Source organism: Triturus cristatus, chromosome 3_2 (genome assembly GCF_964204655.1).
Source record: "Triturus cristatus chromosome 3_2, aTriCri1.1, whole genome shotgun sequence".
Classification (NCBI taxonomy): domain Eukaryota; kingdom Metazoa; phylum Chordata; class Amphibia; order Caudata; family Salamandridae; genus Triturus; species Triturus cristatus.
Window position 1 is genome coordinate 418,270,563 of NC_140584.1, and position 144,179 is coordinate 418,414,741.

Below are 144,179 nucleotides of genomic sequence, written 5' to 3' on the forward strand. Positions count from 1 at the left end.
TGAGAATCCGTGCACCCAACGCGATAGGATGCGCGCACCGTGCGCGCATTTCGCCGTTTTAAAAAAAAAGAAAAGGGGGCCCCAGGGGGTCCTTCTGGGACCCCCTAAGCACCTCTAGAGGGTCAGAGTATTTCCACTCTGCCCCCTTTATATGTTTTACACACTTATTCCCTTTGCTTCTTCAGCCTCGCTTCTACCGAGGAAGAAAATGGCCGCCAACAGTTCCTGGTTTCGAATGTAGAGAGACACTCGAAAGCCAATTAGCATTCAGCGCGCGATCGGGAGGGTGCTCGCTCGGTTCGGGGAGGGTGCGCGTACGGTGCGTGTAAGGTCCGCGGATCCTCCGCGGCCATAGATATTTATGTACTTTTAACTCTAATTTTCTCAGGAACTACTGAACGGATTCACACCATATATGCAAAAGGCACGAGTCTGAACTGAGGACTACCTCTTTGCCAAATTTGGTGTCATTCCGTTCAGCGGTTCGGGCTGTAGCTGTGACAACATATCCTATGGGAAATTGCATGGGGAAAATGCGTTTTGGGACCCCCCTTTTTTCTCGGCCCCCGCTTGATGAATCATCACGAAACTTTCAGGGTAGGAGTGGAGCGGAGCTAGCCAAAAGTTTGGAAAATTTCACGAGGATTCATCAACCGGCGCCAGACTTATTGGGAATAGAATGTTGCGGATTTCCTATGGAAAATAGGTCCTAACTATAACTATCTACTGGCGACCGCCAGTAGATAATATATATATATATATATATATATATATATATATATATATATATATATATATATATTCAAAACGCAGCTTCTCGAAATTGACGAAAAGAAATCCAGGACACCCAGGAATGCTGTTCACCAAGTATTTAATCCAGGCAAGTGATAACCTTCACCAACGCGTTTCGCAATAAGCTTGTTCACGGTGTAATTGCAATACAAACACGTTCTCTTTACATATGCGCATTCAGTGAAATAGAAATGGGACTGATAAAAGATATACTATACACAGTATGGGCGCCATTTTGTAATGGTTTAAAATACCCATTTTGAAACGATCCAAGTATATTAAATCTGTATAACACTTAACACTTTGCTGTGTCATTTCATCAAAACGATCTTTTAAATAAAGAAAGTATAAATGCCAACTAGAAAAGTTATATAAAAGGGAACTCGCAAAGTGGTGGGAAGCAGAATCTCTGCAGAAATACATTGATGTGGGACGTGTACCTAGGGGCTTACGTATATACACAGTTCCTACGTACCAACATCCAGACCCCGAGATGTTGGAAGAATGGGCTGGTAATTCCAAAGAGTGCTCTATAACAATGATGCCTATATTGATTAAATACGCTTTGAAAGACCGTACCAAGATCTTTGAAGAGATCAACAAGATCAGTGAGGAGTTACTGAAATTGGTCTCTCAAGAGGCGTTGGATGAATTCAATACAACAGCACAATTGAAATTGGATAAAATCGAAGAGGAAATTACTGGCAAAAAACAGAGGAAATTCATAAGAGACTTTAAAGATTATCAGTCTGGCAGAACTCTTACCTTTCATAAAAAATATGATCATTTATTCAAAGAAAGTGGCACCCTAAAACGGAGTACAATTTCAGAAGCATCATCTAGATGTGTGACAACAGAGGAAAGTGATGTCTCGGATAGCAATGTCTCTGATCTGTCAGCAGAAACTTTAGGCCAACCTGTACCAACTAGCAATGTGGGCCAAAGTAACTTCCTAAAACAGTTTCAAATGATAACACGAGCAAAACAAAACCAGCCACAAGGAAATCAGGATTTTCGTCGAGGACGAGGATCACGAGGGAAAATGAGAGGACGCGGAGGAATCGCAGGAACAAAGAAGCCAGAACAAGGCGAAGAAAAAGGAGAAGCAAGCAAATCAGTGGCTTGGTCAACCCGTGCCAAGAGGGGAGCAAAATGACTGTTGTAAATCTATCGGAACGTAAGTTATCTCCCCTTGATATCAAACTGCTATCCCTGGGCCTCTCTTTTTGTCCCTCAAGATATTTTGATTACGTGCAAACCCGCATTGATGTTTTTTGTTTTCTGAGAAAACTTAAGCTAAAGAAGTGGTTTTCAACTAAAATACCACCAATTACTGAGATTAGTTGTATACAAGGTTCTCAATCACTATGTATATCTGATGTTGATGTATTACACACTTTGACTGAACTTAAAGATAACTTAATGTATCAAGATGATGAAGTCATGGATTTGGACAGATTACAAGTACCATTGCATTTGTGGGAGTCAAGCAAATTTAAACCTAAATCTACTTTCACACCATATATTCATTGTGATGCAATTGAAGTTTTTGAAAGAAATGTGACTCATGATCTCAAGAAATTGAGGTATGAGATGGAGGGCAGAGCTCGTAAAAATCTGAGTGTTAACCATTTTAAAGCTATACAAGAACTTAAAAATGATCAATCCATTGTTATCAGATGCTCTGATAAGGGTGGAAACGTTGTAGTTTGGAGCAAAAAGGAATATTTGAGTGAAGGAATACGCCAACTTAATGACCCATTGTGTTATAGGTTAAGTAGCTATTCAGAGGTTTTTCAATCATACTCCACCTACAATGAAATGCTTGTTAATTGGAAAGACCAAGGGTTACTTGAATGGGATGAATTTCAGGCACTATATTGCAAACACCCTAAATTACCTATCATGTATTTACTTCCCAAACTGCACAAAAATAGCAAAAAACCACCAGGAAGACCAATTGTTTCTTCGATGGGCTCACAACTAGAAACAACTTCTAAATTCATTGATCACTATCTGAGACCCTTTGTTATGGCACTACCTGCCTACATTAAGGACACTACTCATTTCTTGACACTAATTGATGGGATGGTATGGGAGGAGGATATGTTACTGGTTACACTAGATGTAACCAGCCTTTATACCAGTATTCCCCATAGCCTGGGGCTCCAGGCTATGAGACATTTCTTAAGAGCAAGACATATCTCGCTATTAATGCACACACAAATGGTGATTGAAATGACACAATATTGTCTAACTAACAATTAACAATTATTTCCTCTTCAACGACAACATCTATAAACAGATCCAAGGGACTGCGATGGGCACCTGCTTCGCCCCCAGCTATGCGAATTTATTCATGGGCTGGTGGGAGGAGCAGGTGTCCCAGGAGTGGGACTTGAAAGGAGACAATATTATAACTTGGGCCAGATTTATTGATGACATTTTCCTAATCTGGAAAGGCGATATACCATCTGCTAATCAATTTATCGAGACGCTCAATGACAATGAATTGAATTTAAAATTTACATCACACATCAGTAAAACACATATTGTATTTTTAGATGTGGAAATTCAAGTCAAAGATTTAACCCTTGTCACAAAATGACATCGAAAGGACACTGCGGGTAATAGTCTCCTGTATGCACAAAGTGCCCATCCATCTAGTCTGATTCAAACCATCCCTTTTGGAGAACTTATACGTGCCAAACGTAATTGTAGCACACAGGTTGAATATGAAAAAGAGAAGTTGGTCATGTATAATCGCTTCCGCGAACGCGGGTACAGTCACAAATTGATTAAACAAGCTGAAAATAAGGCTGATTTGCTTATAAGAGCTGAACTTTTGAGACCTAAACCGTCAATAGATGAACAGAAAGAGACTGTTAGATTTATTACCACCTTCTCTAACAGTGCTTTTAAAATCAGGAAGTTATTTAATCATAACTGGCACATTTTACTGAGTGATGTGACCTTGAAAAAGTGTCTTAATGTTACCCCACAGATAACATTTCGTAGAAATAAATCTTTGAGAGACGAACTATGTAAAAATGCCATTTCTACTATCAATGTGGTCAGCAGCATGAATTTTGCTGGTTTTACAACGTGTAAACACTGTAAAGCATGTGCCAACAGTAGAGATTGTAAGTCCTTAGTTTTCCCTAATGACATCAGAGATTATCAAATTAGAGGCAATTTCTCCTGTGAAACGGATTATTGTATCTACTGCTTACGCTGTCCTTGTGGCAAAATGTACATTGGGAGCTCCATCCATCGTGCAAAGAAAAGAATCCTGGAACATTTGCGCGCTATAAAGAAAAATGACGTGCAATATCCAGTAGCACGACATTTCTTTAAAGAACATAACCAGAATGCAAAATTGTTGTCCTTTGTAGTATTTTATACTATTCCGAGACCAGAAAGAGGGGGTGACAGGCAGCGTGAACTAAGAAGGATGGAATCGAGATTTATAATTAATTTTGACACACTTATACCTATTGGGTTAAATTCAAGTGAAGAGTTGTCTGTACACTTGTGAAGTAATGATATCTGTATATTATTATTGATTTTGCTTACGATTTTTAAGACTGTTTTAGATGTTGGTTTATGAGAGATTTTAATATAGATAGGGATATGTTTATACCTAAGCTGAGTAGTTGAACGACCCAGTAATGCGTTGTTTTTCTTTCTCTCCTTTTCTTATATTTCTTCTCTTCCCTACTCCCTTTTCAGTTGTTTCCCTTCATTTCCCTTCCTTTTCTTTTTTTGTTCTCCTCTATGTAGCATTCTCTGAATTTATATCAGATGGGAAGTGACTGTACGTGATGGAACGACATGGAACTTTGCATACCATTTCTTTTCAAAGTTTACCACATGATTTGCAATGGGATTTGCCCACTTGGGCTTAATTTGTGGATTGATACAATGCAACTTTCAGTGTGTATTTTGGATTTCTTACCTTTTACTGCGGTTTGGAGTCCTGATTTAATGATTTTATGTACACACCCCCTTGTCATGTTAAAGATTTACGTAACGTAATAGCCCACTGGGGCTATTAAACCTATGTATTTGACCAATTTTGGCAGATCTTTGACGTTTATTTGCATTTAACTTTGGCCCACTGGGGCATTTATACTTTGTTTATTTAAAAGATCGTTTTGATGAAATGACACAGCAAAGTGTTAATTGTTATACAGATTTAATATACTTGGATCGTTTCAAAATGGGTATTTTAAACCATTACAAAATGGCGCCCATACTGTGTATAGTATATCTTTTATCAGTCCCATTTCTATTTCACTGAATGCGCATATGTAAAGAGAACGTGTTTGTATTGCAATTACACCGTGAACAAGCTTATTGCGAAACGCGTTGGTGAAGGTTATCACTTGCCTGGATTAAATACTTGGTGAACAGCATTCCTGGGTGTCCTGGATTTCTTTTCGTCAATTTCGAGAAGCTGCGTTTTGAATGTTTGGGGCCACCGGAGCCCATCCAGGACCGCCGTATCTGAAGCTCCGCACTTCCGGGATTCGTGTTTGTGATATATATATATATATATATATATATATATATATATATATATATATATATAGCAACAGGGAAAAACTTCTCAGACAACTAACAACTAGAAACACATTATATACTGATACTAGACACCAAGATGCCCAATGGACTTAACACAGGGGAGGACCTGCATAATTTCTTATGACCACAGTATACTAGTTGATTCCAGTAAACACTAGCCATTTGGGTATTCTTTTATCATCTTCAATTGTCTGTACCTCGATTTAACCCAATTTTATCCCTGTGGGTTGTCTTTGGGTTTATACGTCAGGGTCTTTTTCACTAGATTTCTATTCATCAGAGTATATATTTTATTATACATCTCCCTCGAAATCTGATAGTTTTCAACACTGTTGTAACACCTTAGCCTTAGGCAGGTCATTTTCCCTTGTCTCTCCTACCTCCTTTTCCTATGCTGCTATATGGTTGCCATTTTTGCACAGATGCACTAGCACCTTGTAATACATGATGATTTAGATGTACTGTATGAGGCACTAGCACTTTATACTACATGATTATTCAGATGTACTGTATGATTTTAATATTTATATTTGGAATTTTATCCATTTTTAAATATTCCCCTAACCTGATAGACTCCCAATATATATTGCACTTGCACTTTATTGGAGAATAGTATATTGTTTAGAATTTTAAACTTTATCTATGTACTAAATTTATCCATCATTATCTGGGGATTTACCAACTATCATAGTGCATACTCATACATGTGATACACGTGCAGATGTTCAATCAAGATTATAGTTGATTCAACTATACAAGAATATGGTATATATCATTAACCAATTTTGTCATCTGCAGCAAAAAGAAAACCCTTTATGGTTTGTGCTAAACTATTAATGCCAATATTGATTCTTTCCATAGAACGCATAAACAAAATGTTGTTCTACACTTTGTTGTTCTCAGGGTTTCTAAGGCTATGACTTCTCAAATGATCTTTGTTTTAATCAATTAGTTTTATGGGCTTCCTTCCTCCGCATGCTTATCTATGTAATTAGGGCTACTTTTAAATCGAATTTCGATGGTCCCCTTTTACTGTTTGGAATTATATTCAGTGTACATTACAGGGTTTTTCTAGAATTTTTCTCCCACTTTGGAACCATATGTTTTAAAGTTTAATTTAGAAATTAACTGTCTAAACGATAGTATTTCTTTTATGTTTACCCTGTCGGTACGTGTAGCTTGCTGTTTTGTCTGTTATTATTCTATTGGTCGAGAGAGGAGGAAGTCAACCATATTACATTATATAACTTGTGATAGGTTCCCCAAGTGTCATGTGATCAAGGCCGTGGTGACGCGGCCGAAACGCGTCATGCCGAGTGACTTGGAATAAAATCTGCACTACTACATATCTATTGCGTGCTGTGGTCTGTACCCGTCTCCACTACCTGCTGGACCTTTGGGGAACCTGCTTTCTATATATATATATATATATATATATATATATATATATATATATATATATATAAACACCAGTGCTGATTGCCGCTGGGCAGTTACAGATAGGTCTTTGTTTCCATAGGTAAAGCATTTTTTGTTTTCCTAATAACTTTGGTTCAGTTTGACAAATCTTCCCAAACCTTTCCACAAAATAGTCTCACCCACCCCAGCTTCATCCTGGAAAGCTTTGGGGTGATCCGTCAAGTGGGGGGCAGAGAAAATGGGAGGGTTCCAAAACGTATTTTCCCCATTCAATTTTTTTTATTAAAAAAATGAACAGCGATAATGCCAAAAACTGAACCCGATTACACCAAATTTGGCAGAAAGCTAGATCCTGGTCCAGAAACCGAGGCCGAACGCCATCCAAAAGGGGAGACGGCACGCAGCTCCCCTTCCTGATCCTCCTACCGGCCCCTCTGACCTATCCCATGGGGTCATCATCAAAATAAAGGGGAAGACCGCCACACCTCCCTGACCCTTTATAGGCCCAGGTGACCACATCCCCCTGTGCCGGCTGAATTACTGTGTCACGAGCAGTGGCGTAGCAAATAGGAAGATTAAACAGCGATACCGCAAAAATTGTTGAACATAATTACGCCAAATTTGGCAGACAGCTAGATCTTGGTCCAGAAAGTGTGCTGTTTGTGATTTGGTGTAAATCCGTTCAGTAGTTTTTGAGCAATTAAGTTTTTTTTTAAATGTATGTATCATGCCGTGGTGGCTGATCGGACCTGACAAATCTCAAGATGTGATCTGATTGGCTGCCCACCACATCAACAACGATGTGGGGGCAGCCATCATATGACTCGGGACTGAGTTCCAAGTCCTGAAAACTGGTTAGAAAAAAGACATAAAGGGGCCGGGAATGGATACCCTGACCACCTAGAGCTGATGGGTGGGAGGCGGAGGGACACCCACAGGGGCCAAAAACATTTTGAGTGAATTTGCAGAGGACCCACACATCTGTGGCAACATTTAAAGAAAAGAATGGGCTTGCATGGTACTGAAATAAATACCTCACTAGGGTGGGCCAGGGCCCAGAGGGATTGGTGGAAAATGTAATTTAGTGGGGGGAATATGTGGAGTCACAAGAAAGGGGGGGCCCTCTACGCAAGCCTCGATAGGTCCCCAAGACCCCATCCCCATTCAAAAAGGGGGAAAAGGCCATGCGGCTCCCCCGTGCTGAACCTCAATAGGCCCCAGGGACCCCATTCCCCCAGGGCTGAATGCCATTCAAAAGGGAACAGGGGCGTGTGGCAGCCCCTCTACAACACTAAATAGGCCCCAGGGCCCCTACCCCCCAGGGCCAGCTCAATTACTGCGCCCCAGGGAGCCTACTCATGGAGCACAGTAGTTTCCCTGCCCACAGCAGCGCAGTAGCCAGGGAAACATATATTTGCTCTCAACTGGAGGGAGCAGTGGTGTAACAAAGGCCCCCGTAGGGGGCCCCCCTCAGCATTGTACCCTGGCCTCAGCGCTCCTGAGTTAGTCTGGAGGTGGGCCCCCTCCATGTACATTGCAGGGGGGCCCCCTCAAGTTTTATTGTGCCACTGGGAAGAAGCATTTTTAAAGATCCTGCTGGGTGGGAGCAGACATGCCTTCCCTGCTCCCAAGAACGCAGGCAGGAAAGGCATGTCTGCTCTCACTCGGAAGGAGCTTTAAATATGCTCCTGCCAAGTGGGAGCAGACTTTTGTTTCTCTGACCTCGCTCATGCGGGTAGTGGAATTCACATTGATCCCACCTTGCGGCAATAACCAACAACAGCTGCTGCCTGCGACTCCTGCAACACCTAGCATGAGTGGGTGCATGGGGAGAGCTAGCAGGGCTGTGGGGACCCTTAGGCTCCCCCCGTGGTCTTCAATGCCCTGAGTGGGCACCGGGCACCCATGCACACCCAGTTAAACCCTGAGGGATGGGGTAGTATTGGCTCAGGAGGGGGGCAGTGCAACCCCTCGCCTAAACAAATATGTTTTGGCCCATGGGATTGGGGTCCCCAGGCCTCTTGTGGATCAGGAAAGGGGGCTGTCTGACCCCCTCCCCTTAACAGATATGTTTTGACCTCAGGGAATGGGCTACCCCGAACATTAATGGGTCGGGCTGGGGGCTGTGCGCACCACTCGCTTAATGTTTAAAAAAAAGGCCTGAGTGGATAAGGTCCCCACGGCCTTTAGTGGCTTAGGAGAGGGCCGGCATGGCCCCTCCCCTTAATAAAAAGAAAGGCTCTGGGGATGGGGTCCCCAGGGTCCAAAGTGGCTTGGGTTTGGGGCGGCCACCCACCCCTTCCCCTTAATAAAAGGCCCCCAGGGATGGGGTCCCTGGGGCCCAAAGTGGCTTGAAGAGCAGATCTGCACCAATGGGTTGCATACGGTTGCATACCGAGCCTGGCCACAGCCCACGCCCTGTGGGCAACCTCACGCCATTCACGACTGATGGCCTTGCGCACTGTGGGGTTGGCTGCCCACCGAAGCCGGACATAGGGCTTTCTATGACAACGTAATATTTTAAACATTCAAAACCACTGAAATTCACTAGTTATAGTTATCTCAAGTAACTATAACTTGCCCTAAGGTAATTATAACTTGCACCCTCGCCATGCATTGCTAATTATCCCACATATTCAAACACTTATGACATTTTCTATGACATCATTGGTAATATCACTTGAACATTTGCAATTAAATTATTGATGAGAAAATAGTGCATGGTGGGGGTGGGAGTTTTAGTTACCGTAGGACACATATACTTAATGAGTTGCATTATGAAAATACGGGACCCTGTGGTAGCCATATGCAACAAACTTGAAGCATCATAGCATCCTTATTATGAGTAAGTACTATAAGTAACTACCATCACCAGTAGCCTCCACCAATAAGCGATAATCATGTCCTGCTGAGCATCCTAACTAAATGTACTGTTTGCTCAGTGAATAATAACCACGGTTGTAGATGAGTGTTAAAAATTACCATCTTTTGAGTGGTGTTCCCTGAGACTTTTGCCTTGACTGCCTTTGTTGGCCCTAGAACTCTGTGCCCTTTACTACTCCTAACCAGCAGCAAGGTGCTTGTGCTCCTCCTTTAAATATGATGAAATTGGTATTCCCCTGATTGGCACATTTAACGTACCTATAACTCCTTAGTATATTGTACAAAGTGTGCCCCGGGCCTGTAAGTTTTAAATGTCCCCAGTGGGCTGCAGCACCCGTTATGGCACCCACTGTAGTGATACAGCAAACCCGACCGAGGTCTACTAGTGTAGCCAAGCAGTGCACTTTAAACCTGCCAATTCGACTTGTAAAAATAAACCCTTTTGACAGGCCTAAACCTTCCTTTTAAATATTAACAAGTCCCCCTCTAAGGTAGGCCTTAGTAGCCTAAGGCAGGGTTCATGGTATTTAAAAGTGGGGCATACAAAAGGTTAATTTTAAACAAGGCTAGCTGTCTACATAGGAAAAGTCTGAATTACATTATTCCACCTTATAATTTTAATTTCGGTTTGGTAACTGCTAGAGAAATATTTCAAGGACTCTTTTATATTAGTTATAAAAAAATCAAATTTAATGGTGAAGTCGAATTTGCTCTAACTGTCATGGAAAGGGTACTTTAGAAAAGTTACCTTTTCTCTGCCTAAAGCCTCCAAGGCATTTCTGTAAATATTACAGCTGTCACCTGGCAGCTGATGGCTCCCCTGTAGTGAGGTGTGTATTGCTCCCTGGACAGCAACAAAGGGCCTTGGGTTAGAGGAGGTGTTGTCCTTCCCTTGACAGGATGGCCTGGGGATTGTGCCCATGCACATAATTAACTTTATATGAGACCTACCTTCCCACAAACAGATGTAGCCTTCATCTAGGTCTGCCCCTTCTATTGTCCTTCTAGTCAGTCTGGTATCAATCACTGTATTAGGGGGAGCTTTCCTAGAACTGGTTTAGAGTGACCAGAGGGAAGAGGTTACCCATTTTCATAGCCACACATCTGTGTGGGCACTGGGAGCGCTGACAAGGGGAAGAAGATTCTGCCTTGTTGGATTTAGGGAGAGGGCAACTATGGGATAGTTGACAGTAAAACCCACAGGAAATTCTGTTAAACAGGATAGGGTCATGTAAGAAATTGGGTTATTAATTGAGGGGGTGGATGCCCCACTCAACCAAAAGTCACAATAAGTGTCAGGGTGAACAAAAATCACTAAACTAACCTATGCTTAACCCTCTGGTAGTGTGGTAAATAAAATCTTCTTTACCGGACTGAATTTCATACGGAATCTTAAAATAAAGTAAAATAGCTCAAAATAACAAGAGGCAGAATCCGTGGTATAAGAGGTTTTCTAAATGGGCTTTATTCCACTCAAAATGGCCGACTCGAGTCGCGGCCTTCAGGTTCCGTCACCACGAGGGTTCAGGAAGTGAAGTACAATACTTTATTGACAGACATGCATTTTTATAATAAGTACATTACAATGAAACGAATGTAGAAGGCGTAACATTTGATAAGAAAAGTGACATAACAGGTACGTAATCGAAACTAGGCGTAATAAGGAATAAAAGAAACATGATTGGTTAGGATTATCAGACATAGGTGGATCTATAAGATAATACTTGGCATAGATGCGCGCGCAGCAGCATGACGTGTGAGTGACGTGCAACTAGGGGGTGAAGGGACTTGACATTTAGCTCTACATGTGGAGACGAGAAGTCTGGGGGGTCAAGTCAACCTAATCCCAAATCATATCTAACATCCTATGTTTAAAGAACTATGTTATCCACAAGGAAGGACTCTCGGACAGAATCTAGTCTATACTGACTGTGTGCGTGCACAAACGCCTAAGTGTCTATATGAGATGCGAGAGGCAGAAAACTTTCCATGGCAGCAGGGCTATGAATCACTTGCAGGAGGACGGAAAGGCTGAGTCCTTTGCTTGTGAGCTAAAGGAAATGTTTACCTAAATCACTAGACAGGAATGCATCGGCTGAAGAGCAAGATAGATAATTCGAAGGTGAAATACAGCTTCTTGGCAGGCAGGCGAAAACTGGCCGAGGCAGGCACCGTTAGCTGCACAGGGAGTAGGACAAAGTTCATGGATACAGATGCGAGCTCAAGCTGAAGCTGTCAGAGACAGAGAGCAGGGAAAGGCTTTGAGGACAGAATCGGGCCTACTTGCCTGAACTGTAAAAATGGAGTAACTTAGCCATATAAAGTCGGTGGCCTTTCATACTTAGGAATCGAATATCCAGCCCATTGATGGCGGATCTGACAGAGAACATGTCGACGGTAGACACACATATATTTGCGTTCTTAGAAACTGGAACTGGAGGGAACATACATGTATTTGTAACATGCATATAGAACCGTTGGGGTCCAAGATAGGGGACATAACTGATCAGGAAAATCCACATTTCCACATTCCCTCCTTGTCCCCTACTTGCCCTTCAAGAGATATCAATCTTCATCATTCCATCGATTTGCTCATGGAGCATCATTTCTTCTTCCTTCTTCTTCCGGTATTTTGAACGAGAACTGTGATATGGAATGCATGATGTGGCACACAGACCACAAATCGCTGGTCCACATTGCAGGCATAAACAACAACTGAAAAGCATAAGAAGGCCAATACCTAGGAAGGATAGAACTCTCCATCCCCAGGCTGATATCACACTCCAAAACCACCCGGACCACGTCCAAGTGCCTGGATTCTCGTGTATCTGGCTCACAATCTTATGAAGGCGTGTTATAGCTTTATATACAGATGGCGAATTTTCTGGTATAAATATGCAGCAGCTGGATCCGATGACCCTGCAAGCTCCGCCCCTATCGGCCAGGATGACGTCAAGGACAAGACGATTCTGGAGAACAACAATTCTCATCACTGATTGTTCTTCTGTCAGATTGCCTAGGGCGGCTATAGTCTCGTTTACTACAGCTTCAAGAGTCTTGGTTAGTCTGCGTATCAGCTTACTATTTGATATTGTACCTATATAGGGAAAGATACCTTTATTGAAATCTACATACTTGTCCCATGCCGTCTCAGTATAATCGACAACTGGGAGATCTCTTCGCTCTCTATTGTGTACTAAATGAACATTTCGATAATAATCAGGGGGAGCTAGAAAAACAGGTGGCAAAAGGAATGCTATGTAACAGGTACCATCCCAATCTAGAGGCAGACGCATATATGCAGTCTGACCACATATAAAGTAAGAATGGCGAGAAGCTCTAAATGAAGATTTACCTTGATCACTATATTCTACTGTAGTAACGCATTGGCTATGGCCCATGTGTATGGAACCAACTTTTCTTACACATAATTCACCCTTAACTGGAAATACTGACATAGTGGGCAGAATTAGTTCAACTTCGGTTTTGACATTCAAAATCATAAGATTAGGCGTAAAATTACCTAATTTATACACTTCATTTTCTAAATCAGTTCCTGTTCTACTGGGGTGACCCTCCTTATTAGGGTGACAGACTTTGAATAAAACTAGATTCAGATTTCCCCATATCCAATGTTGTTGATAAACTGCTGTGTCTGGGTCTATGGAATTTAATAAACTAAACCATGCTCCACAGGAGCCATTGTGTGTGAACGGATGTGGAAAGAAAGGCAGAACTCCTTTGTTATTCTGATAGGGAGGGAGTCGGCCACACACCCAACAATTGGTGGCATTACTAGTCTGATGGGAATGATGTAACATACTAATGAAGGTGTTGTTGCGCAGCGCAAGTCTATAGGACAACTCATGTGGGGGTAATTCACTAAAAGAATGTTCATCAGTTATATTGAAAGCACGTTTAGAAACAGGATAATACATATGCAACAATATGCTTGCAGTAACTATTAAAAAACTCAAGGAAAACAAAATTAATAAAGTCACAATACAGTGGCTACGCAGTAATTTACAATAAGCATGTCGTTTTATTATGATTCTGGACTCTACATCATTCAGACCTAAGGGATACATGTCGGGACAGATTCAACCGCTTCACCTTGGAGAGGACTTAAACAATCAAATCGTCCGACAGTTTGGATCTGGACCTGAGTTTCTGCTTATAGAGTTCGGTGCTACTGGCCTCAGCCAAAGGTAGCTTTGAGTCAATGGGGGAAGACACACGAGGAGTACTGTTTGTGTCAGGAGGAAGTCCATGAAATTTCTTTATATGGCTGGAATGCACCCAGCCTTTTCTCCCTTCGATCTTCACAGCTGTTCTGGTTGTCAGCAGGACCAACTCAGGAAGCCTCCACCTTGGCTCCAGTTGGGTTTTCCGATCAAAATTCCTGACGAGAACATAATCGCCGGGAATTACATCATGAGGTTTCACCTCGGTGTTGTCGGGAAAAGCTGCGACTACCTGTGAACGACAAGATTGTAGTGCAGACATCAAGGAAGCCAGGTAATCTGTCAGCATATTACAGTCAACATCAGTTATTTTACGGGGTATAGGCGTCCCCCACATATTCGGTGGTCTACCAAAGATCACCTCATAAGGTGATAGCCCTGTTCGAGAGTGTGCTACCATCCTCATGTAAAATAGCGCAACTGGTAAAGCTACTATCCAGTCCACACCTTTTTCCTGACATATTTTAGACAGTCTGATTTTTAAAAGTTGATTATGTCGTTCCACGAGACCTGCTGCCTCGGGGTGTCGGACACAGTGGAATTTCCACTGATATCCCAACAAAAGTGAGACATGTTTCATTAATTCGGATGAGAAAGGCTGGCCGTTATCTGAATATACAACACGTGGTAAACCGTACCGTGGGAAGAATTCTCGAACTAGCTGCTTGGCAGTAGTCGGGGCAGTGTAATCTGATACGGGATACGCCTCTGTCCAACGGGAGAGAGCGCAGACAACTACGAGAACATATTTGAATCCTCGACAACGTTCCATCTGAATATAATCCATCTGGAGGACTTCAAAAGGATGGTCAGGAGGCTGAAATCCACCCTGCTCTACGGGAACACTCTTTCCTGGATTAAACTGACAACATATCATACAGGTACGAACTTTTTGTTTAGCTGCTGCTCGTAAATGTTTGTTGAACCAAATGTGCTGAATGCTGTCTAGCATAGCCTTCTCTCCTAAATGTGCTGGACTGTGAACTGTAGCTATAATGGCTTGAACCATGGAATCAGGGAGAAACCATACAGATTTCTCCTTCGTCATCCATCCTTGATCTGTCTGGATCCCTCCTAGTTCAGTCCACTTCTTTATTTCTTCTGCTGTGGCATGTGTCTGTATGTCAATTACGTCAAGTGCGGGATCCTTAATTGTCATACACTGTGTTGGTGTCTGAACTATTGGCTTTGTCATGTCTAATGTGCGATTCTGAGCAGTCTGTTTAGCTGTTCTGTCAGCTAAATCATTGCCTTGAGAAATGGTATCAGTAACCTTCGTGTGTGCTTTACATTTCATAATCGATATAGCAGTGGGTAGATGTATTGCGTCTAACAAAGCATGAATGAGGGGTCCGTGCTGAATGTGGGCACCATGGGAGGTTAAATAACCTCTCTCTCGCCACAGCACGCCGAAGTCGTGTACAACTCCGAATGCATAACGTGAGTCAGTGTATACATTAACTTTCTTATTTGTGGCTTGAATACAGGCTTGTGTTAGAGCAATAAGTTCTGCTGCTTGGGCTGACAAAGTATCTATACAATTTGTCTCAATAACTTCAGTGTCTGTTGTGACTGCATACGCGGTCACTAAATCTCCTGTATTTGTTCTCATGCACGATCCGTCTACATACAACGTCAGGTCTGGATCTAACAATGGAACGTCTGTCAAGTCTTGTCTAGGTTTCGTCTTTATTTCAATGATTTCAACACAATCATGAGCTAGTGGGTCTGTTCCAATTACAGGTAATAGTGTAGCAGGATTCAATGTATTACACCGTCGGATCTCTATGTGTGGTTGAAACAATGTCAGTTCATAACCGGTAAGTCTTGCTATGGTCAAGTGTTGTGTTTGTGTTCGGTTCACAAGAACCTCTACTGCATGTGGTACTTGTACTGTCAATGGGTGTCCTAATACTATGGCATCGCTTTGTCTGATTGCTAAAGCTGTCGCTGCCACTGATTTCAGGCATGCAGGCAAAGCCTGAGCTACGGGATCTAATGTACTGGAAAAATAAGCACATGGCTTGCGTGATCCTGCTTGATCCTGAGTGAGTACTGACAAGGCAGTACCTTCGCGTTCTGTAACAAAGAGTGTAAAATGTTTGCTATAACATGGTGTTGCTAAAACAGGTGCTTGACATAAAGCTTCCTTTAGGCTTTCAAAAGCTTGTGTATGTTCCTGAGTCCAAGGGAGAACAGTCGATGTGGCTGCCTCCTGTGTGGTTAACTGAATGAGTGGTTTTGCTAGAAATGCGTACTGAGGGATCCACTGCCTACAATATGAAGTGAGGCCTATGAAAGCCCGCACCTCCTTTTGTGTCTGGGGTATTGACATGTTAGCAATTAACTGGATGCGATCTGGTGTAAGCTGCCTTCCCTCCTTGGACAGCGAGTGACCAAGATAAATAACTCGCTGGACACAGAATTGCAGCTTAGAAGGAGACACCTTGTGCCCCTTGTCGGCTAGGAAATGTAAAACTGTCAGAGAAGCTTTTCCACATTCTGACTCGCTTCTCGCTGTGATCAGCAGATCATCGACATATTGAAGCAGTGCAGTATTGACTGGCATGTGGATACTGTCAAGTTCTCGTTTCAGTGCTTGGCTGTAGATGCTGGGGCTTTCTGTGAATCCTTGGGGAGCGCGTGAGAATTTAAAGCTGCGCCCATTTAAACTGAATCCGAACAAGTATTGGCTTTCCGGATCTATTGGGACGCTGAAAAAGGCATTCTTGAGATCGATTACAGTAAAGAATGTTGCTTCGGAATCAATTGCTGTCAACAATGATGATATATCAGGGACCACAGGGAATTGTGGTACAATGCACTTGTTTAGTTCACGCAAATCAATAACCAATCGGTACACTGGTGGGGCAGTAGGATCAGTTCGTTTAAGAATCGGAATTATCGGTGAATTACATACATTGGAGTCTGTTTCTACAACTACTCCCTGGGCAATCAGCTCATCAATGATTTTCAGCAAAGCCACTACAGCATCATGCGGTAACTTGTATTGTCGCATTCGTGGTAGTACCACTCCTGCTTTCAGTGTGACTCGATAGGGTGTAATGTTCATGCAGCCAACATCCGTAGGGCCTTGTGCCCATAGATGTACTGGTAAAGTCTGTAGTCGGGGATCCATGTCTCTAGACACATAGTGACCTTTAAAATCACGTAAAAACAACCTTACTCCTTCCGGAGAACAACATATTATGGCTCCTAGTGCTTTCAGAGTTTTAATTCCTAACAGATTTTCTGGGCATGATTTAGTAAGCAATAAATCTGTAGTTCGTGTCAAAGGTCCTATCGTAAGTGGTAGAGGCTGTGATACTTCATTAACAATAGGTTTTCCTGAAAAACCAAGGGAAACATTTTGAGAGCCTGAGAGGGGTGCCCCTGGAACTTCACTACGTTTTATAGTTGTTCGACTTGCCCCTGTATCGAGTAAGAATTTTCTATCCTGACCTAATAATTCACTATGTACATAAGGTCCTTCTTGATCTACAGGAATCTCGATAAGCGGTAAGTCAACTTCCCTCTCTAGGCTGGTTCATGCGTAACGCTGATACTCAGGGTATTCATACTGTGCAGTCTGATACATTTGTCGTGTTGTGGTTTGTGTGGCAGTAGCAGGCAACGGTGGTGCAGCTGGCACAAACTGTATGGGTTGCTGTGAGGCTGGCATGGACTGTTGTTGAACTGGCATGGACTGTCCATGCTGCATAGCTCCTTGTTCATTCTGATCTTGTCTAACTAATCGTGGTCTCTCCTTTGCAATACCTGTAGCTATATTACGTTTCAGGACTGGACAATCGTGTACATAATGGCCCAGTTGTTTACAGTAATTGCAGGTTCCCTTTACAGGAACTGCAGAATCACCAGAATGTGTCACACCCTTTTTGTGACCATCTGCTGGTACTGTCTGAGAAACTAGCATTTTCATTTTTGTATCCTTCATGCGTCTATGCTCGTGTTCTTGTTCATCCCTAATTCTATTGTGATGATACTGTAACATTTGTAGCATTTGCGACGGAGTGTTACTTTGCCAGGTACTCTCGAATTTCAATATTCTATTCTTTACTGGAGGCAATGCATTTTCCACTAATTTTGTCACAAATAAATGTGGATATGAGTCACTACTTGCTTTTATACCACTATTTATACCAAAACATTTTTCAAATCGAGCATAATAATCGCTTGTGTCTTCATCTTGCTTTTGTTTGCAGGCTGTGATTGCACCCCAATCTTCCTTTTTTGTAGTTAATAAACGTGGCAGTACCTGTACTAGTAAACCTGGTAACAGTTTAACTTTATCCCCGAGCCCTGAACCTGCAGTTCGGCCCCTTTCTTCCTCTGCTAATGCTGTCCAGTCTATCTTTTGGTCTCCCACTTCCCACTCTTTTTCTTTCAATTTTTCATAAATGCCAGCAGGCAAAAGCACCTTTAATATCGTCATAATATCAGGAAAGGTGTACTCTCCCATCAGTAACATGTCTTTAATTTCTCGGTGGAAACCCGCTGGGTCTTTGTCATGACTAGGTACTACTTTTTTCATTTCTAATAATTCCATTTTTGATATGGGTGTGTAAACAAATACACGGTGAAACTCATTGTCTTCGCCTTTTATTGGGTGCACTTCTCGTAGGGGATTTTGTCTATCCATATAGTACGGCGCTCTTTCTCTGCGGGGCAGCGAGAGAGAATCCGGACTTACAAAAAGGACATACTGCTTACGTGACACTAATATCTCTTTAATTAGCTTGTTACTAGAACCTCTCCATCTGTTCGGGAGTAGTTCCGTTAATATATCAGGTAAAGGACCAGGGTCAGCATGTTGGCTCTTATATAATATGAGGAGTTGCTGAATCATATAGATTCCAGCTAAACGTTGTTCATCTGTACTGAGATTAAAAAACGTGTGTGCTACGGTCTCATCACCGTATTTTTCAGGACTGTCAATCCAGTGAACGGCTGATCTGGCTAATTCTTGCTCATCCATGGAATCGAGGAGGTGGTAACCCCTTCGTTCTCGTAGTATTTTATCTGCGGCTTGAAACGAATGTTCAGGAGACTTCAGATTTATTATAGGCGTCGGATACGTTCTGCTATTATTTGGGCATACTGAGTGTATGGGATCAGAAAAACATCTAGCATTATCACAGGATCCTCCTCTGCCTACATAGGCTATGGTCTCTGACTGTCTTGCGGAATTCCCTGATTCGGACACTTCATCTTGCTCAAACTCGTCTGTTCCCAATCTTTCTTCATGAATACGCTCTATTTCTTTACGGATTTTTCGGCACATGGCTATTATACAATTTTGCTTATCGTGTCTCCCTTCTGATATATTCTGACTCCATCTTGTAAGAATAAGCATTGCATTCGGGTCTACCCCCGGGCGGTCTTGATTTCTGATCACACAGTTTATGAGGAAACGTAACAGTTCCCCCTGTATTTCTACTTTCTGGAATTCCATAGCTCTGTTAATACATCCTGGATCTCGTCCTGTTTGAACAAAATGATATATGTTATCTAGATGCGTAGTCATTCCTGGTAACCTTGCTAAATACTCTGCGGCTCGCCTGATACGTAATGATGCCAGGACCATTTCGTCCTCTTTACCAACCACCGGGTCATATCTACAATTTACAAGGAGTTCCTTAAGCGTACGTTCACTTACGAATTTAGGTGTACGTGAATGTGCTGACTCTTGAAAGACAAGTTTATTTATTCTAGGTGGTGTAAAGGTAATGCTAGCACCTCCCGTGGCCCCATCTGGGGCGTCGGGTGTGAATGGGTTCGTTGAACGTGACACAGCAACTATGGGTGTCGATACCTCTGTAGAGTCGACTGCGGAGACAGATGCGGAAACAGATGTGCTTGCCGAAGCTTGTGTCGGGACTTGCTGTTGCACGGGGACAGATACCTGATCCTGACGTTGAACCCCTACACCAGACGGTCTATGTGGTGCGGCGTTAGCATACTCGGGAGCTGCGTCGTCTAGATATGAGGAAAGAAAAACATCTTCTGCGGTTCTGGGATGCCCTTTTGGATGTACCTTAATTGGAAATAATGGGGGTGGCAAGTCTTTTGGCATCTCTGGAGCAGCCTTAGGTAGTCCTTCGGCTAGAAGGGGATACATACCATTCATAAGAGCATTTCTTTGTCTATTTACTTGTTCTGATTTCACTCGGATACCTTCCTTAATTAATAGATTTTCTTGAACTTTATTTGAACTTTCTTTACTCCTCTCTTCTTGTCTACGTGCTTTTTCTGTTCGTCTATGAGATTCTTTACGCCATAACTCAACAGCGTCTTTCTGTGATTGTCTGACCTTTCTTTTCCATAACTCTTCCTCCACTTTCATGATGCATTCTGCATCCCAGGTTCCCGCTACGGGCCACCTTTGACTTTCCGGCAATCCCTTGGTATAATCTACCCATAGATCAAGAAACAATATGGCATCTAAGCCATGCTTATGGTACATAAAATGCCCTGGAGTGTCCCTAGGAGGAATAGGAACTGCTTCTTCAAGCACCCCTTTTCTGGTAGTAATCTGTCTTAACTTCGAGAAGAGCGGCATATTGACAACTGATCTGATACTTACTCTTGAACTTACTTAATACGAAAAAACCCCAATAATGAACAGTGTACAATGAACAATCATTCATACCACAATATGCAAGACATTTCTGAAAACATTAAACATTAAACATTTAACAATGACCGACAATGATGACAGTCTGCCTAACTAATCACCACGCTGAATTCTTGACAATAACTGCATACTTCGGAATACTTGATATACTGCTAAACAGTACATATACACTGCTAAACAGTGCAGACCGGATTTGTGTACCCAAATCCGTCTTGACCGGCACAACCTATGTGCGCGTCAACACGCCTCCCCGGCGATGGTACTCACCGAGTAGCTCCTTGAAACGGAAGGCCTCAGAGAATGGACAGGACTCGATGACTGCGGACAGCGGACCCTCTGGACATCGGGATTTCGAAATATCTGGTGGGCCTCTGTATACCTCGGATCTTGCTCTCTCAGCTAGGCTCTGGTCGGGATACTTCGCACTTCTCACCGCCTCGTCTGGGTTGATCGCAGCCTCAGTCGCCCCCGCTTGACCGGAGGGAGCTTACAGGAAATCCTGCTGGTACGCGTTTATGGTCCGTCCAGCTGTGGCAGGAGACCGGGCCTGCAACGCACCGCCGGCGCGTGAGATGAGAAAGTGTCCCTATTCGGGCGCCATTATGTGGTAAATAAAATCTTCTTTACCGGACTGAATTTCATACGGAATCTTAAAATAAAGTAAAATAGCTCAAAATAACAAGAGGCAGAATCCGTGGTATAAGAGGTTTTCTAAATGGGCTTTATTCCACTCAAAATGGCCGACTCGAGTCGCGGCCTTCAGGTTCCGTCACCACGAGGGTTCAGGAAGTGAAGTACAATACTTTATTGACAGACATGCATTTTTATAATAAGTACATTACAATGAAACGAATGTAGAAGGCGTAACATTTGATAAGAAAAGTGACATAACAGGTACGTAATCGAAACTAGGCGTAATAAGGAATAAAAGAAACATGATTGGTTAGGATTATCAGACATAGGTGGATCTATAAGATAATACTTGGCATAGATGCGCGCGCAGCAGCATGACGTGTGAGTGACGTGCAACTAGGGGGTGAAGGGACTTGACATTTAGCTCTACATGTGGAGACGAGAAGTCTGGGGGGTCAAGTCAACCTAATCCCAAATCATATCTAACATCCTATGTTTAAAGAACTATGTTATCCACAAGGAAGGACTCTCGGACAGAATCTAGTCTATACTGACTGTGTGCGTGCACAAACGCCTAAGTGTCTATATGAGATGCGAGAGGCAGAAAACTTTCCATGGCAGCAGGGCTATGAATCACTTGCAGGAGGACGGAAAGGCTGAGTCCTTTGCTTGTGAGCTAAAGGAAATGTTTACCTAAATCACTAGACAGGAATGCATCGGCTGAAGAGCAAGATAGATAATTCGAAGGTGAAATACAGCTTCTTGGCAGGCAGGCGAAAACTGGCCGAGGCAGGCACCGTTAGCTGCACAGGGAGTAGGACAAAGTTCATGGATACAGATGCGAGCTCAAGCTGAAGCTGTCAGAGACAGAGAGCAGGGAAAGGCTTTGAGGACAGAATCGGGCCTACTTGCCTGAACTGTAAAAATGGAGTAACTTAGCCATATAAAGTCGGTGGCCTTTCATACTTAGGAATCGAATATCCAGCCCATTGATGGCGGATCTGACAGAGAACATGTCGACGGTAGACACACATATATTTGCGTTCTTAGAAACTGGAACTGGAGGGAACATACATGTATTTGTAACATGCATATAGAACCGTTGGGGTCCAAGATAGGGGACATAACTGATCAGGAAAATCCACATTTCCACATTCCCTCCTTGTCCCCTACTTGCCCTTCAAGAGATATCAATCTTCATCATTCCATCGATTTGCTCATGGAGCATCATTTCTTCTTCCTTCTTCTTCCGGTATTTTGAACGAGAACTGTGATATGGAATGCATGATGTGGCACACAGACCACAAATCGCTGGTCCACATTGCAGGCATAAACAACAACTGAAAAGCATAAGAAGGCCAATACCTAGGAAGGATAGAACTCTCCATCCCCAGGCTGATATCACACTCCAAAACCACCCGGACCACGTCCAAGTGCCTGGATTCTCGTGTATCTGGCTCACAATCTTATGAAGGCGTGTTATAGCTTTATATACAGATGGCGAATTTTCTGGTATAAATATGCAGCAGCTGGATCCGATGACCCTGCAAGCTCCGCCCCTATCGGCCAGGATGACGTCAAGGACAAGACGATTCTGGAGAACAACAATTCTCATCACTGATTGTTCTTCTGTCAGATTGCCTAGGGCGGCTATAGTCTCGTTTACTACAGCTTCAAGAGTCTTGGTTAGTCTGCGTATCAGCTTACTATTTGATATTGTACCTATATAGGGAAAGATACCTTTATTGAAATCTACATACTTGTCCCATGCCGTCTCAGTATAATCGACAACTGGGAGATCTCTTCGCTCTCTATTGTGTACTAAATGAACATTTCGATAATAATCAGGGGGAGCTAGAAAAACAGGTGGCAAAAGGAATGCTATGTAACAGGTACCATCCCAATCTAGAGGCAGACGCATATATGCAGTCTGACCACATATAAAGTAAGAATGGCGAGAAGCTCTAAATGAAGATTTACCTTGATCACTATATTCTACTGTAGTAACGCATTGGCTATGGCCCATGTGTATGGAACCAACTTTTCTTACACATAATTCACCCTTAACTGGAAATACTGACATAGTGGGCAGAATTAGTTCAACTTCGGTTTTGACATTCAAAATCATAAGATTAGGCGTAAAATTACCTAATTTATACACTTCATTTTCTAAATCAGTTCCTGTTCTACTGGGGTGACCCTCCTTATTAGGGTGACAGACTTTGAATAAAACTAGATTCAGATTTCCCCATATCCAATGTTGTTGATAAACTGCTGTGTCTGGGTCTATGGAATTTAATAAACTAAACCATGCTCCACAGGAGCCATTGTGTGTGAACGGATGTGGAAAGAAAGGCAGAACTCCTTTGTTATTCTGATAGGGAGGGAGTCGGCCACACACCCAACAATTGGTGGCATTACTAGTCTGATGGGAATGATGTAACATACTAATGAAGGTGTTGTTGCGCAGCGCAAGTCTATAGGACAACTCATGTGGGGGTAATTCACTAAAAGAATGTTCATCAGTTATATTGAAAGCACGTTTAGAAACAGGATAATACATATGCAACAATATGCTTGCAGTAACTATTAAAAAACTCAAGGAAAACAAAATTAATAAAGTCACAATACAGTGGCTACGCAGTAATTTACAATAAGCATGTCGTTTTATTATGATTCTGGACTCTACATCATTCAGACCTAAGGGATACATGTCGGGACAGATTCAACCGCTTCACCTTGGAGAGGACTTAAACAATCAAATCGTCCGACAGTTTGGATCTGGACCTGAGTTTCTGCTTATAGAGTTCGGTGCTACTGGCCTCAGCCAAAGGTAGCTTTGAGTCAATGGGGGAAGACACACGAGGAGTACTGTTTGTGTCAGGAGGAAGTCCATGAAATTTCTTTATATGGCTGGAATGCACCCAGCCTTTTCTCCCTTCGATCTTCACAGCTGTTCTGGTTGTCAGCAGGACCAACTCAGGAAGCCTCCACCTTGGCTCCAGTTGGGTTTTCCGATCAAAATTCCTGACGAGAACATAATCGCCGGGAATTACATCATGAGGTTTCACCTCGGTGTTGTCGGGAAAAGCTGCGACTACCTGTGAACGACAAGATTGTAGTGCAGACATCAAGGAAGCCAGGTAATCTGTCAGCATATTACAGTCAACATCAGTTATTTTACGGGGTATAGGCGTCCCCCACATATTCGGTGGTCTACCAAAGATCACCTCATAAGGTGATAGCCCTGTTCGAGAGTGTGCTACCATCCTCATGTAAAATAGCGCAACTGGTAAAGCTACTATCCAGTCCACACCTTTTTCCTGACATATTTTAGACAGTCTGATTTTTAAAAGTTGATTATGTCGTTCCACGAGACCTGCTGCCTCGGGGTGTCGGACACAGTGGAATTTCCACTGATATCCCAACAAAAGTGAGACATGTTTCATTAATTCGGATGAGAAAGGCTGGCCGTTATCTGAATATACAACACGTGGTAAACCGTACCGTGGGAAGAATTCTCGAACTAGCTGCTTGGCAGTAGTCGGGGCAGTGTAATCTGATACGGGATACGCCTCTGTCCAACGGGAGAGAGCGCAGACAACTACGAGAACATATTTGAATCCTCGACAACGTTCCATCTGAATATAATCCATCTGGAGGACTTCAAAAGGATGGTCAGGAGGCTGAAATCCACCCTGCTCTACGGGAACACTCTTTCCTGGATTAAACTGACAACATATCATACAGGTACGAACTTTTTGTTTAGCTGCTGCTCGTAAATGTTTGTTGAACCAAATGTGCTGAATGCTGTCTAGCATAGCCTTCTCTCCTAAATGTGCTGGACTGTGAACTGTAGCTATAATGGCTTGAACCATGGAATCAGGGAGAAACCATACAGATTTCTCCTTCGTCATCCATCCTTGATCTGTCTGGATCCCTCCTAGTTCAGTCCACTTCTTTATTTCTTCTGCTGTGGCATGTGTCTGTATGTCAATTACGTCAAGTGCGGGATCCTTAATTGTCATACACTGTGTTGGTGTCTGAACTATTGGCTTTGTCATGTCTAATGTGCGATTCTGAGCAGTCTGTTTAGCTGTTCTGTCAGCTAAATCATTGCCTTGAGAAATGGTATCAGTAACCTTCGTGTGTGCTTTACATTTCATAATCGATATAGCAGTGGGTAGATGTATTGCGTCTAACAAAGCATGAATGAGGGGTCCGTGCTGAATGTGGGCACCATGGGAGGTTAAATAACCTCTCTCTCGCCACAGCACGCCGAAGTCGTGTACAACTCCGAATGCATAACGTGAGTCAGTGTATACATTAACTTTCTTATTTGTGGCTTGAATACAGGCTTGTGTTAGAGCAATAAGTTCTGCTGCTTGGGCTGACAAAGTATCTATACAATTTGTCTCAATAACTTCAGTGTCTGTTGTGACTGCATACGCGGTCACTAAATCTCCTGTATTTGTTCTCATGCACGATCCGTCTACATACAACGTCAGGTCTGGATCTAACAATGGAACGTCTGTCAAGTCTTGTCTAGGTTTCGTCTTTATTTCAATGATTTCAACACAATCATGAGCTAGTGGGTCTGTTCCAATTACAGGTAATAGTGTAGCAGGATTCAATGTATTACACCGTCGGATCTCTATGTGTGGTTGAAACAATGTCAGTTCATAACCGGTAAGTCTTGCTATGGTCAAGTGTTGTGTTTGTGTTCGGTTCACAAGAACCTCTACTGCATGTGGTACTTGTACTGTCAATGGGTGTCCTAATACTATGGCATCGCTTTGTCTGATTGCTAAAGCTGTCGCTGCCACTGATTTCAGGCATGCAGGCAAAGCCTGAGCTACGGGATCTAATGTACTGGAAAAATAAGCACATGGCTTGCGTGATCCTGCTTGATCCTGAGTGAGTACTGACAAGGCAGTACCTTCGCGTTCTGTAACAAAGAGTGTAAAATGTTTGCTATAACATGGTGTTGCTAAAACAGGTGCTTGACATAAAGCTTCCTTTAGGCTTTCAAAAGCTTGTGTATGTTCCTGAGTCCAAGGGAGAACAGTCGATGTGGCTGCCTCCTGTGTGGTTAACTGAATGAGTGGTTTTGCTAGAAATGCGTACTGAGGGATCCACTGCCTACAATATGAAGTGAGGCCTATGAAAGCCCGCACCTCCTTTTGTGTCTGGGGTATTGACATGTTAGCAATTAACTGGATGCGATCTGGTGTAAGCTGCCTTCCCTCCTTGGACAGTGAGTGACCAAGATAAATAACTCGCTGGACACAGAATTGCAGCTTAGAAGGAGACACCTTGTGCCCCTTGTCGGCTAGGAAATGTAAAACTGTCAGAGAAGCTTTTTCACATTCTGACTCGCTTCTCCGGTTGGGCATTGTGGATGTTCGTCACTGTAGTTTCACATGGTAGTTGTTGCGGGCTATCGGTGATGTGGCACGAAGTGCAGGCCTTGCATTGCCGGTTTCTGCAGAGCATCGTTGGTCCAGAGAGCATGTCACACCAGAGCTTTGCATTCGCCATCGGCGGCAGAACCTTGGCACAAACTGGCCCGTTTGCAGTTGTGAGTACTTCAGGATTTTCGCCTTTTCTTTCGGAGGAGTACACTCCGATGACAGCCAAGTGACTGGGACCTGGTGAGACTGATCTTGCGGATCAGGGACTCACTTCAGCAGAGGCCAGCAATGCACATCCAGTTGCAGGTCCATTTGCAGCACGTTAGCTGGTCAGTTGCAGGGAGGCCTCTGAAGCTTGTGTCCCAGTAGCTCACAAAGGAGTTCATCCAAATGACCCTTGGAGTCACTTTGGTTAAACTGGGGTGAGGGCAAGCAGGTCAACTCTTCCTTCTCAGACAGCAAGACAAACCTTCAAGCAGCAGGGCAGACCTCTGGTAACAGGGCAGTCCTTCTGTAACTTCCACTCAGCTTAGTGGCTCTGGAGGTCCAATAATTATACTTGGTGCCAGCCTTTGTGGGGGGGACTTCCTGTCCTACCCCTCAACTGGTTTGGGAAAGTTCTACCAATTCCTTTGTCAAGGCTCCAAACTTTCTGTGGGTGATAAAAGAGAGGGTACTCTTGGTGTCATGTTCTTTTGTGTGTGCAGGAGGCAAAATCCCTTGAAGTGTAAGTGGGGATAGACACAGCCCCTTTCCAGTCATCCTGCAAGGTGGGCCTATACTGTCCCCACCTAAGCTCACTTAGTGACACTGTTTGGAAGAAATATACAAACCCAAACAGCAGAGTCATTCACAGTCATGTGACCCAGGACACTGGCAGAATTCACAAATGGCTCAGACAAGAAAATGCCAACATTCTACAAGTGCAAAAAGAATAATTGATGGACAGAATGCAGAACAATGTCATACGTTCACCGCAATACAGAGATCTGGGCCTAAATCCATTGTTTTCCTCCCCATGCCATTCCAGTTTGATCTCAGTCATATGCAAATCGGTCTTGACCCTGCACCCAGAGGGAACAGTCCAGCCCGAACTGCCAGGCCAGGTCCTCCCTGGACTGGATACAAGCATCCTAGGACCGGGTTCGGGGTTTCACCCCTCATCAGCCAGGATAGCTTGACTCCAGTGGTATGGAGAGCAAGGGACCCACGTCTGGGCATACCCATCACACTCGGGATGACAAATGCAAAAAGAATAATTGATGGACAGAATGCAGAACAATGTCATACATTCACCCCAGTATAGAGTTTGGGGCCTAAATCCATCGATTTGTTTGCTCTACGTGCCGTTCCAGTTTGAACCCAGTCATATGCAAATCAGTCTTGACCCTGCACCCAATGGGAACAGTCCAGCCCGAACTGCCAGGCCAGGTCCACCCTGAACTGGAAACAAGCATACTAGGACCAGTTTCGGGGTTTCACCCCTCATCAGCCAGGATAGCTTGACTCCAGTGGCATGGACAGCACAGGATCCATGTCTGGGCATACCCGTCCCACTCGGGTAACAAATGCAAGTGGTCACCAGGAGGGAGGGAACCTGGTACCCATTGGCTACCAACCGCATCCTACCCTGAGGCATTTTCTGAAGATAAATAGGGCACCCTTGGCACCCAGAGTTAAGATCTCGACCAACTCTGAAGAAGGATCGAAGGAGGACTGCCCTGCTGTACCAAGCGACCAACAAAGAGAGGCTTCGCTGAGAAGGACTGCACCTGCTACACTCAGTGGCTAGCAAAGGGAGGGGCTGTGCCTGTTGTGACCTTCCAGAGAAGCCATCTCCAGAGCCCAGTCAAGCCAAGAGAACTCCAAAGTCAGCTGGCTGGCCCACTCTTCAGAGGACAGGGACACAACAGTTGAAGAAGCCTGCTGAGGCAAGTTGGTAGCCCAAAGTCTTCAAGCTGCTACCACTGTCACCATGCAGCACGATGACCAAGATCTGATACACAGAGTTTCCCCCTGAGTTTGTTGAACTCTGGAGTGCTGGGACTCTCAGTAGAGAAATTATCACCGCAGGAAGGATTGGCCTGTGATTGTGACAAAGGGCAACTGGTAGTCCAGTGCCAACTGGACTTCGGGCAGACCCGAGAGGACTTTGTGGGAAATCAACCCTGCAACCAGGACTCTTTCACCATCTTTGTGGACATAGGAATATCTGCAGGAATACCCCTGTCGATTGCGTTGCATCCACAGCTTTGCTGCTCAGTACCACACCTATCCAGGACTGAGCTCAGAAACATTTTAAGGTACGGGCAAAGTGGGCTCTGGCACAGGGCCCCACCCTTTCAGGGGGCCACCTGAGATATCGGCTGTGTTCTTCTCCACACAGTCCTGTCCTGATGGCCTTGAATGATTCTTAAAAGTAAATGGTTTTAAATACCATTTTCCTTTAATTTTATTTTAATATGAGTGATGGGTGGGAGTCTATTACAGACATTTTACAGACACCATGCAACATTGATAGAAAAGTTCCTTTTAGATCTAAACAGGACCTCACAAATGAGAAATGGCAGTCGGTGGCAGAGATTGTTTGCAATAATATTAGTGAGCTGCTGCTGTGTTATAATTTTGAAAACACACATCACTGTCCCTGAATATTAGATAGAAACACATTTGAATTTAGACCTGTGTGTCTGTGCAGTGCCGGTGACCTGCCCAAAGAGGGCATGAAAGAGCTGAAATTGGATCATAAATTCAAAGCTGTTCCGAACAGAGCTCCCCAAAATTGCATTTAGCCCATAGACCCCAAAATCTTTATGGTGACCCTGACTGAGCTAAGGGTTTGACAGACGAAACCCAAGGATCCTAAAGGGGTTGGTAAGTGTATTACATGGTGAGGTTGCATTACCAAACCATATAATACGCCCCATATCCTGACACGGGGTAAGGGAAAGGTTGAACAGGAGTGGTGAGATGTTCAAGCCTTGTGGTAAGCAGCAATCAAATGTGAAATTGGCCGGGGGGCTCATGTGAATGGGGACATTATGCATGAGTTAATGCTAGTGAGGTAATGCTGACCCTGCTGTCAAAAATAAAGGAGAGAGGTCCTAAGGTTTTTTTTCATATCTAGCTCTTCTAGTATCAGCAGTAGGGTCTGGTGATGGACTGCGTCAAAAGCAGCAGATAGGTAGTTGCATTGCAGCCACTCTATTTCTGTCTACATTTGTTTTCAGATTATCCCAGATGGATTTTATAATGATTTCAGTCCGCCTGCCTGTTGAAAGGGTAATTTGTTTCCATATATGAAATTGGAGTGAAAACAGCACTATGAATACATTTTTCAATAAGTATGTTGTTGGGAATCAGCCTGGATTTGGCTGAATCTATTAGTTTGAGGTTATTTTTGTTCTTGATGAGTGGTTGTCCAAGGGAGGTTTTGATGGTGGAGGGGAAGGTCCTTGACGCTAGCAAGTTTGCATAGGTGACTCCTCCCTCTCCCTATTTACCCTGATAACCTGGGTGACTGCACGCACCCAGGTACTTGCCCTGTGCAAAGTAATCAAGATCTGTCATGTAGAATTTTATTTTGGAATATGGCAGGGCTCCGTGGTACGGTCGATATTATGGAACGGGTGAACTTTATTACTAAATTTTACATCGTATGTCTACAGGAGACCTGGGGTGAAGACCCTATTCATATTAATGGATATATGACTTTTTATGTTTCACTAGTTTTAATGAAACCCACAAGAGCTAAGGGTGGCTTGGCTGTTTACATATCAAACTATTTGCCTTTTTACAATGTATCAATCTTGGCTCCCTCCTGTTACCACCAATTGATTAACATTGGTAATTCACCCATTTCCCAAGTTGTGTTGGTTAACTTTTATAACAATGCTCCAGCAACCTTCCAACTTTCTTGGGTCAACTGGAGTGCGAGTAGGAAAATACTTGTATTAGAAGTGTGAAAGATAACATAAATATTTGGGGAGGCGATTTTAATATCTGTTTGTGCCCATTGGTTAAGGCCTGCAGGCCTGATGGACATACATGATTGCCCTCTATCTCATTTCAAGCATACCAGCTATGGGGACAAACTAAATGAAATACTGTTTAAATACAGTCTAGCTTTTTGCAATGAAATATGTGCCCCCCTGCGCTGATTTTAAGTGTACCTTTAATGGCAGACAGGGAAACATTGTTATTGATTATATTGTATCTTCTTTCATGCACGCTTCTCTGCTATTTAATTTCACTACCCATAGTATTGTTGTGAGCGATCACTACCCGCAAAGTATAGACTAAAATCTAAAACATTTGACCACCCAAACATCTCCAGCTAGTTCCTGTATTGTCACCAACATTGAGATTGCATCATGCCATGGTCTTTCTCTTCGATGGTCGCAGATTGATACTGGGGTTACATATAGGTTGGTTGCATCACATAGATCACCCTTCAATAGTTGTTTAGATGCTTCCACCACCCATAGTGATATCACTATGGCCTTTCTTGAGATAATGCAAGGGGTTAGGGAAGACCTACTTACGACAAGGCACCGTTCTAACGGTCGCAGACAGAAATGGTTTGACTCAACTTGTTTTAAGGCCCATAAACTTCTTAAAGAAGCCTTACACAAGACCCCTAGGAATGTACAGGACATTAAAGAAAGGGGACGTGAATATAGAGCTGCGGTGAAGGGGAGGAAAATAGATTTTAGGAATGAAGCATTGGACTCACTCTATGAAACAAGTCTTAAGAAGGATAGTGCAGCCTTCTATAACTTGATTAATAGTCCTTATACGGGAGAAGACTCCGCCCCTAGAATGGAGGCAGCTATCACCGATATACAGTGGGTGGCTGATTTTAGGAAAATTTATTCTAAACCAGATAAGAAGTCAAGAGTGTTAGCGTCTCATACTATGGAACCCTCGTCCTTAGTATCCCATAGTGCTACTTCCAGACTAATGTTTTTTCTTGAGGAGGTTAATAGGGCCCTCAAAGACAGTAAAGGTGGAAAAGCACCTGGCCCTGACAGTATACCCGTCTCCTTTTTAAATCTAATGTCCCCCTCTGGGGTCCACTATTAACTCAGGTGTTAGGTGCCCGTATGCGCTACAGGTTTTCTGAGTACTTCGTCAGAATCACTTATAGCCCCTATTTTAAAAAAGGGTGGCCGCTCCTCACCAGCCTCCTACTGCCCAATATCTTAGTTAGATTCCTTAGTGAAAGCGACATTATCTTGGGTAGATTAGAGAAGTGGGCCGCAAGTAATGAATTATTATCAGTCCTACAATATGGCTTCTGTTGTGGTTTGGGAACTGTGGAACAGGATCTTAATTTATATTTGTTAGTCAGAAAATATACTTTAATAAGGCAAAGTAATGTGTTTTTACCTTTTGCTGACTAATCTTGCGCTTCTGATTGTGTAATACACGAAAAACTGTGGATTATTATGTCTAGACTTGGAGTGGATCCTCCCATAATTCATTTTCTGAGTGAGATATACTCAGGAGGCAGGGCCAGGGTCCACTATGTACTGAGGGGGAATGCAATAGGTTTTTTAGCATAGAACGGGGAGTCAGACAGGGGTGCATTTTAGCCCCCTTTCTGTTGAACGTATATATAAATAATTTAGGTAGTGTCTTATCAGAAAACGGCGTTGAACTCCCCCAAGTTGGCCAGTGGCCGATTCCAGCTCCTCTATATGCCGGTGACACCGTTCTTATAGCCCACACCGCTTTGGCTCTGCAACAGCTACTCTCCTGTTTTGTAGACTATATGAAAAGATATGGGCCTGCTAGTTAACATTGGCAAGACCTTTGCAATGTAATGTGGGAGGAGAAAAATGATCTGCCATAATTTTTTGATTGGAGATACTAAAATGTATTTTACCTCCTCTTTTTCTTACTTAGGCATCGTGTTTGATAGCCAGGGGTCCTGGAAACAGGAAATTACAACTAGAAAACTTCATTTTATGAGGGCCATCAACACACTTCAGAATTTTGCACCAATATTAGGTAAGAAACCACTGCAGGAAATGCTTGCCATATATAAAGCCAAGTGTCTATCATCTACATTCTATGGAGCCAGTTTGGGGGTACAGTGACTGTCACTCTCTACAAGTGGTGGAGAATTTATTTTTTAGGAATCTCCTAGCTGTGCCCCAGAGTTGACCCTCGGTAATCTGTCACTCTGAACTGGGTGCCACTTGTTTTTCCAATAGATGCCGCCAGAACTCAGCCTCTTCTACTCTGGCATAAGATCTGGACCACAGAAGGCAAGCCCGTCTGCACCCGTCCGCGTCCGGCATGCGGCCGAGGCGGAGAACGATGTCAATTTGAGTTCAGGTACTTATTACACCGCTGAGGAGTTATTAAGACTAAATAGCTATGGTACGAGATGTCCAGTACAATATCATGTGGGTGATATTAAGGGGTCAGTTTCTTGTTTGATGTGTAGGGCTTTGTTAGATATTCACAGCCCCACAAGGGTAGCTAAAGAAAGGGAATCACTTAGCCCTCACCTACATTGTGGCCTGATAAACGCACGTTCCCTGTCTAAACATGCTACTTATATCTATGATCTCCTCAACTCAGAAGATCTATATTGTTTATTTATTACTGAAACATGGATGAATGATTGTTCGAATCCGGATATCGTACGGGCATTACCACAGGGCTATACCCTAACAAGACAGGATCGAGACGGAAAAAGAGGTGGGGGTCTGGCAATTATATATAAGCAACACCTGATATTAAAAAATATAGACGCTATGGCTTTTGATGGGGCCGAGAGTCTTCAGTTCTGTTTTCAATTAAACAGCAGTACCACGTTTACAGGAGTTCTTATCTATAGACCACCAGGCCCTCCACAGAATTTTTTAGATACATTAGGAGACAGTATTGGCCCTCTGGTAATTAGATATTCTAATTTTACCATTTTAGGTGATTTGAACATCCATTTAGACTCCCAGGATAATCCCTATACTAGACAATTTTATGAAATAATCAGTACTGTAGATTTAAAACAAATAATTGAGTCCTCAACTCATACCACTGGGCACATCCTGGATGGTATTTGTACTAATATGACCCGTCTTATGGTAGAATCTCCCTTAGCAATCTCGTGGTCAGATCATAAATACATTTCATTCAAGATTAGATTTGATAAGGACCCTACAGCGACTGGTCGGAATCCACAAGACCCTATAAAAATCCGGAAATGGAACAATATGCTTACACATCCAGAGCTTTTAAATATGGCAGAGATAACTAAACCCAGTTTTTCAGGTACTCCTTCTATAGATACAGACAGGTTTTATGAATGGATGGAATCTTTGGCCGATAAGTTAGCCCCACTCACGTATCTTCGGAAGGTACGGAGTAATAGCAAAAAGCAAGCCCCATGGTTTACCCACCGTCTAAAGGAACTACAAATGAGTTGTAGCAAAAAAGAAAGAATTTGGAGGACTAGTTACAAACCAACGGATCTTAGGTTGTTTAAAGATGCCCTCAAACAATACCATCATAGTATTAAAGTGGAAAAAGTTACCTTCTACTCTAATCAAATTGAGTTAGCAGGAAATGACCAAAAAATCATTTTTGATATTGTTAAGTTATATACGGAACCTAAGATACTGACTCAAGAAATGATACCATCACAAGTACTATGCGATTCTATCTCAACATACTTTGAAGAAAAAATCAGAGACCTGAGGGAAGATTTTCCTGTAACCACCCCCTCGATGAGTGGGGCTACACTCGTAGGGTCTGCAAAAGTTTTTTCTAGCTTTCAAGAAGTCAGTTTAGAACAATCAAAACAGGCTATCCTTACCTGTAAATCGGGTTCCCCGTTTGATCCGTGTCCTCCGAAAGTCTTTCAGGCACTTGTAGAGAGTATCAACCCGGTTATTAATAGGATAATTAATGCATCATTTGAGTCCGCTAGTGTTCCGGACACTTGGAAAATTGCGGCAGTAAAACCTCTCCAAAAAAAGAAAGTTTCTGATCCCAGTACACTTTCCAACCTACGACCAATTTCATTATTGCCCTGGTTGAGTAAGTTGGCGGAAAAACTGGTAAACAAGCAATTGAACAAATTCTTAGGGAAAGAAAATATTCTTCATCCTAAACAATCTGGCTTCAGGCCTGGCCATTCGACAGAATCAGTGCTGCTCCACACATCAGAAACATTAAAATTGGTGTTAGATGAAGGCAGGGATGCAGTACTGATTCTGTTGGACTTATCGACAGCGTTTGATACCATCTCTCATGCTGTCTTGTTGGAAAGATTGGCGAACTATGGCATTACCAATAAGGTATTATCCTGGCTGACATCCTTTTTAGGAAATAAACGTAGTATTGTCACCCTCGGCCACTATAAGTCGGCAGAGAAACTGAGTCTGTCAGGAGTCCCTCAGGGCTCTTCTTTAAGCCCTACACTTTTTAATCTATATATGACCCCGTTACTCACGCTGATCGACTCATTTGAGGTTGAGGCTATTACATATGCAGATGACACCCAGATCATCCTTACCTTAGATAAACATTCCACCAATTCCGAGGAAAACTTTTATCACTGCCTAACAGCAGTTATGAATTGGATGAAGGAGAACCATCTAAAATGTAATAGCCAAAAAAACGAAATTATGTTGTTTGGTAAAACAAATCTTTTTTCACCTACCCAGTGGTGGCCTGAAAATATGGTTCCTCCACCTAATATTGCGGATTCAGCTCGGAATTTAGGAATTGTATTTGATCATTCTTTATCCTTCCACAGACAAGCATCGCAAGTAGCAGGCATGTGCTTTCATACAATAAAAACTTTGCGAAAGTTTCTGGACCTTTTGCCTGTTCATGCTAGGAAGGCGGTTGCAGTGGCGCTAGTGCTTTCACGCCTGGACTACTGCAACAGCCTGTATGCGGGTGTAAACAAATCCATCATAAAAAAGTTACAAGTGGTCCAGAACACAGCTGCCAGGATGGTGCTTAGGCTTCCTCGGAGAGCTTCCTCTTCGTCAGCACTTCAATGTCTACATTGGTTGCCCATACATAAAAGAATTCTGTTTAAAATTTTAACTATCATCTATAAAACTACTAAAGCACTTGGGCCAGTCTATCTTAGAACTCGAATTCAGCCTTACACTACACATCGTTCTCTTCGGTCTTCATCTGGACATTTTTTGGTAGTCCCCCGTTTTCGACTGAAAACAAAAGGTGGTAAAACTTTATTGGTTTTAGGGACAAAGGCTTGGAACAGGCTGCCGGCTCAGCTGAGATTGGCGCAAACTGAAGTGCTTTTTAGAAAGCTCTTAAAAACCTGGATTTTCTCTATCAATGATAGTATTGTGTTCTCTCATGCTAATCAGGCCATCTGTTTCTCTATTTCTTTTGTTACCGTTATATCCTTTGTTTCGGTCTGATAGCGCCAAGATGCTCCCTGGAGTGGACGTAGCGCTCTATAAATAAACTCATTCATTCATTCATTCAAGAGACTACTTTCAGTATAGACATTGTTAGGGATTGCCTTAATTCATGCCCTGCATATCCCCTGGCTGAATTATATAAAAAAACCTGTGTTCTGACCTTGTGCACCCTGAGCACTTTAACTTTCATGACACTGTGCTGCAACTCAGCAGAAATAAACTAAAACAGGCTTTCTTTCCAATGTTTGAGAACCTCAGACTTACGTTCAAGCTTATGAAACCTCGTGTTCTTAGCAACCAAATGATGTTGGTCACATATGATATCGAAATAAGGAGAGGGGTGAGGAGGATATGGCTAGGTTCGTCCTCCTAGGTACTAATTACGCTAAAAAAGATCCGACATCAGGGATCAGAGAACCTAGCTAGATGGGAAAGGAGGGGTCTACTTAGTGAGTAAGACGCACCTCAACTAGAGAAAAGAAAATACTTTTCTTGAGTCCCCTCACTCACCAAAGGTTTCCCCTAGGTGACATGCTTCATCATTGGGGCCATCCCAAGCATCTACTGCTTGGGGCGTGCTGCGACTTGCGACAGTTACGTAGGAGCACTATTTAGTGAAGACTATGTGTAGTGCAGTGAGAGGGGAGTGGTGCGGGTTAATTAAAAGCTACCTAGCTAGTGAGCGTAAATGAGTTTATTCTTGCTCCCAGTTGGTAAAGGATAAAAAGGGAGTTTAATAAAAGGGAGGAATTAGATAATAATGTGCTAATAGTCCCTAATATTGAAAGCCAACATGTTTCGAGGTTATCCCCTAAACCTCTTCTTCAGGACCGCATGGGGACCAGCCCCATGTGTACCACTCCGTGCAAAGACCTAGAATAAGGTGATAAAGTAAAGAGGAAAAATAAACGCGCACATTAGTGTCAGCGTAAATCAATTACATACGGTTAGATTGAACGCGTAGTATTTAGTAGTTACTCAAAATTTGCCTCATGGTCTGCCGGGGTGGAGGAGCCTAAATAACCTTGACTCGGCTTGCCTCCGTCAATTAGACCTATTGGTTCCCATCGGCGGACCGCATCATAGATGAGCGCATCTGAGAAATGTGGAAACTGGCTTAATAATGTTGTGTTGCATGTAGGAGAAATGTGAAAAGGCTTAATAATATTCAGTACATACTAGAGAAAATGACTGAAACTGTTTAGCAATATCATTACACAAGCAGGGGAAATGTGAAACAAGCTTTATAATTTTGAATTGCATATTATATTCTGATTAACATTTGAAAAGTGTTTAGTAGCAGTATTTTACAAATGAGAGAAACAGTACTGTTTCATAAACGGGAGGAAGAGAAATGCCCAGTATCATGGCGGGATATATAACTTTTGTAGTTGGAGGGCAGGGTCTTCATACCAGGATCTGGAGCCATGCATGTAGGAGGTAAGTTCTTCATTTCATGTTAGGCCCAAAGGTTACAGCAACAGCAGGTATGTCCTGCTGGGGTTCCATCCTCACTTCAAATGTCCCTGTCTGCAGCTCCCACTGCAGACCACACACCAAAATTCTATAACATCATTCACTCTCAGCATTCCAGACACCAGCTCAGATATCCAAGAAATGTGGACATGCAGCATACTACATTAACTTGATTGGTAACTCTGCTGTCTGTGGCCTGGGCTTGTGAGGTGGGTAAGCCAAGGAGAATTAGTATCCTTCAACAGTTGTGGCATCCTGGGCAGCCCCTGTAACCAGAATGCGCCATTTGGTTTCTTTGCAAACTGAGGGGCAGCATTACAAGCCCCTTGCGCCACTTTTGCATAATTTTTAACATGGGAAAAATTAAGCAAAAGTGGAGCAAGGGGCTTGTAAATCTGCCCCTGAATGCTTATCTCTCAGCATTTTAGGCAACAGAGCTCATAAATTATGCTGTACACTGCACTGTTTGACCTCAGTTTTTCAACGTTTTCTTGGGAGCGAGTTTCCTCCAAGACTTCTCAGAGTCTAGACTCTTTTGGTACAATCTGAGACTCGTAGCATATTTTCACTAAGGCTGCTTTCGTTTCTTATTCCAGCCCTGACTGCTGCTTGTCTACTTTGTCTTTTCCCCCCAAAATAGTTGGTATTTTATGCTATGTGTTTTCTATAGCATGGTGTTTACTATTTCAATAGCCTTGTCACACCACTGAGCATTCAATATGCGGATTGTTGTCTGCTTCTTCTGTTTTATCACAGTGGGTAGGCATCTGTGGGTGTTTTAAGTCTTACATCCATCCACTAAACCAGTGTGATTGTAATATGGAGGCCTTGTGTTTCTGTTAGGCGGTACTTGCCAACATCAACCAGACCCAGTGTGTGAAATATGTATTTCCTTTCTTGTGGTCAGTACAGTCCCTTTTCTAGTGTTAGTGTGTTCCCTATCTGTGGGACATTGTCGTGTCTGCAGTGGGGTTTGGTCAATAACCTTAGTGGATAAATACCCAGTTGGTTGGCTTCTCAGTAGTATCTTATGGATTGGGGTGGCTTGACTGCATATCACTGGATGACTCTACAATCACTCTAGAGTAATTCTTCCAAGAATGAGATGCTCTGTTTTCCAACCCCTGCTGATTACCCATTCCAAGGCAACTCAAGCCGGACACTCTCAAGCCCTCTTCCTCTGCTGGAAATTTAGGGTTTGATGTTTAAGGCAAGTGGAACCTAGAAAAAGTCATCCCTACCACTACCGAAGCAACCAGGCACCTGAAAATGAATATCTTCAAAAGCTGTCTGAACCTCTCCTTGTACACAGCCAATGGTTTTACAGAACCCTAGTTCACACACAAGACAATTTAGTGTAAAAGCCTCTTGGGCATATTGCACTTTATATACTGAGACAAATATGCTCTTGCACCCCTGGACCAAGTAATTAATTGTGCCATTCACACACCACTCAATCTCGTCTGGCACCGCACACACACAATGTTTGGTCTCCAATTGGACTGGCTTTCATTCAAACACAGGGTGCTTTGCAAAGTATAGCACTGTTTAGGTCGAGCCTGGCGGCAGCGCACATGCACTGCTCGCTCTTCGAGGCATGCTGTAGTAGGGTATGCTGTGGAAGCCTTGTCCACTCTCCCCCCATTTTTAGGTCTCGCCTGATCCAGCGCATGCGCTGTTCTGGCCGAGACATTTTGTATACGGGCTTTTCAAAGTGCTGCCGTGGCCTAAAGCTTCAGTGCACGTGAACGCGCGCAGCGCCATGTGTCTTTCCTCCGCAGCACGCGATCACTTTCGCGTCCCCCTCACTTTCGCTTTCTCCCTTCATTCTTCCTTGCCGTTCTCTTCCCCCCAGCTGTCTTTCTCCTCGTGCCTCTCCCTTAACACCGTTCTATCTACTTCTGCCCCCGGCTTCTTTGCTAGCTCTCTCTCATTCTCTGCTTCTTTTCTCTACGATTCTTCTTTTCTCGTTAGCCTTCTTTCTTCTCCCTCTCAACCCTTTTCTTCTACACTCATCCACCCCCCTACACAAGCACCATGTCTGCCCACCAACGGCGCCCAGCGCCTGCCTCCCGTCCCTCCTTGTCGGTATTCATCGAAGGCGCTCACGGGCCTCTCTTGTTCCGCCTCGCAAATTTCAACTACGGCACCAAGGGTTACAACGCATATGGGCCCAAGGAGCAGAAGCTGGCGCAGGAAGGGTCGGGGAGACTATGCCTTACATCGACGAGTCGCCCACCATGTCGACGCAACTCAGCGCCCGCAGCCTGGACAGCGACTACGGGGGGAGTGTCGCTCACCCTATCAGAGGTCCTGCTACCTGGGGTAAGTGTGCATCTTCTTAAAACCTGGTAAAATAACCCCACTTCCATAATAGGAAATACATGTACATGTTTGTTCGTGCTTGTGCTAAATATATATTGTATCTGAGTCATTTGGATTTTAAAACTATTTACTTGGATGAACCCCTTGGTTTCTAAAAGCACAGAGAATCGAATTCATACATTCTATTTTTGAAAATTTCTAGCTCTGCCTAGCAACCGCGGAATAACCCAGAGTGTACTGTTTTTCCCATGAGATGAAAAAAAAGCCTTAATTTTCCCTCCAACAGTTATGCCCCCATCACAAATTGAATACATTGCTATCCTTCTTGACAATTGCATAGTCGCAACTGTGTCAAAAGCATTGTTTTATCATCAAGTTGCCACTATTTTCCCCACATGGCCTGCAGTCGCTAGGATGGCAAAGAATATTTATTTGCAGTGGCAACAGAATTGGTAGAAAATCCTGCACATTTTCAACTTGTTTGAAATCGGGCGTGGAAGTGACTGTGTGCTTCTTAGTTAGTAGGTTGTTTTTTTCACGCAGTATTGAACTCGTCCCAATCACAAATTGGTTTTAATCCTAGTTCTGAGCTAGCCTGATCTGTCTGTAGACACTGACGATGTTCTTGCGATTCGTAAAAGAAATATGTAGGCTCTACATAAGAGAGGTGTTTCTGGACCAGTAAAAGTTTTGTGGGGCTGTTTGAGTGGGTTTTCTGTCTCAGTAAATTGCAGATTTAGGCAGTACTCATTCATTCAAGCTATTTTCTACCAGTTGATCGAGCAGGGCCTTAAGTCAGATGGGGTTCTTGGTCTACACATTGCGTTCGAGTGAACAGCTGCTGGAAGAGGCTTGGCTTGCTGTGCAGTCCAGTCTGTTAGTCAGCAGTGAGAAGAGAGCGTGGGCTGCTAGACTACTGTAGTAGCCCTTTACAAAGACTTTGCTGCATTGATGGCTCAATTTTGTAACAGAAAATGTCAGTGTGCAGTGCAGATTTTACATTGATTATTGCATTACAGACAATGGTCATCTTTAATTAACTGTATTTTTGTCTCACCCTGTTTTTTTTGGGGGGGGATTAATCAAGCAAAGGACAAAGCAAAATTGGATGTTACTTTTGCCGCGTTACTTCTTCACTCTATTTCAACCCCCCACTCTCTTTTTGTCTCTCTCCTTCTCTCTCTCGCCCCGCTCTAATTCTCTCTCTTCTTCATTAACTCTCCTGTCTCTCTCTTTTTTAGCCCATCATTCTCTCTCTCACTCCTTTCTCTTTCAAACCCCTTCATTCACTCTCTCTCTCCCCTTCTTTCTCTCTCTCTATCCCCTTTATTCTCTCTCCTCTCCTCTCGCTCTCTCTTCTCTCTTACTCACTCTCGCACTTGAGCTCCACTTGCCATTCCCTCTTCCATTCTCTCTCTCGCTCGTATTTGCTCCTCCGCTTTCATCCTCTTTAGACTGCAGGTTGTAAACATTTACACACCAGACAAGGAGTCTCTCAAGCGGTCTTATTACAGCGCTGTATAGTTATAATCATTAAATAACAGTTTTTTGTTGTTGCTCAAGGCAGTAATCTATTTAGCAAACTTTTTTTAAAAGCTATCTATTCTCACACATTCTATGTTACATGGGTGTATTTTAAAACGACAGCATTGGTTATTCCCTCGTGCACTGCTGTCTCCTGAAACAAGAGGCTAATACAGGACAAGGCGACATAAGCACCCTTCATTCTATGTACACCCTTTCTCTCTCTCTTTCTCTCCCCTTTAGTCACTTTCTCTCCCTTTCTTTATCTCTCTCTCCTCTTTATTCTCTATCCTCTCACTCTCTCTTCTCTTTCAATCACTTTCTCACTTGACATTCATCTGTCATTCCTTATTACATTGTTTCTCTTTCGTTTTTGATCCTCCATTTTGCTCCTATTTGGCCTGCAGAATGTAAAAAACTACATAGGAAACAAGGAGACTCTCCAGCGGTCTCATTACAGTACTGTGCAGTTATAATATATCTCTCTGAGTTTAACCACAGCATCACTCAACACCACAATTACATCACTCAAGACCACCACATCATCACTCAGGACCATCACAGCATCACTCGGCGCAACAACAATAGCACTCAGCACCCCAACAATATCACTCACCACCACAACAGCATCACACTGCGCCACCACAGCATCACTCAGCACAACCACAGCGTCACTCTGCACAACCACAGCATCACTCAGGGCCACCACAGCAACACTCAGCGCCACCACAGCAACACTCAGCGCCACCACAGCAACACTCAGCGCCACCACAGCAACACTCAGCGCCACCACAGCAACACTCGGCAACACCACAGCATCACTCGGCAACACCACAGCATCACTCGGCAACACCACAGCATCACTCGGCAACACCACAGCATCACTCGGCAACACCACAGCATCACTCAACAACACAACAGCATCACTCAGGGTCACAACAATATCACTCAGTGCCACCACAGCATCACTCAGCGCCACCACAGCAACACTCAGCGCCACCGCAGCAACACTCAGCGCCACCGCAGCAACACTCAGCGCCACCACAGCAACACTCGGCGACACCACAGCATCACTCGGCAACACCACAGCATCACTCGGCAACACCACAGCATCACTCGGCAACACCACAGCATCACTCGGCAACACCACAGCATCACTCAACAACACCACAGCATCACTCAGGGTCACAACAATATCACTCAGTGCCACCACAGCATCACTCAGCACCACCACAGCATCACTCAGCACCACATCATCACTCAACACCACATCAGTATCACTCAACATCGCATTTGCAATAGTACACAACCACATCATCATCACTCAGCAAAACCTAAGTATCAATCAGCATCACCTCAGCATCATCTCAGCACCAGTCACCACCACCACCACCACTACCACTACCACCTCAACATCACTCAACACCACCAAAGCCTGCTCTCGGAATCTGGCATCTGTTGATTTTACCCTATCGTCTAACCGCTGCTAGTGTTATAATACAGGTACTAGTTGACAAACTTCAACCGCCAATTGTTTATGCCGCCAATTCATGTATACCCCCTAACCCTGGACCAACGTCCAACCCATTTACGTTGAATTTACTCACGCATGGCATTTGAGGGTGGAGTTCTCCCCACTTTTCTGTCTGGCCCTCAGTCACCAATAACCCACCTGACATTTAACACAAAACTGAACACAGACTGGTAATAACTCATACTTACCTGATCTGTGGCTGATCATATAAACCTTTATATAGCTTTATCTTAACAAAGAACGTGAAAGCACCTGGTCTGTAAGCACTATTTTCTTTAATGAGTTTCTACGACTGCAGGCACGGCATGCTTTCCTGCAACATTCAGCACGCCATGCACGCTTTCACTTTCTAAGCAATAGGTCTCGTATTTACAAGGGTTTGAGCTATTGGCATTGTAAATGACAAAGCCTTTTATTTATGTGTTAATTATCAAAACAGGTAAATAAAAGGCATTGTAATTTACAATGCCAATAGCTTAAACTCTCGCAAATGCGAGACCTATTGCATTGAAAATGCTTGTTGTCATTGTCCTTTGAAAATGCTGGCTTTTGATTGATTGTGAGGCTTGTTAGTCCCATCTTGGTACCGCATTGTCTCCATTTGTTAACACCCATATGGACTGGACCTTTTACTGGCTTGTTACACAGTATGCTTCAATTACATCCTTCAAACACAATTTTCTTGAAGGGCTTTCTCCTACATGCTTTTGCAGGCAGGGCATGCTCTCCCACAATGCTTTATTTTATTTTTTGTTTTAACTAGTGCGGCAGCCTTTAGCACTAATACTGGCGCTGGACTATACTTTTGTTCCCTTGTGATCCCAAACTCGGATGCATTTTTAAAATTGTACTTTCTGTTACAATGCTGCCAGCCACTCTTTAGCTGCACCCATTTAAAGCTAAAATGGGGTTGCTGCGATTGCTTCAGCAGCAAAGAAATGGAAAAAAAATTGCATTTTTTTCTATTTCTTTACTTTCTATAAAGCAGATGTCATTCCGCCTTTGCTGCGGCGGGTGCAGGCCTCCTTGCTTGACTCTGCAGCAGCAGCCCAGCTCGAGTCCAGTAGCAGATCGGGTTCACACAGCCCCACCTCCGCCTTCCTTTCCTCTTTGTGTTTACGAAGAGGAAGCTACAGCCCCTCGCTGGTCGCACTTTCAAAGAACAGAGGGCTGAAAGGACACGTTTTTTATGGGCAATCTGCCTCCCGGTTGCAGCAGGAGAAGCTTCGGCAGCATTCTTGTTTTATTAGAGTTGTACCAGGGGTAACTGTTTTGTAATATGCTTGGTCTTCCAAACATAAATAACAAGCATTTGCAATGCAATAGGTCTCGCATTTGCGAGAGTTTGAGCTGTTGGTATTGTAAATGGCAATGCCTTTTATTTAGTGTTGGTTTTTAAAACATAAATAAAAGGCATTGTCATTTACAATGCCAATAGCTTAAACTCTCGCAAATGTGAGACCTATTGCATCGCAAATGCTTATTTTTTTCAGGAAGCATGCACTTTGAGTAAAAAAGTCTCTTGAAGTACCAGCTGGTGACTGGTTCATACAAAAAATATTTCCCTGAGAGACGTTTAGTGCTTGAACCAGTCTCCTGCTGGCATTGTGGGAGACTTTTTTACACAAGGTGTTCTAAGTTCATTGGAAAAAAGTCACGTAAAATTCTTACAAACCACATTTTGCTCTAAAAGTGTACATTTCGCAAACTGTTCATGGAATTTTGTTAGGGTCTGACTGGCCTGTAGAAAAATCAGTCAGTGCCAGAGGGGCTGGTCTGACAGGTTGTTGTGTGGGGGAGGGGCAGTTTTTTGGCTGCTTGTTGGCTTAGTTTATGGTCTGCTGAGCTGGATATTACTGTTTGTTTCCTGGTATTAAAACAAACATTGCCTACAGCAATATCACATCCATGCAGGCTTTTATACCTTGCAAAATAGTTATACAGTGTGTCTTACAGTTTAAACCTACCCCAACTTGCAAGCATGGACCACTTTTTTAGATTTCTAATTCAGTAATAGGAACCACTTTTATTTTGGTGGCCGGGTCTATTTCTGTCCCAGTCTGACCCTTTAAAAAAAAAAGTGCAATTTCGCACAGCCCTTATTAGAACTCTCTTCACAACACACCCAGGGCCACAACATTACTCCTACTTTTCAAAATCACCTGGAAGTGCTGTCCATATTAAGCATGCCCTTGTAACACTGTATTTTAAATGCATTTTTCTCCCTCTCTTGTGGATTACCGATTACTACTTACTATTCTGCCACTAAGGGATTGCTTTGTATGTTACTTTGAATTGTCTCACTTTTTCCCAACTCCTCGTGTGTAAATACCTAAATACTTGTACTTCTTCGACCACTCACTGTATACGTTACTTACACCTCTATTTGTAACTTTGTACAAATGTTTCTGGTATGAAGGGTTCATGCTGTGTCTTAGCAGTAATGTAATCATATCCCTCCTAAAGGTCAATATGTTTCTAAAGCTGTGCTGTGCATCCAACCTTCTGTGCTGCAGCTCCTCACCCCCAGTCACCATGTAAACAAAGCCGGCCAGGATACAGGCTCTTCTGCACAGCGCATGCTCAGCGAGCGCGGCTGCATGAAAGACATACTGCCTGGGCAAATAAGCAGTGCTTAATTTGTAAAAAAAAAAAAAAATGCCAGGGCCCTCGCCTGGAGGCCACCACAGCTATGCCAGCACTTCCAAGTACAGTACCTACACAATCGACTAACCATCACACTGCTACAGGTGATAGCCAGTTCAGACTGATTGAGGCCCCCAAAGCTATAGGAATGGCTTGGGTGGCTGGCATTCGTTGCTTTTAATGTATATTAAATTAATAAACAACTGTTATTCTGCTCATCTTTTAATTGCACAAACAGCACCACCATATGGCAGCTGGCATATGTGCTGGTGTTGATAATTAAGTGCCCGAGCCGAGCACCGGCAACCATCGGCTCAAATTAAGCACTGCAAATAAGGCATTTGGCCCTGGCCACTGGAGGCATCCCAGTCTGTTCCTGCTTTTCTGTCTCAATGCAGCGAGTGGTACAAGGGCAGACTGCCCATTAACTCAATCTAGCTGGTGCCAGGGGCCAAGGGGCCCTGCTGCTTTAAGGCCAGTCACCCTTTTGGTTGCCGGCCTCTTCGCTTTAGCAGTGTTAACATTTGTCCTCATAAGCATCTCTAAAGGTATAAACCTGTTTCTAAAGCTGTATTTAGCAAAGCATGTGCTGCATCCCACCCTCATTTCCTTGTACCATGGAAATACACGCGGGCCCCAAGGACTCCCCGCTTCACAGTTCTTGTTCATAATGTTTCATCCAGTCTAGGTTTTAGATCTGCATTCTGGAACTTGTAGTCAAAGATTTTATAATGACTACAACAAGCTGGCTGTCTCTCACTCCTCCCAGACACCCCGGCGGATGGGGGAAGGGAGGGCATGGGGTTGCAGGTGATAAAAAATAAAAAATAATTTGAAAAACGTACCTGCAGCCGTCCGTGACACGCTCTTCTGCTACTCTTCTCCAGGCAACACAAGCGACTAGAATGCCCTGCGACCAATCCTGAAGCTGCTCTCACGCATGAGAGCAGCTTCAGGATTCGCCTGAGCACCCTCGATTTGTGCTTCAGGACAGACTGTGAGTCTGGGCCTGCTCTCTCCAACCCAGCTGTGTTGCTGGGTTGGAGAGAGCTTTCACTGCTCATGACAGTTTGGCCAGCCTGAGACGGCTAGCCAAACTGTCATGAGCTGTGAAGGGAGTGCACTACCCCCCCCAGGCCCAGGCCCCGCCCCCAAGACTTGGCAAGAAAGGAAAAATAAAGCAAGTGTTTATTATCGTTTTAGTTTTCCTTTCCTGACGTTTTTGGGGGGGGCGACGCTCCTCTGCCATAGCGGATGAGCCGCCAATGGGTAAATGTGTACCTACCACTGGCAATAAGGCCACTAACACAGTCTAGGGCTCAGTATAGGTCTCAATCAATTATTCCTGTGCTCAACCCTGGGTAGCTTAGATTTGATCAGGCAGGCATAGCTTAGGAGACAGGTGTGTAAAGCATTTAAAACACCAATTCAGTAAATAATTACACAACACCCATTAAAAATCCTACACTAATTTATAAAAAAGGAAATATTGTAATCCTTAAGATGTCACCAAAATGACAAAAATCCAATGTAGGGAACCGGAGATATGAATTTTTAAAGATTTAGCACTATATAGCACTTAGTAGTACTGGAGCTCTGATTACTCAGACGGTAAAAGAGCTTTTTCTCGGCGCACTGAGACTCAAACGAAATGCATATCAGTGGCCCAGAAGTGCTCTGCAGATTCTGGCTGGCATGCGGAAGAGCACGGCAGGCTCAAAGTACATCGAAATGCCCCCAAAAGCAAAACTGCCACCGAAGGAAGGTGCAATGGCTGGAGCTAAGATGATCCCGGCAGCCCGGAAGATGGCAGCCCTGAAGGGTGAAGACGCTGGTCACACGCTCTGCTAGGAGGGGGTGGAGAAAGACAGCAGGACGCCCAGCAGAGAGCAGCGTCTTGTCGACCCGGCAACTAAGTCTAAACAGCAGACTGTACCCGGGATGTTCTCCGTACGTGGGCTCGGCGGAGCACAGGCAAAATCCACAATTAAAGGTAAAATTGACATTAAGATATCGGATGGCGGTAAAGATTCAGTTGTTTTTTAAGGAAGCATGGCAGATAAATTAACAATAGCAGGACTCCCTCCTGAGATAACTTTAACAGAAGTGCCTATTACAAATATGTCTAACACAAGCATTGCAAATACTGAGCCAAATAACATCACTGAGATAAGGAAGGAGGAAAAGGAGGAAAAGATCAGCTTCCAAGCAAGTGCTAATATCCCAGAGGCGTGAAGTGGGTTAGACTCCTTTGACCGTAATAGTGCTGTTACTGCCCATATACACAGTAAGATTACAGGGACTCCAGATGGAGACAAATGTTATTCCTTGACGGATGAGTCGGAACATACCAACCTCAGTGAAATTGAGGATACAGATCCTGAACTCACAGGGGAGGATAGTGGCAGCCCTCACCTGAGACCAGCTACTCAAAGGCATGTACCTAATCGCACTAAAAGAAGGAGCACCAGAGGCGCAGGGAAAGACAAGGGCTCAAACTCCGATAATAGTCAGACAAGTCACCTAAAATAGGACTATTCCACCATTCATTTTGAGATAGAGTCTGAGGAGGAAGATATAAACGATGTCCAGCTTACTGCTCCTAAATTATCCGAGAGTAAGACAAAATCTTCCCCATCTATGGGTTGAATTTATTCTACGCTCAAGCAGATTGAGGCGGAAGCCCGTCAAGAGCACAAAAGGGCTCAGTTGGCAACAAAGAAACTTCAGGGGGCGATCCGCAAAGTTACGAAGGTTTTTTCAGAAATCTGACAGCGTAGTACTGCCCTAGAGGAATGTGTTGTGGGGCTGGGGCAGAAAGCGCTGGACAACAAATCATTGCGAATGAGGCCAGAATGGTTGACGTACTCTGGAAATTGGAGGATTTTGAAAATAGGCAGCGGAGAAATAATTTACGACTACTAGCTATAGAGGAAAATGCCAAAGGAGATGATATACGTGGATTTATTCTAAAACTATTTAAAGGGGCCTTCTCGGAACTGGTACACTGGAACTGGGAAGCTGAGTTGCAGAGGGTGCACTGATTACCGCTGATGAGGAAGAAAAATAGCAGGACAAAACGAGAAACCCAGAGCTATTCTCATATTCTTTGGGAATTTCCTCTTAGGCCAGGCAATATTTGAAAAAGCTAGACCTGATGCAAGGTGAGCAGCCGAGGGGCATTCTTTCTTTGTACGTCCGGACTTTTGCCATACGACAGTGTAAAGAAGATGGAGGCTCTGGCAGTTGATTAATCCCTTCCAGAAATTGGGCTGCGAGGTTTTCTTAATTAATCCGGCCTGATTTAAGATTATCTGTAAGGGTACTATCAGGGTATTTACCTCAGAGGTACAAGCCCAGGAATATATGCACGAACTTTCACGCGGATTAAAGAACAATACAAGGACTTTAAAAAATCTTCTCACCTTCTACTGTATATAGTATGATTGTAGACATATATTTCTATAGTAATATTTCTTCTTTTTTTGGGTTCTTCTCTTCTTTTTTTTTTTTAAGCGGGGGTGGCGACTAGGAGCACAATGAAATGCAGGAGGCATCGCAATGGTCTATGGACCTTTTTTTTGCCTTTTTTAGTGGGTGGGGTGGAAGGGGGAGGGGGAGATCCAAAAGGAAAATAAAGGGGCAAGCTGCACTGATAATTGTTGGAAGTATATGGCAACAGGGTGTACAAACTTTATTTAATCACTAATGGGAAAGCTTAGAATAGCTTCAATTGACATCTGCGGATTAAATAATCCCCAAAAGAGACAGAGAGTCCGTTTGGACATCCAAATCCTGAAGGCAGACATTGTCTGCCTTCAGTAAGCACACATTGAAGCTTGCAGGAGGGAGATTCTGGAGTTGGCAGGCTACCAACTGATCTCCAGCACTATGCAGGATATAAGGACAAGAGGGGTGGCAGTAATGGCACGGAAAGGTCTAGCCAGATTCCCACGATCTACTGCCGATAAAATGGGAAGGTGGATAATTACGCAGTGTTGTTTAGATAATAACGTGTTCACATTATGCTCGGTCTATGGCTCGGTGCATGATGATCCAGCATTGTTCGAATGGCTGAGTGTGGAATTAGTTGGGTGGCCCCTTCCACTTATTGTTTGCGGGGATCTTAATATTAATTTGAGCTGCAAGACCTCTAACCAATTGGGGGAAGTGTATCAAGGTCGTAAACCTAAAGTTTACAAATCTCTGTTACAACTAAGGCTCTTTCATGGGCTGTCGGATGTCTGGGCAAAACAGGAAGCTAACGATCCGGGTTTCACGTATTTTTCTGCTCCACATCAAATACATGCCCGATTGGACTATTTTTTTGTGTCACAGGAGCTATTGCAAGGATGTAAAATAAACAAATACCCCAGAGTTATGTCCGATCGTAACCCTTTGGTGCTAGAAATAAATATCCCAATGAAAGCGCGCTAGACATTCAACAGGGCTTTACTTAGTGAGGAAGGCTATGTACAGCACATGAAGATGTGGATCCCCAGGTTTATTGAAGAGAATCTAGGGAGCACCAGTACACATGTAGTTTGGGATACTCTAAAGGCGTGTGTCAGGGAGGAAACATCTAAGTATGGTTGGGAGACACAAAAGAAAGAAAAGAATTTGCTACATGCATTGTATGATGACCTGGGAAGGGCAGAGGCACGTTTGATAGACGTTCTTTATGATGGGGGTGATCCTGAGCTAGCCCAATCAAGGATTATACTCGCCAGGTCATCAATTACAGAGATCTCGATTAAGAAATCTGCAGGCAGGTATATGGCTTGGCGTAGCAGGGCATAAGAGAGTAATGAAAGGGTGGGTCACATGTTTGCAGTCCGCACCAGAGAAAAGGTGGTACTAACCCAGATTGCTGAAATTAGAGATCCTAGCACTGGCTTGGTTACTGAGTCAGAAGCTATCCTCTCTGCGTTCCCAAAATTTTACCAGAAGCTATATACAGAGGACATCCAGATAGAGGATCGAGAGATTGAGGAATATTTAAATGGGCAAATTCTTGAACAGCTTTCCACTGAGGAGAAAGAAATCTTAGAAACACCGATAAAAACTGAGAAGATAAAAAAGGCGATTTAATCTTTGTCAACCGGTAAAGCTGTTGGAACGGATCTGATACCAGGGGAATTTTATAAGAAATTCATGGTACAGTTAACGGAAATTATGCTAGAGATATTCCGTAGAGCACAATCAGGTGAGGAGGCCCCTGAATCTTGGAAACTAGCTAATATTGTTGTGTTTCCGGAAAAAAGGCAAACCGACAAATGAATTGGGGTCATACCAACCAATCACGCTGGTCAATAGCGATACAAAGATCTACGCTAAAATTCTTGCCAATAGGTTAGCCTCAGTTAGCTGACGACTTGGCAGTAGTTACACTTAGCCCGCGAGAGGCTCTTGCTGAGATAGAAAGGGAAGTAATTCACTTTGGCAAGATTTCAGGGTATCACCTTAATGAAAGTAAAACTCAAATTGTCAAGAACGATAAAATAGACCTAGAAGATGTTCGAGTAGTTCAGAATGCTCGATATTTAGGGGTCGAGATTAGTGCTAATATAGATGACATTGTTAATATTAATTTGGAGTCACGGATGCAGAAATTTAAGACAGATTTTAATAGGATGAATAATTTACATCTCACACTGCTAGGTAGAAGCAACGTTATTAAAATGCTATTTCTACCAAAAATCTTATATTTCTTAAGAGCTATCCCAGTGGAAATAAATAAATCATGGTTTTTAGCGCTGAATCAGTTGATTTCTAGATTTCTGTGGGCTGGGCAACGTTCTTGAAGAGCCTTAAAATACATGACTCTGCCAAGAGATCACGGGGGTTGATCAGTTCCAAACTTTCAAATATACTATTGGGCAGCAGATTTACAGCAGATGGCTGATCTGTTGGGAAGAGATAGCAGCGCGATGAGGGATGCAGCTAACATCTCTATATACGAGTTAATATATGGGGTGGAGGCTAGAGGTTGTCTCATGCGACATATTGATTTTGCCTACTTTACAGGGTTAAATTCAAGATATTACTGGGAGCATTCAGGGTCTGGACTGCAGTCTGAAAAAAGCTGAATATCGGAAGAGTTCATAGATATTCCCCCTTGGTTAATAATGATCTACTTCCAGACATATTTCATGACGGATATATGAAATTCTGGGCTGAAAGAGGTGTGTGACACATGGGAGATCTAATGGAAGACAAGGACATATTTTTGTTCGATACAATTAAGGAAAAATTTGGGATAGGGAATAATCACTTTTTAAAATATTTACAGTTAGGGGGTTCCCTGACTAAGAGAGTAGCTAGTTGTTGTAAAGTCCCTTTATTGGATACGATGTTTGGGGCTCGCCCAACATTGTCTACAATATATAAACTACTTAACAAAGAAATGGGAGACGATTTAACAAAACACACAAATCGGTGGCAGGATCTTTTACAAGCAGGGATAGGGTAATGTGAGGACTCCCTTCTGTTAAGCCAGACAGCATTTAGCTCAGCAAATTTGCAAGTACAGTGCTTTAAAACTTGACTTAATTTATATATTACACCAGCACAGATTTTCAGATGGGGGTGTGGTCAGGTATACACTGTTCTTTTTGTGGAGTTTTAGCCGCTGATAGAATGCACATGTTTGCCACATGCTCTAAACTTGCTCCTCTGGTAACTGAGATAGGTAATCGCCCCAGAGATATGTTGGGATATGTGGTGGATCTTACCCCCCAAGTGATAGTTCTGGGGTAAGTAATCAGGAAATGGTCTAACCAAATCGGATTATGTTATTCACAGCCATGGCGGTGCTTAGGGTATGTCTGGCTAGTGCTTGGCTAGATCAAGATCTTCCCTCAATACATTTTTGGCTGGGAAAATTGCTAGAAATATGCCGGTGGGAGATCGCGGTGTACAAACGGAGGGGACAAAGAGCGGGAATAAAAGGTCTTGAAATCTGGGCGCCAGTAACTGAATTGATTAACGAGGATGCTGATTTAATGGAAAATGAGACCAGTTAGGCTAGTTGAGGATAGCACAACGAATATGGGAAGCCTTGTGGCAATCTCTTATTTTTCGTTATGTATGTAATCCAAAGGTAAAGTGTGCATTAAAGGAATGTAAAGCTTAATTTCTTTTGGATCAAGAGGGAGTAGGGAGAGGTAGCGTAGAGGTGGGGTGGGATATCTAGGGAGCAGTGGGGATAAAAAGCTAAATGTGACATTGAATGTATCTGTCCTGTATAATCTATTTTATGCTTTTGTCTTTTTTTTCTTCTCTCCTTTGTATGATGTCTAAAATAAAAAATAAAAAATTTAAAAATGACAAAAATCCAATGTAGGGACCTGAGTTATGAATTTCTAAAGATTTAGCACTATATAGAACTTAGAAACCTATAGCGCCACTCTGGGACATCAGCTTGTGCTTGACCGGAACAAAGGCAAGGTTTCAGGCCAACCATGATGGAGTCCTACTCAGATACCCCTTGCAGTAGGCCTCGGTTGAGATTTTACCTTCTGACTTAGAAACTTTTCTGGAGCTTTTTCTGCCGGGGTCCCTCGATGTTCTTCACCAGTCTGGATTTGGTGAGGGTTCGCCAGCTTGCTTTCCAGGGAGCTCCCAGTCAAACTCTGGAAGGTGGACTTCCAGAGCTTTTCAGCGTGACGAACCAGCAGGGCAGACCGTCTTGCAGTTGAAGGTGGCCGGCTTGCCGCTCGAGGTAGAGTTGTCCTCAAGTGGAGCTTTTTTCCAAAGTTGCTCCAAACTTCCAGGACCTCTTCCTGAAGTTCCTCTTGAGGGTCCAATGTGTCCAAAACCCAATCCAAGGGTCTGGAATCTCCAAGATGGTCCTTCAAAGGTTGGGACCACAATTCCCACAATGCACCTAGACAAAACCCTTACAAATCCACTGAATGCACTCCAGGCAGGGGATTCTTGATGGTGATGATCCAGGTGAACTCTGTTAAGCTGTAGCTTAAAGGGAGTTCACTCTTTATTCCTCTTGAAGCAAGGTACATCCAAAGGGCTGTAGTTCCAGATAATGCAGCAGGCGCAGTCAGTCAGAATGCAGGGCAAATCCAGTTTCCAGATTGGCAAGCCTTCTTCTTCTTCTTTTAGCTTCAAACAGTGGATTAGAGAGGCTCTGCTCCTGTGACACACGTGTTCAGTGTTCTCTGGAGTCAAGCAGGAGAGCACTCCTGTCCAATGAGCTGCAGGGCAATTCCCCAGAGCATGACCACTTTCTCCAATGTGTGGCATAATCTTCTCTTAGAGAGCACTATTCCTCCAAAATTCAGAATGGCTGAAATTTTAGCAGAGGAGCAAAAACAAGTTAAATTAACCCCCATTATGGCTCATTTCCATAGCTCTTCTCCCTCTACCATTTGCAAATTCCAGCCGTAAGCCAGCTACCTAGCTGGGTCAGAGCATCTGGGGCATAGGTGGGCCTGGCATTCCCCGACTGTCCTATCCCCCTTTGAACCTCCATGCTTTACAACCCCTCCCCCCTGCTCTGACATTATTGTGTGGCAAAGATCTCTCTACCAGATATCCTGTCCCTGGGTGAGTCACTTATCACTTTATCAAAGTAACCTGACTAATCCTGTTAACTCTGACCAATCAGGGAAGAGGGCAGGAAGGTCAAATGTTGGCTTAAAGACAAGAAAGTCTGGCATATTGCCACAATGGCATATTGTTGGATTTATCAATACCATTTTTGAGTGCCCCTACCACCAAAGTCGAGTTTGGGCACACTTTACATTTTAAAGCAGTGCTGCAACACAGGGCTGCGTTTAAACTAACCTCAGGCTGTCAGCAGTGCACACTTGCATGTGCAACAAAGGCTGCTGGACTCTGAACTGCCATGCCCAATTATGTACTAGGAACTTGTAGGGTAGGTCATGCCAATCATAGGGGTACCTTAACACATAGTGTACCCTGTGCATGTGTGTGTTTTCACTGTCTGTTCAACATAGCACTTGAGAAGGCCCTATTAGAAGGAAGCCAGGACGTTCCCCAGGTCCAACAAGATCAGGCCCTAAGACGCATACCAGCATTGCTATATGCGGACGATGCTGTCATTTTAGCCAGGACCCCTTTAGCCCTCCAACAGGCGTTGGACTCGTATAACAATTATATGCAAGACATTGACTTAAAAATCAATGCTTCAAAAACCTTTGTGATGAAATGTGGGAAAGGCAGCAAAAAGAGTAAAGATGTTTATTTAAATGGAAGTAGACTGGCTACTACATCCACTTACTCATATCTAGGAATCCTAATAGATGACAAGGGCCTATGGGGCCAAGCAATTGCAACAAGAAAACTTCTTTTTGTTAGAGCCACAACCGCCCTTGTTAATTTTGCCCAACAATTAGGAAGAAGACCGCCCCTGGAACTGATAAAAATATACAAGGCAAAATGTACAAGTGTAGCAACATATGGGGCAGGGATATGGGGCCATCGGAATGTTTCCGAATTGCAAAAAGTGGAAAATGCTTTCCTTAGATACCTATTGGCGGTTCCGGCTTCCACGTCCACCTACGTTTGCCATGCTGAGCTGGGAGTTTTATATATCACGGATATTATAAAAATCCAACCCCCGATTCTCTGGCATCGAATTTGGAAGTCTGAGTCAAACCGCCTTAATCAGGCAGTCCTTCTTGACACCCTTAAATTGGACCATTGTCTCGATATAAAATGGATCAAATATGTGAAGGACTTTATGACAGACATTGGCAACCCTGAATATTTTAATAATCCTCCTTCCATGTTACCTATCTCAAGGAAAGATTTTAAGAAACGTTGTATGTATCACATGGAGAGCCTGAGATTTGCGAGTGAAGCCACAAAACCATCTGTTTACCAAAATCTTATGATATCATCTTCATTTGGTATGCAATCGTACCTATACAAATCCGATAGAAGATACGATCGATTTGTTCTCACTCGCTTTCGATTGAACATTTTTCATAGGCTGGTGACATTTCCAACTATTAATAATTGGTCAAATGAACTACCACTCTGCCCATGTGATTCTGTCTCCACGCAATCAACTATTCACGTAATTTTATTCTGTAAATTTTATGAAGATTTGAGAAGGAAATGGATAAAACCAATACTCAAAATTTGGGGTATCCGCCAATGCCGCCCAGCATTTCTGGCCCTTCAATGTCTCGATAATGATTGCGTAAATTACAATATCATTGTTTTTTTAAAAAGTTTGATCAAATGTCTAAATAATATTGATGCAGGATCATTGTGACAAGGACAAAAGTAGAACGTCACACAAACAAAACCAAACGTCGTTTTGGATTATCCCCCTAAGCATCATAATAATGCAGTAGGGGGTGCTGGTTTCTTTCTTTTGTTCTAAAGTTGTAATCTAACCTTATTGCCCAAGGAAAATGAATGCTAAGTATGGGACTAATGTTTTGTATTTTTATCATCGTCGTTGCCCACTCAACATTTTAATTCTCTAACAACTAAAATGATATGTCGTCCTTTTGTATTTACTTGCTGCTATACTCTGTATTAATATTAATTAGAGCCTTGTAAATGAGTTTATGTCGGCATATGGTGTGTAAATATATATTTTTCTTAAACTACTTGTTTTTAAATGTTTAAGACGTTCTGTTAAATTGTACATGCTTTTATGGATAGAAATTAACTTTCCGAATAAAGCTTATTCTGATTCTGATTCACTTGCCATGGGCCTGCCCAGCAGAGCTCAGGGCACTTTCAGAGTCAGAAAACCAGCATCCTGGGGCCTCAAATGGGGCAAAATGTAGTGGGTCACTGCAAACTGGTCCTGATTTCTAACACTGTCCCTCACCTAAAAAGCAAACCATCTTTCTCTACCCATTAATGTCAGTCGGTTCAGTTTCTTATTCTAATCGCAGTTGCTCTACCTCCCTTTATTCGTCTCTTTCAGGTATTTTGCTCATATCTCGTTTTCTTTGTTATGTTGATGGTTTAGATTTACTGCTGAGATTCTCTTTTTATTTTACTCCTCTGTTTGACCTTGGATTGTGTATCGCTCTAAAGCCCTTTAGCCATGCTTGTGCGATATAAAAAGGTTTAAATAAATAAAATGAATACAAGTCACAGAATGCATTTTAAAAATCTAATCTGCCTCAGCTATCCACTCCTGCATTTTCGAAACTTGTTGTAAAAAATGTCACAGCAGCAGCCAGCACGGATCAGAGGTAGGGGGGCAGGTGCAGGAGGGGTAGGGGGGGAGAATGCAGCAAAAAATAAAATAAAAAACATACCTCTTGCCACTTCCTCGCTGCATTTCTCTTCCGTAGTCCTCTCTCGCTGACCTAAACAACATGAGGCACACCAAGGCTCCCAGTCGCCAATCACAACGATGCTTTTGCAGCGTTGTGATTGGTCTGAGTGTTGTGTTTCGGCGCTCAGACGCTGACTGCGAGCCTGGGCATGTTCTCCATGCAGCCTGCATGCAGGACATGCGAAATGCACAAGACTGTTTTGGGCAGCCCGAGAGGGCCGGCCAAGCAGTCATTGCACACTTAGGAGGGTGCTACCACTCCTCCCCAGCCCCCGCCCCCTCACGCAATGCTGTGGGAGTAGGAGAAAATAAAATGATAATACAGCAAGTTATTATAATTTTATTTTCTCTTTATTTCACTGCTAAAAAGCAGTGGGTCGGCGCTCCTCCGCCTTAGCGAAGGAGTCGCCACTGTGTTTTCAACGCTGCTTTTGCTTTCTAGTCTGGTCCCAGGGCTTTGAGTGAGATGAAAAAACTTGGGGGCCCCTCAAAGGGGAGTGGACGATGCAGTTAAGGGCGTGGCTTAAAAAAGAGTAAGCTAAAAATCTGTGCTTAGCCCGACTGGTATTTTGCTGCTTCTGTCACTGCATCCAGATATATAATACACCAAGGAACATTACACCCACAGAAATCCAGAACTATTGGCTTTGCCAATGGTTGTGAGTTGCATAAGATAAATAAGCAACAACTATGGCTTCCTTGTATATAATATTGAAAATGCTTCCGTTCTGAAATGATGAGACTGTGAATGAACTGTAACGAGTCTCTTTGAAGTAACCTCAAAGGTTGTAAAGGGTGATACTGCTGCAAAGCTAAGATATTTTTTTTTCACCTCCAGGGCGAGGGCAAACATGGAGAACCTGATAGGGACCTGTCTCAGCACCTGCTTTTAAGAACTGCCAGTGCTTAGCATCCGCAGGACCCGGCTCACTTAAAGCCCTGTCTGGTCCTACCAGTCAGCTACTGCATCAAAACTGCTTCTCACGCAAACCTCAGTTATACGAAACCACGTGTTCACGCATACAGCAGGTGTGTTAAACTACCGAGCTACTAAGACAGAAGAAAATTTCAGACAACAGGCTACCCCCACACAACATAGATGCGGTGTTAAAGTTGTGCCGTAAGGACCAGAGCTGCTGAGTTGGGAAACCAGGTTCAAGCCTGGGCGTCGGCTCAACATCCTGTGATTCAGGACAAATCACTTAATCTCCCCGTGGCTACTAAAAATGAATTTGTCCTTGTGTATCGTTACTGGTTCTCATGTACAGCGCTTCAATGCTTTCGGGTAGAGTTTGCGCTATATAAAACCGGGAACGGGAGAAAGTTCGAGTCACGGTTTAGGCTCAATATCCTGTTATTCTGGACAAATCACTTAATCTGCCTGTGTCCAAAAATGAATATGATTTTGTGTAATACAACCGGTGCTCAATAATCTCGGATCGAGTTTGTGCTATATAAAGTAATAATTAAAAAAAACATACACCACGCCGAAGGGCAGGTGGCGCTAGTTCATCTTGACGTTTCGTTTCCCTCCGTCACGGACCAATGAAAGGCATTCCAAAGGGGGAGGACCAAGTGGCCCCTCCCACTGTGGTACATGCAGTGAAGTCTTCGAACCCTGGTCACTCTGTCAGTTGCATGTCAAGCGTCAGGGAACCTGAATCCTCAAAGCCCAGCTGAGGTACCCCACCCGCCACCAAGAAGGCAGCAGTCAGGCCACGAGGGAGCAGGCAGCTGAGCAAGCACCGCAGATAGGAAGCTCAACGCCCACCCCCTTTCCGAGAAGGCTGCGGATCAAGCCGCTCCAGGCAGTAGCTGCTGCTCTAACCTCCCTGCTGCAGGCAGCAGCCGAAGCCCCTCCTCAGCTGTCCGCAGCGGTTCCCTCCCTGCAGCAGGCCGCCATGGCCCTTCTCTACACTGTAATCAGGGTGCTGCTGGGGGTCTTCTTCTTGCTAGTGGGGGCGGTGAAACTGACGGATCACATCTCAGCAGAGATGAACCAGCAGCTGGTGAGTGGAGTGGTATTGTAATGGCGACAGGGGTGAGCAGCCGACTGAGTGGGGGCGTGACAGTTCCAATTATTCCCCCATCTGTGCATCGGCCTTGGCGTGAGTTCCGATTGCTCCTCTTGCCTGTGTTTCATCCCTGTCCTGGCCGGGCTACTTGGCTCGATAACGTTAGGGTCACGAGGGAGGCAACGCTGGCTGCTCGAGTCTACCAGTGAGCGCGAGGCAGAAACCATGCCGCGCTGCCAGAGCTCGAACACGCCCCCGGGTCCGACTCACTTCCATAAACAACCTACCTATCCTGGACGATGCATGCATGATTAGAGCAAACTCAGCCGTTTATTCCTCACTCGAATGGGTACGTTGGCCTTTTTGATGTGGTGCCCCATACATGCCAACATTTCAGAAGAGCAAAGTGGGAGATTTAAAGAAAGAAATCGGGAGAATGGGGGTTTGAATCGGGTTACTGTCATTTATGGGCTTTGGAAGTGTGCTGCTGCAGGATCGGACATTTGAAACGCAAATGCACGTTTGTTTCTTACCTTTCAGAAGCACGGAGCGCAATGGCAGGCAGAGAGGGGCGGATGCAAGTACTTCACAGGTCTTTAAAAGACCATTCGCTTGTTAATGAGGCTTTGTTGGTTTTTCACCCCTTCTAGAGCCCCTGCATTGCCACTCTGACAATTGCTGGAAGAATTAGCACGTTACACAATACCAAGCCCTGTCACCTGAAACCCCTGAAGAATCGGGTTTTTGCTTGCAGGAGTCGGGAGGCGGGAGACTCGCCTTGAAATCGGTAGTCTCCTGCCTGCATCGGGAGGGTTGGCATGTCTGGTGCCCTCACAACTAACTGGTGCCACATTCTGCGGAGGGGGGCACGTACCAACGTAGAACCTACCCACCACACAAAAAAGTTCCAATTGTTCAAGGACAAGCGGGACAGATTAGGTGCAGAGGTGGTCTCTTCTAGACTTTCCCAGTCACCCAGTGGTAAAATGTGCGGCCTCGGGCCAGAGCTGGTCTCTACAGGCAATTCCGGCCCGGTGCCTAGCGATACAATCTGCCGCCGAGGGTCGGGGCTGAGCCCTGCCAGTAGAGGCCCCGGCAGGTCTACAGGAGACCACCCAGTGGCAGCCTGTCATGAAGTGCTGTTTGGGTGCAGAGTTATGTTCTATAATGTCCTGAGGCAAGTATTGGCAACAGTGGCATCTCGTGCAGCCAAGAGACAGCGCTGGGCTTCAGGAGACCTACGGTGCGGTGTTGGCCCAGAGCTGAGTTCTAGAAGCCCGGGCAGGTGCCTTGTGCGACCTAGAGCTTCACAGCTGGAGGCCACTGCATGTGCCCAGGGCAGGAGAGAGACGCCTAGAGGTGGGATTTTGGAGACCAATACAGTAGCACATTAATCTGAAGTTAAGCCTTGCCCTGAGGAGGGGCTTAAAGAAACCATAGCACCTGCCCAGGGTCAGAGTGCTACAGCAATAAATGATGGACAGAAAACTGAGTAAATCAAACATTCACCCTCAGTCAAGACATCTGAGTTAAATCCTTTGTTCTTATACTTACTACACCACTCCAGTTTGGACCCAGCCATATGCAAATCAGTCTTGACCCTGCTCCTCATGGGAATAGTCCAGCCCGAACTGCCAAGCCTGGTCCTCACTGGACCAGAAACCAGCCTGTTCTCCCCATGCTGTTGGTGTCAAGCTAGCCTGTCTGATAAGGGGTGATACCCCGAAACCGGTCCTAGGATGCTTGCTTCTGATTCATGGATGGCCTGGCAGTTCTGTTTGGACTGTTTCCATGGGGAACAGGGTCAAGACTGATTTGCATATGGCTGGGTTTAAACTGGAATGGTATGGGGAGCAAAAAAACGATGGATTTAGGTCCAGATCTCTGTACTGGGGTGAATGTTTGACATTATTCAGCATTCTGTCCATCAATTGTTCTTTTTGCAGTGTCAAAGTGGGTAGTATTGATCCAGACCTGGGGACTAGGAGGCCCTGGCTGTTTGTGGCCATGCTTGGCACCCAGGGTACATACTGCCTGAATTTTATGAAGAACATAAAATAAAGTAGGATTTTTGTCCAGACGGAGTTTTGAAAGTAGTCACAAGATCTAACGGGTTAACAGTTCACCAGAGTGGCAGTTGACAGGGTTGGACCAAAGATTATGGTTCTCAAAGAAAACACCCGACGCCAGAGTATGACACAATATGGCTATGAGTCTGGCCATGCGAGATACACGACCATTGAATGAAGCACGAGGTGTCTGATAAAGCCGGGCAAAGGTCGCCAGGCACATTCAGGCCTCTAACTTGGCAGAGTGCAGCTTGACATAGACCAGAGGGCACTGCTCAGAATAGCGAATATCAAGATGAGAGAGATTACTAGGTTGATGTGCTGCTGTGGACCTCTCTGTAGTTTGCAGGCTGTTTGCCTGTGTGTCTGAACAGACATTTCAACCTTCACGTGCCAATAAAATACTACTGTTGAGAAATAACCACCAAGCCAAAACACTGTTGTGACACCCCCAGTGCAATTTGGTTGCTCCATTATAATAATTGCAGGTGTTACCACGTACACTTTGAGATGCCAATCTCAACTTGTATCTTACACCACTTTACATTCTGCATATTCACCTAGGGCCAGGCCATAAGGTGTTTTCTGTACCACACTCGCTACTCTGCTGTTTACATTGTACACTTGAACCAGGATGCAGTCCCCTTGTTTTCTTTCTGTTAGATTTGGGGGTCTCTAGTTGGCAGAGGTAGGTACCTTTGACCAAATAGGGACCCTTGCGTCTAGTCAGGGAAAGGGGCTACACTCCTAAAATAACCCCTGCTCACCCCCTTGGTAGCTTGGCACGAGCAGGCAAGCTTATCTCCGAGGCAGTGTGTAAAGCATTTGTGAACACATACAGTAATACAGTGACAGCACTACAGATGAACACCACACAGGTTGTATTATAAAAATTAGTATGTTTATATAGACTTAACACAATACCAAATGACAAAAATCCACAATACTATACTCAAAATAGACTTTAAAATGGTAGGAAATAGCTCAGTACTCTTAAGATTGTAAATGCAACACTTTACTCTCAAAGTACCTTGGATGCGTAACGCAAAGCAAACAAAAGGGTCGCAGGGAAGGTGATGTGTCTGTTCCTTAAACTCAGGGGATTGGATGCGTCGGTTCCTTACTGCTGCGCAGGGGAGTTGATGTTCGCTTCCTTACTGTGTGGGGAGGTGATGCGTCGGTTTCTTACTGCTCTCCGGTGCGATTCGACAACGTTGATGCGAAGCCTGCACGCCCGACGGCCGTGTGGCGACTCAATGATCTTCGGAGCCGTGACAGGCCCTGAGACCCACTTCTCCAGTGATGCGACGGCGACCTCTGCGGCGGCACGCTTCAGTGATGTGATGGCGACAGCAGCGGCACACTTCCTTGGCAATGCGACAGCAACTGCTGCGGTGGCGACACGCTTCTCCTCATTGAGTCGCGCTTCCAGCTCCCAACGACACGCAGTCTCTCAGAAGCCCAGCACAACAGCAGGCACTTGAGCTGGTGGTGAAGTCTTGTATCCCTGAGACTTCAGGCAGGAGGCAAGCTCAAAGTTCAAGCCCTTGGAGATACTTCTTCAAGATGATGAAAGCACACTCAGTCCTCTTCTCCTTTCTTTGGCAATGAAGCAACCACTGCAGGCCAACCCCCAAACACACAGCACAGGGGTAGTTTCCTCCTTCAGCTTCCTGGTCCTTCTCCTCAGCAAAGGTTCGTCTTGATTCCCAGGAGTGATCTAAAGTTCTGGGGTCTGTGTCCCCCTTTTCATACACCAAAATCCTTCCTCTCTGAAGGCAGAGAGTGTCTGTATCTAGTCCAAACCAGTTCTGGGTGCATTCTGCCAGTGTACACCTTCTTTCTTTGTCAGTGTGGGCCAAGGCCCTCAGACACACCACAGGAGGTGGAGCCAGCATTGTGGAAGGCAGGCACAGCCCTATTCAGGCCCAGGTGCTACTCCTCCCACCACTCCTCATGCAGCTAGGTCTATTCAGCCTTGTGCTGACTCACCCTGTCTCCTGGAGCCCCCCAGCCCCTGTCACTCAGAAACCAGACATGGAATACACAACCTAGCAGAGGCAGGCTTGGATAGTTAGGCAAGAAAATACCTACTTTCTAAAAGCGGTATTTTCAAACACAGTGTTAAAACCAATTTCACTAAAATATGTATTTTATCATTCTAAGTTCAGGCATATTAAATTAGTTTTTCTACCATGTTCCCTGGGTCAGTTATGAATATAAGGTGTTATAATCAAACTGCCCATTCTGGCCTATGGGAGCAGGTGGCCTTGCAACAGTGAAAAACGAAAATGGCTGTAATTCACTATTAGGACATGCCACACACATCAGGGCATGTCCTACCTTTTACCTACAATGCACTGTGCGTATGGGCCTACCTTAGGGGTGTCTGATATGTGGAAAAGGGAAGGTTTGGGGACTGACAAGTGGGTGCACTTGCCAAGTCAACATGGCAGTACCAGACTTCATACAGGCTCTGCAATGGCAGGCCTGAGACACACTTTACAAGCTGCTCCGGTGGGTGGCACAATCAGTGCTGCAAGCCCACCAGCAGCATTTGATTTACAAGCCCTGGGCACACGCAGTGCACTGTACTAGGGTCTGACAAGTAAACCAAATAAGCCAATCATGGAGTCACTAATCCATCCATCAATTTAACATAGGGAGCACTTGCACTGTGGCACTGAATAGCAGTGGCTCAGTGCCCAAAGCATCTAAGACCAGCAAAAGCATCAGAGGCAACAGCAAAAAATGGAAGGGAGACCCATGCCAAGGGTGCCAGGTCTAACACTTTCCTTAGTCAAAAACTTCTGGAGAGTTACTTACTTTCGGTAACGATGTATCTGTAATAGACATATATTAGTTATAGATTTCTTACCTTAGAATTACCTCCAGGCGTCAGACTGGATCTGGAGAAACTTTTTCTTCGCAGTACCCCTGCCCGTTGGTAGGTGCTGTCGGTCGACTTAGTTGGTGTCCTGGTGCCCGGGATTATGTTGCAGTATCTACTTAGACGCCGCCCGTGCGTGCTGACATCAGTTCTTTCTTTTTCAGTGCCAGCAGACGCAGATCCGGAGAAAAGCTTGCCCCTTTTGTCACTTTTTGACAAAACTTTTTCGACTTTTGTCGACCTCTCTTTGAGTCCTCTATTGACCACTGGTGCGGGAGGGATGGCCCATCGTCCGGGCTTCAAGCGTTGTGACTCCTGTCACAAGCTGATGTCCGTTACTGATCCACACCTCGTGTGCCTCTGGAACCTGGAGCGCGACCACGACCTGAAGTCGTGCTCTGACTACCTAGCCATGGCCCTGAAGTCTTTGTTGGAGCTGTCCTGAAAGCTTTTGGAGGCTCGGCAGTCCACTCTGCTCGAAGTCCCGGTCGAGAGGAAGGCTGCGGGACCGGTCGGCGTAGCCACCACCACTCGTCCTCGAAGTCTTCGCACTCCTCTGGTAAGTCGAAGCACAAGAAGAAGGCGAAGAAGCAGCGTCGCTCTTCCTTTCTCCCCATCCATCAGCGGACGCGACGCATGATGCAGAGGGTCGTCGCTCTCCGGCTCCGCTTGCGGAGCCTGCTGGGTTGACTCTGCAGTTCCCTCCCTTCCCGGGAGCCGGAGTGACCCCTGCCCAGCTTCGTCAGTTTTATGAAGCGATGCATGCCATCTTTGTGCAGCCCTACTCGGCCGGCGTTCCTTTGGGTGCACAGACTCGGTTGGGGGACCTAGGCCTTTGACACCGGGGGTTCCAGTCCCGACGCCGCAGGTTCCTCTTGGATCCAGGCCTGGATACGGATCGGCGCAGGTCGACCTCACTGGCCCTTCCCCGACGCGGATTCAACAGTCGACGACCCCGCCGACGCCAGTTGTGTCCCGAACCGGCATTGCTCCCTCTCGACTCGAACGCGGAGCAAGACCGACGTTGCTCGACGCCGGAGGGTCATTTTGTACCCACATTCTTCACTGGTGTTCCATTTCGTCCTGATTGGCGGCCAGTGGATGATGAGGAGGAGGACTGGGAGGGGTCTGGTGACCCTCTAACAGACCAGCTGGAGGAGCCGGACTGGAGAGAGGAATTGGGTGATAGCAGTGGGCTGGATACCTCTCCAGACCTTTCTCCCGCTACCGGGGCTATGGCGGAGGTAGCGTCATACGCAGTGGTGTTTCATAGGACTGCTGAGGCCTTGAGCTTTCTACAGTGTCAGTCAGGACTAACCTCCTGACTGAGGTGCTTCAGCCAGCTGCATCCTGTTCGGAGCTCTTGCTGCCGTTTAACAAAGCCCTTACTGATGTTCTTTTGGCCTCCTGGTCCAAGCCCAACACAGGGGCTCCTGTGGCAGGAACATCACCTGACTCCACTGCCCGGCTCCGGGCGACCCACGTTTCCTCTCTCAACACCCTTCCCCGAGGGCTTGGTTGTTCAAGCCTCGTCGTCCAAAGGTAGCATGTTCCCTACTGCTCCAGAAGATAGGGAATCCAAGAAGCTGGACCATCTTGGAATGAAAATGTTTTCTGCCGCTCTGCCGGCAGCTTAGGACTGCGGTCGGTGAACACTGCATGTCTCTTGGGCCGGTACCAGCATGCATGCATGCTTAAACACTAATGTGTGGTAAGTGGCTAACACTAGCAAGTGTTATACCAGGTTCCCTACATAATTAAAGTGCTTCCATTCCGGTTGTGGGCAGTGTTCCCTCAAATGAACTTCTAAGTGTGCAGAAATAAAAGGTTTGTGTGTGAACTGCAAGATCTCACTTGTGCAAGTGAGGGGGCTAGGTCAGCCATTATAATTAAAGCTAGCTGCTTCCTCAGATGTAAATAAGTGTATTTTACAGCATATTCTGAGTGTCGGGTCTAGTTTCAGGACCATAAGTTCAGCGCTTCATTTTGACAGGACTGAAAGTAGAATTTGGTCACCATGGGCTGTACTATGAAACTTTTCTACTTTGGAATATAGGCTCAGAAAGCGTCCATGCACCTGTTTTTGCTCACATTTTGCTGTCTACAGGAGAACAGAGAAGATGGAGCCTCTTCATGTTTATGGGATGAACAGTCGCATCTCCTGGAGTAACTCAGATTTCATCTATATGCTGGAGGCAGAGCAGTTTCAACAAACCGGTGCATGGACCCCTTCTTTACCTGGTGATGGTTGCTCAAGTTGTTTTGAATGGTCCTTGTCCTTCTTTATGAGGGGATGCTTTTCAAACCATCACAAAGTAAAACATGTTTGTTTGGTACAGCGCTTTATGGGAGTACATTGATTCTGGATGCATCCTTATGCACGTTAATCTTTGTTGCTACAATCCTGATACCCGAGCTTTCGGAAAGAGGCGCTCTGCTAGGATCTCCGTGAATGAGGATGACATCATGATGGTGCCTCTTTCACTGGACAGACCCTGCTAATAATTAAAATGTGAACCTGCTGGCCACTATACCGCAATCTGCGGGGAACTGTGAGCTGAAACCATATGAGGTCAGCCATGCTACCAAAAGAGGAGCAGGAGTAGGCCCAGGGTGCCCTGGGGTTCAAGGGAACTTGTGGATGGTCAAAAGAACAAATTAAGTTGCTTACTATGGGCCAAGTGGACCTGTAAGGGGTGCACCCATCACAGGAAAGTGCATAAATGTAGGATCTACACTTACACTTCTTTGACACCAGAGCACATCAAAGCAGTAAAAGTACAGCAAAACCTGGTTCTTTCCAGTTTGTACTGAAAAGCAAATTGTAACACTGTTGGTGCTTTACCAGTTAAATTTTAACACCAGAAGCACTGTTCCAGAGCAGCAGGAAATTCACGTAGTCGTCCATCAAAAAGGTTGTTTACTCTCTATAAAGACATGTTGGCGAAGTGCGAATAGTTTTATGCTACAGAACTTGCAAAATCCATATATTTTATTTCATTAGTGCATAAGAATATATAGAAATAGGCATTTGTTTCCAATGGGGGAAAATCATACATTAAAGGCATCGATTTGTTTCTCTTTTTGGGTGTGAATTTATAAATCTATTCTATTCAGAGAGACTAGTTCACAAAGCTATTTTCACATTTAGCTTTAACTTGGACACGAAACACTTGACTTAGGACTTCTTGATTGCTTATTGAAGGATTTAATCCTGTTTAACATTACCCTGGAATGATGCAATATTATGCATGAATACATCTCTCAGGCATCCCACGGTGGGAACGACCTGGAAAACCCCTTTCCTCCACACCCAACCAGTGTTGAAGTAGCCCTTTTCCCATTCTCAACCTGGAGGTGGGTTTATTTCTGCTTTTGTGTCCCTCATCCACTCTTCCATCATCCTTCCTGGAGGAGACCTATTGTTACCTTCCTCCCATGGCTCCAAAAGCTTGGCGTGCCTCGTGCTCAGCCGCACCGTGCAGGCTACAACAGGGAGCTTTTGCCCAGTCTAGGACATATGGAAATGCTAGGAATTGCTTCTTCAGAAAGAAATTAAATCTAGGTAGGCTTTGAGAGGTGGACATATAATGTTGGCCACTTGCACAGCGTACCACAGGAGCTATCCTGTTCCTTTGCAACGTATCTTACTAATAAGTACTTACCTCAGAAGAATGCAGTTCTTTGACTGCCTCCCTGAGATTTCTACCCATTACCCATGCATGGATTAATGAAACCTCTCATTCTGTCTCTGGCTACTAGTCTCTTGCCTTTGCAGATGATATTCTCATAGGTTTATCCATTCTTTTTCTTTCAGAAACAACAGTTTGTGCAGTTTGTGGAAGTGTTTCCACTGAAGGATCTAGGCTACAAGCCAGACTCCACGCAGTACATGTTGGCAGTTGGATGGATTGAAGTAGTGAGCGGGCTCCTTCTTGCTTTCGGACCCCAGATTCTGCAGGAGATCAGCAATTTTGTGCTCTCTGTAATCATGATAGGTAAGGTGCCGAATATCCTCCATTCTTAAGTGAGGACAAATGAAGGAAGATCCTTGATGTTTGGAGTCATCGAAAAGGGAATAAACCAGAATAAAGCATGGATGCTGGTAGTATGGGAGTGTGCAACAGAAAAAGAGGGGCAATAAGGGGCAAACCCATCTTCCTATCTACCATTTTATAACCGAACACACCACCAAGACCCGCGAATGGGTGGAAATTTAGAAGGGAGAAGTAAGAACAAATTGGAGCAGAAACAGGCCCGATGATATTCAAATCTATTGAAATTCAAACTGACTGGGGAAAAACAGACTCGTTCTCATGCTCACGCTTGGCTGTTCATATTTAGATCATGCTCTGTTTTCACTTGTACAAAACCAGACAAATTCAGCAGTTATAGTTCGCTGAGATAACTATAACTTGGCCCCCGCAATGCACTACTAATGACCTCACATATTACATCAATCATGGCATTGTCAGTGACATCACTGATGACATCTCAAATGACATCACTCATGACTTCACTCATGACGTCACTGATATTATCCAGTGACTTAGTGTTATAAAAAAAGTTTGAGTGTTAAGTTATATACCAAAGTGTTTTGGTGAATCAGTGGGTGTATGAATGCCTGACTGGATGATTTTAGTGGGTGTGTGACTTACTGTATAAGTGAGTGATTAGGTGTCTCAGTCAATGTATGGGTAAGTGACTAGTTGTGTGAATGCCTGTATCTATCTGTCAGTTGGTGTCTAAATGGCTGTGTGTGAGTGGGTATATGCGTTTCTGTATGGGTGAGTGATTGGTTGTTGAAGTACCTCTATGGGTGTCTGGGTGGGTGGGTGGATGATGAGTAAGTGAGTCAGTGACTGTATGAGTTAGTAAGTGCATTTGTGAGAGGCTGTATGGGTGGGTGTGTGTGTATGGCTGTGCGAGTGAGTGCATGAGTCAGCGGTATGTGTGTGAGTAACTGGGTATGTGAAAGGCAGTATAGGGGAGGGATGGGCTATGTGAGTGACTATGGGTAAGTTAACATGAGAGTGTATGGGTGAGTGTGTGCTTGTGTCAGTGACTGTACAGGTGAGTGAGCACGTGTTAGTATCTGTATGAGTAAATGAGTGTGTGTGTGTGTAACTGTATGTGTGAGAAAGTGGCTGTGTGATTGACTGTATGGGTGAGTGAGTAGATGAGTGAGTAGCTCTATGGGTGACTGGCTCAGTGTTTGAGATGGCTGCACAGGTGTAGGAGTGGATATGTCAATGGCTGTATTCGTGAGTGAGTGGTGTAATTTGTGAGGTTCTAAGCAATGCATTAAGGGGGCTCGAGTTATAGTTAACTCACTAACTATAATGGATGAATTTCTCTGGTTTTGTACGAGTGAAACCCGAGCCTAACTAGAACGTCTCTGTAACCTTTGTTTTTTTCCACTGAATTTCTAAGTTTAAAAAAAAATGTTAATTACTAACTATAACGTCCCTGTAACCTTGGGTGTTTGTGGTAGAAAAAGTGTCAGTGGATCGGTGAGTCGGTGCGTGAGTGTCTGAATAGGTCTGTGACTAGGTGCAAGAATCTCTGTGGGTGTGTGAGTGGACGGATAAGTCTATCAATGGGTGTGTGAGTGGAAGCATAAGTGTCTCAGTGGGTCTGTGAGTTGGTGCGTAAATGGGTCTGTGACTGGGTGTATTAGTCTTTGACTGGGTCTGTACCTAGGTGCATGAGTCTCTGAGTGGGTCTGTGAGTGGGTGCATCAGTCTCTCAGTGAGTGTGTCAGTGTAAGAAGTCTCTCAGTGGGCCTGTGAGTGGGTGCGTAAGCATGTGAGTGGATCTGTGAGTGTGTGTGTACGAGCCCCTGAGTGGGTGTGCAAATAGGTACATGACAGTGGCTGGATCTATGTGTGGGTGCAAAAGTGTCTGAGTAGGTCTTTCTATCACTGGGTATTTCAGTCGATGCAAACAGGCGCTGCTGGCACAGGTAACAGCGGTGGGGCTGGCAGGGCTCTGGGGGAAGGAAGTCGACAAACAACAGGATCGGTAAAATTAATAAAAAAAATAATAAAACCTCTTACCTTGTGCTCGCCGGCGCGATGCAGCGAGCACACGGTAAGTGGTTTTATTTTTTATAAATTGAATTTTACCAATCCCGTTGATTGTCGACTTCCTCCCCCCACAGCCCCGCCCGCTTTCGCGATTTACCTCTTAACACGTCGCGATGTAACCATGATCACCACGTAACCTTCGGAAATTTTTATTCAGGTTACATCCAGCCAGTCAGAGCATCCCCACTGGCACACGCTTTTGTGTTTTACCTCAAACATGTCGCGATTTCACTGCGAAACAGCGAAATATCCGCAACCAGAGATATCGCTATATTGTGCGGATTTAATTTCACAAAAACTACTGTACGGATTTTCACCAAATAACAAAAAGCACAATCTGTGTAACCTCTAGTAACATCTACCTTTCTGCCAAATTTGGTGTAATTCCATCCAGGAGTTCGGGCTGTAGGTTCGACAACACGTTCTATAGGAATTAACATTACAAATGCACCTTTATTTCGTGCCCCTATTTCTCGGTTTCCACTGCACGGATCACCCCCAAACTTTCCATGGCACACAGAATCTATTTTGACACCTAAAAAAAAAAAAAACCTTCATGCAGATTGGTCAAACGAAGCCAAAGTTGCAGTGGTGGCTGGAAAGCCTGTCGATTAGAGGGGCGGGAAACCGGTGTAACAAATGTAAAAATAAACCAAAACATAAATACGTTTACTTCAACAAAAGAAATAAAAGGGTACTAACCATGTTTTCCGGAGACACGTCCTCCTCACTCCAGTCGTCTTCTCCTCACATCCGGTCTCGTCCAGCTGGGCTTAACCAATGCTGGCGCTGCATGTAAGCAGTACCCTGATTGGTGGTAATGGCCTCTCTCACCACTCCCAAGGACACTGGAGGCTTGTGTAGGCTCTCAACCCAGCTGTCTAAGACAGCCGATTCGAGAGGTTTATAATGAGCATGTCAGACTGGCCGTCGCAAGACGACCGGCCAAAGGGACACGTGCACTATAAACTAGTGTGCAGCCCACCACTCCTGCCACTCAACAGACCCCGCCCTGTCCTGACACTTGGTTCAGGACGGGTTGTCAGAAAATAAAATGGTAATGAATTAACTTTGTTACCATTTTTGTTTTTTCTCTCCAGGGCAATTAAATGGGGCGACGCTCCTCTGCTTAAACGTAGGAAAGTCAAAAAATGCTTTCCCTATGGAAACTAGGTCCTAACTATAACTACCTACTGGCAACCGCCAGTAGGAAAAATATATATAATCTTAGTAGTAAGACCTTTTTGTCTTCCTCGTGGGAGTGCTGCCGGGCGGTGGGGCTGGGGATGGGCAGGTGGGGGGGTAGTAAACTCCGGCATAAGGCCGAACGGAGTTCAGTTAATAAATAAATAAAACTAACTTCATTGTGCGCGCTGCATTGCAGCGCGCAATGAAATTCGTTTTATTTATTAATTAACTGAACGCCGCTCGGTCTTATGCTGGAGTTTACTACCCCCCACCTGCCCATCCCCAGCCCCACCGCCCGCAGCGCTCCCACGAGGAGCTGCGACTGCCATCTACTCTGCCACCTTTTTACCTGACCACCCAATCGTTCTCTCAATTTTCTATTTACACTGACCTCCATCCACCCACCCTCTCAGATTTCCATTCATTCTGCCATGCTTTCATCCTCTTACCCACCCATCTTTTTACCCTCTCATTCCCCATCCTTTGACTCATGCTTTCACCAACCCATCCATTCTTTTACCCACCCATCCTTTTACCTGCCCATCCATCCATCTTTCATCTTCATGCCCACCAATCTTTTCAACCACCCACCCATTGATCATTTCGCCCATCCACCCTTTCACCCCATCCTTTCTTCCACTCATCCATCCTTTCACCTGACATTGACCGTACCTCCCATGAGAATGGGTGTTTATACCATCAATGACCTCCCTGGAAAGGGTACTAAGGCCTTGGTAGTCTACCAGAGACAGGTAGAATGAGGTAGAGAGGTAGAGGTAGAATGAGGTAGAATGAGGTAGAGAGGTGGTAGAGAGGAGGTAGAGAGGTGGGAGAGGTAGAGAGGGGTAGAAGTAGAGGTAGAGAGGTAGAAGTAGAGGTAGAAGGAGAGGTAGAGAGGTAGAAGGAGAGGTAGAGGTAGAATGAGGTAGAGAGGTAGAAGGAGAGGTAGAGGTAGAGAGGTAGAATGAGGTAGAGGTAGAATGAGGTAGAGAGGTAGAATGAGGTAGAGGTAGAGAGGTAGAATGAGGTAGAGGTAGAGAGGTAGAAAGAGGTAGAGGGGTAGAATGAGGTAGGGGGGTTGAATGAGGTAGAGGGGTAGAATGAGGTAAGGTGGTGGTAGAGGTAGAGAGGTGGTAGAGGTAGAGAGGTGGTAGAGGTAGAGAGGTGGTAGAGGTAGAGAGGTGATAGAGGTAGAGAGGGGTAGAATGAGGTAGATAGAGGTAGATAGAGGTAGAATGAGGTAGAGAGGTAGAATGAGGTAGAGGTAGAGAGGTAGAATGAGGTAGAGGTAATGAGGTAGAGAGGTAGAATGAGGTAGGGGGTAGAATGAGGTAGAGGGGTAGAATGAGGTAGAGGGGTAGAATGAGGTAGAGGGGTAGAATGAGGTAGAGGGGTAGAATGAGGTAGAGGGGTAGAATGAGGTAGAGGGGTAGAATGAGGTAGAGGGGTAGAATGAGGTAGAGGGGTAGAATGAGGTAGAGGGGTAGTGGTAGAATGAGGTCGAGAGGTAGAATGAGGTCGAGAGGTAGAATGAGGTCGAGAGGTAGAATGAGGTCGAGAGGTAGAATGAGGTCGAGAGGTAGAATGAGGTCGAGAGGTAGAATGAGGTCGAGGGAGGGAGAGAGGTAGAATGAGGTAGAGGGAGAGAGGTAGAATAGAGGTAGAATGAGGTAGAGGGAGAGAGGTAGAATAGAGGTAGACTGAGGTAGAGGGAGAGAGGTAGAATAGAGGTAGAATGAGGTAGAGGGAGAGAGGTAGAATGAGGTAGCGAGGTGGAATGAGGTAGCGAGGTGGAATGAGGTAGCGAGGTAGAATGAGGTAGCGAGGTAGAATGAGGTGGTAGAGGTAGAGAGGGGTAGAATGACGTAGAGAGGTGGTAGAGGTAGAGATGTGGTAGAGGTAGTAGAGGTAGAGAGGTGGTAGAGGTAGAGAGGTGGTAGAGGTGGTAGAGGTGGTAGAGGTGGTAGAGGTGGTTGAGGGAGAGAGGTGGTTGAGGGAGAGAGGTGGTTGAGGGAGAGGGGTGGTTGAGGGAGAGGGGTGGTTGAGGGAGAGGGGTAGAATGAGGGAGAGGGGTAGAATGAGGGAGAGGGGTAGAATGAGGGAGAGGGGAGAGGTAGCATGAGGGAGAGGTAGCATGAGGTAGAGGTGCATGAGGTAGAGGTGCATGAGGGAGAGGTAGCATGAGGTAGAGGTGCATGAGGTAGAGGTGCATGAGGTAGAGGTGCATGAGGGAGAGGTAGCATGAGGGAGAGGTAACATGAGGCAGAGGGGTAGAATGAGGGAGAGGTAGGGAGAGGGAGTGAGGTAGAATGAGGGCGAGGTAGGGAGAGGGAGGGAGGTAGAATGAGAGAGAGAGGTAGAATGAGGGAGAGGTAGAATGAGGGAGAGGGGTAGAATGAGGGAGAGGGGTAGAATGAGGGAGAGGGGTAGAATGAGGGAGAGGGGTAGAATGAGGGAGAGGGGTAGAATGAGGTAGAGGGGGAGGGGAGAGGGGTAGAATGAGGTATAGGGGGAGGGGAGAGGGGTAGAATGAGGTCTAGGGAGAGAGAGAGAGGTAGAATGAGGTCGAGAGAGAGGTAGAATGAGGTCGAGAGAGAGGTAGAATGAGGTCGAGAGAGAGGTAGAATGAGGTCGAGGGAGGGAGAGAGAGAGAGAGAGGCAGATTGAGGTAGAGGGAGAGGGATTGAATGAGGTAGAGGGAGAGAGGGAGAGGTAGAATGAGGTAGAGGTAGAGGTAGAATGAGGTAGAGGGAGAGAGGTAGAATGAGGTAGAGGGAGAGAGGTAGAATAAGGTAGAGGGGGAGAGAGAGAGGTAGAATGAGGTAGAATGAGGTCGAGAGAGAGAGGTAGAATGAGGTGGGGGGGAGAGCGGTAGAATGAGGGAGAGGTAGAATGAGGGAGAGGTAGAATGAGGGAGAGGTAGAAGAGGTAGAATGAGGGAGAGGTAGGGAGAGGTAGAATGAGGGAGAGGTAGAAGAGGTAGAATGAGGGAGAGGTAGAATGAGGGAGAGGTAGAATGAGGGAGAGGTAGAATGAGGGAGAAGTAGAATGAGGCAGAGGGAGAGAGGTAGAATGGGGTAGAGAGGTAGAATGAGGTAGAGGGGTAGAATGAGGTAGAGGGGTAGAATGAGGTAGAGGGGTAGAATGAGGTAGAGGGGTAGAGAGGTAGAATGAGGTAGAGAGGGAGAGGGGTAGAATGAGGTAGAGGGGTAGTGAGGTAGAATGAGGTGGAGAGGGGTAGAATGAGGTAGAGGGGTAGTGAGGTAGAATGAGGTAGAGAGGGGTAGAATGAGGTAGAGGGAGAGGTAGAATGAGGGAGAGGTAGAATGAGGGAGAGGTAGAATGAGGGAGAGGTAGAATGAGGGAGAGGTAGAATGAGGGAGAGGTAGAAGAGGTAGAATGAGGGAGAGGTAGAATGAGGGAGAGGTAGAATGAGGGAGAGGTAGAATGAGGGAGAGGTAGAATGAGGGAGAGGTAGAATGAGGGAGAGGTAGAATGAGGGAGAGGGGTAGAATGAGGGAGAGGGGTAGAATGAGGGAGAGGGGTAGAATGAGGGAGAGGGGTAGAATGAGGGAGGGGGGTAGAATGAGGTAGAGGGGTAGAGGGGTAGAGAGGTAGAGGGGTAAAGAGGTAGAATGAGGTAGAGGGGTAGTGAGGTAGAATGAGGTAGAGGGGTAGTGAGGTAGAATGAGGTGGAGAGGGGTAGAATGAGGTAGAGAGAGAGAGGTAGAGAGGGAGAGGGCAGAGGAAGAGGGAGAGGTAGAGGGAGAGAGGGTGGAGGAGGAGGGGGATAGGGTGGAGGAGGAGGGGGATAGGGTGGAGGAGGAGGGGGATAGGGTGGAGGAGGAGGGGGATAGGGTGGAGGAGGAGGGGGATAGGGTGGAAGAAGAGGGAGAGAGGGTGGAGGGAGAGGGTGGAGGAAGAGGGAGAGTGGTAGAATGAGGTGTGGAGAATGAGGTGTGGAGAGGGAGAGGTGTGGAGAGGGAGAGGTGTGGAGAGGTTTAGAGAGAGGGTGGAGAGGGAGAGGTGTGGAGAGGGAGAGGTTTAGAGAGAGGGTGGAGGAAGAGCGGTTTAGAGAGAGGGTGGAGGAAGAGGGGTTTAGAGAGAGGTTGAGGAAGCACGTGTGTGTACGGGTCCAGGAAATGGCGTAGGGTCTCACCCAGAGGTAGGAAGTATGCAAAAATTAAGGGTGCCAGGGGTGAGCCACCTAGGTAGTTGCTCGGAGGATCCACTAAGGGATAGTGGATTCTACACGTAAAGAAGCGCCATGTGAGAATCACTGCATGTAGAAATCGCTTCACAATAAGTTGGTCCACTAATGATTGAGGAAGTGAAATCCGTATACGTTAATTATGGGCCATAAATAAGGAAGAATTAAAATTCACCATATCAAGCTCAATGCACGTAAATATGGGCCACCGTGGAGGAGGAAAAGCCAAATGAGCATCAAGAATGTGCCATTATGTAGAGAATCGGTTCACTGTGAGTAGCGCAACAAAATTCTATTAGCCATGCAGCAGTTTAATGTTTCGCAGTTGCCAAAAGTCCGCCCGTCTGCTTCCTCTCCCCGGCTGGTTTGTTCCTTGGTCACGCCCATGGCACAACCTCCCGGAAGACACCACTAACACCTAAACTGCTCTAATTAAGGCCCTGCAGGCAAGAGGAGTGGTACGGGCATTGAAAAGGGAAACGAAGAGAAGAGGGAAAGAAAGGGGTGGACGAAAAGGAAGCCCGTTAAAGGGGAGCAGAGAGCAGAGATGAGGGGGAGAAGAAAGGGAAGGGTGGAAAAAGAAATGTGTCCAGAGAAGAGTTAAAGCAGGGTGTGGGGGTGGAGAAAGAAATGCGGCTGCAGAAGAGTTAAAGCAGGGTGGAGTTGGACCAGAGGTTGCAAAATGGAATATCGGTACAGGAGACCACTCTTGCAGCTGGGCGGGCTTGATGCTTAAAGAAGTAAACAAGTGGGGGGAGTGCAAGCGAGTGCTAAGCAGCAGCTGTTTGCTATTTTTCAAGGAACACACTCGTGCTTGTTGTGCACCGCTGTATGCCGCCACGATCAGGAGTCTGTGCTTGTAAAAAGAGCTGTACGACGGCTAAAGGTCTCCTATGCAGCGCATGCGCGCTGCGTAGGCAAGACCTAAAAAGAGTACCATTGAGTTGGGCACTAGTAACACCTATTACTTATAGAACAATATGCAAATGCAAGGTATTACAGTTTTGAGGTAGATGTATTACTATAATGATTATCCTCAATATTGTTGTTTATTGATATTATTACTGGAGTTATTCTTGTTTTTTAACATTGAACCACAAGTAGCACTTCATATATCCAAAAACCTGAAACACATACTGGGAGAATAATAAGATGATAGCAAGATAGAGGAGAATGACTATTCTTTTTAAATTATTGACTCCATTCCAGTGTTAATGCAATAACGTATACAATTATCAGCTCTAATGCTCCACCAGGCAGAGATGTGCGCAGCGGTGGGAGATTAGCGCAGCTCCTCCAACGCCAAATTTGAGGCTATTGATCAATAAATCAAATCAGGCCAATCAATTGGCCAATCGGAAGCGCCTAGCCCGTGCATTATTCCTGCTGTAATCTAGAATATTTTTTTTTTTAAAAGACTGTGGCCCTTAACATAATCACCAGCTATGGAAAATGTCCAATTTGACCAAAAAATATAACCACGGGTGAAAATACTGCTAAAGTAAATCTATGCAAGAAAGTTAGGACATAGACCCTAGAGGAACTAAAGTGTTTGGGAACTTGGAAAAAATGTACTGTAGAGATGCCATAACAATTGATACCAATATGCTATCTGTAAATAAGTGTCAAACTCAATACAAAGATACTGAAAAACAATCACCTCTTCGTAAACAACTTAAACAGACCATGCACTCAGGCGTTTGCATGCTAGTCTACCAAGCCTGATCTCGCTTGCGACCAGTATTCTTACCACTGTCCACCAGAACAGTGTGAGTCTGTCCTCTTGTCTCATCCTCTTCTTGGACGCCTTTTAGTCCAAATAATAATACACATGCCTTGTTAATGTATCTATGAGTCCACGTACAAGCACCCCAACTAATTTATGCAGCCCTGGTCTGACTCACCTCCATGCTCTGTTCATCCATGGTCTCCAGCATGGTACAGAGCGTTCGCACCCTTGGTCTGCCACCGCCGCCACCCTGACCAGTCTCGCCTCTCTTCAGGGCATGCAAATTGCTCAGGTAACGTAGGGTGCAGCAGAAACGGGTGAAAAGCTGGTCTGTCAGGCCGACCCGCCCAGACATGCAGCGGCCCGGCTCTGCCTCGGTCTGGGTGTCAGCAATGCTCTTCCTCAATTGCTCACCAACGTTCTCTTAGATTATGCCGCCATGTTACTGGACCGCTATTTGTACTAGAAACTCGCGCATGTAACCAAGAGTTCAATGGTGCTCCTTGGAGGAACGTCAACAGATCTATGTCGGCTCCATTCCTGGTGAACACTGGGCTCCCCCCTCACCTAACATGGCTGAACCTGCTCTATCCATAGTGCCGTCTCTGGCTCTCTGGCTCTGTCTCGCTCTCTCTCTCGCGCGCGCTCAGTTCTCACCCCCTCTCCTGCCCTTTCTCTCCAGTTAAGGGTTAAGATTTACGGCCTCATCAAGGCAGAGCCAACACCTAAATCTCTCATATGGCGACCATATTAAAGTGAGTGAGTCACCTCTGTAGCACAGCAGAAAGTACTAACAGTAGAAGGCTATTGCATGTTATCGGTTAGGAATCAATAGCCCACTACTGCGCAACTGTCAGGAATAAATTAGTTTCACAATGATAAGCATCACTTTACAAAACAACGCTACTAATTCTTAGGTTGTGCTTTCCACGCCTAAACAAAGTTTCGACTTATCGATATTACATAACAATACGCTGGAAAAAATGTCATTATGTTAGTACATTTCGATTGAATCCATTCTACAATCCTTTCAAATCCACCTATCGAATGCGGACCAGGTGCTCAAATCACCGTGGACAGACAGCGTTTAGTTTCAAACAATGAGTCCATTTGTCACCATGGAAACGCTTCACTTCATTCTGCGCCTGCCTGGCTGACACAATTGCAGCCATGCGAAGGTTACAAACTGTCCCTCACTGGGTGTGCGGTGTGCCTCGCAGTAAGTAATGCAGCGAGACCAACATGTTTAAAGTAAACTACAAGCCACACCGAAGTTCCGTAGAACAGCAAATGTTATTATAGGTCAATAATTGCTTTCCTGCAATGTTTCCTAATTTGACAGAAACATCATCTGAAACACTGTGATGTAAAAGGCTGTGCAAACCAGAATAAACAAAGTTCTCACTAGGGGTCAGCAACCGGATACTATAAATGCTGGAGCTGTCTATATTTAACATATTTGATTTAACTTTTATATAACGTGGGCGGTTGCCACCTGGCTGGTTTTGTGTTCCTTCTAGTACAACAAGCACGCCCGCTCAAAGTAAAACAAGCTCGCGCGGCAGTAGGGGGTGGGGAGAGAGGAGGGGACCTGTGCGATTCCCTCACGGGAGCGAGCAGCAAGGCGCAATAATTGAATACATATGGCGCCAGCCGCTCGCTCCCGCGAGTGAATCTCCAGACGTGCACGCGTTGCCATTGGAAGCAATGCAACGTGTGGACGTTTTTGCAGGGAACGCTGTGCCGATGGCGAAAGGACTCTTTCCTAAGCAGCGCATGCGCGCTGCGTAGGCGAGACCTAAAAACCTGTGACCTGTGTTGTCACTGCCCTGTCTCCCAAAAGTAAGGTCAGAGGTTTGTGGTCTGTAACCACCTTGAACCTCCTTTCCCGCAAGCGAGTGTTGAAATATTTGACAGCCCAAACACTTTCCAAGGCTCCTTTTTCAATTGTAGTGTAATGGTTTCCACCTTTTTCAAACACTGGAAAGCAAACTCCAATGTGTGTTCCTCCCTTTCACACTTCTATAATAACACAGGACAGATGTCTACATTGCTTGCATCAACTGTCACAATGCAGCACAACTCAGAATCAAATGATTTGAGAGCTGTTGTGCTCAAAATAATCTGTTTCACTCTCTCAAATGCATTGTTCTCCCCCCACAAAGAAAGACACATTTTCCTCAGTAATTTCTTAAATAGAACAAACTATGCATAATATTTACATAGTCCCAAGAACTACCTGGCTTGCTTTTTTAGCTTGTTTTATGGCATCTTTTATAGCATTCAGAAACTCCTTTTTTTATTTTTTATTTGATGCAGCCCGGTGTAATAGTGTGCCCCAAATATTCTATAGGGTCCTGAAAGAAGCCTTATTTTTCCTTCCTCACAATACTACCATGATGGCTGAGGGTCACTAAAATGTTGTCTAACAGGGCTAGATGCTCTTCCTTAGTTTTAGAAAACATGAGGATATCATTTTGGTATTCCTGGACTCCTTTGTCATGCCCATGGAGTCTGGACATTCTGGAAGACCACAGACACAAGCCCAGATGTCGTTTCTGAAGCAAAAAGCTCCAAAAGGCATGAAACCAGTCATGAGTGTTTTGGATTGCTCTTCAAGCATGACCTGGTGGTAAACTGCTTGCAAATCTACCTAGGAACATATTGAAGTCTCACTTAGAGATGCCAAATGTTCTTTTATTTTGGGGAGAGGCTGGCAATCCAACAGGCTGTTCTTATTCTGTAAATATAAGTTCATACACAAACTTATTGCCTCCAACTTGCATTTGGCCACTACAATCTCCAGTCTCCCGGTTAAAATGATACCTCACTTGTGTGGGTGTCCAATGCAGAATTGGGTAAAAACTTATTTAAAAAAAATGTAGTACTTGAAAATGTCGGTGCTATACCCTTAATCCCTATGTTTTTGGCTCTTCCCAGTCACACGCCCTTTCCCCACCCACACAAGTGAGGTATCATTTTACTCAGACTAAGGGGAACGCTGTATGGTAGGACATTTGTGCAGGACCGGTGATTACACACACAAATATGTGGGGGGTTTTTCAGTTAAATTTGAGGTTTGCAGGGGATTCTGGGTAGGAAAACATTGGGGGATACACGCAAGCCATACCTCGCTGGACACCCCCGGGTGTCTAGTTTTCAGAAATTAGTGGGTTTGGTAGGTTTCCCAAGATGGCCGCCGGAGCCAAAAACCCAGGTGACCCTCTTTGCAAAACCAAGTTGTTCTGTGATAGATAATTTTGATGTCTCCTCAATATGTTTTTGGCCCTTGCCTGTCGCGGGTACTTGACCCACCCACGCGAGTGAGGTATCATTTTTATCGGGAGACTTGGGGAAATGCTGGGTGGTAAGAAATTTGTTGATTCTTTCTGAAGCGTGAAAATTTTGGCACAGTAATGCTAGGAAAATGTGACAGTCACATTTTGAGGTTTGCAGGACATTGTGGGTAAGATAACTTGTTGGGATCCACAAGAGAGACATAACCATGTACTTCCATAGGTGTTTACTTTACGAGAATATCTAGAGTTGGTACGTTTTTCTTAGATGGATTGTGCACTTTGGCAGAGAGACAAAAAGACAAATATTACTGCACAACCATCTATTCCTCAAACACACACACATACTGGTTGGATTTGGCACGAGGGTGAATGATGGTTCAGTATATAACATTTTATTAAGAGATTTTGCAAAAATGAAATGCAGTATCAATTGAAAGGATTAAAAACGGAACCATTGACTCCAGGCTTGTGAGCTGTAAAGCGGCGTCAAGGTCCCAACCGCTTTACAGGCCATTCGCACACCTTTCGTACATGATCCACACAAGACCATTCACACCACCAGGCAAGGAACCAACACATTACAACATTCACAAAAAGGGACAAGGTACACCCTGCTTGAGAAAGACAGAAAATACCAATATTACTGCACAACCATCTATTCCTCAAGCACACACATACCAGTTGGATTTGGCACGAGGGTGAGTGATGGTTCAGTATATACAATTGTATTAACAAGAGATTTCACAAAAATGAAATGCACTTTTAATAATTGAAAGGACGAGAAACTGAACCATTGACTCGCAGCTCATGAGCTGTAAAGCCACGACAAGGCACCAACCTCTTTACAGGCCATTCATAGACCTTTCATACTCCAACTAGGTGTTGCCATCAAGGGACTAGTAGACCAATATATGGAGACATCGATGGCTTTCTTAGCAAGCTGATCAAAAAAGTTAAACCCAAGAACTTCATCTCTTCAAGATTTGTGGGAGTCCACCGGGTAGCTCTAGAGTGGGGCCTAAGGCTGGCACTGTTGTCCCTCAAAAACTGTTCAGCATACAACTTAGTCTGCTCAACAATCTCTGCCAACAATACATCGTCCATAAACAACTGAAAAAAATGTATAGGCAAAATGTTTTCAGTGTCCACTCTACACCCTGGAACACCAGTAAAGTCTGGCAATGTCGGCTGCACCATGCCTGGGGCAACCCAGAGGTCAGCACTGCCAATGGGAGGCCTTGCAGCCCCAGGCTGCAACCCAGATGCCTCTTGTTGCACTATGGGCACATGAATGTCCTCCTCTAAGACAGGCACTTCATCTGCACTAAGAGTGGCTTCATCACCCGATGACTCCTCGTGGACAGAAAACTCACTGCCAGAATCTTCCACTGCCTCCTCTGTCTCAGATGCAGAGCCGATCTCTGAACCATGGTCAGAGGAAGACTCAAAAAGCATACCAACAACCTGCTGAGCAGTAATCCTGCAGCTAGCCATTGGCCTTACAAAGAAAGGAGACTTCACAAACAAGTCAACAACAACAAACACTGTGCAAAATAAGTAATAAGCAAAGTGTGGCTTTAGCACAAAGATCTATATACTCAAACAATGACTCACTTGCCAAAGATAGCTACACTCAACAGCACCTACTCTGCAGAGACAAAGCAAAAAGCAATGATATCCCACTAAAAAGAAGAAACAAAACCAATTACTCACAAGACCACAAAATACACATCGAGCACAAATGCAAAAATATTTTGACACACAAAAAACAGAAGCCAAACATACTGTCATTATTACACTATTTGCAAAAAATACATTCATGCAAGGAAATGAAACTCATTTACATTGTACAAAAAAAATTCTCTTACCAAACACATGCAACTATACAAACTGCAGAACCACCAGTAACGAAACCGCAACCTGGAACAGTCTTAAGAGCAAAAGCCTTGAACTAAAATAAAAAAGGAGAAATAAAACATTACAATTGCAATTCACAAGAAATAAAAACAACTAAAGTATAAAACGCTATGTCACTACTCAAATGGTAAATCTGCCAGATGGGCTTCAAATAGGAGAGCGAAAAATGGGGGGTGATCTTGCCCAAGGGATCGGGTGAGGTTTTCTGCCAGACCAATCTGTCCCTCAGGTGGGGACGAAAACAGCAGACAGAAATTTCCCCCCTCCTTGTAAAAGAAATAGATCCCTGGTCCCTAGTAGGGTTTTCTGCCTCCCCCTCCTGCCTAGGGGCAGAAAGGCAAAAAAAGGGGGGCAGATCTGTCTGCAGGGTGGCAGAAAATACATAAACATAATTTAACCCCCTTGGAAGCGACCCTTGGCCAAGGGGTCGCTTCCATCTACAATAAAAAAAAAATCCCTGGTGCCTAGAGGAATTTTCTACACCACTCCCCCCCCCCCCCCCCCCTCCCACCAGGGGGGGCAGAAAGGCCAAAACCAAGCCAATCTGCCCCCGGTGGTGGGGGGGGGAGGGTCAGAAAAAACAAACTTAATTTGCCCCCTTGGAAGCAACCATTGCCTAAGGGGTCGCTTCAATGTGCAATAAAAAAAAACCCCTGGTACCTAATGGAGTTTTCTGCCTCCCCTGGTGGCAAAAGACCCAAAAACGGGCCGAACGCCCCCCCCCCTCCCAGGGTGGGGAGCAGAAATAACGAACCAAATTTTACCCCCTTGGAAGCGACCCTTGCCCAAGGGGTCACTTCCATTACATAAAAAAAGAAAACCCCTGGTACCTAGTGGAGTTTTCTGCCCCCTCCCCTCCTCCCCCCCCCCTCCCTGGGGGCAGAAAGGCCAAAGAAACGGGCTGATCTGCCCCCGGGGGGGGGGGCGTAGAAAAAACATGCAAAAAATGTATACCCCAAGGAAAAGACCCTTGGCCAAGGGGTCGCTTCCATCTACAATAAAAAAAAAATCCCTGGTGCCTAGAGGAATTTTCTACACCACTCCCCCCCCCCCCCCCCCCCCCCCCCCTCCCACCAGGGGGGGCAGAAAGGCCAAAACCAAGCCAATCTGCCCCCGGTGGTGGGGGGGGGAGGGTCAGAAAAAACAAACTTAATTTGCCCCCTTGGAAGCAACCATTGCCTAAGGGGTCGCTTCAATGTGCAATAAAAAAAAACCCCTGGTACCTAATGGAGTTTTCTGCCTCCCCTGGTGGCAAAAGACCCAAAAACGGGCCGAACGCCCCCCCCCCTCCCAGGGTGGGGAGCAGAAATAACGAACCAAATTTTACCCCCTTGGAAGCGACCCTTGCCCAAGGGGTCACTTCCATTACATAAAAAAAGAAAACCCCTGGTACCTAGTGGAGTTTTCTGCCCCCTCCCCTCCTCCCCCCCCCCTCCCTGGGGGCAGAAAGGCCAAAGAAACGGGCTGATCTGCCCCCGGGGGGGGGGGCGTAGAAAAAACATGCAAAAAATGTATACCCCAAGGAAAAGACCCTTGCCCAAGGGGTCGCTTCTATTACATTCAAAATAAAATCTCTGGTGTCTAGTGGAGGCAGAAAGGCCAAGAAAAGGGTTGATCTGCCCCCAGGGTGGGCAGAAAAAACATACCTAAAATTTAGCCCTTTGGACGCGACCCTTGCCCAAGGGGTTGTTTCCATTACTGCAAAACGAATCCCTGGTGCCTAGTGGAGGCATTTCTGCAGCACGATTGCGTCGGCGCTTGCTGACGTCATGGGATTCCCATGGGGGGGTCGGGTGGCAGCGGAAGCTATTCTGCTGCCATCCCCCTTTGTGGGAAGTTGTTGGGCTACCCATGGGGGGAGCGCCAGCACTTCCCCCATGGGTGGGTGCCATGACGGAGCGGTTCCGTCATGAGCCGCTGGAACGGTTTCTTCATGAGCACACGCCCACCTTGGCTCATGACGGAACCGCTCCGTCATGAGTATGGAAGGGGTTAAAAAACTTTGATCCATGCTGGGGGATGGGAGTGACAGCACAAATAAAACACAAGCCCATGGGCATGAAGTTAGTCACCTGCCTACCGAATATGGCGTTCAGTTCAGCTAATTGGATCAGACTGGCGTTGGGGTTTTATCTGCACAGCATATTACAGCGCGACCCAGAGATATGTTGCATAGGTAAAAATAACAAAACAACAAGCACTGCATCCTAGAGGTGAAGCCAGATGCCTGGATCTTTCTCAGCTCAATGTCCTCATGCCCAAAATAAGCCGTGCTTTCACTGGAGGAGATGTGGCCTAGTGGTTAGAGCTGCTGACTTAGTCATATTGAGATCCTGGTTTGAAACCCAGCCTTGCTCTACGTACATCCTGTGAATCAAAGGAGAATCACTTAATCTCCCTTTGCTGAAAATGCATAAAGTAGTTTGGGTCATTTGTGAAGTGCTCTTACGTCCTTAGGACAAGTTCAGGCTATGAAGAACTGCAAAGCATTAACCTTTGAAATTGGAAAGAGATAACTACCTAATCGCTGGATTGATCAGTGTGAAACCCACAAACCTGCAATCAAGCCCAGCTTCTCTGCTTGTCCAAATTGTTTGATCCTGGGTGAAAATGTTATTTCACCAAGCCTCCTCCTTTTTCTTAATTATCGCATATGAGAACAACTTATAATATGTGAATTCAGGATGTGCGCTGTACAAAATTCCGTCTTGTGTCCATCTATAATAAGAATCCAGGTCCAATATAGGATACACATGACAACTGATCTGCTTCTTAGCTCGCTAACAGCATAGTTATCAGGGCAAGGTGGCAGCAACATTTCTAAGTCCATGGTTTAAAAAGTACTACTGTTAATTAATACTTGTCAATGCAGTGATATAATTGTATGCACTAAGGTTAAATCTTCCGCGCAATTCTGGGCAAAGGCTTTAGGAGCAGATTTCTCAAGCACGTGCATCGCCCTTGCGCCATGCATTGGGGTGCAAGGGCAACGCAACTGCTAAGTAAGATTTATCAAGCCACGTAAGGTCACCTTGCTGGGCCCTGCGTGGCTTGATAAATCTAGAGTAACGCAACGCAGCGCAAATCACTGCAGTGTGTTATTCTGCCCCAGGGAGGTATTCCAGGGGTGTAGCATGGGTGTTCCTAGTAGACCTGGTAATGCGTCAAAGTGCTATGCCTCTCATAGAAAGAGGAAAATGCCTCAGAGGATTGTTCTCAAAAGCAATCCTGCCTGCAATGCAGGCACCCTTGTGCAAGGGTGCCTGCATCAGCGCTAGGCAGCACATTGCACGTAAGCGCAAGGAAAAGACAGGAATGTGCCGTCTAATGTTAAATACAGTGCATTCCTATCCTTTCCCCAGTACACACTGCAGCGCAGCAAGGTAGCTTGCTGTGCTGGGCTTTTTTTTGGGGGGGGGGGGGGGGGTAAATGTGCCCCCTAATATCCCCGCTTCTTACCGTGGCATGGTCTGGTTCTGATCTTGGGGACTTCAACCCTCAGCCAAGGGGTGGGGGAGGGGGAAGTGGCAATTAAGAAATGGGGGGAAATGTTCATGAGAGCCTCCTGATAGTGTTGCTGTATACCAAGCTGGCTGGTCTTAATTCCAACTTGTGTGCATTGTTCACCACCCTCATTTCCGCTCTATAATTTGTGCGGGTTGGTGGGGTGGTAGGGGTGTCTTTCATGCCTCGCTGACCCATGTGCACATTCACGGATGGCGAGCACCCGGGCTCTGCCCCAGCCTGCCTGGCTGCGTTGCTCCTGCCTTTCACTGTGCCAATCTTGCACACTCTGGCCAAACCTGAGGATGAACACCAGAAGACATCCACTCCAGTTTTATGTCTCAAACTCGCCCCAAGGACATTAAAGTGCTTCACATGTGCACAAGATAACATTACACAAGGTCAGTATATTTTTTAGGCGCAAGGATATTAAGTGATTTGCCAGAATCACAAAAAATAATGAACAGATACCGGGACTCAAATCTTGTTCCCCAATTTAAAGGTTAGACCACATCACCTCGCTTTCAGCGAGAAACCAACATTTGATGGCTGTTTGGATTCAACATCTGCAGCTTTTCTTGCCCAGTTACGAGACACACTGCAGGGATTAAAAACACACATTCAAGCTTCAAGCTCTCTGTCTTTCATTTACACAAAGCAGGGAGGCGCTGCCAGCAGTGGGAAGAGGTAAATCAGAGGGCATTTGTGGCCATGTCACCCCTGGCAGTCCCATGACAATACCTGCTGTTCTAATCTCTGCCAGCCAGGACGCCCCAGGGTGGGTGAAATGCCAAATCTGGAATGGAGCAGCACAGGATTAATGCTTCCGACTAAAAAACGCAGGCTAAATGAGTCTCCGTGTAGTTTTTGTTTTCTTTTCTCTCTCTCTGTGGCCAGGCAGCTTTTTCAGGTTATAAGGCAGCAAGAAAAATAAACATCGCACAGAGACCATTTATTTTGTTTGTTTTTTTGCGGAAGGGTTTCTTAAAATTGTAGGCATCGCGGGAGATGGCTGATTTCGGGGGTAAATTGCGATTCTCAAAATCGCGAAAAGTTGAGGGGGTCTTACTGAGCTTGTGAGAACTCTTACACTTTTGTGTCCCGCCTAATTACCAAGAGAAGACAAACCCAGCAAAGTCACTTACAACAAACCCTTGCTGAATCAAGTTGTTTTGTCACCCAATCCCTGTACCCATAATGGTACCGTCATCAATGTACCATAATACTCCCCTTCTGTGCATACCTAGGCTGTTTTTACACAGGCCCAGTGATGGTAGGACTTTTTAGCCTATGGCAATTGTTCTCAACAGGATGCCATCTCCAGTGCTTCATGGGATGGTTTGAGATTGGTGCAGGGCACCATATCTGCGTGAGGGCCCTTTGAGTATAATGATCCATTGAGGCCAGGACCAAAGCGCTAGAGGGATTTTATGATTTTTGTTTTAATTGACCGGTGTAAACCTCCATTTCCACCACGAAAGAGGAGGTCAACAGCCTCATTTTTAACCACGAGGAAGCATTTAAGGCCCTTGTATTCCATTGAGAGAGGGAATGTTACTGCATAACAAAATGCTTTATTTTTTTTTAAACCGTGAAATGGATATATTTTCGATAAACTTCCATTCGGCATACTGCTGCTACATGTGTGAGTGGTGTTATTCGTAATGTAATTGTAAGATTGATAAGGCCAATTTCTGTAGTATTTTTTATTCTTTGTCTTCCGCATTAAACTTTTTAATCACTTCCATGTAAAATGTTCTGAATGGATGTACGCGAAGAAGCTTCTATATTTGCTCTTACTGTTGCTGGTCCTAAGCCTGTCTCGAGTGGCTCGTCAAAGTAGACGCCTTAGTTCTTTCTCCTCTTTGACATATAAAGGTATCAGAACTTCCTGGTTGGTGATGTTGGTGCCATGGAAACCAATATTCGTTAAACAGAAAGGACTGCCCTGGGTCATGCAGCATATCATTTTTTCATCTGCTTTTAAATTAGGCTATTGGGTAGTGGTGGCGATGTTGCTTCCCTGCTTCTGTGAGCTGTAGCTTATTGTCTACTCTGCGCTAGCAAAAAGTTGATGGTGCTTCAAGGGTCATTCAGAGGGTGGTCTTGCTTTCTCTCTGTTGTAAACATCAGCTACTTGAGCTCGTTGGTATATCCGGTATTGAAAGGAATACCTGTAAAAATATTTGTATGCCATATGTGTCCCAAGATGGATAAACCCCCTTAGAACCATGTGTTTCATTTATAGTGCTTCCATGTTGCCTTCTAGTTATCATCAGGAAATGAACAAGTATATCAGAACTGATTAAGAAATGCTGTCCACACATTTTGTTTGGGTGTTTGATATCTGTTTATTGCCTTAAACTCAAACTCCTTAGATTTCAGAGTACCAAGACTGAATTAAAACACATCATGTATAATTAATGGGGAAAATAATTATAGGACATTTAGAACCCTCGTACCTTCAGCTATTCCCCTAAAAGGATTTTTCGTCTGGGGTTTCTGCAAAAATACTAGGGGAAAGCCACCTTCTTATGCATGACCTGTATTTGATCTGACAATTTGTTAGCAGGGTCTTTTATGCCAAATTCCACTGGTATTCCCACTAATGGGTTTTTCTCCGGCAAATCTGCAGATGTAAAAAGGCACTGCATACCGTCTCTGCAATGGTTAAAACGTTACGCTTGCCTGAGCCATAATTATCTGTTACTTCAGCTACTCACTTAGCAGTTCTCTCCTCGGGCATTTCTGTAGGAATAGAGGCCCAACACAATTGCCCTCTGTCATGGTAAGGGCCTGCAAAGACACAATCAGTAAATCTTTTTCAGCAGCATTTAGCCATGTAATATGAAACAATTACACCTTGTGTGTGTTTAAGAAAAGATGAGAATGGCATATAAAACATCACCTTTAGGGAGGTCTAGAGATGGTCATTTGCCTATTCTGTGTGGAAAACATTTGTGCGCTAGGAGAACATGTATATGTGATTGTAGCCACTTCCCTTTCGAGAAGTTAGATTTAACATCCCATTCACTATAATTGATGCTAGCTATTCCAGTAGTGTCTAATCTAATATTGAAAAGCCCCTGCTTCCTAGAGTGGTGGTCCACACTAAATTCACTATACATGCAACTCTGCAGACTGCCTCCTCCCAACTTTGTTTGAGGAAGTGAACTCTTAGGCCACTTTCGTCATTCCATAACCTCATGCATTTCCTTTGTCATGTATACCCCTGTAAAGTGGTAGTCCATCCAAATTTAGTTATGCAAGCTATACTGTTGACTTCTTCCTCCCAACTTTGAGGGATTATGCCCCCCATTTACTCTGTCATTCATACCCTATTGTCATTTGCCAGCATCAAGTTGCCACTTTGTTACTGCCACGAAACTGTATCCAGACCACTGTTCTTCAGTGGTATAGTTGCAGAGTTATTCTCTGTCTGGTCGTTCACTGACACTGGCGGTGGAGTGACAGACCTGAAACTTGGAGCCTAGTTCCCCTGTTATGCTCAGTGTTTGAAGGGTAGGGGGGGGGGGGGGGGGGAGTACTTTCACAAGTACTACACTTTGATCTTTTATTTTCAGAAGGCTGCCTCAGACCCTGCATGGCTTACTACTTTCGCTTCTTGTTTCCGACTGTCCCACTCCTCATCAAGTCAGGCAGACGCATTACCATGCTCTTGTGACGACACAGACTCCGGCCTACCAAGGCGAAGTCACGTGATCAGTGCAGCTTCTACTGAAAGGCATACAATCGCCTTCTCATGCAGGAGCATACTCTTCCAAATGAAAACATACTGCCCAATGAATGTAACAAAACCGCAAGAATGATCATAAAACCAAAGTCGGTAACACCCATAATAAGAACAGCAGTACAGAACCTGGTGGAGATGAAGGTCAGAAGACTCTGGCCTCCACTGGAGGACTGGCTCTGCCAACACACTGGAGCTGTGGGCCATTTGTCTGGCCCTGAAGGCCTTGCTACCTCCATTAAGGGAAGGCTGGCACAGGTTCTCACAGATAACCCCACCGTCGCGTAGTTCTGCAACAAGCACAGTGAAGCGGGGTCCTGGTGCTGTCAGGAGGTGGCTATCTGGACACCAACCACCTGGCAGTGTCCCTTATTGCCAGAGCGGATGAACTAAGCAGACGTCGTCTGGCAGACCATAATTGGCACTTACATCCTGAGGTGGCATAGGGCATATTTCACCAGGGGGAAACCCTAGCTAGATCTATTCCCTTTTTATTGAGAATGTGCAGTGTCAATATGGAGTATCCTCCCAAACACTTGTTTGGTGATGCATTGTGGCTGGAATGGAACAAGGGATTCTCCTACGAACATTAATTCACATTTACAGCAATGTGTGCACATATAAAGATGAATTCATACTTCAGATAGCATGTGCGCCTATATACATTCATTTTTATTTCACAAATTAGGAATTCGTATTTTAAACGTATGTGCACAGATAAACATGATTATGTTGTAGATGCACAGAACTGGTTTGAGTTGTTTCCTTTATCAAGTGCCTTTCTAAGCCTTTGTGCAGGGTGACACTTCTCACTGCATGGTTGTCTCCACCTGGACTACCCACAACAAAGGCAGAAAAGGTGGAAACTATCTGCACCTGGCTATAAACAGCCACATAGACGATTGTCAGGAAAACAGAGACAAAAGGCTGGCCTCGCCCAAAATACCCTTCTCACTCTGAACAACGGAGACTGCAGCTCCAGCCTTCACCCCTACCATCCACCAAGTTGCAACCAAGTGGTACACTTACACTGCCTGGGGAAAAAACTATTTCACGCCCACCTTGTGCACAGGAACAGGCTGCGGCTTTCAAAGTATTAGCGATTGCTCTGCCGTAGAAACAACCTTGAAAGGGATTAGAAAGGTATTCGGTAACAAAAACGGGTATAAGTCTGAATGTGCATTGGTGAGATGCTCTCAGTGTCAAATAACTCATTTTTAGTGAGTGAAACAACCTTTAATGTAGAAAAGTGTTGTAAGATCATTAAATGAGACTTTTCTTAAAGAAGACATCCGAGCCACCTCCCTTTGTGCAGTGTACAGACCCTGTACCAAGTTAGAGATACTCCAGACTATCAATCAATCAAAAATGTTTATTTAGACCCTTGGTCCTTAAACATAAAAGAGCATTTCAATCTTTTCATAATACAGTGTCATTAGATCATTTATACATATTAAAAATACATCCCATGATAAATAGTTATTTAATTTTCCTAATCTAATTCATTTTATCCTAAAATTCCCAATTATAAACTCCTTAAACTTTTTTTAACTTCAAACATAAATCTCCAGACTATATTTTCAAGAGCTGCTCTAGGCTTGGCACACAGCAAGCCAGGTTCTGAATGTTTAAATAATGTACACACTTGGACTTCCGTTTATCTGTCTGCTCTGGACATGGAACATTATTTTTAATGTTTCTTTCGCCAGATTACATTCTCCGATTGCTTGATCTCACAAAGCCATCTTCCACATTACCCTTAAAACCCTGCGTGACAAATCAACCATGACTTCATTCCGCTGGATTCCTCTCCATTCTTTGTTCAGTGACTCTCTTCTAACCTTCCACCCTCTGCATGCTTTCTGTTTCTGAGTCTAGCCTCCCCTCAATCTGCTGCCTCTCTGCCCTAATCCCTCCTTGTAATTCTGCAAAAAGATGACCCCGTTTCATAGACCACAGCCTCTCCTTTTTAAAAATGCTATTTATGCACCCTAAAACTATCTAATCTATGCCAGTCTATCTCACCAACCATTCACCTGAAACCACCTGGTCCCCGCTAATGATCATACCTCACTAGTACTAATATATTCGATCAAAAAGTAACTGTAGTAAAAAATAAAAAAAAACATTTCTGAGAGCATACGACTGATCACAATAACTAACAATGACCACTGGATTAACTACTAACCTTGAGTTTCGGATTTGCGTGCTATTCGCCGTAAAACCCTGCAATGCCTCATCATGGGTAGTAAGCACTATAGGAATGTAATTTCAATCTCCGGAGGGCCCTTAAGCGTAGATTCACTGCATGAACATATTCACATGTGACATTGGTTTTTTTTTTATCGCACTGTAAGAAGCAGCAGTTTATCCTATGTTTATTGTCCTTAGAAATGTGAATGCCTCCGTGGTCTCTCTCTTTTCCTGTTTTGTAAGCAGTGCTATTTTTAACGTCATTGGCCTCTTTTTTCTGGTTTGTTTCCATAGGCGCCATCTATACCCTGCTGATGCTGAGGGAGCCTCTCGCCATGTGCGCCCCGGCTACCGTGTGTCTGGGCCTGCTGCTGCTCCTTAACGTCCGCGGGAGGATCGGAAGGGGCAAGTCCAAGTTTGAATGACAACCACGGATCGCTGGCACCCCCCTGAGACGGGCGAACCTGCCTTCTCGTGACGTCACGTCCTGCCACGTGCAGCAGCTGTAGTGAATGAATTTCTTCCAATGGGGCTCATGTTGAACAGGCTGCAGCTTGCTGCAAATGTATTGTGGCTGGTTGGGGCGTCAGTGGCGTTGGCCGAAGTCTGCTTCCTACAAAGTGTTTCTCTCTCGCTCTTAAGTGCCTGCTATTAATAAGACTGTAAATGATATGCATAAGGCAAATCTAGTTTTAAATTGCTGCCCGTACTCCTACCAGTTCCTGTCGTGCCACCTCCTTTATGAGGACACACCCGGGTGCCGTGTGGCATCTACTCCAGTCCTAGGGAGACAATGTGGGGGGCAATTGAGCTTTGATTTCCAGGCTCTAAACAGTTTAGTGGCTACTAGAGGTTACTGTTGCAGTGCATTTAGATTCCAGCAGGTGACAGTCTTTGTCAAGCTGTAAACTTGAAGGCTCTCTTAAAAGACATTCGCGACGGTCATTGTTCATAACAGCAGTACAGCACATGCCTGCTTAGCTCACCTTATACCCCCGCTGGATGTCTACCTTGATGTTCAACACGGAATTTCTGCGGACATTGTGCTTTCTGCTTGAAAAATTAAGAACACAGCACCATTTATTTGATGTCGTTTGTAATCATGCGGAAAGGGTGAGTCCTGAGCCCTTTTTAAGAGGCGTCAAGAATCGGCGCAAAAGGGGTAATTAAAAGTCCGGTGCCGGCCCCTGTTTTGCTGCTCGAGTGTATGTGTATCCTTGTGCCTCGGTTACTTTGCCATATGTAGTGAGTGCGTCTGGTCGATATATTGTTGCAGCAGAACCAGGACACTGATTTCTAATCACGGCTTCCCCACTTGACCAGAAGGGGTGAACCTGGGCTAAATACTTGTCTGCCTGCACCAACACCTCCTCAGTCCACCAAAACGCTTGGAAGCAGGCTGCACGACAGGGTTAAAAGTAACTCATTTACATTTGCACATCTCATAGTGATCTCTGTCTCCAGACAACACCTTAATCCGCTTTTAACGAACACCTGCAACTTGTTGTACAAACGCCCTCTCTTCTGTCTACTCTTCCATATATTTGATGATAGTTTTTCAAAATCATTTTGTTGTGTTCGTGTGGTATGTTTAGGTTTTACTTTGCTGTCATCTTTTGTATAATTTGTACTTAATTTTGTAATAAAGGCTGTCCTCTTTCATTAAGTTTTATCGCGTTTCTGTGATTTCACCAAGACTGCTTTGATGGGGCCTCGATCGGACCCCTGCCCCGAGGTATGTGGGGATCTGCATGCATGAGTGCAGTTCCTGTCACCCTTCCATGTCTCTGAAGTTAGTAAAATGACTAAAGACAAATACGAGCTTCATTTAACACCTGCAATTCAATAATGCTGGTCTGGCCTGCGTAAAGTCCATACCTACTAAAACCGGTTATAAAACAACGTTTACTTTAAATGTTTTTAAAAAGGGCAAATCAAATTTACAGTTTTGTGGTTTTACTTGTTTTAAACCGACTAAAGTTTTTGATGATGATGGGGAACTGCACAAGCACAACATGCGCGTGATATAAGAACAAGCTGCATGTGTACGCCTTTCCCAAACTGGAATGTCCCAGTCTTCAAAGGACGCCAGCAGAAAGATTCCCTTCCCCTCCGAGATAGTTAATATTTTATTTTCAGACATTTCTCTCCCAAAAAGAAATGTTTGCAGATTGTGACACTCTTGTGAGTTTTTACTGCGAGTCATTTAGAACGTACCTGTTCACCACTTCTGTGTGAGTCTTGGGTGTGGATTGAACCCTCAGTGAGTGCTGCTTTGGGTCAGGATGTGTCTAGATGACCTTATGTAAAATGCATTTTATGCTTCATATTGGGCTGTATGACAGAGGCACGCATGGCTAAACACGTGTGCCTCTACAGCGCAGCCCAAAGAACGAATGCGTCATGCCTATACCACGCAATTTCGTGGATGTGTGATAAATATCATACCCCAGCCCCCCTGCTGTGAGCCCTAAAAAATACCCAAACCACTCCCCGAGCCCTGAACACTACCCCGAGCCCTAAACACTACCCTGACCCCCTCCCCCCCCCCCCCCCCAGCCCTAAACACTACTGCCCGAGCCCTACACACTACCCCGGCCCGTCCAGTCCTAAAAACTACCTGACCCCCGAGCCCTAAAAACGACCCCAACCCTTAAAAACTATCCCCCAAATCCCAGCCCTGCCCCACTTACCAGACCACGTCATCTCCCGATCCTTCCTCTTCCTGTGCTCGCCCACCCCAGCATCTAGACCACGCACTGCCTTAACCACGCATATGTGTGGTTAAGGCATATGCATGGTTAAGGCATACGTGTTTCCACTTGCGGGGAAATCGCACGCGATTCTCAGCTCGTGTTATAAAAGCCGTTTCCGCTCCTATTGCGGTGGGTGTTTCTTAACCTCATTTTTAGGCCCTTGATTTGACAATAAAGCTGGCAAACGGACCTACTCCAGATAATAATTGTCTGGTTGCCTTGGGGTCTGCCCCTTTCAGTCATTGACTTTCTTTGAACAGTCTCTTTGGGCCATTGGCTTGAGACTGTCACTCATTTCTTGGTTAAGCCCAGTGAAGCATTCATCTCTCACCTAATGCTTTTGGCTATTTGGGTGTATCTTTTCGCCACCACTCCAGTGCTTCCATTGAACTGCACGAGGGATTACTTTACAAATATGTCCATGTCTGTTCACTTCTGTTGGCTCCTTCCATGAGTTTAACTCTAATGTGCTACTCCTGGATGGGTTGGCACATTCAGTCCAAACCAATTGGCTTTATAGTTGCTGGATTTCTGAAACTTAGATCTGGGTTGTGCTCTTAGTTGAAATTCTACCCTCTTTTGCATTTGTTTTTTCCGGGGGCGAGGAGGGCAAGAACGAAGCGCGGTACGTTTTCCTTGGGTAACCAAGCTTAGCGCTGCCCTGCTCCATGCATACTAGGTGACCTTTGCAGGCGGTGTTTGGCTCGGGTTCGCTGATTTGCATATCTGCATAATGTTACCATAGCAAGAGGACGTTAGATTGCAACATATGATCTCGTCCATGGGGACTGAACAGCCAAATACAAGCTGTTGAGATGGTGGATTCTGAAAATGCTTTTACTGGACGTGTACTCTCACTCCTTTCCACCTCGTTCTCTGAATGAAGTTTGATTATAAAAGGGGCAGGCACATTTTATTGTCTTCATGGTGTCGATTGTCTATACTGGTAGGTGTCCTAAGAAGGCGAGCGCTATGCCGTACTCCTTAGAGGGATCTTGGGTTACTATAGATGCAAGGTATAACAGTTGGTCCCTAAGACTTTTTTTGGTTTTTATTACAGACTACTCCGTGTTGGTTGAAAACCTTTTCAGCAGTTTCGACATTTATACAAATGCAACCGTTAAGTCCATTCATGAGAACTGTAAAGAACAGAAAAACACCTGGGATGCCTTTCAGAGAGTTGCAGTCTGTGAAGTTGCGTGACACATCGCAATGTCAATGATGTGAAAGATAGTGTTTTTTTTTTTATCAGCCACAGTCTCCAGTGTCAGACTGCACAGCAAAGCCATTCTGGAATAAGACCCCTGTCTGTCAAGTAAAGTCGATACTAAACAGCTTTGACTCTTTTATACAAACCACTCTGAATGAATAATTGGAAAAAGAAATCCGCACAAACGTATATGTACTTTAACATAAGCATTATTTAAAAACAACAAAATAGGAAAGACAAAGGCTTAAAAATATCACTGTATAAGATTCTAATATTAGGCATAATCTCATAAATAAGCTGGTTTATAGAGATTCTTTGTCCATTATTCCTGGGGACCCTCCCAGAACCTCCATTACCAATACACTCCCCACTGACACCTTCCTCCGAACAGTCTTCTCTTGCATCCTCCTCACTCGCCTCCTATGCATCCTCTTCACTCGCCACTGCTAACCCATTATCTTCCTGCATACGATACACACCAACAGAACCCCAATCCTTATGCTGCTGCTGTCCTTGTTCTCAGCATTTCTGAAACTTCTAATGACTCAATGGTCTGATGAACTCTATCACGGTTCAATTTCAATTAATGCTCTTATTCTCACCCAATGTTCCAAACATAGTGCCGGGTCAGTTGTAGCCTTTTTTAAAATCCTAATACACTTTCACTTTCTCTTGGACCCTGCCCTTGTGTCACTCCACCCATCCAGGAACTAGTCAGGCTTCCTTCTCTACATAATTCTGTGTCATGCCGTTAGTCAAATGTGGTACCCTTCGGTTCTTTATGAACTTTTCCCAATCTAGCCCATTGAGTCTTGCCTACTATTTACATCCTTTGAGTACTTTATTAAATCTTTCCACTATGCCATATGTCTCCCAATGGTGCAAGGTATGTCACTTATGGTTGTACCCACACGCCTCAAAAAGCTTTCCACCTCTTTTGAGCTCAATTTCCCCCAATGTACATTCCAATCTACCTCTAGGAAACATTTTCTATGAAATATCCCTTCCAAAAATGTTATCACCCCTCTAGAACTGGTGTCGCTTACCCGCGGAACTTCAGGTGACCTAGAAAACAGGTCACTCAACACAAATAAATACGGAGTTGGTTGCTCAGTCTCATGACTAAGGCTACTACTTTTCAAGGCCCTCTCTGTAAATTGTGAGGATGCCTAGGAGGAGAGTGGGTTTTTAGATTCTTCTCACTCTTTCTACATTCACTACAGTTCAGATTATACTCTCATCCTTTATGTTTAAGCTTGGCCACAAATAGTCTAATCAAACCCTTTCCTTGGTCTTTACGGCTTACGGCCCCCGAATGTCCATTCTGGGCTACACCGATTTATAGTCTTTTCCTCACAGAAACTGGAGAGATCAACTTCGACCCTCTAAGAGTCAGGCCTGCCTTTGTACCATCTCTTCTTTTATTGTCCAAACTTGTGTTGCGTTAGCCAAGCCCTCTATTTGTCAACACACCGGTCCTTAAGCTGTCTTAAAACGTCTACCGGGATAACATCCTTTTCTTCTGAAATTACCCCATTGATAACCGCACGGACACTTTATTACCTAACATTCTTATTCCTCGCTCTCTTCCAAAATCTCACCTGTTACTAATGTAGACTAGCTACCTGTTGCATAATCGTTTATGGCTTTATGTACTCCTCATTGAAGATATACTCCTGTTAGAATGTATTTCCCCTTGCTGGGACTTCAGCCAAACCCTTTTTGTAAATAAATATCATACAGGTTTATGATCTGATTTTACTGTAATCCCTCACACAAAAATCTTGAAATTATCAGTGATCCAATTTACTACAAGTCTTCTTTTTCAGTTGCAGAATAGTTTACTTCTGCTCCCCTTGAAGATTTAGATGCAAAAGCTATTGTTTGCTCTTTAGCCCTTGAAACCGGCATCAAGACTGCACCTCAGACCTTTTGAACTGGTATCCGTGACCACAGCGGTGTCCTCCCCAGGCACAAATGCCTGAAGATAAGGAGCTTGCTTTAAATTTCCTTTTATCATCCAAAATTCCTTGTTTTCCCATTGTTATTTCAATAGGACATTTTTTCTTAGCAACCCTTTCGCTGTGCTGCTCTTCTCTGAAACTTCTTGATAAATCCGCTGTAAAAGTCCACATTCCTAAAAATGACAACCATTCATCCTTTTTGCTTCTAGGTTCTGAATAATCTCTATTGCCATATTTCTTTTTCGGGCTGAGTCCCTAGACTTCTAACTAATGATGCCCCAAATAGCAGATCTCCACTTTTCAAAAACAGTATTTCCCTGCTCTCAAGGTAAAGCAATAACACCTTTTAAGAACCTTCTTAAGCCATTTGTGTTTCTGCCAAGCGTTCTCATAGAATAGAATGTTGTCATGGAAGTATTTCACATTGGAAATGCCTCCTGATATCAAGGTAATTTCCATTTGAATTACTAAGGTGGCTGAAACTAGCCCAGACAGCATTTTAGCAAATGTATACGCTTCCAGTGAAGTTAAAAACATCGTTAAATGCTGTGACTCTTCAAGACTTCTTGTCTTGTGGTACACAGAGGACCTACCTTAGATGCTAAATACTTTCCCCCAGATAACAATGACAGCACCTTTTGTTATACTGGGCACTGGGTATTTGTTCACCCACTCCTCTTTGTTAAGTGCTCTGAAGCCCACGAGCTGGCAAATCTCCCAGCTGGATTTGTTTTGGCTGCTGGGGCTAATCATTCTGTGGCCTCTACTGGTGCTGTAATTGCAGTAGTGCACAGTTTCTTGAATTCTTTACCGACTGGATCATGAACATTCACAGGTAACCTCTTTACTTTTGAAACCATAGACTGGTACGGCTCCCTTTCTAAACCTTATTTTGAGGATATAGAACTTCAAACATTTTATGGATATAGAACTCCAAACATCCCAAATAAAAATAAATAAATCCCCGAGTACATCTTCTCTAAGCGATCTCATCCATCCTTAGTGTGCTGACCTTTCGCAGGGAACACGTCCTCCCTGATTTTTGACAACTGAAGCGATTGGCTGTTAAAAGGTGTACAGTGAGCTGATTTTCCCTAAGAAAATGTAGATGCAAGTTGTACTTGGTTATGCTCTCCTAGCGTAGCACATAAAGTAGGTTTTAGGTTTTTAGATGACATTTTAACCAGAGTTGAAACATGCATTCGTGGGGTTTTAATTATGTTCTGTGTGCTAAGCAACAGGGCGAGGCTCTTAAAATAAATGCTTTTACTTGTGTGTGTGTGTGTGTGTGAACCATTATTACGGAATTACTGAGTCATCCATAGTAATCATGATTACATCCTATAAAGAAGCACATATTGCAATGGGTTTGTCAAGCGTGACATTTAAAAGGGTATTCCCCATTGTGTGGGTTTTATAATTCTTTGAATCCATTCCACTGAATCCCTTCATATGGTGGCACCTATTGTTGAAATACGAACCAATTACCGGGAAGCAGTTTCTCAGCATCTCAAGCTTTGAGGTGTCCCGATGTGGGTTAAGGGAAGTTGCATTTGTGATAGGTGCTTACACGCGTATGCCTTTGAGAGGTATTACTAATAGGGGAAGTTTCAGCTCATTAACGCTACCTCTGGGCACATTCAGGTTTGTAGGGTTCTGCTGCTACTTGCACACTATAGGGCTTTACAAGATGTGGAAACTCCTTTACGTTACCAGGAGCACCAGAATAGGTTTGCTAGGCAGTTACTACATACACATAAGAATGCTTGTTTGGGACCCCTGAGCAACGAGGAGGGCTACGTTGCCAGTACTAGCTGGCAACACACCCGTGCCATGTACTGACACATTAGCTTGTTGATGTTGGAATAATCTTGAATTACATAGTTGCCCTATAGAGAAGACTTTTGCACAGTTTGTACTGCGTACCATAAACTCTAGACCTGGTCTCGCAGCGGGACCAGCAGGGACAGGTACAACCCATTAGTCCGTATACTGTAAACGCTATCATGGGAAAACACCATCGAAGCATGATGAAATTGCTTTCTGGATTGCTCACAAGACCAACCAGTTTGAAGTGGTCTATTAGCACAGGACACTCAAAGACAAACCGAGTACTATGAGCCTAATTTAGATCTTGGCGGAGGGGAATGCACCGTCACAAACCTGACCGAAATCCTGTCTGCCGTATTATGATCCCATTATATCCTATGGAGATCTTAATACGGCGGACGGGATATCAGTCCTGTTTGTGACTGAGTATTCCATCTGCTGAGATCAAAATAAGGCCCTTTGTGTCTTCCTCTTGGGATGTTACGCCGGATGAGGAACGTAACATCAGAATAAGCATATTTGCATATATTTACACCAGCACACATGGCAAGCCTTCATTAGCTGTTCTCTGAGTTAGCAAAACAAGTGTAGAATGAGCATAGAGCTGAATCAGCTCTGGATTTAAGATTGTAGGTAATGGAGAACTCTTCTACAGCTTCCTCAATCATCCTAAACAACATTAAGAGAGAAGCTTTGGTTCTGGCCATACGCCAGAGACTGGTAGAAATATATAGTGGAAGTTGACACCTCTGTGGGGTGTGATGCCTTGGGTACATGAGCCATTAAACCACATTTGGAACCTAAAAGTGAATTGAGGGTTCCGCGAGATCTGCAAAGGAAGGAACAGAAGGGAAGAGAGCAAAGATGGACTGGATCTCCCACATCGCTGGAATCTGATAGGGGTGAATCTAATTTAAGGGACCACGGAAAAATAAAAAAAGGAACAGTAGCAGTATTCTGATATCCGCTGTGCATGATCTTTTCAGGATATTGACAATAAACGGGCAGAGAGAGGGAGTAGATCCGAGTACTGATGAATGGGAGAGTATTGCAAAAAGAACAATTGATAGACAGAATGCAGAACAATGTCATACATTCACCCCCGTATAGAGATCTGGGCCTAAATCACATGGGAGAGTGTAGCAGGAGAGGTGAAACAGGATGAGAGGCTGAAGTCCGCGTGAAGAGGGAAAAGAAAGGATTGCATTCTAAATCTCCAGTTAAGAAGAAAGTAGCAGGACTTTCTATGACATGCAGATACAGCTATAAATTCTATTACAAAACAAGACTTTGGTGAGAGCGCTCAGCAGCAGCCCGTGCAGGTAAGGGAGGTGGGGATTTCGACAGACGACGACGGAAAATGATTTATTTATTTTTCCCTCGTGGTAGTCTGTCGAATCTGCCCCCCACCCAGCTCCACCGCTCCTACCGGCACTGGCCACTCCTGAGAGCGCTTCTAGACAATGCAGGAGAAGTCACAATCGTGCATCAGACACTTCTGAGGTTTCTGGTGGCGAGTCCAACTGATGAGTTCATATGAGTTGAGACTTCAGATAAACATTTAAATCCTCCTGCTAGGGTTTATCATTTAGAAAAGCAGATTGTAGGGGGTATACCATGCATTATTAAAGTAGTCTTCTGGTCACATCCATCTGATGATTGACATCATACTAGCTGAAGACGGCTGGCCTCTAGTCTTTATTAGAGAGTCACCCAAGAGGAGGAAGTAATTGGGTACTATGGGAGGAAAAGCTACTCTAAGGACATCAGATGAATTTACACTAGTGAATGGGCTGTAAGACAGGCTCCGGCCTTATACAGAAACAGAGTTAGAGTTGGATACATGCTCTATCTCCATGTCATTCCCATACACAGTGAACCTCTAATGTAGGCCCAATACCATTTAAAGCCAGAAGCAAAGCATGGTATCAAAGCAATATTAGATCAATTGCATAATAGAGCCTTGTCTTTCACAGATGAACATGCCCCTTTTTCCCCATCTCCATACTGGACAGATCCTTTAGGATAGTTTTAAACTATAGGAAGTTAAACTCAGATACTGGAACATATGTGGTGGAAAATGCGAATAGCACAGCTTTAATGATGAATCTGGTGCATAAAAAATATAAAATGGCCACTCTAGGAGAGTTTCTTTTCATTTTATGGCTATCGATGATAATCACCTTTCTACTTCTACTAAATGCACACTACGTCCCAGAAAGAATAATTAACACAACCAGTGGCTTATTGTCAGGAACACAATTGCTTGTGTACAGAAACTCTCACCTAGGAAGAAGAAGCTATGTTTTGCTTTATATCCTCGTTGGCTGCAGCAACTCTCCCATTCTGGATTACTCTTGCGGAGACTTTTGCTGGAGCTTGCTACCGTCAGCCTTGATTCAGACCTAAGATGGTGCCCGTCACCAAAAACTCTTTAGTGCTCCAGTTGTTCGGATTCTCTCTTGCACTGTAGTGTTCTTCCAGCGCTAGAAACGTCGCACTTCAACCGTCGCCTTGGAGCAAGAACTAGTGTTCTCCTCACGCTCCTGCTCTTAGGATTTTCCTAGTATATTTTCTTGACCCCTTTTGTCTCTGCCCCTTCCGCGAAGTAGTTTGTGCACACTAGGGATATTTCCCTGTCCATTTCGGGAGATTAGTTTCTCGCCGAAGATTTTGTTTGTCAAGGTCTCAAACTCCTCAACCTACAGAAGCCGCAGAATTTCAGCGCATCTCCTTTCTTGAACTCTTCTGAGGTGGTGACTTCTTCTGAAGCTCTTGGAAGTTACCTTTTGGAAAACTCTGAAAAGGACAGTAAGACTTACTTCACATAGTGTCTAGAATTAAGTTGTGACACCAAACTCTTTTCTAGCTATCAAATTCTTCTAGGATTGTCTTATTCTACAGAATCTTATGAGGTCTACTGAAATTGTTATCAAGAATAGTTTTAATTATTCAGACTCCAGATCTCCAGAGAGTTTCTAGCCTTCCAGTATATTCAGGTAGTTAGGAATGAATGGAATAAGTGACTGAAAAGAAGGCAGAGTAGAATTGCAGACTTGTATTTTGAAATGCCTTTGTGTTCCTCTGCAGGTACAGTTGCCTCATCTCAAAACTGAACAGCAGAAGTCCTTCCAAACAACGTGAGGGAGCTGACATACACCTGTATCTGGAGGCGGTCTCTCTTTATCTTCCCAATCCCCTTTCCCTCCCCGGTTGGTGGGAGGTCAGATAGTTATTTTCTCTGAACTCGCAGTTGCTGAGGGGATTTGGGAAATTGTGTCTGCTCCATTGGAAACCGGTTCTTGGTTGGTCACTCCTGACAGATTGAAGTGTCAAAACAATCTCTCCACCCGAGTAGAATGGCTGAGGGGATTGATGTAAATGCCTTAGCAACACTCCTAGATAATATGCAAAAACAATTGACCCTCACTATTGAGGAAAATAAAAATTTACAGGAAGAAATAAAAAGATCCCATATAGAAGCCCAACATCTTATGAAAAAATTAAATGATATTTCTTTCGCAGGATCCTACCAGACTAATGGTACCGAGGGTAAAACCCTCCCCACATCCACCTAAGGAATCTCTACTCAGTTCATTCACTCGATTTCTCCCGTCATTCCTCTCACTTCTCCCGAGCGGTTTAATGGGGATCCTAATAAAACACAAATATTCCTAACGCAGCGTTCCCTACATTTTCTCTGCAGACCAGTTATTTTTGCAGATGATCAGCCTAAAACAGTGTTTGTTTTGTCTTATTTGAGCAGGGATACGGCTTCTTGGTTCATGCCTTTAGTGTCTCAAAATAATGCAATTTTGTATGATTTTGAAGGTTTCAAAACGGAATTCCTTAGAATCGAGATTTAATCTCCTACTTGGCGCAATTTAATAAATTGATTGTTGAGACAGAATGGCTTGAGTGCAAAAGAGCAGCAATCTTCTATCGTGGGTTGCGTGAAGAGTTGAAAGATGCCTTAGCTCAAATTCCGGATTGCCCGACAGAGGTCTCGAAATTAATTGACTTAGTCCTTCAAATAGATCAATGTCTATTTGAAAGAAGAACAGAATGGAAAAGAGAATTTCGTCCTATACCTCCTCGCCTTGACCGAATCAAAACAGAAGGCAACCAGAATTCAGAAATTCGACCCTTGGAGGAGCCCATGCAAATTGGCAGTGTAAGAGGTCCTCTTTCTAAAGAAGAGAAAGAAAAAAGAAGATCTGGAAATTTGTGTCTGTATTGCAGTCTATCTAGGCACTTTGTAAAAGAGTGTCCCAAGAAGCCTAACGGTAACTATTCGGTAAAAGAGAAGAACCGTCAGAGAAGGGGGTTGCCCTGGTGGATGTTTGACAAAAGCCAACCCAGATTCAACAACAGGTGATAAACACTTTGCAGTCTGCGTCTCCTCATCTTACTATTTCTCTTGAAATTAAATTCTGAGAAAAGAAATTGCAAGAAGTCTCAGTCATGATCAACTCCGGAGCGACTGGCAATTTTTGTGACATCTAATATGCCAAAAGAATGGGAATCGGATTTGTTAAGATTTCAGAACCGGTGCGAGCAGTCAACAGCACCAATTTATCTTCCTGACCGATCACCGATGAGGTCTTAGATCTACTGGATCAGAATGGACATCGAGAGGAAATATTATTCAATTTAATAGACGCCCCCCAATTTCAGTTGATTTTGGGCCTTCCGTGGCTCACTGAGCACAATCCTGAAATAAATTGGGAAAAGAGAACAGTTCAGTTAAATTCAAACTATTGTAAATAGAACTGCTTCAACAACTCTGAAGAAAAATACACTATATCACCATCAAAGGAATTCGCTAATACTTCCAAGTCGATCTGTGCAATTGAGAAGGTGGAAATTCCTTCGGAATATAAAAATCTAGCAGCAGTGTTTGACAAAAATGAAGTGGAAAAGCTCCCCCCCCCACATACCCTATGACTGTAAAATCGAACTGGAACCAGGGGCAAACTTACCCTGTAGTAGGATCTATGCCCTTACCGAGAAAGAAAATTAATTTTTAAAAGAGTATCTTGACCAGTACCTGGCTAACGGTTTCACACGCCCTTCTCCGTCTCCCGTATCTTCGCCTTTGTTTTTCGTCCCAAAGAGACAGATGCTTCAGATTTAGCCATAGGAGGTGTCCTATCCCAATGGCATAAAAGTACTGGTCAACTCCACCCAGTGGCCTTCCGATCCCGGAAGCTGACTCCTCCAGAAATAAATTACTCCATCGCTAATAAGGAGTTATTAGCAGTAAAGGGCGCATTCCAAGAATGGTGACATTATTTACTTGGAGCCCACCATGTAGTCACAGTATTTACTGATCATAAAAATCTCCAGTTTTTGAAATCGGCTAAATTTATAACCTCCAGGCAGCTGAGGTGGTCATTGTACTATGGGGACTTCAATTTCACTATCACTTTGCGACCTGGTTCTGCTAACGGAAAAGCTGATGCCCTGTCTAGGATGGACTCAATCCCTAGGCATGATCTAACAGACAAGGGTCCAATAATACCAACAGAAAAATGTGCTTGTATCTTACAATTTTTCTGAAATCAAGAAGAAGATACGAGAATCTATGTCTGATGAGGACATTTCGAATTGGATCAAAGAAGACCAGAATAGAAGGATCAAGGAGGGCCTTCCCTATGTGAAAGATGCCTTGTACTTGCCAACTTCCGACTTACAGGAATCTGCGCTTCAAGCCTGCCATGATGATCCCTTGGCTGGGCACAAAGGAATTTTGAAAACCACTGAGTTAGTGTAAAGAAATTTTTGGTGGCCTGTCATGGCCCCTCAAATAAGACAATACGCGCAAAGCTGAGATACGTGCATTTGTGGAAAGACTGATGGTAGAGCCCCTGAAGGTGAGCTTCAACCGCTACCTATTGCACCCTATCCTTAGCACACTGTCACTATAGACCTCATTGTTGATCTACCCACTAGTGGTGTTTGTAGATACGTTTTCTAAAATGAGCCAGTTTATCTTGTTATAAAAGATTCCCATTGCATCCGAGTTAGCACAATTGTTTTCTCAACACATAGTGACATCACATGGCATCCCCGTATCTGTAATTTCAGATCGTGATTCTCAATTTGTGTCCAAGTTCTGGAGAGCCTTTATGCAAAAACTAGGTATTGATTCCCGGTACTCCACCAGTTATCACCCAGAGACAGATGGTCAAACTGAGAGAGTCAATCAGGAAATTGAACAACTCAAACTTTATCTGTTGGATCAGGAAGGAGAGTGGTCAGAACTAATCTGGACCGCGTAATTTGCATACAACAATGCTACCCATGCATCCAATGGTTATTCTCTGTTCTATTTAAACACAGAAAGACACCCAAATATTATTCTAGAGAGGTCAGATAGCACCGTTCCACAGATTATTTTAGTCAGAGAATTCAAGAAACCCATTGTTCTGCCAGGTAAAACTTAATTAAGGCTAAAGCATCATATAAAAAGCATGCTGATAAAAAGAGAAGGGTCAATCCAACTTATTCTAAGGGTGACAAGGTTTGGTTATCTACTCGACACTTGCATCTTAAGGGAAACAGGAAATTCCAACCCAGGTACTTGGGGCCCTTTAGAATCGAAAAGATTATTAACCCAGTGACAGTAAGACTAGTCTTACCTCCTCAAATTAAAATTCATCATGTATTTCACATATCGTTACTTAAAAAGAATCCCCCAAATTTAAGATCCATTGTTCCTCCAGACCCTGTTGAAATTGATTCGCATCTAGAGTATGAGGTGAGCCGAATTCTAGATTTAAAACTTAAGAAAGGGAAGTTGTTTTACCTTGTAGATTGGAAGGGTTTTGTCCCAGAAGAAAGATCGTGGGAACCCTTTCAAAATGTTCATGTTCTGAGATTGATTAAGCAGTTTCATAGTGCCTTTCCTGACCAATATTCTGTGGGAGGACATTCTTTAATGGGGGGGGGGGGGAGTACTGTCAGGAACGCAATTGCATGTGTACAGAAAGTATCACCTAGGAAGAAGAAGCTATGTTTCGCCTCATATCCTTGTTGGCTGCAGCAACGCTCCCATTCTGGATTACTCTTGCAGAGACTTTTGCTGGAGCTTGCTTCCGTCAGCCTTGATTCAGACCTAAGATGGCGTCCGTCACCAAAAACTCTTCAGCGCTCCAGTTGTTTGGATTCCCTCTTGCGCTGCCGTCGCCTTGGAGCAAGAAGTAGTGTTCTCCTCACGCTCCTGCTCTTAGGATTTTCCTAGTATATTTTCTTGACCCCTTTTGTCTGCGCCCCTTCCACGGAGTAGTGTGCGCACACTAGGTATATTTCCCTGTCCATTTCGGGAGATTAGTTTCTCACCGAAGATTTTGTTCATCAAGGTCTTGAAATCCTCAACCTACAGAAGCCGCAGAATTTCAGCGCATCACCTTTCTTTTTTTTTTAACTCTTTTTATTGATAGTTGGTACAAAACATCATCAATTTTAGTAAACAGGGAGACCATCAATCATTTTACATTGTAGCACCCTCTACTGTTCCACAATAGCTTGTAAAATATAGTATTACATCTTTACAGTTAGGGTCATTCTGTAGTCCTTTTTTTTTTTTTTTTTTTTTTTAAGTTCAAAAACCTTTATTCAGCATGATCACAGAATACACAGCCCCATGCCTACAACCATCTTGTGGCCGGCGGCTTAATATGAGAATGAAAGTGAATGTTGAACACAGCTGCCTGCCTACAACCCTCCAGGGGCCGGCTGCGGCATAAGGGAGAAGGATAATCAGCATGTCATCATGTACGAACACAACCCATCAATCACTGAACATTTTGCATTAAATAATCTTTCCACAGTAGTATGTCCCAGTTGTATCGGGGAACCCCACAGTCGCGTGCATTGCCCGTCCCACCTCACATCCCAGTGTGTTGTCTGGTCGAGGGACAGAAGGAGAGCCACCCATGGCGCAGCCTCAGCTAAAATAAGGGATGACACCCATCCCCGCCCATGACGAACAGTCCCCGTCTCCGTCCATTCAGTTGGGTCACTATCGTAAAAGTAGTGGCTTGGAAGGTTAGGGGCTAAGTGGGCAGGAAAGCCCGTCAAGCCTGTGGGTGCGACAGCAGATACGTTCGTAGGGGATCCCAGACGTCAGTTGGCCTAGATGCGGAAGGTAGTAATTCTGCATATCGAAGTAAAGTATCTTGACAGTGTAACATGTCTCTGACCCATTCCTTAAATTTGGGAGCTCTGCCCCGTCCCCATCTATAGGCTATCAGTCGTTTTGCTATAAGAAGGGCAATAGTGGTAAATCTGCGTGTCGTTTTTTTAAATAGTTTTTGTGTAGCCCAGAAGTGCCTGCGTCGGAGAGGGTGCCAACGGGACATCTATCATTTCTGAAATGCCGGAATATACTTGTTGCCAGTAGGTGGCTATTTCCCGGCATCCCCACGCCATGTGGAGAAAGTCCGCCGCCGGAGCGTGGCATCGCCAGCAAAGATCGTCCTCCCGAAGGCCCACCCTATACATGTACTCTGGAGTACAATAAAGCCTATGTAGGAACCTATAATGAATCACCCTGAACCTGCTGCTGGAGGAGATTTGTTCTGTTTGTAAGCAGCAATAGCTCCAGATGTCGTCAGCTATGGGCAGTCCCAGTTCTTCCTCCCATTTGGTACGCGCCCTGCAAGGCAAGGGGTCTGGTGTAGAGCGTAGAGAGTGGTATAGGGTAGAGACTGCGTGTGCCGGAGTGGGAGCTTTAAGTAACTGGTGCAAGGGTTCCAATGTGGGTGGTTCACTAGGAAACTCCCCCGTCAGTGCACAAATACCACTACGAAGCCTAATATAGAGGAATGTGTCCATGAGAGTGGGTGCAAGGCTAGCGAACATGTGCGATTGGGAACGGAATTGGCCGTCATGATAGAGGTCCCCCCATGTTGTAATGTGGAATTTGGCCATAAAGTTTTTGAACAGTTGTTCCTGTAAAAGGGGCAAGAGGGGATGGTATGCCAGGGGAAGCAACGGAGAATAAAGCAGCGGTGTGTGGGTTATCCTCGCAATATATCGCCACGCCAGAAGCTCGAAATAGTGGTGCGGTACGCCGCACGCGTCTCTGGTGTACTGAGTATCGCTCCCTCCAGTGGGATAGGCGCAACCAGCCAGTGTTCCACAGCCGTCTGTGGCATGAAAGGAGTGGGGCGAATCCAGTGATGAATGTAGTGGGCCTGTGCACTATGAAAGTACATCTCAAAGTCCGGCAGGTTGAGCCCTCCCTGCGCGAACGGACGAGTCAACACCTCCCAACGAAGACGTGGCTTCCTTCCTCCCCAGACCAGACGAATAAGCTCAGACCTCAGAAGTTGAAAGAAGGACTTGCCTGGGTAATAGGGAATATTCATGAAGAGGTACAGGAGTTTCGGAAGAACCACCATCTTGATCAGGGATGCGCGGCCTGCAAAAGAGAGGGGCAGCGTGATCCATCTGGACACGCAGGCCTGGATACGGTCAAACGTACGGCCATAGTTCATCCGCATTAGCTCTTCGCGGTCATGGGAGAGAAGTATGCCTAGGTAGCGAACCTCATCCATGTCCCACCGTAGGGGGTAGTCCAAAGGAAACGGTTGAGCGGCTGCAGTCAGCGGAAATATAGTGGATTTTCCCCTGTTGATATGGATACCAGACATACCCGCAAAGCGAATAAACTCCCGGAGGATAGGATTGAGGTTGGTAGCGGGATCACGGATGTATAGCGTGATGTCATCCGCGTATAAGGATATGAGGACCTCTCGCTGAAGACAGCGCAGAGCCTTGTCTCGGTGATGCTGACGGAGCCGGGCTGCCAGGGGTTCCATCGCTACCGCAAACAGAAGCGGAGATAGGGGGCATCCCTGGCGAGTACCCCGCAACACCACAAAGGCGTCCGATATCCGCCCATTCAACCCCACCCTAGCGACCGGCCGGTCATATAGGATATCAATCCAGCGCGTAAAACCCAGAGGCATTCCCATATTGCGTAAAATACAGTGAAGATAGTCCCATTCCAGAGAGTCAAAGGCCTTGGTGGCGTCTAAAAAAACCGCCACCAATGGCAAATCCGGGTCTACATTATGCATAATGGAAAATAGCGTCCGGAGATTATTGGAGGTGGCCCTACCAGGGACGAATCCCGCTTGATCCGACAACACCAGGCCTCCCAGTAATAACTGCAAACGATTAGCTAGTATTTTAGTCAGGATTTTGGCGTCACAGTTAATTAACGAGAGAGGACAATAAGAGTCGCAGTATTGGGGTGGTTTTCCAGGCTTTAATAAGGAGGTAATCAGAGCCTCCTGCATAGACGAAGGAAGCGTGCCTGACTCATGTGCCTCCATGAATACCTCTCGGAGTACCGGAGCTAGGATATCAATAAACGCCTTGTAGAAATCCATGGGCAGCCCGTCCAGCCCCGGGGCTTTCCCCGGTGCCATCTGATTGATCGCATCCCTAACCTCGTCCAGGCCTATCGGTTCCGCCAGAAACTCCCGTTGACGGTCAGAGAGCCAGCCCAGTGTGAGCTCCCTAAGGTAGTCGTCCATGTCCAGTGCGCCGACCGTAGTAGTAGAGTATAGCGTAGAGTAGTGTGTAGTGAAGGCCGCCAAAAGCGAGTGTGTATCACGTATAGGAGTCCCATCCTCCCCCTCCAGCTCCAGCACAAAATTGGAGCCCCGCGGCGGGCGGATCGCTCCTGCCAGTGATTTACCGGGTCGCTCCCCCTCTCCGTACATACGAGCCTTAAAGTACTTGCCCCGGAAATTCACCTCTCTTTCAGCGGTGGAAGTGTAGTCTGATAGCGTTTCGCGGTACTTTGCCTGTGCATCTGTGTTGTCGGCATAGTCAGGGCTGGTTTCCAGGGTGTGGAGTGTGGATTCCAGTTTACGTAATGTATCTCGCAGGGCTCTCAGTACCCCGGGGCTCTTAGAGATGCAGAACCCCCGTATTGTGACCTTCAGTGCTTCCCAGAAAGTGGCCGCCCGGTCTACCGATCCCTTGTTACAGGATATGAAATCTTCTAGTTCTTGACACAATTTGGCTCGAAACAGTTCATCAAGTAAGATGTTGGGTTGGAGTCGCCACGTCGGGGGTCTACCCATTATATCCGGTAAGCGAAACTTGGCTAGCACCGGAGAGTGGTCGGAGTATGTACGGCCTACATGGTGCACCTCTACCAGGGAGGGGGCCAAGGCCCTATTCACCATAATGTAGTCTAGTCTGGCCCATGTTGCATGTGCAGTATTCCCGTGCGTGCCTTCCAGGGAAGTCGGGTGTAAGTGATGCCAGGTATCGACGACATCTTGAGTGTCGCAAATGTCCCTCAGGTATCTATGTGTATTAGTGTAGTGGTGTATAGATGGGTTCGACCTATCCAAAGCGGGGTCCAATACAGCGTTGAAGTCCCCCCCCCAAATGAGGTGTGTGGAGCCCACTTCTCTGATCTTGTTCCAGAGAGCCATGAAACTGCTCGGGTTATTGCAGTTGGGGCCATAAGAGCAGGCCAGGGTGATAGTCTCGATACCTATCCTTCCCCACGCTATACAATATCGACCCTCGCGATCTGCTGTGGTGCCCAGGGGAACATAGGGAATACCTCTGTTGACTAGGATGGTAGTGCCTCTCGCATAAGACGAGTAAGGTGCATGAAGCGAGTGGGCTGCCCATCTGGCAGCAAAGGTAGCCGTGCGGAGGGGATCCATGTGGGTCTCTTGAAGAAATACCACCTGAGCATTCAACCTGTCTAATGCACCCAAGATTTGCCGGCGTTTCCTCGGATTCCCCAGCCCCCTTACATTCCAGGTGATAGCTGTGAGCAGCCCTCCCCCTCCCAGCTCAGTGCACGCGGTGCGGGTCATATTCGCTAATAGACAGAGTATGGGTTAAGAGGCCCAACTGGCAGCAAGTCCATGGATGTAGTTGTCTAGTGAAGGTGGCATACTGTGCTACTTCGACAAGTATATGCGCAGTGCTCATGCTGAAAAACAATAACAACCTCAAAACATTCCCTTGAAATCCCACCCACCGACCCACTCCGACATCCCAATCATGTCGGGCATCTTCCCCACCCCGTACAACCCTACAATGTCCTGTCATGTACTTATTGGGGAACACCCAAGAGGGGAACACTAGGGGTCCAGGCCGGCCATCCCACTCCCCCGATATCTCACCCGCTATCCTCTGGATTGAAGGCCCAGCGGAAATTGCGGGAGGGGGGGTCAAGGCCAGGGCACAAGCAAATTTAAACACATCGAGAGACCATCGAAGCCATCAGGGCCTAACAGGTAGTAGCTCAACCATAAAGGAGCAATGCTCATAGATAGTTGTGTAACCAGCATTGCAACTTGAACGAAGGACATAGGCATAGCAAGGCCAACCCATAACAATAGCAATATTGGAACATGGTAACAGCTAGACATCCCATATCAGTCAGGGGCAGAAGTGGGTGATCGGGACCTCGCCCTCTCCAAGTGGGATCGGGTGGGTTCAGGAGACTTTTTGCAGTCCTTCAGAAATAGTTCAGCCGGAGCCGGATCCTGAAATATATGGGGCTTACCATGATGGACCACCCGAAGCCGGGCCGGGTATAGCATGGAGTATTGAAGTCCGGTTTGAAGCAGTCGTTTCTTGACCGGTCCAAATTTACGACGTGCATCTTGCACTGACTGTGTAAAATCCGGGAAAAAAGAGAGCGTGGTATTTTCAAAGAGGACAGGTTGCTTTTCCCTGGCTAGGCGGAGTAGGGTGTCCCGATCTCTGTAGTTTAAGAAGCGGATGATCACAGGCCGCGGGGGTGCTCCGGGCACCGGACGGGGGCCCAAGGTGCGATGAGCCCGCTCCACCACCAGCTGCGTAGAGAAGGCATCTGCGCCAAAGAGGTCAGACAGGAGTTTTTCAATGAAAAGTTCCATTCGCCCTACGGAGGTAGTCTCCACCAGACCAAGAAGGCGTACGTTGTTGCGGCGTGATCTCGCCTCCAAATCCTCGTTCTTGTCGGCGATTACTTTTAGTAACCTTTCCATTTGCGAAACCTTGGACTGGGTGGTCGATGCCCCATCTTCTAGCTCCGAGATCCGCTGTTCAGCCTCCTTAGACCGCTCTTCCTGCTGATCAAGTCTGTGTACTACGGAATCGAGGCGACGAGACATGCCGTCGATCTTGGAATCAATGTAGGTGAGGCTGGTCTGCATGTTCAGAAGGAGTGCCTTCCAATCCACCTCTTCGCTGTCACCTCCATCAGAATCGCCATCTCCCGGCGGCGGGGCCCGAGGTGTTTTTTTTTTTTGGGATTCGAACGGGAGCCGGGATTGCTTGGCGTCCGCCTTCCCCATGATGGCCGCCAAGGACTCAGCCTGAGTCAGATCAGTCTCCCTTTGACAGGCAATACCTAGGCGTACCGAACCCTGTGGTACCAGGACAGTCCTTTAAACTCCTCCCGCCAGGGTGCGCAGTCAATGGCCGCAAAGCGATGGGTCCAGCGATTTATGGAGCTAGGGAGAGCCCTCCAATTCAGTGCCTCGAAAGCAGGGGCACCTTACAGCATCAAGACCACGCTTTCCGGGGGCCGCCCCAGCTATGCAGCGTCCACAAAGGTATCCAGCCAACTGCTCACGTCAGTGCAGGCGACGATTCTACCTCCCGGTCAGCATTGCATTTTACCCTCCGTCAGGGGCGCCAGGCCAGGGGGAGAGCCAAGCGCAGGCCCCGCCGCGCCGCTCCTTCGCGAGGCGCCAAGGGCCGCACGCGACCACTGCATCCCGCTAGGACACCTCGCCCAGCCACCCCCGTCCTCGGGGACCAGATCGGAGCCAAACGACAGGTAAGTCCTGTCAGCAATCTCGGGGGGGGGGGCAGCAGGAGTCCGCGTCACTCACCGCCCTCGGAGTCAGATCGCGCCACACAGGATCTCTCCACGGTGGCCCCGTCAGCTGAAGGCCGTTACTAGACGGCAGCCTCTTGTCCAGCAGCTCCCTGCATATCTCCAGTCTGCCTTTGTCTACCGGCTCTATGCTCCACGGCGGGTTCCGCTTGGTCACCTGGTGCCGATCTCCTCCCCTCGCAGCGGCCTCGTCGCGCGGCCTGGCTCGCACGCCGGATCCCCACTGCGGCGTACGCGATGTAGCCGGCCTCTGCGCTCCAGCCGCACAGCAACCTTGGCCGCGGGAAGTTCCGGCCGCCGCCGCAGCCGAACCGCCGAACAGATTGGGCCACAAGTCGGTGGGGGTGTTCACTGGCCTGAGCCCCACAAATCGAGCTGGGCAGAATGGCGATCCCTCGATGTAGGATGGACTTATGGAGCTGCGAAGCGCCCGGCTGATGAGAGCCTCACAAATGTGCGGCCATGGCGGACTGGCGCCCTCTAGCGCCCCCCGTCATTCTGTAGTCCTTGATTCGATCACTGTTGTCCATTGATAAATCGTTGGTCGGCAGTGCACATATGTTGCCTCTGAAGGCATTCCACTTTCCCTACACCTGTTCCCACTTCATAGGGCACCCCCTATGTATGTACACCGCTCTTTCGCCAACGCCATATCCATATCCTTACTCCAGTTCCTTATGGTGGGAGTACTTCGTGCCCCCCCTATTTTGCAATGTTCCACTTGGCTATAGTTATACCTAGTGTCGCTCATGTTTGTGCTGCATTGTTGAGGTCTGTGGCCTTCCAGATATTCAGAAGACCTCTCATAGGCTCCGGAGGTACCGGGGCCCCACTTACATTCATTATTGTGGACATCACTGCCTCCCAATATGTCACTATTTTAGGACATTCCCACAATGTATGGTAAAATGTACCTGTTGCCCCACACTGTCGTAGGCAGAGCTGACTGTCTGAGCTTCCCATTTTATATAACGTCACCCTAGTGTAGTAAATCCGGTGTAACACTTTCAGTTGGATTAAACGTAGTTTTGACGAGATTGCCACCACCCTCTGGGACGCTAGCGCCTCTTGCCAATCCGTCTTGTCCATTTCTCCCACATCTTCCTGCTATGTTTCACGTAGGGATTGTGTGGGGTTGGGTGATTGTTAATGAATTTCCGATATGTTAAGGAAGTGGCTTTTTTATGCATGTGTTCGGTCAGTATCCTGTCTTCCAAGGGGGAAGCCTCTGCATGGACAGTGTCAGGCAGGATAGCTGCCTCTAATGCGTGTTGAATTTGGTGATAGCGAAATATATATTTGTATTTGCCATCTCGTATTGGTCTTGGAGTTGGGTGAATGGAATTACGTTTCCCTTGGCCCATAGATCGCCCACTCGTGAGATCCTTATGTCATCCCATCGCTTGACTACTTTACTGTTGCGTAGTGTAGCCAGCATGGCAGTATCCCAGAGGGGTGTTGCTTGTGTGATCTTTTTGTTCCATCTGAGCTTCCTGTGTACTGTGTGCCAGAGATGGACCGTATGTTTAGTCAGTCCTAATAGGGCTCTCTGGCGGTTAGTGTTATACAGTGCTCGTTCAAGTCCCCCTACCCCTAGTGCAAGTCTATCAAGATGATAGGCTGGATCAGTGTGTGGGATATGTATCCATTAGTTTATTATGGTCAGTTGGGATGCCCAATAGTGCATGTGTATGTTAGGTAGTGCGATGCCCCAGTCATACCATGAGCGAAATAGTTTGGTCATCGCTATCTGGGCCGGTTTCCCATTCCATAAGAGTTTAGTCACCTCTGTCTCAATGGCCCGGAAGTAGGCTGGAGGGACCAGAAATGGGGTGTTCTGTAGGGCATATAGAAATCGGGGAAGTGCCATCATTTTAAAAAGTGCTGCCCTTCCTAGAAGTGTCAATGGCAGGGATTGCCAGTGTTTGGTGTCTCTATGAATCTCTATAGGGGTTCCAGCAGGTTTAAGATCATAAAATCCTCAGAGTCAGAAGTGATGTGGATCCCCAGGTATTTGAAGCTATCGCCTAATATTTTCACCGCGCAGCCTTTCGGCAGTCTTGGTGGGGGGAGTGGGGGGGAACCGTGCAGGATGCACAGTATGGATTTGCTCCAATTGATGGTATATCCTGAGCGTTTCCCATAGGCATAGCAAATATGCAGGATGCTATGCAAAGAATGACTGGGGGAAGCCATATACAGTAGGATATCAGCAGCATATAGGGATATGCAATCCTTGCAGCTCTCCGTCTAGCGGAGCCCACGAGTAACCGGATCTTGTCTTATCCATGACACGAGAGGCTCCAAGACCAGTGCAAAAAGCAGTGGCAATAAAGGGCATCCCTGTCTTGTGCCTCGCCCTAACGGGAATTCCCTGGATATGTGCCCATTCGCCACTACGTGCACAAGAGGTTTTGTGTATAGTAATCTTACACATGAGCAGAATATAGGTTCGAAACCAAACCATGTGAGAACTGCAAATAGGAATGGCCACTCTACCGTATCAAAGGCCATACGGGCGTCAAGGAACAATATTATGGCTTCTTCCTGTATTGTGTGTTTACGTCCTAGTACATTCTGGAGTCGCCTTAAATTTAAGGCTGTGTTCCTGCCCGGCATGAACCCTGACTGGTCAGGATGGATCAAGTTAGTGAGGTGGGGTGTGAGTCTATTTGCTAATACTTTGGCCAAAATCTTGGCTTCCGCGTTGATTAGGGAGATGGGTCTATAGGAAGCACAGTCCCAGGCTGGCTTCCCCGGTTTGTGTATGGCCACAACCATTGCTGTTCTCTGATCTTTAGGGAGTTCACCTCTTTCTAAGCTGGCGTTGTACATTTTCAGTAGGTAGGGGGTGAGTGTAGTTGTACTTTTTGAAAATTGTTGGATAGGAATGCCATTTGGTCCTAGGGCTTTCCCCGACTGTATGTTTTCTATTGCTAACGATAATTCCTCAGTAGTGAGCTCTGACTCCAGTACTCTTGCATAGTCTTCTGTGAGCGTAGGAAGGTGGATATCTTGTTGCAGGGATTCTGCTTTTGCACAGAACTATGCGCAGGAGACCAGGACCTCAGAGAATTGTGGTGTACCAGAAAACTCCCCTCAGAACCCAGAACCGCTTATCCGACTAGCTTAGTATCCCATTCGTTAGCCTAGATCTAGCTAGGCGGTCCCAATGTATAGACAAACCAGAACAAGCGACATAGATATTTCTCAGGAGTGGTGGGAATCCGAAATACCTGTTCGTACTTATTTGTTAGTCCACAACATAATAATACAGACACGGTAAAGATTAAAGAGTTTATTTTATAAACCTCGCGTCCTAAGATGCAGTACTTTGGCTAACACTAGCAGACTAACAGTACAGATCAGAACCATAAGCATTATTACAATACCATATAGAATGAAAGGAGCAATCATACTATTAATGACAGTGGTATATGGCCACACTCCTTTCACTATAATCTAATACATTATTATTATTAGACTATTAGAAGGTCTCTTAGGCTAACAGGGGGGACCCCATACCGCATAGATCAGCTTAGTAGAATCACATCAAAGGATCAGCTCTCACAGCATGCATCAACTCTTCTGTTCGAATGAATGTAAAACCAAACTGTTCTGCAATATTAAAGACGCTTGTCCTTCAGATATTGGCAGCTGTATGCATGATATGTCTAACAAGTTGTACGATCAATCTAAACACAACACTCTGTACCTTCTAGTGACCCAGACGCGTTCTTTGCATGATGTACAGACCAAGGGCACATTTCACGGTTAAGAATGTGAAACAACAGTTTGTTATCCTGTAGGCAAAGTCGAGTCAGCATTTCTAAAATGAATAACACATAACAACAGTGTCGTGTGCAGCGCAGCAGAAACGACAAGCTTGCTTGTTAACCATGATCTCGGTTATGCTAACTTAGTGTTGTAAATAGGGCGTGGCTTAATCCATCTCACACCCCCCCCATGATCGGAGCACTAACCAATAGGGATACACTTATCAAGAACGCAGAGTTCAAGTGATTTAGAACAGAACCAAGGGCATATAAGGTAAGTGTAAAGTCCGAGAATAAAAAAAATGTTTGTTTAGAAAATGAAAAAATGATGTGGTAAAAAAATAAGCAAAACTTTCGTAGAAAATTAACAATTCTGGATGCAAGCTGCATTGACAATGTCAATCAGTCAATCCATGAAGGTATATGCACCGTAAGTTGCGACTGCTTCCAAGAGGAAATCATTGGAGCGTTCCGCAAAAGTATCTGCCATCCAGTTGAGCAAGGGAAATGAACATACATGTTCATCAATTATCGGAGCATCCAGCACCATGATAGGACAACTGTCAGTCTCCTCAATATAACTCCTTTCAAGGAAATCAATAGCTGCCTCTCCGATATCCCAGTTACCAAGGACTCCGTGTGCAGCACCCTAAGCCATAAACCCGACACCAGAACAGTCGAATTCATGAGCCACTAAGGGACACATTAGTTCATCAAAATCCGGGTCAGGTGACGCCAAGCTTGACAGGCACAAGTCCAGAGCCCATTGGAAGGGACAATCTAGGCAATGAAAAATAGGTTGCACACACGTAAAAAAGGGAAACCGGAAAGACAATCCATACTTGACGCTTAATACCGCCAGTGGTAAGGTGCCGTAGAAATCAAGCATCCGGCTACGAAGATGGAGCAAGCGCAGCATTCTGTCTTGCAACTCCCGGTGTGCAGCCATATTGAAGTGCGCAAATCAACAACAGGATCCCAGCCACTAAAGCGAGGAGCAAGGGGAACCCTCCGAAGACACTTGAAAAAATAGAATGTAAAAATGCGGGGATCACACCAAAAACAGTCTGGAAAGATGTCACGAGGCCGGAGCCCACAATTTTAAAAAAATGAACAAGGCCAGTCATAGACGAAGCATTAAAGATAGTTTGAATCAAGGTTCCAAAATGGAGGGGGAGGTCGGTATTTAAAAGAGCTTGTACCTCAGTGCGTGTGTTCGCAACATTAAGAAGAAATGTTTCACGGGATGAAGTCAACGCAACCTCTTTTTTAGACAAAAGAGCCCTTATTCTGCTCATCCTATTGAACTCTGCGTTCAAGGTTGGAATCGCTGGCCAGATGGATATGTCGAGTCGGCCTTGCGGGGGCGGGAAAAGGACGTTATTACAGCAAACTACTTTTTGTGAAACAGTCACTATGTAAGGAATACCAACTAGCATCCCACAGCAAGCTTCACTATTTAAAAGCAAATAACTACCGTTGGCAAGCAGCTTAAAAAAAGACTTTATAACTGGCATTGGAATTGTATATGTCTGCAAACAACAGAGTGATCAGGAGCGGAATTGCATTCTTCACCTTTTAAGTAAACTTCCTTGCCATCCCTCATGCATCTGTAAGTGAACGGAAGTGACCAAACTTCATGCAGAAACGCATCACCAAGTTGTTCATATCTGCCGATAGCATAGTGTTTCATGCACGAACTAAACTTGAACAAACTGAACGGTAAAGTTACTAATCCGTGAATTAACCACACGGCTGAATTTAACTCAGCTACAGAAAAAGGTAAAGGTTCTAATTTTTCAATGTGTAGCAATGCATAAGTTGCATCTTTCATGGACATGAACTGCTGTTTTTCAGTCAAATTAAACGGAAGGAACAATGATGAAATATTCATGTAATCCCAAGGGACTTTCCCTGCCTTTAACGTTTGCAATGTCCATGCAAACTGCATAATTGAAAGCAACTGATTTTGACCATGATACAACACAGATACATCATCTTGCACAATGTCTACGACAGAAGAAACAATATTATCTAATGTATAAATTCTAGAAGACAACGTATTAATACTATTATCTATCACAGCCAATACTTTTTCCATATTGGCCTGGTCAATAGCACTCAATCTAGAAGCAGCTTCAATTTGCGACAATTTCCAGATTTCATTGTAATTAGCATAAGCCCATCGTTTAGACCTGCCATTTGCAGGACCCTTAATAAAATCATTTAAATCTTTTGTCATTTAAGCGTGATAAATGAAGCTTAACTGAAGTTAACGTGGAATGTTGCAGCCATGACTGACATAATTTACCTACAGAGTAGGTAGTCACTGTATGTGAAGATGTAAAACGAGGGTCAACCCTAAGTTGTGTATATCCTGGTGCCAAATCCAGAAACCGACGTTGACAGGAATCTGAGCTTGTTTGCCATATCAACCATCCCTCAGGATTCAATGTCGAAATATTGAAGGTGCCATTGGAAACAAGCGACTGCAACACAGTAAGGGACAGATCTGAGTGATTTTCCCAACCAGGATAAGCACCCAGATCAGGGATCGAGGGGGTAATTAATTTTTTAGATATAGCCAATCCAAAACAGGTGGTCTGAAAAATAGATGAATTTAAAAATAAGATATGGTTTGGGATAAGACAGGCACGATGCAAAGCTTCTGTTCCTTGTACTTGCCATGGTTTAGTTCCCCAAACCGATTTAAGATCGACAGTAGCTTTCCATACGTCATAACCTCCAATAGCGAATTCCTCCATAAAGGATTTGGAATATAATAATTTTGTGTGTGTCAGTCTGACCTTAGAAGTGGGTTCTACCGCAACCTTAAAATAAAAAGACTCAGGGTTTGACACACTAAAATCCGAAAAGTATGTGAATTTTTTCAATAAAGTGGCAGAGCTGCCGGGCATAGGGACAGGACAATGTTCCCATTGTGTGAAATTAACAAAATTTCTAAAAGTATTTGCTCTGTGTAGGAAATGTGTGCCATAATGTTGAAAACAAAACTGCTCATCATAGTTTGCAGTATTTAAATACAGATCTTCAGCACCAAATGCAGCATAATATTTTAAATCAGAAAACAGTGCTTCTATTGCTTGTACATCCCAATCATCTGAGCGGATGTTTTGTTTAACTACATCACCCATAGAAACACGAAAAACAGTTGGCACATTAATAACTTCGGTGGGACCATGAATTTGAAAGTTTACCGCATCCCAAGCAATCCCATCACGTACAGGCCGGGCGGTGATGTTCACAAACGTCTGGTCCCTTTTCATGATGTGTGATGAGGAATGGGGGGCCAAAGTTCCATCAATTAATTGAATTGTAGAACGCTCATTCAGGTAGTGTCCGTTGATAAGTCTAAAAAACACTACCACAAAGCCAATTGTCATGAATAAAAAAATACAAATCAGCACCAACCAGATGTAAGTCCAAGGTGCAACCAAAAAATGTCTCTTGAACCAGGCAAAAAATATAGAGATTTTGGAAGGGACAGTGGAAAGTCAATGATTCAGTTTCAAAGGAAGAATTTGACTGGGTAAGTGTTGTTGTATTTAAGAGGGGTAAAGCGACTTCTGTAGGATAAGCATACTCAGGATCAGCGGGCAAACCACCAGCAGTAGGTGGCGGATCAGTAACTGTAATCATCTCAATGGAAACTTCAGGCACGATGATAGAGGGTGGCAACACAACAGAGTTTCTCAGCATTGAAGGGCAGGAAACCGAAGGTGTCATACTATGGAGAAACGGCCACCCTGTGTAGCTTGACATTTTCAATTGAAATGTACCTGTTTTCCTTGCGACCAGGAAGTGGTGGTAAACAACTGTACGTGTACCCAATACTCCAAGCACCGGGACTGGTGCACGATAAGAGGGACCAAACTCCTTCTTGTTCTCCACCTTCTCACGGACCAGATCACCAACTCGAGGCAGCCAGCCGACCACCGGAATCAGGAGCGCTTCTTCAGATGTAGAGGGCACGTGTTCCTTTGCTAAAGTGTCTCTTGCTTCTTGTAGATTCTGTAATACAGCACAGTGGTCATCGAGGTCAAAAGGCGCGGCAGCTGCCGCCATGTCTAGACCATCAAGGTCCGGAACAAACATTCTCACTCCAAAGAGCATCATGTAAGGGGTCCGCCCATCCAGAGACCTTCTAGGGAGATTATTAAGTGCACGTTGGACGTCATACAAGTGGGCAAGCCAGTTCCGGCCTGTACCTAACACCTTGGCTGTCAATGATTGCTTTAGGTCACGGTTCATCCGTTCCACAACACTATTGCCCTCAGGCCGGTATGGAGACGAAAATTTGACTTGGACCCCCAAACTTCTCATTGCCTCTTTGTAAGCCTTAGAGGCGAACGCCGGGCCCTGATCAGAGTGAAGGGTACCACACGCAAAACTCCCTATAAAGACACGCAATGCTTTGATGACAGTCCTGGCATCAGCACTCCTTTGTGGCCACACCCACAGAAAACGTGTGCACGAATCCACTGCAACCAAGATGTACTTGTACGCAGTATCAGAGGTAAAAGGACCGCAGTGATCTAAATAAACACACGCTAGTGGTTGATTAGATATATGCAGCTGCGTTGGAGGTGGACGCGCAACAGAAGAAGGTTTGATCTGCTGGCAAATGTCACAATTAAGTACACAAGCCCGCGCTTGTTTTTACAAACCGTACCACCAGTAACGTTGCTGCAAAAGAGACACAGTTGCTGACACTCCAGCATGCGCAGACGCAACACCTTCGTGGGCAGCTGTTATCAAATTTGGTCTGCAGTCCGCGTTGGGAATCAGTCTATCACCAACGTCGTTAATCCACACTAATGGGACGTTATCAGGACTTAAGTGATAATGGTATCGAGACGGGAAACCTCTAGGGAAGTTAGTCCCTGTCTCAGATGCAGCAATAGCTGCTAAAATGTCTGCATCTATCTTAGATTTTGATCTTGTAACTGCTGCTACTAAATATGTCGCCACTGCTGTTTTAGCTGCCTCGTCAGCCAAACTGTTACCGACAGCATGGACACCAACTCGTTGGTGACCAAGAGTGTGAATTACATCCACAAGTGGCAGACTCCCTTTGAGTTCCGACACCCGAGCCCAAAGCATATCATGCTTCACTGTGCTACCTTTGGAATCATGAAAACCATTCATAATCCAAAAAAGTAAATTGTTGTTGTAAGATTGAACACAATAGTAAGAGTCACTCACTATAAGAGTAGTGACTCTGTGATCAGCAAACTCAAGTGCAAGCACCAGAGCACGAAGCTCCGCCAGTTGCGTGGTACAATCACCCAATGACTGCGTATGCACTGCATCAGATTTGAACTCTCCATTCACGAAAGTACCGACTACAATTGCGCAAGCCGCTGAATAAGCGTGCCTTGATCCAGTTGCGGGTTGCGCCGACCCGTCAGTGTATATGACACAATGGTATTCCTCGATGGGGCGCAATGACTGTGGAGCAGGATGAACGAATTCATACTCCAAACTCTCTTGAGTCTGCAACGCCGCGTCAAAGATGTATTCGACGTCAGGCGAAGCTAAGGAGGTCGCCCATTGTATCCACCTTGGATGCAAAGCCTTGGAATTTGGTACACTAGCTTTAGTGACTGCTTCAAGAGCAGGAAACGGTGTTACCACCAGCATGCGTTTTCCCTGTGATAGCGCTCGTTCTTTCAGGATCGCCATCTGAACTGCCGTTAAGACTTTTTCAACAGTGGAAAATCGCAGCTCAGCCGATGTGTACAGATGAGATTTGTAAGCAATGGGGACTGTGTCACCCTCATTGAACGTTAAGTACGTGAAACCTTCCGGCGCCTGGAACAATTCTAATGACCAGGTTGGTGTGGTTGTCACGAGTTTTTAGATATTTAGCTGTAAGAAGATCAGTTTGCAAAGTATACAATGCCAACGAGTGCTCTGGCAACCAGCAAGATCTGGTATAAGTTGGTTGTATCAAGGCATAAAGTGTCTTGATACGCTGGGCATAATCAGGAATGTAGGATCGACCGAAATTCAGAAAACCCAGCAAGGATTGTAGTTTTTTCAGTGTCGTAGGGATACGAAGGTTTGCGCATTTCTCAAGGAACTGCGGTGCCAAGCCTCGACCTTCATTATTGAGTTCGTACCCCAAGAACAACACTGTAAATTCAGCAATGTGGGACTTCTTAAAGTTAAACTTGTAACCGAAGTCTGCAAACATAGTCACTATGTTATCCACACGAGCAAGGTGTGGAAGCAACTCGTCGTCAGTCAGATAGATGTCATCAACATATGAGTATGCTTCCGGGTCTACCATCTCCAAGAGAGAGACCACGCGAGCGGCAAAAACACCAGGGCTGTTTTTATAGCCCATCGGGAGCCTTTTGAACAATTTTTGTTTACCACCCGAGGTGAATGCTATCCACTCATAACTAAGAGGGGCCAGGTTATGGCAATAAAAGCCATTGGATAAGTCGAGCGTAGTTTTGAAACGTTTTCTCACAAGACTATCTACGAGAGCCGAACTATGAGTGTTTTGTACCGCACACGTCCGGCAATGTGAGTTTAAATGCCGGTAATCCAAAACTAGGCGGTACGACCCGTCAGGCTTCGTTACAGTGAATAAAGGATTATTCATGGGTGACACACATGTCTCAATCACTCCTTGATATTCCAATTGTTCAAGGATGGACGCGACGTGCGGTCTCGCCTCGCGACGCATGGGATATTGGGGTTGAGGCTGGGGATCGGATCGCAATGGAATCTCGTGATTGGGAGAACATTTATCCCAGCCAACCTGATTACGATATAACGCAGGCGCAAGCACCTGCGCCCACTCCCCGGCCAACCTAGTAGACTCCTCCGTGGGCACTGCGTGCCCAAAGGAAGGAAGTATAACCTCCTCTCCCCTAGGGGCGTCCAAAATGAAAGCCGGAGGCCAATCTTTCTCCGCCAAAAGCATATCATATGTGGTGGTAAGATTATCCCAAAAAACCACTTTAATTTTGCGTTGTATGTCACCCTCAATATTAAGGACTATTTCAAATAATTTCTCCGGGGGGGCTACGCGAGTATCAGCAGTTTCAACTGTCACATAAATGTCAGTTGCTGTCGCTTCCAGAAATGGATGCAATGCTTCCCGCACTACTGTAACTTCCGCCGCGCTGTCTAGCAGCGTTATTGCCCATGTCAGGTTCCGAAGCTGTGTCCTGACCATCTGAGGCATATCTTGCTGAGATAGCAGCAACTTTCTTTTTCTGAAACGGTGGACGTGGTCTGGCAGCTTCTTCCTGCTTGCCTTTACCGTCAGTCTGGCGGGGCTGGTCTCGACCTTGAGTGCCCCGTCCTCTTCCACGCTCTCCACCACCAGAGTGCGAAGTCGATGTTTCCTGTGAAGAACGAGGAGAGCGTTGTTCAGAAACCTGAAACCTATCAGGTGACTTAATACGAGTACGATCGCGCAAATCATAAGTGCGTTCACTATACGACTGAACTGGTGAGGCAGGACGAGAAACCTGTTTCTGTTGCTGCTTCTCTTGTTTTTTGGCTCGCCAACTTTGTTTAGGAAAGTTGGGCTTTTCGTCTTTTGTAGACGAACTCACCTTAGTTTGTTACACTACATCTGGAATTTTGATGGTGGGTTTCACATCCAAGGCACTACGTCCAACCATCCTATAGGCTTTCGCAATAATTTTTGCGAACTCCCTAGGCTTATCGGCATCTGCCACAAGCTCCAGCATATTACCAACTTGGAAATGCATGGCATCTCCTTTGAGGTTGCCCATTACCATGGAACAAATCACATCGAAACTGTTGACAAGCCTTAATCCCAGCTCAATAGCTGCCTCCGCACCATGACTTTCTTGAACTTTCTTGATGACGGAGGGTAGTACAGCCATAGACGGAGTGCCGTAGCACTTCGAATATGTCGCAGCAAAGACCTTGCCCCAATTGTCACAATCAACAAGTTCAGGGACCAGGTCTTTCGGCAAAGTAATGGTGAGTATCCTGTGTTTATCCACAGGTGTAGTGTTGGGAAACACGGCTTCTAATTGATCAAATTTTTCCGCAAGCCAGTAAGGAAATTCATCCTTACTGAGGGGGCGCTTTCCCACAACCGCGTTAACCATAACAGGGCTAATCACCACCGCGTGATGGTGATCCGCCCCGTGTCCAGCAACCGCAGGTGCTCCCACCTGAACTGTGCGTGACACATACTGCACTAAAGCCCTATGGACCGTAATCAGGGCTGTGTGTAGTAAATCACCCACGCCTATCGTCATGTAGCGTGGGTGTGGAGTATATCCGGCCAGTACCGGCCATGTAGCCCCTGCAATTGACAACGGGCCCATTCTCGCCGATACGACCTCATGGGGGAGGGCGCCATTAAACCAAATTGTATGCTGCCAGGCAGAAATAGGAATTTCCAGAGTCCGATATGGGGCATAAGCCGCAGGTACAGCCGAGGCTGTATATTCGTGGAACAAATTATCGTCTGTATCCACCTCCGCAAAGGTCACCCATGAGTAAAACAACTCATACGGGTAGGTGGTATCAGCACTGACCACAAAGACTACGGACATCCCGTCATCAGGTACCCCATACGCCTTCAAATGAGCGCGCAGAGGAACCCTACTATGAGCGGGAATATTAACCGCCATAAGGACACCTTAAAGAGTAACAACGATATTCACAGTAGCACTTGGGCTCAAAAATTATAACCTTTTTAATTTTCAAGCTTGATAGAACCTTTAGTCTAAACCTAGGTAGGTTAAACCGTCACTCAAGTTTTCCGGAAAACGAGAGTGAGGGTTGTTGTGGACTAAAATCAGTACTACTAAAGCGTCTCAGACGTTAAGACCAAACGTTAGGTGCGCCATGTTGCAGGGATTCTGCTTTTGCACAGAACTATGCGCAGGAGACCAGGACCTCAGAGAATTGTGGTGTACCAGAAAAACTCCCCTCAGAACCCCTTATCCGACTAGCTTAGTATCCCATTCGTTAGCCTAGATCTAGCTAGGCGGTCCCAATGTATAGACAAACCAGAACAAGCGACTTAGATATTTCTCAGGAGTGGTGGGAATCCGAAATACCTGTTCGTACTTATTTGTTAGTCCACAACATAATAATACAGACATGGTAAAGTTTAAAGAGTTTATTTTATAAACCTCGCATTCTAAGATGCAGTACTTTGGCTAACACTAGCAGACTAACAGTACAGATCAGAACCATAAGCATTATTACAATACCATATAGAATGAAAGGAGCAATCATACTATTAATGACAGTGGTATACGGCCACACTCCTTTCACTGTAATCTAATACATTATTATTATTAGACTATTAGAAGGTCTCTTAGGCTAACAGGGGGGACCCCATACCGTATAGATCAGCTTAGTAGAATCACATCAAAGGATCAGCTCTCACAGCATGCATCAGCTCTTCTGTTCGAATGAATGTAAAACCAAACTGTTCTGCAATATTAAAGACGCTTGTCCTTCAGATATTGGCAGCTGTATGCATGATATGTCTAACAAGTGGTACGATCAATCTAAACACAACACTCTGTACCTTCTAGTGACCCAGACGCGTTCTTTGCATGATGTACAGACCAAGGGCACATTTCACGGTTAAGAATGTGAAACAACAGTTTGTTATCCTGTGAGGCAAAGTCGAGTCAGCATTTCTAAAATGAATAACACATAACAACAGTGTCATGTGCAGCGCAGCAGAAACGACAAGCTTGCTTGTTAACCATGATCTCGGTTATGCTAACTTAGTGTTGTAAATAGGGCGTGGCTTAATCCATCTCACAATCTCTGAGAAACATCTTTGTCTCTTCCTGCTGTATCGTGACTGCTGGGGTGTATACCTCGGAGTGATGGCACGCTAATGTGTCTACTATAATTTGGGGATCTGTTACCACTACGCCCGGTGCATGCTGGAGCGCCACCACCCAGCAACTTGCACGCTCCTGTTTGTCTAGCCACGCCAGTAGCCTGCCGGCTTTATCTCCTACTTCATATATGGTATGGCGCGTGGCTGTCAGTCGGGTTATAGCATCTTCCCACTAATATTCCTTGTATTCCTGTTTTTTGAGCTGGAGTAGATGCGTGTTGATGTCGGAACGGTCATGGGAGTATTGCGCTTTTAGTGTTTGTAGCTTGTGTTCGAGTGTCAGTACCGTGTTCGCCTTCTCTCTTTCATAGTCCGTGATTAAGGAGATAGCCTATCCCCGTAGGACCGTCTTGTATGCTTTCCAGAGAGTAAGGGGCGAAGAAACCGATGGTTCTTTTTTCGTCAAAGTATTGTTTGGTAGCTGTGGTCGGACCTTTCCAATTTCCTTTTTTTTTTTAAGGTTGCCCGGGTAGATTGGGAATATACAACATTGTGTGGAGGTGTTCCGTGTAAATGTGGCTGATTGGGGGGGAATGATCTGATATTCCCCATGGTAAGTGTGTTATCTCCACAAAACTCCCTACATTGTCTGCTGACGACAAGATGTGATTTATTCTAGAGAGACTATTATGGGCTCCTGAGTGATATGTGAATTGTCGTGCGGGCCGAAAATGGGAACGCCAGACGTCCACGAGGCCTATTGTCTCAAGAAAGTCCGTGAGCATGGAGTGGGAGCGGTGTTGTTGTTGCTGGGGCGCATGGTCTAGATTATCATTGAGAGTTGCATTAAAGTCGCCTCCCAATATAAGCTCTCCCTCTGGGAGGCGGAGCAGAAATGACCGAGCGCTTGGAATGCTACCGAATGAAGTGCAGGGGGGATATAGACTGTAACTATGTTGATCGATCGCCCCTCCCATTAGCAGGTAGCAGCTGCAAAGCTGCCTTGATCATCTGAGTATGTACGTTTTACTATGAGTGGGGACTGTTTCTTAACCAGAATAGCGCATCACTTTTCCTGAGGTGGGGATTCCTTTCGAAGCTCTTGGAAGTTACCTTTTGGAAAACTCTGAAAAGGACAGTAAGACTTACTTCACGTAGTGACTAGAATTAGGTTGTGACACCACACTCTTTTGTAGCTGTCGAACTCTTCTAGGATTGTCTTGTTCTACAGAATCTTATGGGGTCTACTGAAATTGTTATCAAGAATAGTTTTAATTAGACTCCAGACCTCCTGAGAGTTTCTAGCCTTCCAGTATAATCAGGTAGTTAGAAATGAATGGAATGGGTCATTGAAAAGAAGTCAGAGTAGAATTGCAGACTTGTATTTCGAAATGCCTTTGTATTTCGAAATGCCTTTGTATTCCTCTGCAGGTACAGTTGCCTTATCTCTTAACCGAACAGCAGAAGTCATTCCAGACAGTGTGAGGGAGCTGACATACATCTGTATCTGGAGGTGGTTTCTCTTCATCTTCCCAATCCCCTTTCCCTCCGGTTGGTGTGAGGTCAGATAGTTATTTTCTCTGGACTCGCTGTTGCTGAGGGGATTTGGGAAATTGCGTCTGCTCCTGTGGAGACCGGTTCTTGGTTGGTCACTCCCGACACTTGTGAACTGCAACCACATCTTTCATCCGGCAGAGCTCAAATAAATCTGTATGCTGCAAACAACACAGCTTATCCTGTGCCAGAGGGCAGAGCTTGCAAAAAGGCACCTTATCAAACTATGAGACCTACTGAGACATTGAAATTACCCTATGTTCTAAATGTTTCAATGAATGCTATTGTTATTCCTCATTCTCTTTCAGATGGCTGGGATACAGAGACTGTAAAACTAATGATGTCTTACTTACATGTATATACTTTGAACAATAAAGACCATTATTTGAATTTGGTTAATTATAAATAAATGTATTGTTATCATCACTATGCACACTATTACATTCATAGACCTAGTTACCCTAAGGAGGTCCACAATTGCACACAATGGGAGCATTATGAAGCTTCGCTTCTCAATTGTCATGCAAATTTCTTGAAGACATTTCCTTACTTCCAGAGTGAAGGAATGTCACATCTTTCAAATTTCTATTTTTTACAAAGTCCACAACTTCAGAAGAATCTTGTCGCAACTAACACGCTGATTTATTCAAATGAATTTAGTTCGAATTTGTCGATCCAAGGATATGAGTACTGGAAAGAAATATTGAAGAGAAAAGCATTTGGGTAACAAATGTTGGCAGATTCAAGGCAAAGAAGCCTTTTTTTGGCATGTATTATGCCTAAAGAAATGACTTTCTGAACAATACCATCCAGCGGACCACCTGTCTGGAATTTGAAAGACCTTAAAAAAAGCTTCTGTACCGAACATTAATTTGACCCTGTTTAAAAATTGGCAATCACAAATTGATGCTGCAGATTCTATAAAAAATTAAATGATTCTGATTTGAACCTACAATTCCATTCTTTTTTCAGTTGAAAGTTTTTTCTTATACCCTATCATTCCAAAACCAGCATGAATCGTTTACTTTCTAATACCCTTGGTCCTAAATCTAATTGCCCTGCTCCGCAATGCAGCACACATGCACCTGAGGAAGTTACCACATATCGTGCGAGCAAGCTGTGCCTATGCTGGTTAGCACATTCCTGTGTTTCGGCTGTGAAAGAACATTTTTCCTCAATCAGTGAAAACATGAATTTCTCTGACTTACTTCTGGGAACACATCCCACTAGAAATAAACAGTTCTTAGTGACAGGAATATATGCCATTTATAATGAATGGAACAAGTGTTCAGAAATAGAAAAGAAGCTGCAGAGGGAATTAGACAAATAGATCAAGAAAGCCCGCAAATGATTTTTAAAGTTATGGACAACATTATGCATGCACTTTCTGAGAGTGTAGTCATTAAACCACATCTTGCCCTCAGCATTAGATCTCCTCAAAGGAGACTTTGGCATGTTACAACATGGTAAGGCTCAGTTAAGAGCTATTATACAACTAAATTAAGAATTACGATTACTCAGATTAGATTTTGAGCCTCAGAAACTTCTAAACTAGACAGTTATTTTGAGCCTTATGATTTGACTTTAACACAGAAAAAAAAGGTAAAAAAAGAAAAAGAATCCACATAAACTTTGCTGAGTATCGAGCAAGTGGAAGAAGCATCACTTTCAGTTAGTAACCATCCACCTATTATCTGATTGATACATGGTATTATTTCTTTATCAAATACAACTTTCCATTTTTCCATTTTTAATGCTGCCAGAAATATAAATTATTAGACTGGTACGAAACAATGCACAATTGACATCTGTTCCATTTGTGGAAGCTTCATTTTTTTTTTACATATGCTTGAATAAAGCTGACCCATTGTTTTTTAGCACCTTCATATGTAAAAATCCGTTGGGTCATTTCTTTCTGTGTGATACCATTTCTTTGCATGGAATGTGTAGTGCTTTGATGACAGGATTAAGTTGTGTTTTATCAGTCACTCTTACTACATTTATCCCAAGGTGCCTTTAACTACCCTACAATGGTTCCTATTTTATTCTAACTAATGTTACTTGTTGTGGCTTGAAACCAGGCAAATTATATCTGTTTGCTTTTTCTAAAACACTACAGTGCTTTGGAAGAACTATGTACCCACCACCTCAATATGTAATTAAAAATGTTCCTCGACCTAGTATTGATATGAGAAGCATGCATTTTGGTGAAACTAGCAAATTGGCTGCAGTGTTACTGAAAAAAGAAGTTCCTTTGACTTCGGTGGCAGAAACATAAAACGTGGCAGACAGTCGGAACCAGTTTGGAGATTCAGAGGCTGTTACAGACACAATATCAGACTCACTTTGCCGATATTGTGTATGCAATTTTTAATTCGCTGACAACATCTGGTGGTATGCATATTTTTAAGAACATTGGATCTGGTCTGATGACTGGATTAAAAGCAGAGTTTGGACTGACGGGGCTAAAAAAATCCACTCGCCTGCTCGCGTTTGCAAGCCAGATTTAATTAGGGCAAGCTATTTTTAGGTCCTACTCGCCCTTTCTGGCGAGTAGGAAGACAGACTGACTTTTGACCTCTGTCTCTGAAAGCAGAGAAAATGTGACAAGATAGCAAGATTTAAAAGCATCTTTATTGCTCACAAAGTGAATGAGCAATAAAGATGCCTTTAAATCTTGCTAACTTGTCACATTTGCTCACAGAGGTCAAATGCATTACTGTTAGGTCAAGTAGATTTTTTAAGTTGCTAGACCTGCAGGTATAGTAAGAATTTGTAGATTTTTCGAGCCCTGACTGATACTATCATTTTCTCATTCCTTATTCTCGAGTCTTTTTTGGAAGAGTTCCTACCGTTCTACTGCGGTATTGTCATCTTTCTCCTGATCCGACGCGGGAATCAGTAACATGAATTACACTTATTCAACTCAACAAAGATGCAGAGAGACCTTAGCATGCTATTTGGAACATGCTTGAATTTCCAAACCTTGCGAGAGTTGGATGCTAACCTTCCGTAAAATAGATGGTACACAGGTTAAACCTGTGTTCTGGTTTATAAACCTTTCTAGCTGAAATCATCTTGGATTTACATCTAGAGCAACCTCCAATTGCTTTCCTAGATGTTGAAATTTTGCTGCAATGGTTGCAATCACACTGGAGACAATGCCAAGCAATGCATCTGTGCCTACTGCTAAAAGCTAATTATGATGGATCTACACCACCAGTGACACGCTTTGATGAGTTGTTTGAGCTTCCAAATGCAGTACTCTCGCCATCACTGAGTACTTAAGACTTGCAACCACTTACTGGTCCATCTAATGTGTAAGCTAACAGCAACAAGCATGCATTGACTGGTTTTCTCCATGACCACACATATGCTGTATGTGAACCCGATGACATAGTCATGTCCTCAGATGAGGATTTAAAAAAAAAAACATGATTTGACCAAGAACATGCACAAGATTCTAACTCACCACAGAGACTGTCATGAAACTGAACATTTTCAACAGACTATTTTTATTTTTTGCCTTCACTTTTAATGCTGCACAATTTTCTATTAGCATATTCTGTATCATGCCTGATCTGTTTAATCGCAAACATGCATTCTTCTTAATCAACATAAATATTTGTATGATAATGCTTTTCATATATTATAATGTTTTGATACCTTATTACTTAAAAGGTGTAAAGAAATTAATCCATGCACAGCTTTCTGCATTTCTTCCTACTCTTTTATGCAATTATGTTTTTATGAATATACGTTTATGTAAACCTCATTATTATTCTTTATATGTATATGTCATATAGTATGAGATAAGTTTAAGTACAGATTTTTATATCTCAGTGTTCTGAGATCATAGATTTATTTAACATATGATAAATTCCTATATATATCTCCGCCCATATGACGTAACAATTCAGACATTCAATCCAGGGATAACCTAAAGGCCATAAGGCCTGACTGTATCTTAGGCCGAGATGCAATTTCCTATATTTTTGCAGAATGATCAACATGTCTGCCTTTGACACAGATGCCACCTGTGCTTATCTTTCCAAGAACCTGTGAAAGTGTTAAGTCACTCAGACATCAATAAGGCACTTGAAGCGACATCAGTAACAATAGACAAACAGTGTAGCCTGAATTGTTGTATTTCTACCTTATTTGTTTATAAGAATGAGTCTTAGACTACCATGTTGATGCTCATTGGTTATACCAGACATACCTAAGGTGATGTTGGAATTCCATCGTAGATAAGATACAGTATAAAAGGTCTGCCACTATCACTTGTGAGGAGAGGTCCTTGGCCCCAGATTATCGTGCAAGATACTGCTCTAGAGGATCTTGCCTTCCATAGATGCTGCTGCGTCGCACTCTCTACTGAAAGCTGATATCGAGCTGCCAAGTCTGGGAGGAGAGGAGCTGATGCAACACGTGTGTTTACCCTTCGCGTGGAACACGGCCTCCCTAACGTTTGACAACTACAGTGTTTGGCTGTAAATGGGTATGCAGTTCATTTTATTCTCATTGTTCTCAACATGCATTTGTGCTGGATTAATAATATTCTCTGGGGTTGTTTTGGATGTGTTAAGCAACAGGGTGAGTCTGTTGAAATAAACACTTTTTAGTTAAAGTGTCTTTTTCTTTGTGCCGTTTGTGTGTGTGATATTAAGAAGGACGAAATAGGTTTGTTTCCAATCACCACAGTGTCCCTCAATCCCTCTTAGGTGACTGTTAATAACTCAAAATCATTGACTCCATTCAACTATCTAGTGGGTGCAGTTGTGTGGGGTTAAAAATAACCTGTCTTCCACATTCAAGCATTGGTGCATTTGATTAAGTTCACTCGTGGGTGTGAAAACAGCCTTCCAGAGCCGAGCCAGATACTCAGTTTACGCAACACATTCTCCTCAAATCTCAAAAGCCTTTCTCTATTGACTTCCCACCATCTCCGATGGCTTATGTTCCTTGCTGGTATATCTTTTATAAAAGATGCAAACCAGGAGCTGGACCTCTTCCTTACTGATTTCGGGCTAGAGAATGCTGCCACACCCATATTACATGAAGCTATACCTGATTGATAATAGTTACAGGAACCACATGCAAAATAAGTGTAGTGGAGGGATAGTGATGGCTTTTAAAAAAGCACTTTATTATGCTCCAGCATTGAAGAATACTCCTTTTCAGAATGTGAATCGCTGGCTGTACACTGTTAACCTTCATCAACTTTCTCTATCTCTTTCCTTCTCATCTATGGACCACTCGCTCACAACCCAACTTTCACTGATGCTCTCCTGGACTTGATATTGGAAACTACTTTTGGTTTCTAAAACCTCTATATTTTAGGAGATTTCAACACATTGTTTGACAAACCAACACTACATCAGACCTCATGTCTCCTCACTAACCATAAAGCACTGGACTCCCTATTTGCACCTACAGCTAACAAAGGCTCTTCTTGACACAGGGATCCAAATCAAGGAGAGGAACATGGCGGAGGGCTGATGCTGTCCGCTGGGAGCTCCAATCTGACCGGTGATCTCCCGAGGTGAAATGTGGATCTTATGCGGACGACAGTGGCATCTTACACGGTGAGCGGGTGATTATGACCCCCTTAAACGCACGATCCTTTTTCTGAACTTTTGGCGTTTTTCCTTTCTTTTTCCCCGTACCTTCCTCCCCACACGACGGACCTGCTCCATTCCTGTTCTGCTACGGCTGGTCCCGCCTGGTCCCGCCTGGCCCCGCCTGTGCTGCCTGCCTGCCTCCCAGCCTCCCAGCCTCCCTACCGGCGTGAAGGAGCGAAGGAGTGAATGTTCTTGCACTAGGACTACAGGAGGCGCTGGGAATACTTAGCTCTAATGGTGATCCTGGAAACCGCCGAGCTCCCTGAAACAGCGGTGAGAGTGTTGGGGGGGGGGGGGGTGGTGCTTGCGAGGGTATCGGCACTGCCAGGTTAAAATTGAGCTACAAATATAAACAAATACAAACAAATCAGCAAGCACAAGTACATGTAAAGGAACTTGAATCGAAGTACGAGAATTGGCTTTTTGGGCGCGCTAGGTTCTGGCATGGTGTCAGGCTGGTACTTGCGAGGGTCGGGTTCCGCAAGTTTTCTGGAGCATGTTCTTTTAGGACCACTAAGATTGGGGGGGGGGGGGGCGGTTATTCTGATATCGGACAACAGTTAGGCGAACTGGCTGTTGAACTATCTATTGAACCTCCGTTCGTGAAGCCAGCCCCTGCCTTCCTGCAACCGGAATCACGGAAGGGAATGAGCTCGGACATTTCTCAATTTTCTAGCTCATTACATACAGCTCACCCTGAATCATTAGGGGATTTCACTCCTTTAACAGAGAGAAGCAGCAAGGAATCAGGACCCAAACCCCAGGCTTTTAAAGCCCCAGCTGCTCCCAGAGCAGGGGGCGCTAGAAACAGGTACCAGCTCAGGTCACACTCGGAGCTCCATAAGGTGGGTTACCAGGCGGTGGGCGTCTGGTCTGAAACAGAGACAGGGTCTGGAACTGTCGCTTCCACCCCGAAGGGGCGGGAGAAGGAAAAGAAGGTGAAAAGCTCAAAAGGGGGGGGGCGGGCGAACCTAAACAGAGGCTTCCTAAGAATCTGCCCCTCCGAGGTAAACCGACCCCCTCTTTGAAATCCTATTTTAAAATTTTGGAGCAGGCCATGGATTCTAAGGGAGGCAGCTCACCTCCTCTATCTTCTCAATCTAAGTCTGCATCAAAGTCAACACTAAAGAGCGTTCCGAATTCGACACAACTCCCGGCCCAACCATCCAGGGGCTCAATTTCTATTGCACAACCCCCTGCTGTGGCTGCCTCGACCCAAGGGGGTTTACCTCTAAACAACAGATATTCTGTCTTACATTGTGACTTAGAAACACAAGAGGCCCCACCAGTAGTGACTATGGATACCTCTGCTGGTCCTAGGCTCTCTCAATTAGAGTCCTTATTACTAAGTATGAGTGTGGATTTGTTATCCAAATTTGCAATTTCTGAGGCAAATCAGAAAAGCATTCACGAACAATGTGCTAATTTGGAGGCTAAGTTGGATGAAGTGTCTAAGCGAACTGGCGTACTGGAAGAAGTGTCCCTGCTTACAGGGGCCTCCCAGCGACACGAGAGGGACCTAGAGGCCCTCAGATTGCAAAACAAAAATCTCCAAACGGATATTGAGAGACTCGAGATACATTCGAGAAGGAACATTCTCAAATTTCTAAAGATCCCTGAGGGAGTCGAGAAAGGGGATGTTAAATTATTCATTTGCAACCTGCTTAGAGATGGGGTACTAAAAGACAGGCCGGATATAGACCTTGAGGCCGAAATTCAAAGAGCCCACAGAGACCCTTATAGGCTTCACAAGGAGAGGAAGGCACCCAGGAAAATCCTGGTGAATTTCCTCACCTATACAGTAAAGGAGCTAATATTGAGTAGAGCACTATCTGATACAACCCTCCAGATAGACTCTATCAAATACCTGATTAGGTCAGATGTAGGAAAGGCCACAGCACAAAGGCAGTGGGAGCTGGGAAATAGAATGCCCGACCCGAGGAGCCTGGGTGCCCAGGTTCAAATGAAATTCCCTGCATTCCTAAAAGTTGTTTGGAAGAACAAGACTCATAATTTTCCATCCCCGCATGAAGTTGACTCCTTCATAACTTTAATAAAAGAGAATTCTTAGTAGAACTCCCTAATGGAAACTAAACGAAAATAATAGATCTAAATATAGAGAAGTAGGAAGGTTGATCAGACGGGGTAGCAGATGGTTACTGGGAGTATTTAGAGGGGGAGCAGAGGGGAAACAGAGGATAAAGAGTACTTAAAATATATTAAAAAAAAAAATATATATATATATATAAGAGGGGAAGGAAAGAAAAGATTAAAGAATTGAAGAAAGGGAGAGAAGAAGGAGAGGGAGGGAAGGGGAAGGAGGGGAAGGGAAGAAGAAAAAAAAAAAGAAAAAAAAGAGGAAGGGATAAGGGTTTTCTTTTCACTAGTTAGAAGACACGATAAGATACCTGGTTTATATACAGGAGTCCGCTTTTTTGTTTTTGTTTTTTCTTTTTTTAAGTAACCGACGGGAGGGATCTAGATCAGACCACGGGAGCCCCCACAGGCGACAAGATCGCCAGAGTAGGTATGGGAGGGGTTCCTCGGGGGGGGGGTAGCTTGTAGGGTGGCAGGGGTAAAAGGGGTAAAAAAAATTCTCATATACACATTAATGAATATACTGGATATGGAAGGGAGCAGGGCTTGTGGAGGTAGGTTGAATGGTTAATATGAATAACAAAATTAAATTTATCAGCTGGAATGTGAATGGCCTAAGAGACAGGAGGAAACTCTTAAGGGTTAAGGAATATTTATTTAAGACAAGGGCTCAGGTTTGTTTATTGGAAGAGACCCATTTAGAGAGAAGGGAGAGTGAGTCCGGACTGGGAAGGGCTAGGTGGATACAAGAAGTCCTATGTTCAGATCAGAATGGGAGCACTAGAGGGGTAGCAATATTGATCAGAGCTAATGCAGGGATTAAGGTTGTGAAATATGATACTGATCAGTCAGGAAGGTGGCTGGTGGCGTCTCTACAATGTCAGAGTATTCCTTTTGTATGTGCTGTTTATTATGGCCCTAATCAAGATCTTCCAGGGGCACTCCTGAAGCTTAGAACAACTCTTTTAGATCACACAGGGCCAGTTATCTTAGGAGGCGATTTTAATTTGATTTTGGATGACAAGCTGGATCGAACCTCGAGGGTTAAATTTACACCCCCAGTGAAATCCCGGAGAGAGCTCAAAAACATAGTTAAAGATTATAACCTTAGGGATGTCTGGAGAGTTAGAAACAGCACAAAGAGGGACTTCTCTTTCTATAGCCGTAGACATGGCCACCATTCTTGGATAGATTTTTTCCTTATTGATCAGGTGTTACTTGCGGCCGTTGACACTATCGAATATTCCCCAGCTATCCTGTCAGACCACTCAACAGTGGAGTTAATCATTATTCTCAAAGTAAAAGAAATACAAAGGAGATGGACTCTAGATAGATCTATGCTACTAGAGGATGGGACAAAAATGGAACTGATAATTCTGATTGAGGACTTCTTTAATAACAACACAGGCTCAGCCACCCAACAAGTGGTCTGGGAAACATTTAAAGCTTTTTTGCGTGGTATGCTGACCTCTTTGTCAATCAGGAGGAACAAGATGAGTAAAGAGAAGAAGGAAGAAGAGCTTCGTAAAATCAAATCGAAAGAGCTGGAACTCCAAGTAGCCTCAGCCAATCAATCCAGCATGAAACCTCTCCTGCAAAAGGAATTAGATGGCCTGCGAGCAGACTATCAAGCGGGCTTGGATAAGGTCCTCAAAGGTAAATGGGACGCCAGCAAACTTCAAAAATTTTCATATGGGGAGAAATGTGGTCGCCTCCTTGCCTGGAAATCTCGGATGGACAGAAATAGAAATTTGATCACTAGTCTAATCCGGGGAAGCTCGGGTATTGTCACAAGCGACGATGAGCAAATTAGGGAGGAGGCGGAATCTTTCTTCAAAACGCTGTACACTGCTAAAATAAACCAATCACCTCTGCAATTAGAAAACTGGCTAAGTAAGATACAGCTTCCATGTCTGGCTGAAGAGAGCTATAGCTTCCTTGCGTCGGACATAACAGAAGGTGAGGTCAGAGCTCAGCTTATGAGAATGGCTATTGGTAAGGCAGCAGGGCCCGACGGTCTCCCTGTAGAAATTTATAGGATAATTATAGACCAAATAGTGTCTGTCCTTACAATTATATGCAATAAAATTTTTGCAGAGGGGGGGAATGCTCCCGATTCATGGGCAGAGGCTACTGTAACCTTAATCCTGAAACCAAATAAGGATCCACTAAAGATCAAATCCTATAGGCCAGTCTCGCTGTTAAATACAGACTACAAGGTTTTTGCCGGTGTGCTCGCAGCCAGACTGGCCAAAACGGTAAAGACAATCATCCATCAGGACCAAAGGGGCTTCATCCCAGATAGACAGCTAAATTAACTGACATTTCAGGCTATTGCAGCGATAGATGTCACCATCAGTAAGAGGCTTCCCCTGACCCTGGCGGCAGTGGACGCCGCCAAGGCGTTTGATCAGGTAGATTGGCTATATTTATGGAAGGTTCTGGATGCCTTTGGCTTTCCAAACAAGTTCATAATTGCTATGAGGTCTCTTTACCATTCCCCACGGGCAAAGATATTGATCAACGGTCTTTTAACCAACTGGGTACCAATTGCTCGTGGGACCAGGCAGGGCTGTCCGCTGTCACCTTTATTGTTTGATTTGTATATTGAGCCCTTTCTTTGTTTACTCAGATCTGACTTAGCATTTAAACCCTTTAGGATTTTTGATTTAGAATTGAAATTTGCATTATATGCAGACGACCTTCTTATGTTCACTTCAAACCCAGGGGTCGCCCTGCCCAGAATGATAGCTTTAGCTGAAGAATTCAGGGAGGTCTCCGGTTATTCCATTAATAAAGATAAAACTGAAATCATGGAATGGAACCAAGAGGTTAGTACGGCGGGAGCCAAGTTAAAAATTAGGTACCTGGGGGTCCTTTTGACCCATAAAATGGAGGACATCACTAAAACTAACATGGATAAGGTATCTAAGGAGGTTTGTGCTTTGTGCTCTACTGCAAATATGGTCATCACTCCCTTTAAAGATCTTTGGGAGGGTCAATCTAATTAAGATGATCATCCTTCCTAAACTTACTTTCCTATTCAATTCCATCCCCTTATCTTTTAATACTGCATCTATTAAAAAGTTACAAGGGAAACTAGGTTCCTTTATCTGGAATTCAAAATCGCCAAGGGTAGCATGGAAGAAGCTCAGGAGAGCTTTAAAAACAGGAGGTTTGGCCTTCCCTGATTTATTGGTGTATTGCCATGCTTTCCATTTTAAAAACTTTAGACCGCTGGTGGGGGAGATAGAGGCAACATCGTTAGGTTTATTATTTCAAGCGCTGCTACGAGATGTACCACAGGGCCAATCACATTTTCTTTTTAAATTTGGAGACCCAAAATTAAAAAAATAAAATAAGACTAAAGATCTTGGGGACAGCTATTAGAAATTGGGTTTTTGTGAGGCAGAAGCTTGATATTTCCTATTTATCAGTGCAGGCTCCAATCTGGGAATCTCCAGGAACACCGGCCTGCCTCGATGACCTACTATCTCGCCCTCTTAGGGCAGCGGGGATTGAGTGTTGGGGAGATCTCCAGGTTGATTCGCAGCTTCTTAGCTGGGAGGCAATATCTGGTCTTACCGGGGGTACACTTACCAGGTTTAAATATCATCAGCTGTCCAGATGGTGGTTAACTAAGCCCTGGAATCTCAATAATCCTAATCCAAAATTTGATCTAGTACACAGGAAGAATAAGTGGAAAAATCAAATTTCATACTGGTATACAGCTATGCTAGAAGCCGAGAACATCTCTGAATCAGAGATACAAAAGCTATGGAATAATATACTAGTATCAGAGAGTGCAGACTCAGTGGATATTTGGATCGATTCATTTACAATTTTGCATGCTGTGGTGAAGCCGGCCACATTAAAGCGGAACCACCTGTACACTATGTATAGGGCATATATATCCCCAAAGAAACTTATGAAATTCGTTAATCTAGAATATCATTGCCCAAGATGTAGATTCCAGGCCGCAGATGATGTGCATATGCTGGCTGTTTGCCCAGAAATAAAAAACTACTGGGATTCAGTACAGGGCTTTCTGGGGGATGTGCTCCAGATACCAATGGTAATAACAACTAGCACTATTCTTTCCGGACTAGGAGTAGCTTATAATACTGATGATCTCAACACAAGGTTTATTTTTTATGTCATACTCCTTGCCAGGCGTGAAATATGCAGAGCCTGGAAGGATCCAATACCTCCTTCCTTTTCAAATTGCCTTAAACATGTTATTTTTACCAGTAAGTCAGATATGGCATGCGATCCCACAAGTTTGGATACAATTTGGAAGCCCCTGGTAGCATAGCAAGACAGGTAAAGGTAATTTGGTGTTCCTATGATTTATCCTGGGCCCTGTCGGTTCCTAAATCTCCCTAGTAACGCAGGGAGTCAGTTACGGCGTGAAAAGGAGTTGATTGGGAAAGCAGTGGCAATTTGATGGATTAGGCATGGCTCCTTCTGAACTTGGTCGCTTAACATCAGGGCCGGGTAGGATTGACCTTTTCAGTTTGAGTTGCCTAAGCTCCCTTCAAGAATTCCACAACGGTATATGAGAAAACCAAAAAAAAAAAAAAAAAAAATAACTCAAAATCATTGACTCCATTCAACTATCTAGTGGGTGCAGTTGTGTGGGGTTAAAAATAACCTGTCTTCCACATTCAAGCATTGGTGCATTTGATTAAGTTCACTCGTGGGTGTGAAAACAGCCTTCCAGAGCCGAGCCAGATACTCAGTTTACGCAACACATTCTCCTCAAATCTCAAAAGCCTTTCTCTATTGACTTCCCACCATCTCCGATGGCTTATGTTCCTTGCTGGTATATCTTTTATAAAAGATGCAAACCAGGAGCTGGACCTCTTCCTTACTGATTTCGGGCTAGAGAATGCTGCCACACCCATATTACATGAAGCTATACCTGATTGATAATAGTTACAGGAACCACATGCAAAATAAGTGTAGTGGAGGGATAGTGATGGCTTTTAAAAAAGCACTTTATTATGCTCCAGCATTGAAGAATAATCCTTTTCAGAATGTGAATCGCTGGCTGTACACTGTTAACCTTCATCAACTTTCTCTATCTCTTTCTTTCTCATCTATGGACCACTCGCTCACAACCCAACTTTCACTGATGCTCTCCTGGACTTGATATTGGAAACTACTTTTGGTTTCTAAAACCTCTATATTTTAGGAGATTTCAACACATTGTTTGACAAACCAACACTACATCAGACCTCATGTCTCCTCACTAACCATAAAGCACTGGACTCCCTATTTGCACCTACAGCTAACAAAGGCTCTTCTTGACACAGGGATCCAAATCAAGGAGAGGAACATGGCGGAGGGCTGATGCTGTCCGCTGGGAGCTCCAATCTGACCGGTGATCTCCCGAGGTGAAATGTGGATCTTATGCGGACGACAGTGGCATCTTACACGGTGAGCGGGTGATTATCACCCCCTTAAACGCACGATCCTTTTTCTGAACTTTTGGCGTTTTTCCTTTCTTTTTCCCCGTACCTTCCTCCCCACACGACGGACCTGCTCCATTCCTGTTCTGCTACGGCTGGTCCCGCCTGGCCCCGCCTGCGCTGCCTGCCTGCCTCCCAGCCTCCCAGCCTCCCTACCGGCGTGAAGGAGCGAAGGAGTGAATGTTCTTGCACTAGGACTACAGGAGGCGCTGGGAATACTTAGCTCTAATGGTGATCCTGGAAACCGCCGAGCTCCCTGAAACAGCGGTGAGAGTGTTGGGGGGGGGGGGGGGGGGGGTGGTGCTTGCGAGGGTATCGGCACTGCCAGGTTAAAATTGAGCTACAAATATAAACAAATACAAACAAATCAGCAAGCACAAGTACATGTAAAGGAACTTGAATCGAAGCACGAGAATTGGCTTTTTGGGCGCGCTAGGTTCTGGCATGGTGTCAGGCTGGTACTTGCGAGGGTCGGGTTCCGCAAGTTTTCTGGAGCATGTTCTTTTAGGACCACTAAGATTGGGGGGGGGGGGGCGGTTATTCTGATATCGGACAACAGTTAGGCGAACTGGCTGTTGAACTATCTATTGAACCTCCGTTCGTGAAGCCAGCCCCTGCCTTCCTGCAACCGGAATCACGGAAGGGAATGAGCTCGGACATTTCTCAATTTTCTAGCTCATTACATACAGCTCACCCTGAATCATTAGGGGATTTCACTCCTTTAACAGAGAGAAGCAGCAAGGAATCAGGACCCAAACCCCAGGCTTTTAAAGCCCCAGCTGCTCCCAGAGCAGGGGGCGCTAGAAACAGGTACCAGCTCAGGTCACACTCGGAGCTCCATAAGGTGGGTTACCAGGCGGTGGGCGTCTGGTCTGAAACAGAGACAGGGTCTGGAACTGTCGCTTCCACCCCGAAGGGGCGGGAGAAGGAAAAGAAGGTGAAAAGCTCAAAAGGGGGGGGCGGGCGAACCTAAACAGAGGCTTCCTAAGAATCTGCCCCTCCGAGGTAAACCGACCCCCTCTTTGAAATCCTATTTTAAAATTTTGGAGCAGGCCATGGATTCTAAGGGAGGCAGCTCACCTCCTCTATCTTCTCAATCTAAGTCTGCATCAAAGTCAACACTAAAGAGCGTACCGAATTCGACACAACTCCCGGCCCAACCATCCAGGGGCTCAATTTCTATTGCACAACCCCCTGCTGTGGCTGCCGCGACCCAAGGGGGTTTACCTCTAAACAACAGATATTCTGTCTTACATTGTGACTTAGAAACACAAGAGGCCCCACCAGTAGTGACTATGGATACCTCTGCTGGTCCTAGGCTCTCTCAATTAGAGTCCTTATTACTAAGTATGAGTGTGGATTTGTTATCCAAATTTGCAATTTCTGAGGCAAATCAGAAAAGCATTCACGAACAATGTGCTAATTTGGAGGCTAAGTTGGATGAAGTGTCTAAGCGAACTGGCGTACTGGAAGAAGTGTCCCTGCTTACAGGGGCCTCCCAGCGACACGAGAGGGACCTAGAGGCCCTCAGATTGCAAAACAAAAATCTCCAAACGGATATTGAGAGACTCGAGATACATTCGAGAAGGAACATTCTCAAATTTCTAAAGATCCCTGAGGGAGTCGAGAAAGGGGATGTTAAATTATTCATTTGCAACCTGCTTAGAGATGGGGTACTAAAAGACAGGCCGGATATAGACCTTGAGGCCGAAATTCAAAGAGCCCACAGAGACCCTTATAGGCTTCACAAGGAGAGGAAGGCACCCAGGAAAATCCTGGTGAATTTCCTCACCTATACAGTAAAGGAGCTAATATTGAGTAGAGCACTATCTGATACAACCCTCCAGATAGACTCTATCAAATACCTGATTAGGTCAGATGTAGGAAAGGCCACAGCACAAAGGCAGTGGGAGCTGGGAAATAGAATGCCCGACCTGAGGAGCCTGGGTGCCCAGGTTCAAATGAAATTCCCTGCATTCCTAAAAGTTGTTTGGAAGAACAAGACTCATAATTTTCCATCCCCGCATGAAGTTGACTCCTTCATAACTTTAATAAAAGAGAATTCTTAGTAGAACTCCCTAATGGAAACTAAACGAAAATAATAGATCTAAATATAGAGAAGTAGGAAGGTTGATCAGACGGGGTAGCAGATGGTTACTGGGAGTATTTAGAGGGGGAACAGAGGGGAAACAGAGGATAAAGAGTACTTAAAATATATAAAAAAAAAATATATATATATATATAAGAGGGGAAGGAAAGAAAAGATTAAAGAATTGAAGAAAGGGAGAGAAGAAGGAGAGGGAGGGAAGGGGAAGGAGGGGAAGGGAAGAAGAAAAAAAAAAAGAAAAAAAAGAGGAAGGGATAAGGGTTTTCTTTTCACTAGTTAGAAGACACGATAAGATACCTGGTTTATATACAGGAGTCCGCTTTTTTGTTTTTGTTTTTTCTTTTTTTAAGTAACCGACGGGAG

At 44.8% G+C, this 144,179-nt stretch overlaps 1 protein-coding gene across 1 annotated transcript; it reads left to right on the plus strand.

Annotated features, from left to right (window-relative positions):
* The first annotated feature begins 58,429 nt into the window (after positions 1-58,429).
* On the plus strand, positions 58,430-93,363 carry TMEM35B (transmembrane protein 35B). Its single transcript, XM_085648005.1, has 3 exons — positions 58,430-58,856; positions 67,639-67,819; positions 91,996-93,363. Exons 1-3 carry the CDS (start codon positions 58,749-58,751, stop codon positions 92,124-92,126), a joined length of 420 nt encoding a protein of 139 aa, XP_085504131.1. The 5' UTR covers positions 58,430-58,748; the 3' UTR covers positions 92,127-93,363.
* Positions 93,364-144,179: the final 50,816 nt, after the last annotated feature.

What these genes read in the sequence shown, in the direction of transcription:
- TMEM35B (XM_085648005.1), top strand. Translation starts at nt 58,749, where the DNA reads ATGGCCCTTCTCTACACTGTAATCAGGGTGCTGCTGGGGGTCTTCTTC. An exon ending in CAGAGATGAACCAGCAGCTG is followed by an intron (nt 58,857 to 67,638) that starts GTGAGTGGAGTG and finishes TTTTTCTTTCAG; the next exon opens with AAACAACAGTTTGTGCAGTT. An exon ending in GCTCTCTGTAATCATGATAG is followed by an intron (nt 67,820 to 91,995) that starts GTAAGGTGCCGA and finishes TTGTTTCCATAG; the next exon opens with GCGCCATCTATACCCTGCTG.